The 143,205-nt window shown below is 45.6% G+C and overlaps 4 protein-coding genes, 1 long non-coding RNA gene and 2 pseudogenes across 9 annotated transcripts in view; 5 read left to right on the top strand and 2 right to left on the bottom strand.

Annotated features, from left to right (window-relative positions):
* LOC112670206 (L-gulonolactone oxidase) overlaps positions 1 to 19,191 on the top strand; it is a 31,801-nt gene extending 12,610 nt beyond the window's left edge. Inside the window, exons 6-12 of one of the 2 annotated variants that reach the window (XM_035720553.2) lie at positions 302 to 487; positions 9,889 to 9,996; positions 10,923 to 10,999; positions 14,656 to 14,805; positions 15,675 to 15,839; positions 17,593 to 17,683; positions 18,450 to 19,191. In XM_035720553.2, the coding sequence (XP_035576446.1) occupies positions 302 to 487; positions 9,889 to 9,996; positions 10,923 to 10,999; positions 14,656 to 14,805; positions 15,675 to 15,839; positions 17,593 to 17,683; positions 18,450 to 18,578 (906 nt within the window). In that variant the 3' untranslated portion in view covers positions 18,579 to 19,191. The remainder of the gene's footprint in view (positions 1 to 301; positions 488 to 9,888; positions 9,997 to 10,922; positions 11,000 to 14,655; positions 14,806 to 15,674; positions 15,840 to 17,592; positions 17,684 to 18,449) is intronic. The other variant, XM_035720556.2, reaches the window with a different exon arrangement.
* Positions 19,192 to 27,455: 8,264 nt separating this feature from the next.
* On the bottom strand, positions 27,456 to 44,344 carry CLU (clusterin). Its single transcript, XM_025463014.2, has 9 exons — positions 44,210 to 44,344; positions 40,473 to 40,604; positions 38,770 to 38,918; positions 35,967 to 36,137; positions 33,888 to 34,293; positions 32,689 to 32,787; positions 29,309 to 29,538; positions 28,193 to 28,368; positions 27,456 to 27,704 (listed from the first exon to the last, which is right to left on the bottom strand). Exons 2-9 carry the CDS (start codon positions 40,567 to 40,569, stop codon positions 27,695 to 27,697), a joined length of 1,338 nt encoding a protein of 445 aa, XP_025318799.1. The 5' UTR covers positions 40,570 to 40,604; positions 44,210 to 44,344; the 3' UTR covers positions 27,456 to 27,694.
* LOC118355669 (putative cuticle collagen 145) lies at positions 40,642 to 44,337 on the top strand. The gene is made up of 2 exons (XM_049101064.1): positions 40,642 to 40,877; positions 43,450 to 44,337. The coding sequence occupies exon 2, from the start codon at positions 43,711 to 43,713 to the stop codon at positions 44,335 to 44,337; it is 627 nt and encodes a 208-aa protein (XP_048957021.1). The 5' UTR covers positions 40,642 to 40,877; positions 43,450 to 43,710.
* Positions 44,345 to 60,277: 15,933 nt separating the features above from the next.
* On the top strand, positions 60,278 to 135,953 carry SCARA3 (scavenger receptor class A member 3). 4 transcript variants are annotated; one of them, XR_003142448.3, is made up of 7 exons: positions 60,278 to 60,560; positions 84,461 to 84,559; positions 85,755 to 85,874; positions 89,205 to 89,303; positions 90,648 to 91,691; positions 130,571 to 130,695; positions 135,373 to 135,953. XR_003142448.3 is itself a non-coding variant. In XM_049101068.1 (7 exons), the coding sequence occupies exons 3-7, from the start codon at positions 84,532 to 84,534 to the stop codon at positions 107,415 to 107,417; spliced, it is 1,743 nt and encodes a 580-aa protein (XP_048957025.1). In that variant the 5' UTR covers positions 60,304 to 60,560; positions 84,323 to 84,366; positions 84,461 to 84,531; the 3' UTR covers positions 107,418 to 109,699. The 4 variants fall into 4 exon arrangements, 2 of the variants coding, with proteins under 2 accessions (XP_025318798.1, XP_048957025.1); XR_003142447.3 differs by having other exon boundaries at positions 135,370 to 135,953; XM_049101068.1 differs by lacking the exons at positions 130,571 to 130,695; positions 135,373 to 135,953 and adding exons at positions 84,323 to 84,366; positions 106,966 to 109,699 and having other exon boundaries at positions 60,304 to 60,560.
* On the top strand, positions 75,030 to 77,774 carry LOC118355359 (40S ribosomal protein S24-like; annotated as a pseudogene).
* LOC112669694 (uncharacterized) lies at positions 93,053 to 104,608 on the bottom strand. Its single transcript, XR_003142449.3, has 2 exons — positions 102,048 to 104,608; positions 93,053 to 94,890 (listed from the first exon to the last, which is right to left on the bottom strand). It is a non-coding gene; the product is annotated as an uncharacterized LOC112669694 (long non-coding RNA).
* Positions 118,198 to 118,282, top strand: LOC112670233 (U4 spliceosomal RNA; annotated as a pseudogene).
* Positions 135,954 to 143,205: the final 7,252 nt, after the last annotated feature.

Raw genomic sequence — 143,205 nt, 5'->3', positions numbered from 1 at the left:
AGTGTCCTCTGGGCAGAGGGGAGCCTCGCTGCATCCTGACAGTGAAGTCAACTAATGAGCAAGATAGTGGTGGGAGGACTAGCCTCTGGGATCCCATGGACTGCTTGTAAGGGATGGCCCCCTCACTGCTGAGGGCTGATGCTGCCCAGATGGAGCCTTCCTTTCCCCGTTGCCCTGTGGCCAGGGCATAGGTGCTACCTGGCCTCACTTCCAAAGACAAACAGGGCAGGGAGGGCCTCACCTGGAGTCTACAGGACATGCCCACCAGGGTTCTGAAGTGTGACTCTTCTCCCACTACTAGGTGGTGGCACTGACCCTGCTGACGGCTGATGGGACCATTCTTGAGTGCTCTGAGTCTAGCAACGCAGACGTGTTCCAGGCCGCGCGGGTGCACCTGGGCTGCCTTGGAGTGGTCCTCACCGTCACTCTGCAGTGTGTGCCCCAGTTCCACCTGCAGGAGATCTCCTTCCCCTCGACCCTGGAAGAGGTACTGGTTTCTTGCTCACCACCACTCAACTTCAGAAGACAAATGCAGGATAGTGACAAGTAGACCATGCTCTACTGATGGCCCCTGGTGGCTCTTCAGGCTCCCCGAATAGGGGAGTGGGCTGACCTCTCTAGCACTTCCTTCCTTGGCCCAAGGATACTGTGGCCAGGTCCCTTTCTGAGCAGGGCAGTGAAGCTCAGAGGAACTGCAAGGGGTTGGCAGAGGTATGGGCAAAGAGGGATGGTAGTAGGTAGAGACTTGTCCGGGGAGATATGGTGCTGGCACGAGCTGACTGCTCCTGGGAAGGCATTAACTCTCAACTGCACTGAGCCATAGAATGTGCCCAGAATTCCCTTTATAATGGCTTCTTCACAGCCAAGTGGGTAGGCTAACTCAGTCTGGCTGGCTGCCCAAGGTCTCATGCAAGGGATGTGGACCTAGATGATGGAGGGCAGAAAGGATGACTTCTGATTGGTAGCAATGTTTTGGGAATGAATGAAAAAAGCATGTTGGTTGGCTGGCTGGTTGAATGGATGAGTGGGTAGATGGATGGATGCACAGATAGATGCGTGGGCGGATGGATAATCAGATGCACAGATGGATGCATGGATGGATGGGTAACATGCAGCCCTCCTGAAATGCCTGGAAGGCAGGATTTATGCCTGGTAATCACTATGCTATGGGACTCAAATCTACGGTTCCAAGTTCCTTGGTCTTTGAGTTCCTCTGTGGTCACCTTATCCTTCAACATGAGTAGACCCTCTGCACAGTTAGAATAGTCAGTGATATAAACACTACTGACCCAACATGGTTAAGTTGGGATTGGTGATCAGATTGGCCTGGCCTTCTCTACTACTTCTAAGCTATGACCTTGAGCCCATTGTTTGACCCTGTTAATTAAACCCTAGTTTTCTCATCCAAAAAGAGAGTTAATAATATCTACCTTAAAGGATTGAATCTGAGGATTAAATCAGATAAATTAAACATATCAATTGTCTAGTTCAGTATTAAAATTTGCCCCCAATGGCACCTAGTCAGTGATAAAAGGAAAATATTGTTATTTAGAACCAGGTCTAAAATCCTTAGAGTTTTTAATGCAATGAAGTCACAAGGCAAAGGCCTTGAATCCAAAGGGCCCCCTACTCAGAGCATGGTGTCGGGTGGAAATTTATCCCAGAACTCCCAGTTGGTGGCAAGAAAGTGATTCCACACAGCTCTGAGGGATATAGCATGGATCCCTGGAGCACAAAAACTGAGTCTGATGGGTTGATAATTGAGAAGTAAACTGCCTGATGCCTTGGCCCAGGAAAGTAGGATGAGTTTGGGACAATGACATTTCATGGAATTGTTTGGCAGGGAAAAGGTGTGGCTAAGGAGTTCCATAAGGGTCTGGCCAGAGTCCCACATGACTCTGCTTAGAACCAGCCCAGACTCTGAGATCTTTGGGACCACCTAGGCCTGCCTCAACCAGCTACAACCTTCTAGACCAGTGCTAGAGGGAGGATCTAGATGCTTTGTTCACTCCTAGTAGGGTTCAGAAAGCATCCTACATTCTGTCCATCATCAGGCATGTTGATTTTGAGGCCTGCTTTGGGGTCAGCATTTGAGACTTATATAACTCTAGGGCTAACTCCTAAGGCCATCGAATAGCATTCTGAGCATCCACTGCAAAGATTGATTTTTTTTCTGTAGCCGTCATGCCTCTAGTATTCTCAGACTTATCCTTCTGTACTTCTTAGAGGGATGACTACTCCATCCTGGCCATTCAGCAAGGTGTGGCAGGGACCCCCACTGAGATGCCACCCATGCACTCTTCTCAGGCTTCAGTGGGAAGCCTTTCTTCTCAACAGATCCAGGGACAGACTACTTCTCTCCTCCTTGGCAGCTACCACCATCCATCCTCTGTACCCTCCAGGCTGTCTTGTCTCTGGACTGGCTGCAGAGAAGATAACAGATCCTCCAACTTCCCTCATCTCTGATGCTTCTGAGCCAAGCATTTCAGTCTTCTTCAGCCAAAGGATTTTTAACAGAAAGAGAATTACAGAAATGTGTGCAGGAGGAGGTTATAAGGATAGATCATCTCGGTTCCACTCTGAGATTAAATCATATATGCTGATGTGGCCAACGAAGGCATGTAGTCTTGAAGCTGGGGCTCCAGGACCAACAGACTAGCCAGCCTGCTCCAGGGCTTGACACTGAAGATGGCAGCCAATGCAGATGGTCTGGTCAGGAGCTAAAGAAATAGTTCATAACAACTGTCAAGTCCAAAGGGAGCCTTGGCAGAGAGCTTTGACCAAAGTCAGTTCTGGGAGGGAGATTTGGAAGGGAATGAGGTTGAGTGGGCATAGTCTGGAGAGGTATCCAAGGGGCTGAAATACATAGCCAAGTCCACTTTTTTTACGGCACAAGTGTAAGAGATATTTAAATGCAGAACCAATAGGACCTGACAGCTGAGTGTGGGGTGAGGGACTAGGAGGCGGGAGGCAGAAATGGTGCTACCGCAGAGGTGGAGAATCCAGGGGGCACAGCAGGTGTGGGGAGTGAGATAATAAGTTTGGGAACTCAGATTTGAGGTGCCTCAAGTGGAGGTATTGGAGGGCAGCTGGCTTTGCAGATTTGGAACTTAGGCAGGAGGCAGAGGCTGGAAATACAGATTGAGGGGTTGTATTAGTCTGCTCGGGCTGCAGTAACAAATAGCATGGACTGGATCAGGATTGGTCCCTTGTGAGGACTCTCATCTTGACTTATAGATGGCCATCTTCTTGCATGTCCTCACATGGTCTCCTGTCTATGCATATCTGTGTCCTAATCTTTTCTTATAAGCACACTAGTCATATTGGATTAGGGCTCACCCAATGACCTCATTTAACCTTAATTACCTCTTTAAAGTCTTTGTCTCCAAATATAATCTCATTCTGAGGTATAGGGGATTAGCACTTTGATATACAAATGTGTGATGGTTACAATTCAGCCCAAAAGAGGGGTCATCAGCCCCCTAGGTGATCATGAGGTAGGCAAGACCACCTAGAGAGAGTGGGTTTGAGTGACAAGGGAGTGTATAAGAAGATGGAAAGAGTGTCACGAAGGAGACCAAGGAGGATGGGTCAGAGAGGAATGAAGCCAATGAGGAGAGGCAAGGACAGAGTGGTCAAGAGTCCAATGCCATGGGGATTCAGCATATTGACTGGTCTGGTCATTGGGAGGCTGTAGCCTTGGTGAGGATGGTTTCAGCAGAGCATGGGGTAGGTTAAGGGATGGATGAACATCACCAACGGGGAAGGGAGATGGGCAGCACAGAACACTTTGAAGCAGAAAGGGGCTGTAATGTGCTTTATTGTTGAATCTGTTTTCCTGCCCCTCACATAAGTCAGCACTTATTAATTGTGAAGCTGAAGGTTTTGACCCAGAGATAAAAAGATTGCTTCTTAAAAAAAAAAAAAATAGATTGCTTCTTTTGCCAATAGGATTGGCTCCCAGATTCCTAGTAGGATATTGTAGCTGAGTCTCCTGATACCTGGTCCTCTTTCTACTCCTCCTCTGACCCAGCTGAGATTGACTAAGATTGATTACAGCCAAGTCCTGGTTCTAGTGGAGCCTGATCTCAGGCCATCCTATGGCTACCCTAACATACTGATGCATGCATGTACACACACACACACACACACACACACTCACACACACACACACACACACACAGAGGCTGGCCTCTGTGTCAGTCCAGAGCTCAAGGATTTTTTTGCCTCCAATTTACCTCAACAGGGAGACTTCTAACTTAGAAATGACATTCTTGAAAATTCTAAGCGACTCTAGGCAATCTGCTATGTTCTTCACAAAGCTTCCAACTTTCTTGATTTTGAAAGGCTGTGATGACACATGAGAAATAGCAGTTGCTATCTCCTCCCCTAAAAGACAAAGTAGACACCCACATGTACACACACACACACACACACACACACACACACAATTACACAACAATAAATACTCAACAGGATGTAATGAAAGGTCTCCAGGAAGGGAGGCAGGACCCCCTGAGGTCTGGCTGTGCAGCTACCCTGTTTGAATAGCGTACCCTGCTACCCTAAATGAGCAAAGCCCTCACATTTGGGGTCCCTAGTTTCTTTACCTTTTTAAAAGTAGGGTCAAAGTAGATGGCCCTTAAGGCCTTTCTCAGCCCCAACATTCCACAAGTCAGTGCAGCGCTTGGATGTGAAGCTCTCCTCTCACCTCCTTGCCACACCCTGGAGGCAAGGGTCATCTCTGACATTATTGTTTCTCTTCTTTGGAGCATCTGGTGAAGTGCTTGGGCCCTACCCCCAGAAGAGGCATGAGCCCAATGGAATACTCCCACTGCTCCCATAGATCCCAGCTCAACAGAAGAGGCAGCATGGAACAGGAGTCAGCAAGCCCTCTGTGGGTCTCTCCCTTTCTGTGAACTGCAGCTGCTAGTCCCCCAGTGCGACAGAGCCAGCCTGGCTCTCTAAGAGGCCCATCATCAGCTTCCATCAAACCCTGCCGACAGCCTTCCTCACAGTCGCAGGCCATAAACAAGGACTGCCACAGAGGGTTGGTTGTATTTGCAGCCCTGTGATTTATTCCAAGGGGTGTATGCAATAAATGGCCCAACATTCAATTTGCTTTTGCTCTTTCCACTCAAAGCAGCCTTTAAAGGGCACCTTCAAGAGGCTTTGAATCCTTAGGAGGAAGAGATAAGTGGATATAAAAGCCACACGACACAGACCTTCCTCCCCTCAAAGGAAACAAACCCATGGAAGAGGAGGAAGGATCAGAAAATCATTATTAGAGCAATTTCTCATCCTTGCTTGACCTGGGATATTTTCCCTCTAATCTAAAAGGAACAATAATTGGATGTAACCTTCAGGGGGCATAAAGTTTTTGAGAACCAACCGGAAGACGGTGCACCCTCCTGTTCATGCATTGGTGCTGACACCTGGTTTCTTGCCATTTAAGTTCCTGGCAAACTGTGCTACCCTAAGTGTTTGCCTCTATGTCTGGGCTGCTCCAGGATGGATGCAGTTCCCCAGCATCCTGTCCCCTTTGGACATGGGCTTGTTCCTGATGGCCAAACCCTCCAGGTTGGCTGGTCCTGAGCTACAGGAAGACAGGACAAAGGAGAATGACAGTTGCTTCTTGCACATAAAGGTGTGTTTGAAGAGCCAGCTACTCTACCATTTTTCCCTTATTTGTCCTTCCTTTAGTTTTCTTCTCTTTCCTGCCTTCCATTTAGCACGTGTTTATGAAATGTCTACCATGGATTTTCCAGCCTTGAACTTTGAAAGAGCCCAAGTAGACCTATCATGAGGGATGCGATGTAGAGGGAATATTTCTCCAAGTCAGACCCCCAGGTTTGAAGCTGGGTTTCTCCACTGACCCTGTATGAGTCTGGAGAAGCCTCCTCACTTCCCTGAGCTTGGATTCCTCACCTGTGTGGTAGGGATAAGAGCTCCACTGTCCCCATGGGATGTTGTTGGTGAACTGTCAGCCCCTGCTCTTCTTTATAGCCTCAGAGAGGAACCCCTAATGCCTCCTCCCTCTGACTTTACTCATAGAGAATATTACCTATTGACACCTGCTCTGTGGATAGATCCTAGCATCTAAGTCAATGCTGTACTTAACAGGCTAAGGGTGCTGGTCACTCTGTTTTGCTCATGAACACTGTCACCAATTCTTGAAATGTTCCCTCTCCTTTTTGCTGCTCAGTGATTAGTTTCTGGAGGGCAAGGGATTTTATCTAAGGCTTCTTGCTCCCCAGCATCCACAAAATATATGACAGTGCTCAATACAAGATAACTCAAGGTCAGTTGATCAGCAATTTATTAAAAATCCATCCTTTCTGGGATTTTCCCCTTCTCCTCCCACCCATGCTATGTGGTGGTCCATCTCAGATACAAGTCTGGGCTTCCCATTACTGATTCTCTTAAATACATTACAACATGATTTCTGAATGCTGCTCAAAGCTATATGAGGGATAACAGTCATTCCTTGGCCCCAGGGAAATTTCAATCAGTGTTTCTAGATGCAGGGAGGTAGGGCAGGGAAAGATGTCCAGTTTCATGGTGCTAAGAAAGGGGCAGCCTTCATGGCTTTTCTCACAAAGTCTCAGCATTTCAGACTCTTGGAGTTTGGTTGGTATGGAATCACAGCCAGTTAGAAAGCATGAAGATTTTAGAAATTGTTTTCAACCTTTTGCCCTTTATGCCACCCAAACCATAATGAGATGTGATGAGTACAGCTGCTTGCTGCATCAGCCCTCCTGCAGCGCCCCAGGAAGCAGTACTGATCCTAGTGTGTCACTGACCTTGTCATCAGCAGCCAGATGCCAGCCACTCCCTGGGGTGGCTGTCCACCGATGCTGAGTAACATCCCAGCCATGGTACTGGGAGCCTACTACTGACAACCCTGGTAGCCAGTTCCCAAAAGCCAACTCAGCAGTGTCACAAAGTCTAAATCTGGGGGGACAGAACCCTCTATCCTTCATGCCAATAGTGTGCCAAGGAAGAGAATCCTCTGGAACCCAAAGGGTTGTGGTAGAGCGCCCAGAAGACACAAGTCAGATGAACGAAATCCATAATCCTATGGATCATCTCCTCCAGTTAGGATGGTTTGTAGGTCCTAAAGGAGACAGTTTAATTTACAGTGGGGTGGGGGTCATTGTTCCACCATTCAGCAACCACTTGGTGCTAAGTTAGGGGCCACAGAGAGTCTAGAGCTTGATCGTGCATGGTTCATGCCTCTAGAAGCTTATAATTTTATGTGGGGGGCCAGTTAGTGGAGGTCTAGGGGTGGGGAAGATATACCTTGTTTCTCTAATGTAGGGAGGAAAACAAATGATTGGTGTCAGCAGAGAGGCACAAAATGTAATGGAGGGTTGACTCTCGTCACTCCATTCTAGGTAGGAAGCTAGATTCTCACTAAAGCTGAGAAGGGCACCATTACTTCTACTACTGGGATTCTGGGCAATGCAGTGGGATGGTCCGGGATGCCAAACATGAAGAGATGGGGGGTTTCTCCTTTACAGTGTCCCAGCCCCATCCTCCAGGCAAATCCACCAGGCTGTGTTCCTGGCTTTCCCAGGGGAAAATCACTTCTGCCCAGAGGCTTCCCAAATAAGAGTCCTACAGACCATCACCCTGTCAGGATGGAAGCAATAGTGACAGGAGCCCTGGGATTTCATCCTGAGCTTTTCCTGGGTCTTTAGCACAGCAGTAAAGGCCTTCAGCTCTTCAAATAAGGAATGATAGGGTACTCCAGCATTTTCTGTGCAATGCATTGTTCCAGCAGCTCTAAGGCAAGGGGTTGTAGGCAAAATATGTCTTACTGCCCATTTTTGTAAAAATTGTTATTGGCACACAACCATGTGCATTGTTAATGTATTATCTATGGCTGCTTCCATAATACCATGGCAGAGTTAAATAGTTGCAACAGAGACCATATGGCCCCCCAAGCCTAAAATATTTCCTATCTGGTTCTTTACAGAAAAATTTTGCTGATTTCTGCTTAGCAGGGGGAACCAAAGCTGGATGAGATAGGTCCCTAACCTATAAGAGAATGTTGCCCAGTTTCAGAGATGGATGCTTCCATAACTACAGTATAATTCTGGGATGGATGCAATATAAGTAGAAGCCACTTTGAATGGGAGGAGATGGCTTTATGAGGAGCATTTGAATTATATACATCTCAATTCAGATAAGTCACTTTTAGGGTGCTCAATGGCCACTTGTGGCTGGCGGCTGTTGTATTGGACAGTGTTTGTGGACAGAGGTCCCAGCTGCTGAACTAAGTTTTGTGGGCTCTATTTTGTAGGAAAAAGAGAGCTTATGGGGATTTCTGATCTTGCTTTGGATGTTCTCTGTAGATGTTGTCTGGAATGATGAGAAAGGAGGCATATTATGAGGTCAATGTAAGAGTATAGATGACAACTAAGGGGGATGTCAGCAGTAGGTCACAGGAGAAGGAAGACTGGGAAGACATTTGCAGAAATACAACAGGGTGACCAACAGATTGGAGCTGGGGTGGGGTGGAGGAGAGTTAGGATGACAGCCACATCACTTGAATGCAGCAATCACCCACCCATCCTTATATCCCTGGCTGCACCATGCACTGGTTAGCAAACCTCTTTGGACAAATCTCTTGGATACTGTATTGCCCCATGACTGGATCCAGCCATTTGTCTATGCTGGGTACTAAATTCCCCATAGTGCATTTGGTCAGTAAGCGTTTTTTTTTCTCCTGTTTTTCCTGACACTCTGTCCTCCTGTACGCACATGTTGACCTTACAGCTTATAAAGTGCTTTCAAATCCATGATTTCCCCTGCTCCTCACAACAGCCCTGGAAGGAAGGAAGGAAGGAAGGAAGGAAGGAAGGAAGGAAGGAAGGCAGGCTAGATTAGTGTCTTCATTCTACAAATGGAGAGATGCTACCCAGAGGCCTCAAAGGACTTTCTGGAAGCCACAGCTAGGGACTTTGGAAGGAATAGGACCAGTACCCTAGATGTGTGTGTGTTAGTATTGATCAAACCCAGAACCAAAAGTGTTCCTTGGGTACGTGCCATGTGACAGCCACTGTACGCAGAAGCTTTGATGTAGATTATGTCATTTCATTGCACAAGTGCCCACATGTTATTGGTGAGAAAACCAAAGCTCGGGTACATGGCTCTTCCAAGGCCATGCAGCTGGTAAGCTGCAGACCAGGACACAAATCCAGAATTTACTTTAGGACCGATGGTGCTTTATCTCAACCTCCCAGCTCTCTGTCAAACCCCCAATCTGTTTACCCTTGTCCTGTATCTGCTTGACAGGTTTTAGGAAGATATGATTTGTTCTGTGATGTCATCTCCAAGAGTGCAATGATGAGCCATATTAGAGCAAGATTCCTCTGTTCATTTTATTAAGGACCTACAATGTGTTAGACATTATGGGGTTAAAGGATGATGATGATGACAATGTGGGGGTAGCAACAGCAGCTGCTTAACCTGTACAGTGTTCATGACACCATTGTAAGCACTCTCTAGGCATTAGTGCATTTCATCTTCTTACCAATCCTGACATGGGTATTGTTATTAGTCCCATTTTATAGACCTGAGGCACAGGGATGTTAAGTGCTTTGCCTAAACTCATATAGCTAGGAATTGTTCAAGTCAGGACAAATAAGAAATCATTTCTATCCTCTGAACTGCTCGGGGAAAGCAACATGCAAAAGAACCATTTCAATGTTCAACATATTACAAACCACGTTCCATGTCATTTGACAATGTTGGAACAATTTTAAGTATTTTCTCTTGATGGGGAAAAACTGAGGCACCCCCAAGCTTTGAATTCTAGTACTTCCTCACCATTATCCTGCAACCAACCCAGTTTTCCCTTTCTCTCTCTGCTGACGTCAGGTTCTTAACAACTTGGATGGCCACCTGAAGAAATCCGAATACTTCCGCTTCCTCTGGTTCCCGCACAGTGAGAACGTCAGCGTCATCTACCAGGACCACACCAATAAGGTAGCAACAGGTAGCAACAGCTACCTTATTCCCATCCTCACACATAGCCTGCAGTCCCCAGGATGGCTGACATTTGTCATTGTCCCAATGATCAGTGAGGTGTGACAGGGAAAGGAAGAGTGAGCATCACTGAGCATGAGGATAGAAGCAGAAAAGGCAGGAAGGTGGAAGGAGGAAGGAAAATTGGCACAGTAAAGGTCCAATGTGGCCACAGGTAAGGATGCGTAGGAGGAAGGTCAAGGCACAGCCCAGATGTGGGACAGGGGAGCAGAAGTGTTGGCAGGACATGGTAGGATAAGATAAACTACCAGGCACCTGGGCTATACCTCAAACCATCTAATACCCTCCACCACCCCCAACTTTCCCACCCCCAAGTGGACAGGTGAAGAAACCAATGGTCTTGTCCCATGTCCTTAGCAAATGGGCTGCTTCTCAGCAGAACACAAAGCCATCACTCAGGATGAATGTTCATGAGACAAGTCAGGCAAAAGCAATGACACTCATTGTGTGTTAGAGACTGGCATGGGGTCCATAAATGGTGGTCGCTGGACACCTGCCTTGTAGACTCAGAGGAGGAGAGACAGATGCACATTGTCTTGTGCAAAATAAATACGTATGTAAATACACATGAGATGAAAGAGTCATGAGAATTGGCTGTGTCACCAAGAAGTGAGGCTTTCAATTGTCCTATTTTTGGGGTCACCCCCCCCATACACACATGCAGCCCCTCCTGGGACTACATCTCCCTCTAAGGGGACACGGTGACGCATACATCAGAAAGCAGCCACTGAATTCTACTCCAGAAACCAATATTGCACTGTATGTTAACTAATTAAAATTTAAATACGTGTTATATATATGTACATGTATAGTGATGAAAGCAGCTGAGCTCTGGCCCTGCACTGATCACAGATTCTTTTTCCCAGCCCCCCTCCTCTTCTGCCAACTGGTTTTGGGACTATGCCATCGGATTCTATCTACTGGAGTTCCTGCTCTGGATCAGGTAGGAATGCAAGAGTACTTTCTTCCAGCATCTGCTAAATGCTGTTGAGGATGCAGTCCATCAGAATAATAATACCCTGGCCTTTATGCATGGAAAATGGGTCTGTCTCCTGGGTCTAGAGCAGGGATTTTTGACCCTACCTGCACATTCAAATCACCTAAGGAGCTTTTTTAAAAAATACCAGTGCCAGGCTCCACTCTCTGGCCCCCTAGTGATGTAAATCTTCCCATATTGTTCTGTTTGCTGCCTTCCCAGCCTAAAATCTGTGCTCATGCTCAGGCCCAGTAGACATGTAACTCTGAGAGATGGGGAAGGTTTCATGCGGTCTTGAGTGGTAACTTTGTCACCAGCCAAGACATGGGATGGCATTCTATAAAATTTTTTGAAATATTTTATACATGTAAAATAATATTAAAAACATATTTAAAGTATACAGAATAACATCATAAGCGCCCATGTGATTACCACCAGCTTAAGAAATGAAACAACCAAAATAGCAATAAATGAATTCAAATAAAAAAAAAAAAAAAAAAGAAATGAAACAGGAGTACAGTTGGAGTGGTCTTTGTAAAGTCCCAAATCACAGCCTCCAAGGCGTCACCAAGAAGAATCGCCACCCTGAACTTTATGCTTATCATTCCCTTGTTCTTATTTATAGCTTAGTTTTACAAATCCTGAAATAATAAATGTGGTAGTCCAGCTTCGATAATGATAATTACCCATGTTGATATGCACAGCTGTAATTACTCATTAGTCACTATATGCATGATGTATTTGTCCATACTCAGATATTTGGGTTGTTTCCGAAATTTTTTTTTCTGTTATAAATGATACTGTTGTGAGCATTCTCAACCATTGCTCCTGGTGCTTTTATTTTGTCTTAAGTGAAATTTGTGGGTATTTTTTGCGTACTGTCCTGTAGAGTTTTATTTATAGATTTTGAGCAATTTGTTGCAACATCTCCCTGTTTGTGTTGTCTTGCATTTTTGTCGCTTTTAACGTGTAGATGTATATAATGTTAATGTGAAAATTAGCCACCTTTTCTTTTACTTTGGTACTTCTGTGTCTTATTAAGAAACCAGGGCATAAAAGCCCATCAAGGGTGGCACCGCAGCAGGACCTACAGAACAAGCTGAAGTTCTTGGTGGTCCTGGACACGAGTCTGAATCCCGGCATCTGGGAAAAAGTTGGCCTTCACCAGGGCAGGGGGGCAACAGGTGGGACCACTTGGGACCCACGTTGGGGTGACTCACTGCCTGGAAGGTGTTAGGAGAGTGAACACAAGCCAGGACTTACTGCATCCAAGCAGGGATGGGACAAGAAGCCATGAGTAAGCCCCACTGGGAGCCACCGCTCCAGCAGATTGTGGATGGGAGTGAGGGTGCAAAATGCCCTGTCAGGGGCTTTCTCTCCAGCTTCCATCACAGCCTCTCAGCAGTTTTACATGTATGTCTCTGGGGCTTGAGCCCAGTGAGCACCCAAATAAATTGGGCTCTAAACCACAGCTGCCAGTTCCGGGCCCCAGGTGGACGCTCTGTGGGAGCTCCACAGCTTCTGAGTTCAGCCCCCATGGCTCTGGCTTAGCTGCTTCTGGAAACTGCATCCACCCGGCTCCCCCAACCCTGGCAGTTCTGCAGCGCTCACTAAGCTGTGTGCCCAAAAGTGAGGGAATGAAAAGTGAATAACAGATTGTGCTTGGTGGTTTAAATGGCTGCTTCACTGTAAGACTCATGGTGTCCCTGCAAGGGCAAGGACCCTGTCTGTCCCATCACACTCGGTCCTTAGTGTCCCAAATAGTGGCTGGCACCTAGAGGTGGCTCCTGGATAACTGTGTAAGAAATGCCAGATGAAAAGCCTGACGCCTGTCTTTGAGGAGTTCGTGGTCCACTGTAGGAGTGAGGGTGGTGGCTGCAGCTGACCAGCACAGAAAGGCAGACTGCCTGTTGGGAACAAGTCCCTGGAGGGTGAGCCAAGGCCAGGGCCGAGCTCAGCTCCTGTGGTTAGAATAACCCTCTCCCAGGGGCCAGTGGAAGCTCCACCGCAGCCAGTTGGCCTCTGAGACAGCAGAGAACATCTACCTTGAAACAGACAACATCCTTCTCCTGCCCTGCCCCTGCAGCATGCACCCAGGTACCCTTTCTGAGTCCCAGGAAACTCACCAGCTTGGGACCACAGGAGGAGCATGAGCTGTGGATTCAGAAGAACACGGACTCTGGTCCTCACCCCTTCATTTTCAAGCTGTGTGACTGGGTAAATCGTTCAGCCTCTCTCGGCTGTGGTTTACCCATATATAAAGTAGAGCCACTAGCAACAATTGGGTTGTTTGGAGGATTCAGTATCAAGTCTGCATGAAAGGTGTTCCCTCCCCTCTCACAATGGCCTCTAGTGCCCCACCTAAGGGGGCAGGGGTCCCCGGATCTGCTGTTCTTATCTGTACCCCCATGAGCTTTGAGCAGCTGGGATGGGTTTTTGACAATGAGACAGAAGGGATGAGACAAGGGACAGGCGTCTGGGGAGGGTCCCTCTAACCAGAGGCTCCCCACAGGCAGGAAGAAGCCAGACTAAGCCTTGTTACCAGGAGTCTTGGGTGACTCCAGGAGAGGCACAAGCTACAACTGACGGGATCAGAGCCAGTTCAGCTCACAGGAGCTAGGCTGGCAGGAACTGGGCTTATGAGTGGGATGACCAGGGAGGCCCCTGCAACCGGCCTCAGAGCCTGTGTCCCCTTTGGGTATATATCTAAAAGGATTGAAAGCAGGGACTTAAAGAGATTTGCACACCCATGTTCACAGCAGCATTATTCATAACAGCCAAAAGGTGGAGGCAACCCAAGTGTCCGATGGATGAATAGATAAACAAAATGCGGTCTTTACTTATAATGGTATAGTATTCGGTCTTAAAAGGGAAGGATGTTCTGACACAGGCTACAGCATGGATGAATTTTAAGGACAAGATGTTGAGGGAAATAAGCCAGTCACAAAAAAGCAAATCCTGGAGCACTTGGGTGGCCCAGTGGTTGAGCATCTGCCTTCGGCTCAGATTGTGATCCCAGGGTCCTGGGATCGAGTCCTGCATTGGGCTTCTTACAGGGAGCCTGTTCCTCCCTCTGCCTATGTCTCTGCCTCTCTCTGTGTATGCTCATGAATAAATAAATTAAATCTATAAAAACTAACAAACAAAAGGCAAATCCTGTACATTGCTCTTCTGTGAGGGGCCCTAGAGCAGAGTCATAGACACAGAAGGTAGAATGGGGGCTGCCAGGGTTGGGGAGGGGAAGGGGAACGGGGAGTTGTTTATTGGGGACAGACTTCCAGCCTGGCAGGATTCTGGAGATCCCGTACCCCAGCAATGTGAATATCCTTAACACTGCTAACTTCACACTTACAAATGGCTAAGATGGTAAATTTAATGTCATGTATTTTTTTTTTACCAAAATTAAGAATGCAAAAAAAAAAAAAAAAAACCACCCAAACACTGGAAACAAGCTGCTCATCAATAGGAGAGCAAGTGGCAAACATGTGGGCTATCCAGAAGTAGCAGAGTCTGTAGAGAATGAGGTTTGTAAGGAACTCACCGCACGGTCTGCAAGCACACGGCGGGGACCCGCTAAGTGCTGGGTGCTGTGATCCTGAATCACCCTCTGTGCTGCCCCCCAGTTCCTTCCTGCCAGGCCTCGTGGGCTGGATCAATCGCTTCTTCTTCTGGCTCCTGTTCACCAGGAAGAAGGAGAGCAGCGACCTCAGCCACAAGATCTTCACGTACGAGTGCCGCTTCAAGCAGCACGTCCAGGACTGGGCCATCCCTAGGTAGGGGCCGCGCGGGCCAGGCTGCGGGTGGCCTGTGTCAGAGAGACACCCTTGGGTCTTCACCGCAGCCCGGGCATGTACACTGTCAGCCAGGTTTCCAGTCTCGCCCATTATTAGCAGGGGCCAAACTGGAGGCCGAGCCCCCTTCTGGCACACTTGTTACCCAGCTGTCCTACCTGTGAGGGGACACCAGCCACGGAGTCCCCTCTGTCCTCCTGGTTGGTCCCTCTCCAGCTTGGAGGTGGGTTGCAGCCCATGGGCGTGGAGCGTGGGGCTTCCTGCCCAGCTTCTTGTTTTTCTGGAAGACTGTCCCCTGCATTCAGTCCATCGGTGGACAGAGCCCCCCTTCGTTTGCCAGAGGCTAGTACTCTCCCTTGAGAGGGACACCTGGTGAGGACCTAGGCTGGGTCTGTGGCCCATGACTCATTACAACTTTCTCTCTGAATGGTCCCCTCTGTCTGTCTCTCTGCAGGAAAGTGGGTGATGGTGTCAGGGGCTTAGGGGATGTCCCATCACTGCGTTCAAGGGCAAGGACTGTAAGGACAAGTGGAAGTATTAGAATCAGACTGACTTTACCCTGACAGAGAAGGAAGATGCCAGCGGGGTGGGCCAGCTACGGCCAGACACCTGAGGGAACCCCCTGATTAGGCAAGGCGTAGGCAGGGCTGAACCAAGAGCCCTAGTAGCTGGCCAGGAGGGACATTCAGAGGCTCTACTTCCATAGGAAGGACTTTGAGAGCAGCCACCAGAATGGGCCTCCTGAGGAGCTGGGAGCCCCCGTGGGCTGGGGGGGCCATGGGGAGCCCAGTGTGAGGGCTCCCGGAGGCCCCTTCCTGAGGGCTGGCTTCTGTCCCCCTGGCCGAGTGCAGAGAGAAGACCAAGGAGGCCCTGCTGGAACTGAAAGCCATGCTGGAGGCCCACCCCAAGATGGTAGCCCACTTCCCTGTGGAGGTCCGCTTCACCCGCGGGGATGACATCCTGCTGAGCCCCTGCTTCCAGAGGGACAGCTGCTACATGAACATCATCATGTACAGGTGACTGGCTCTCTGGGGGGGCGGGGAGGGGAGGTAGGGGCTGGGGAGGCAGCTCCTCAGCTTTGAAAGGACCCCCTCCCTACCCATCTTTCAAGGCCAGTTCAAATGCTACCTTGTCCGGTGAGACTTCTTTGATCCTGGCAGCAGAAGATAGTCTCTCTCTCCTTTGGGTTCCTACAACTACCATTTCCACCCCCTGTCATGTTAATACAATAATCAATATTAATAAGCGATGTGACTCCGAGTAGCTACCACTTGGGAGATGGGTATCATGCAGTGGCAAACGCGTGCTATCTCGCGTGCCTACTCTGGCCGATGGTTCTGAGAGCCTGGAACGGCGTGTTGAGGCGGATTCTGAGGCCAGGTTTAAGTTAAGCAGAAAAGAGGATCCCGCTCCATCCGAGCTGCCTACCTGGATGCATTCGCCCATCCCGACCAGCTCCACCAGGCCCCGTGCAGGTACCTTACAGCTGCATGATCTTTACCTGGTTAGTTGTACACAGCAGTCTCCAGGACAGGGCGTAGGACATGCACGTTTAAGAAGCCCATCTCTTAAAAAGATTTCCCCCGTAAAATGTGTCTTCCTTTTGCCTCTTCTTCCAGCCCTCATTGATAACAGCCCTCCTCTGACTTTACAAGAGAAAAACATACCTCTCCCCCAGCCTGAATCTTACTATGGGGTATTTCTCCAGCATGTAAAAACCTCAAACGTAGAGGATGCCCAAGGGACAATTATAGAATGTGCTGTTCCAGAAACATGTCCCAAAAAGCCAGAAAAGAGAGCTTTGGAAAGATGCATTGACTGGGAGGCAGCTTATTTCACACAGGGACAGATTGTTGGCGAGGCTCAGACCTTATCTGTCTGTCCCTCTATCTGTCTTCTCCCTACCTAAGAATGCAGATCAGAAGTGAGAAAGTTGCCATGGGTATACATCGCGTTTATTTGAATTTTTGAAAGTTTTGATTTAGATTTTTTTGTCAGTAAGTCTGACTTGGCTGTTGGCAGTAAGGTTCTATGGTCTTGCTTTCTAAATGTCAAGTGAGGGGATTTGGAGATTCCTAGGCTTTGTCAAAAAGATGACATATTTACTCCCTCGGCCTCTGCCTCTCCCCTCCACCCATGCTTTCTCTCTCTCTCTCTCTCTCAAATGAATAAATAAAATATTTTCTTTAAAAAAAGAGGACATATTGAGCAGCGCCTGGGTGGTTAAGTCCATTAAGTGTCTGACTCTCGATTTTGGCCTAGATAATGACCTCAGAGACCTGAGATCGAGCCCCTCATCAGGCCTCGTGCTCAGCTAGTCTGCTTGAGATTCTCTCTCTCCATCTTCTCACTCTCCCTCTGCCCTTCTCCCATTCTCTTTCTTACTCTCAAATAAATAAAGAAATCTTAAAAAAAAAAAAAAAAAGAAAGAAAGAAAGAAAGAAAAACTGTCATGGTATTTTAAAAAAAGATGACATATTTCTATGTTATACCATAAAGATGTGTGTGTGCATGTATAATATATTTAAACTCATGATAAGTTTCGGATGCCAACTATAAAATATGTGAGAGGAAGCAACCATTTATGAAATCCTTCTAGTGATGAGCAATGAGCAAAACCCCTCAAGTTGCTTGATCACTGCCATCCATGTCCTGCGGGCAGAGCCACGGCTTAAACTCCTCACCGCATGCCAAGTGCTGAGTATGGCACGGAGAAGGCCACCTAACTATGGCAGGAATGGGGCCTCACCTCCTTCTGCTCCCCACCAGGCCCTACGGCAAGGATGTGCCACGGCTGGACTACTGGCTGACCTACGAGACCATCATGAAGAAGGTCGGGGGCAGGCCCCACTGGGCCAAGGTAGGATTTGCCAGTGAGAGGCTGACAGGGCCATCAGCCTGGCCACTGCTGAGAACTGCAGATTCACCAGCAGGTGCCTCTCTTCCTCTGCCTGCCCAAGGCTCAGAAATTGCCATCCAGGAGCTGAGCACATGTCACAGGAAGGGAGGGTTTCACTGCTGTACCCAGACCCAGCTTCCCTGGCATCCTTGTTCTGACAGCTCCATGATTGTGCTCAGTGAAAACTGCCTCAGAGTTTTCAGAGAAATGTCTCATCTTTCATTTTATTTGATTTCTCATAGAAACCCACCAGGCAGGATAAGGCAGGAGTCAATGAGCCCCTTTAACAGGGAACGGAGAGTCTCTCCGAGGTGATGGGACTGACTTCCTAATCAGCAGTAGAATTGGGGCCAGAGCCCTCTCCAGGGTCACACTGTGAGGTGGCAAGGGGCATGGAGAATTTAATGTTAGCACGGTAACACTTTTCTTCTTTACCTTCCTAAGAACTTCCTCTCTCGTATTTGGGTCTTTACATTATGTGTGTCCATGCATCGTGCATGCGTATGCCTGGATATGTGTGCACATACACGCGCGCGCACATGTAGGTATGGGTACATGCATTTTGTGTGCATACATGCATGCATGTGTGAGTGAGTGGATGCCTGTGTGTGCCCCGGGATAGGAGTGTCGCACGTTCGGGCACACAGACACAGGGTTGCCTGTTTGCAGTCGCACTGAAATGTCAGCTCCAAGGAACAAGGCCCTTTTTGTCTGGTTGCTTCCACAGGCCCACAACTGTACCCGGAAGGACTTTGAGAAAATGTACCCAGCCTTTTCCAAGTTCTGTGCCATCCGAGAAAAGCTGGACCCCACCGGGATGTTCCTGAACGCGTATCTGGAGAAGGTGTTCTACTGAAGCAGAAACAGAAATTAATTGAGCCCACCTCATTTCCCTCAGGCCCACCTCTGGTGAGGTTGAAGGCTCAATGTCCCACTGGCCTGATGGGGAGCAGACCTCTCTCTGCAGGACCCACAGCTGCTCCAACCCACAACTATGAGCTTGGATCTGGGCAGGGCTCCCCATTCTACTTCCTGTATCTTCACAACAACCCCGTGCAAAGAAGAGCACCCAAATCTCCATTTGCATCTCCATGGGGCAGTCCCTTTTCCTAAACCTACGACCACCACCTTCTGTTTTCCCAGGAAATAGAGGAACCCCAAAATGTTATGTTTGTTTAAGAGGTCAGGGATCCAGTCATTCACGGGTTCCACCTGCCAGCTGGGTGTGTAACTCCAGAGCCCCTATTAACATATATTTGGGCACAATTGTCATGCATGCTACCTCCTTACACCCTTGAGGGGGTTTCAAATGCTCAAGTGAGTGGCCACCAGCCCTGGGACTGCCCTCCTCCATCTCTGTCTGTCCACCTGACCTCCCATAGCCTGACCTCTAGCATGTCTATTTCACGGGGTGTTTGGGGAGTGGGCCTCTCCTTGCCTTCTTTTAAATAAAGACCAAGAATTATTCACTCTCTGCCCCCATCTCTCCATCTCCAGGTAATCGTTTGGGAACAGGAGGCTCACTAATTTCCTGGCTTCCCTCCAGAGGTAATGGGTCTTGGGCCTGCCCAGAAAATGCTCTGCGTATTCCTTTTGCAAATTTAGTTTCAACTTGCCTTAGTTTCACACTTAGTGGCCATTCTTTTGTGAATATTCACTAAACACCTACTAGGTGTCAAGTGCTTTGGGGGGATTGATAGAACATTAAGACAGGTTCCTGGCCTCAAGAAATGTATATTCTAATCTCATATCTCATAAGAGGTTAATATCTGTGATATATGAAGAACTCTTACAATTCAACAACAACAAAAATTTGTAAATGGGCAAAAGACTTGAGTAGATATGTCTCCAAAGAAGACATCCAAATGGCCAATAAGCCCAAGAAAAGATGCTCCACATCATTAATGATTAAGGAAGTGCAAATAAAACCACAATGAGATATCACTTCACACCCATTAGGATCAGTATTATTTAAAAAATAAAAATTTTTAAAAAACAGAAAATAAGCAGTATCGTCAAGGACATGAAGAAAGTAGAACTGTTGTGCGTCACTGGGGGGAATGTAACCTGGCACAATCACTCTGGAAAACAATATGGCGATTCCTCAAAAAATTCAACATACAATTACCACACGATCTAGCAATTCCACTTCTAGTATATACCCAGAAAAACTGAAAGTAGGGACTTGAAGAGAGATTTGGACAGCATGTTCAGAGCAGCATTACTCACAATCCTCAAAGGTGGAAGCAACCCAACTGTCCATAGAGGAATGGACAAGCAAAATGTATAATATACAGACAGTGAAATATTATTCAGCCTTGAAAAGGAAAGAAATTTTAGCTTATGCTACAATATGGATGAACCTTGTAGGCATCACGTTAAACGTAATAGGCCAGTCACAAAAAGAGAAACACTGTATGATTCCACATAGATGAGGTATTTGGTGTAGTCAAACTTCTAGAGACAGAAAGGAGAAGGGTGGTGGCCAGGGGGTCCGGGAGGGGGAGTAGGGACTGGGTGGTGAATGGGGACTGAGTTTCAGTTTGGGACAATGAAAAAGTTCTGGAGATGGATGGCAGTGATGTTTGCATGACAATGTGGATGTTCTTAATACTGCCACTGACATTATTATTTATTTAACAGTGGTTAAAATGGGAAATTTTATGTTATATATTTCTTACACCAATGAACATGAAGAAATGTATATTCTAGTTCAAGGAAACAAAATTAATGTGCATAGGACGTGAAATAGTAATACCCGGGAGACAAGATGAAGGGTCAGGGAAATGGTATAGCCATGAAGACCTGGCCAGCCCACCTGGACAAAAACTACCTCAGCCGAAAGATCCAAGACCGTGGCTATGAGAGCCAGAACTAGCCCTTCGGCGGGGCTGATTATATCAGTCACAGGGTCCAGTGCAAAACAAAAAGGTCAGGCAGGTGATAGCAGAGCATTAATTTAAGCTTAGGATTCTTCTGAGCACCACAAAGGTCATGCCCAGACGTGTGTATCACAGCCACAACAGCTAGTTTTGTGTGTCAACTTACCAGACTCGAGTATTGAATTATTGAATCTAGGCGTGGATCTGAAGATGTTTTGTAGATGTGGTTAATATCTACAGCCAGGGACTCTACATAAAGGAAATTAGTCTCAAAAATGTGGGTGGCCTTTGTGCCATCAGTTGAAAGACTTAAAAGCAAAAACTGAGGTTTCTGGAAGAAGAATGAACTCTGCCTCCTGAGTTCCTGACAGAGTTTCCAGACTGTGGGGCTGCCCCCACGGATTTCAGACTTGGGAACATCACATGAGCCAATGTCTTGGATCAGTATGAAGTATGCATTGATTCTGTTTCTCCAGAGGACTCAGACGGGTACATATAAGAGATGAGTAAAGTTACTTAAAGGAAAGGCATAGCAGGCAAAACCCTGAGGCTTTCGAAATCCATTCACTCTCATGTGCTACAGATGAGGAAACCAAGGCTCAGAGAGGTAGAGAAACTTGTCCGATATCACACAGCAAGTTACAAAAGGCAGTATCTCAAAACTTTCAACCAAAGTCTGTCTCACAGCCCTACATTTTTGAGAGTTTGAACTTAATTTCTAAGATCGATGCATGTTGCATTCTATTTCATTATGTAATTGTGTTTTAAACTTTTGAGTAACATTTTACTTTCCAAATCTTTAAGTAACATTTCTGCTCTAGGAAGGAGTGCCCTGTTGGCACTCCCCAGAGGGAGACGCACAGATATTGAAGGACACAGATATTGAAGCCCAATGTCTGAAGTCTGAAACCTTGAGATTCAGAAAAACTTCAAGTCCTGGAATGCTAGGGCAAAGAATACTCTGGAAATAGACTTTCTAATTATCAGAGAGCCCAGATGTCTTTTCTGGCTCAGGCTTTTGATGAATATAATTTACTCTTCCTTTGATTTGGGATCTTTTGATGCCTGGAGTTCATCCTTCCCAAAAAAATTATTGTGCAGAATACTCTTGATATTGAATGGTGTGCCCTGAGGCCATAAATTGGGCCCCTGAGGGCATTGCTGATATGGATCCACTTTTTCTCTCCTTCCTTGATTCCTGCTTGTTCTTCTGTCCCAGATTCCCACTGGCTGGCTTCTTTTCTCTCCCAGTATAGCCTTATTATGTAAGCCTCAGGTAGCGCGAGCCAGCTCTGCCCTCTGTGGCAAACATTCTCATGGGAGGAGATTTAGGAAATCATGGGTGCTGAGACCTATGCTCTGAGACTGGGTTTCTAACAGTGGACAGTGCCTGCCAGCACCCTCTAAAGAAACAGATGGAAGGATGAGGAATGGCATTTCCCTTAGGCCAATGGGAAACTAAATTGTAGTGCAGCATCAGGGCTGTTAGGCCATGCGGGCTCTCAAGGTTAAATCTGGGGTGAGAGGTCACCAGCCAAAAGAAAAACTGCAAATCTCACCAAGTGGAGTGAGTGAACTGTGGGTGGCTTCTCCCCTCAGGGCAGCCACCTGGCCTCTCACCCCGCCAGGGCAGAGCTGAGAATGGCAGGGGTCCGGGTGAGCTCTGTGGGTCTCAGAAGGATGCACTTCTGCCCAGAAAATTTCCCAAAATTCAAAGATGTGAGACATTTAAAGGCTCAAGACAGATGCCCCCTCACCTTACTTGCAGGTGTCTCTGTGCAAGGATAACCCCAAACTGGCTGAGCCAACTTGGCCACCTGCATGGACAGGGCCAAGAGGATAGCTAAGAGGGTGAATAGATAGGGCCGCCTCGAGGGAGGGGGCAGCAGAGTCCACCCGTTGAGCTGCAACACAACTTTGGTCCTCTCAAGGTCAGCAGCCACGGTCAGCCCCAGAACAGGGACTCATGGCGCCCCCTCGTGGCAGCCCTGCTGACACAGCCCAGGTACCCGGGCAGAAACAAAGCAGCCCACCCTTGACCTACACTGTGCGGTGGGCTAGTGCCCAACTGTAAAGCAGCCAAGAATGCCACAGAGAAGGGAGCAGACCCTGAGGGAGGGGAGCCATGGAGGGGGGTTGCTGAGAGGGAAGAGTTCTTTATGCAAGCCTAGGATTTCAAATTTAGAGATGTCTGGGTACCCTACAAGGAAGATCCTACCTGTAGGTCTCTAGTTACTAAAATGAGGCCAAAGGCAGGAGCTAACCACAATGGGAGCATGGAAGCTGGAAAAGTAGCTATGAGCATCCTAATCTTAGGAGCCCTGCAGGAACCCATGGACTAAAAGGGGACCCATAAAGGGATCCCTGGGTGGCCAATGGTTTAGCACCTGCCTTCGGCCCGAGGCATGTTCCTGGAATCCCAGGATTGAGTCCCACATCGGGCTCCCTGCGTGGAGCCTGCTTCTCCCTCTGCCTGTGTCTCTGCCTCTCTCTCTCTTTGGGTCTCTCATGAATAAATTAAATCTTTAAAAATAAATAAATAAATAAATAAATAAATAAATAAATAAATAAAAGAGGACCCATACAATAAAGCAGGGTCTGAGCAAAGCTGAACTAAATCCCCCGAGCCTGCCTTATCTTGGTTTTCCCCCTGGTTTTCTTTCCCACATGGCAGGGACTTTCAGAGACCAGATGACACCTAGACATCTCCGGGAAATTATCAAAATTTGGTGGTTGTTTTTTTCCACTTTTGACATCCACGCTGTGCCGTGTTCAAGATCATTGCAGGCTCTTATGTGAAAGGCCAACAGCACCCTGTGCACTCCATGCAGGTGGACCAATGCTTGGATGTGGGTTTGAGGTTGAGGAATGGATCCGTTCCTTTGACACCTCTCTGTGATTTCACAGTACATGAAGTCATACACAGTCGTCCAAAGTCTCCTTATGAACACAAGGCCCACCTGTCATCCCACCCCTGCGATGTGAGTTCTTTGAGGTAAGATTGGGTGAGCCGTTGGTTTCTCTTGAACTCGGCACCGGAGGGGGACTGAGATCCAGAGGAGCTTGTGGACAAATGTCTGGTACTAGTTCAAGGTCAGTGTCTTTGCCCCCTACCCCCCTTCCCAGGAGCACTGGAGGCAACAAACGAGGGCAGACAAGCCACGGTGCTATCCTCTCTCCATCCCCTTTCCCAGCCTGAGTAAGCACCTCCGCAGCCCTGGAGAGGCCTGGGTGGGCTGAAGGCAACTGTGGGCCATCAGCAAACTGAGTCCTCAGAGCAGTGGCTGGTGGGGGGGGGGGGCAGGAAGGACTGTTCCAACTACTGGTCCCCATCCTGCTCTCAGCCATATCATAAACCTGCAGGATTCTTTTTTTTAAAATAGATTTTATTTATTTATTCATTCAGGATAGACACAGAGAGAGAGAGAGAGAGGCAGAGACACAGGCGGAGGGAGAAGCAGGCTCCATGCAGGGAGCCCAACGTGGGACTCGATCCTGGGTCTCCAGGATCACGCCCTGGGCCAAAGGCAGGCGCTAAACCCTGAGCCACCCAGGTGTCCCAACCTGCAGGATTCTGACTCAGTGGTTGAGAATATCCCACAGGCATCTGGACAGCTCGTCATCCACCTTGTCAATTTGTCCCATATGGGACATGCCATTTACTGATGATTTGGTGATCACTGATTTGGTGATCACTGGTTCGATATATCAAGAAGCTCTGCAGAGGCGAGTCCTTTCCACGTTGCCTTTAGAGCTACCTGATCCGTCCCGGGTTTGTCAAGCTGCTCTCGCACGGCCAGAAGATGCCAGGCCATGCTGGCTGGATGGGAGATAGAGGTGGGAGGCCCAAGAGGCTAAAAGGTGGTGGTGAGGTTCCCGTGAGCCCCGTGAGCCCCGGCGTCAGGCCTGGGTTCGATCCCAGCTCTGCCACTCCCAGGTGGCACGACGGCGGGCAATCGGTCCCTGTTATCCCTGCAACCTGAGCCCCGGTGCCCTCCGCCCAGCGCGCTGCATCTCCATCGCGGCTAAGAGCTCCCGGAATCCGCCTCTCGTGGGGTTCAGCTCAGGTGGGGACACAAATATGAAATATTCTTATTCATTCTAGGGCCGTTCCCATCACTAAATCACATCTCCCGCAGATCGTTTTCCTTCCTGGACACGCCGCAGTTTATAAAACAACCGGTTTTGTGTACTTTAGAATGTCAATCCAATATCCGGATCTGAACCCCTCCCGTCCCCCATCAGAGGAGGGGTGGAGGTGAGGGGCACTCTACCCTCACACACCCCCAACCCCGGGTTCCGAGAGTCCAGAGCAGTCGGGAGGGGCATCGTCTGGCTCTGGACCTTATCCACGCACCTCCACCCACCACCCCACCCCACCCCCAGCTCAAGCTGTCTGGGGTTATCTGAGGTGGGGCGGGGTCTTGCTCCGTCTGGTCACCTAGACTGCTACTGCCAGGTGCTGTCCTCTCCTTGTAGACAGAATGATGGTTTCCATGGGCTGGCTTTGAACTTCACTTGGGCACCCTTAGACCTCTAGGGCGGCCCCTGCCAGCAGCCCAAGCCTCCAGCCCGCTCTGGGTACTGTTACATGGTGAGCATGTTCCTTCGATCCTGTCACTGTAATTCTGTGACCAAAGTGTAACCCCACTGGAGATGATGTCAGAAGCCCAATGGGAGGCCCTCTGGGTAAGTGAAGCCTGAGCCAAATGGCCTTTCATTCACCCCCAACCCCACCACTTAGTGGTGAGCTCTGCTCTGCACACGTGGGCAGCTTCCTGGCTCCAACCTCCCTCCTCCCTTCCCCTCTGCTTCACAGTGAAGGGTGAGCAATCTGAGATCCCCTTCGATAGCCTCTGTGGGCCACAAGGATAAGGGTCAGATGTTCTTCCATCTAAGCCTTCTGAGTCACACGCTTTTCTAATGAAGGCTACTCCTGGAAGCCTTTGTAACATGGGGGAAATGACCTCTGCCTAGAGAGTAACTGGGGGACTTAATGAGATTACATGAAACAATCGGCCCAAGTGGTAGAGCACTTTGCTGGCCCAGGACCACTGGTACAGTTGCACAAGCTGTACACTGTGTAATTCTGGTGTCATTTCCCCATGTAGTGAGCAGAGATTATTTTCTATTACAGTGTTCTGGCAGAAGGCCATCAAGTGTCATAGGGCCTAACCGCAAGGCTGGTGGCATCCCCCTTGCTGGGCAGGTGCCAAGCCCTCTCTTCTCAGAACAAGCCCTGCTCCCACTTTGCCACAATATTCCTAGAGACCAGAAACCAAGGCCTCATTAGCCAGTCTCCCCTGCTGGAATTCCCCATTTCATCCCTGCGCCTTCGTGATCTCATGTCCTGCCTTGGCTTTTGTAGTGCCTCAGGCTAGGACCCCTGTGAGAGATGGAGAGACATCCAAGGACCCCCAACAAAGCCACTGTGCAAAGGGCGGCAGGAGATGGACACGCGGGTTTCTAGCAAACCTCGGAGTCGGCTTTAGTCTATCTTTAAAGAGGCGAGCCTAGGCCAGTGTTAAGTAGATTGCATAAAAAGGAGCAACAGTTGGATATAGTGGCTTCCAGAATCTAGTGACATAATAGAAAGCAAAAAGTAAATCTTGAAATAAGGCATGTGATATTAACGTGATACACAATTTACAAGGATGGTCATTCTAGGAAACGTCTCCTGAACCCATAAACCTAATATTAATATATGTCACTAAGTGAGTCATACTGACTTTATTCTGAATTTCCTTGAGTAATACGAAAATACTTAGCTTGTTTGATGAGCTAAGCCTTGGAGTCTGTTACTTATGCAGCAGATACTTAGAACTGCAAGAGAGAGACAAGGAATGGTAACCTAAGCACATTCTAAGCTTTTCATGTCTATGTGGACTTTGCTACAAACCTGGAATGCCACCAGATGTGTTTTCTTCATGTGAAGTATATTTGATGAAAGGAATTCTATAGTTAGAAAATACTCAAAAATGGTTAAGGTTTCGTAAGGTGATGTTGAGGGAAGAACCACGGCCAGGCATGGCCCTCTGCTGGCAGCACGGGGTACTGCAGCCCAGCTATATCCGACTAAGTGGTAAATACGCCCCCAGGGAAAAATCCAGGTAGATGAGAAATTGTGGTCCCGGGAAAGATAGGAAGGTTGTGTGGATGGGAGCAAATAATGCCAACAGTCAAGAAAGTGCCACAGGAATTCCAAACCCTTACAAGGAAAAAGGAAATTGCTTCATTTTGTCTTTTGGGGACGACAGATTCCATTTAGACTCCATTAAGAAAAGATCAACTGGGGGGCACCTGGGTGGCTCACTGGTTGAGCATCTGCCTTTGGCTCAGGGTGTGGTCCCGGGGATCATTCGATCCCTGGGATCGAGTCCCAGGTCAGGCTCCCTGCATGGAGCCTGCTTCTCCTTCTGCCTATGTCCCTGCCTCTCTCTCTGTGTGTCTGTCATGAATAAATAAGTAAAATCTTGAAAAAAGAAAAGATCAGCTGGGTATTTTAATACCCAGCATGCCTATTTATCATCCCTTCTTCAATCTTATTTTCAATATATTCCTTCAGGAGATCTCACCCACCCCAATCAGAATACATCAACCATTTTATATTGGAATGGACAAGATTCACTTTTCAGAAATTTATTTTACTTGGCCATTGGAACACATCTCTGCTTCTAAAAGCAAGAAATCCTTGGTTTAACTTTGTCACTCCTTTTATTCTCAATTATATGATATTCCTTATACCATCTTAGCTAGTGCTTTTCTTTTCTACTTTTTTTTTTTTCCCATGTCAAGATGAAGGTGTGTGGGAGATAGAAAAGCCCAGCATAAAAGGACGACACCCCAGCACATTCAGATTCCTTGGCGGTTTTATTGAGTTAGTGGCACACAGGAGTTCTTCCCATGATCAGCAAACGTAGGCGTTACAGTGCGGAGTCCAGAGGAAGGAAAGCTGGGTTAGGAGACAGGAGCGCCTCGAGGCAAGGCCTGGTCACTTGGTGACATGCAGAGCTCTCTCTAGGGGCCTAGCACTCATCTTGGGGTCAAAGGAACTCAGCCCTCCCATATTTGGAGAAGCAATGTTCACATCTCATTCCTCTCTGAAAACAAAAACAGAGGAGAAGAGAAGGTGAGGGCTGGACATGCACAGAGGGGCAGCAACCAATACTCAAATGCTTATAAAGAAAGAAAGAACAAGGGTGCCTGGGTGGCTCAGTGGTTGAGCATCTGCCTTAGGCTCAGGTAGTGATCCCGGGGTCCTGGGATTGAATCCCACATCGGACTCCCCACAGGGAGCCTGCTTCTCCTTCTGCCTATGTCTCTGCCTCTCTCTCTGTGTCTCTCATGAATAAATAAATAAAATCTTGAAAGAAAGAAAGAAAGAAAGAAAGAAAGAAAGAAAGAAAGAAAGAAAGAAAGAAAGAAAACATTCTCCAAAGGAGAAATAAAATTTCCAGTGATTTTTCTGGCTTCCTGCCTGGCTCTGGCTATGGGAACAATCATTCCCAGGCTGGATATGCTGCATTTCTTCTGGCTCCTGGACACCTGCTGAGCCTGGAAGGACCACAGGTAAGGCCTGCATACTCACCGGTGCTTTTGGCGATACTCCTGAAGAGCCTTCTCTGCCACAGTCTCCATAAATTTAGGATTGTTCCTGGAGACTGCTTCTGGGATCATCACCGTGATGGGGTCAGAATCAAAGAGCTTCACAACCACCTTAGTGAAGCCCACGGGAACATTGGAGTCAGAAGTCTGAGAACCCACCTAGGAGGAAAAAAGATAAGAGAAGGACTGAAATATTGGTCAACATGGACTCATTTTGAAAAAAAAACAAAAAACAAAAAACAAACAAACAAACAAAAAAGCCAGGCTTCAGTCTGGACAAGCTTTTTACTAAGTTTGAGATCTTTCCGATTCAATGAACAGAAATGCCCTAATTCAGAGACATTTGGTTGTAGGTGTAAACACTATATGCAGATGACCAGCCCATGGGGAGTTCCACAGAGGAAAAGTGGTTTCTAAGCCCCTACATGTTCTTTGGGAAGCCACCTGCTGGGGTAGTGGCAGAAAAGGAATCCGGAAAAGAAAAACAAGAAAAGGTTCCCAGCACTAGAGAGAAGCTTCCTATCACTGGTAAATAATAACGCGCCAATTCATGAGCCATGCTACCTGGCGTAGAGCAGCGAGGCAGCTTCGTGGAAAGAGCACAGGCTTTTCAACTAGGCGGACAGGTTCCAACACCCAGGCGCATCACCTATCCGTTATCAAGTCTTGGGCAAGCTGTTGAATCTCTCACTTTCTTCAACCATAAAATGGGGTTTTGATGGGAGCACCAGGTGGCTCAGTCGGTAAACATCCGACTCTTGATTTCGGCTCAGGTCATGAGATCAAGCCCCACGTCAGGTTCCGTACTAGATACAGAGCCTGCTTAAGATTCTCTTTCTTCCTCTCCCTTTGCTCCTCCACCCTTTCTAAATACTACTAATAGGGGCACGACATTCATCTCACTGGGAGATGAGGCTTTTCCCTGCAACAATGTACTTAAAAGTTTTTAGGTTTCCCGCCATATGACAAATGCTCAATCCAAAGTATAAGTGCCCCCTTTAACAGCTTCATCCCATTCTGCTCCCAGGGGAGGGTCACATCCCCTCCAGACCACACCCAGGGGCCCTGAGCTTCAGAGTGTGGTCAGCATGTGACTCACCGTCGTGACCTGGAGATAGAATGGGTCTTCACTTTGAGTGAGGTTAGCCAGTTGGGACACCCAGCTAAACTGCTCGTTCAGCTGCTTCAGCAGGGAGGACGTGTTGAACATCTTCTCCTGGTAGGACTGCAGCAGCTCGTCGTAGAGCTTGGTGAACTTCTCCGCAATCTGGAGGGAATTACTAAGTTCCTGTCGCAGCTGGACCTGCGCAGGGTTGTTGGAAGAACAATCTGCCCAGAGATGGAGAAAAGAAAAAAAAAAGGCAGACGTGTGAAGGGCAGGCTAGCAAGGGATCAAAACATGAAAGGAGGGGCGCCTGGGTGGCTCAGTGATGAAGTGTCTGCCTTTGGCTCAGGGTGTGATCCTGGGGTCCTGGGATCGAGTTCCGCATCCAGCTCCCTGCAGGGAGCCTGCTTCTCCCTCGGCCTATGTCCCTGTTTCTCTGTGTCTCTCATGAATAAATAAATAGCATCTTTAAAAAAAAAAAAAAAAAACATGAATGGAAATCAGTTCCTGGGGCCAGGACCTACAGCAGAGCTATTCTGAAGACCCAACCACGGGCCACGGGCTGTCAGACTGTAACAAAATACGGAGCTTGCCCCAGAGTGTAAATCAACACGCAGCTTCTTTCATCAACAAAGTCTTGATATGGAAAACAGTGTCACCTGAACTAAACAGTGTCCTTGGTGACACCAGTGATTTACCTTTGGGCGCAAGAGCCTTCTCTCCTTGGGGACTGGTGACAAAGGGCTTGACCACACTTTGGAGAAGCATTGATCGCAGTCTATGTGCTCAGACCTGGAGCTACTCTTGCTGCCCTAGTCCCTGGACAGATCATCTCCAGAGAGAGGGAGCGTCACTCACAGCTGCCATTTGTGGGGCACCTATGCGAGTGCTTTAGAAATCCACTATCTTCAAAAATCACATCTCTTTGACCTTAAATATTACCAGGGATGAAATTGAGACTTGAACCCAGGAACTTAACCCCTACAGAGTAGGCTCTTCCTCTCTCCATCTGTGGCTCTGGAAAATTCTCCACGCCTGTTTTGAGCATATCTGCAAGAGCTAGAAATCTAGTGCCAACCGTCCGTGAGTTCAAGAGCCGGCCAGGATCCTTGGGGCACAAAGCACAGCAGCCTGATGGCTTAGGGGTCCCACCATGGCAGATCAACAAGCTCACCAGGAGCATAGAGAAGACACAGGTGACTGCTTTTGGTCCTGGGATGCCCACTGAAGGTTGTCAGATTGATCAGAGCTGGTTAACTACTCACTTTCTCTTTAAAAGCTATTGATTTTCATTCCCTAATTTTTTCAAAAATGTCCCGAGGATGGTACATGAGACCCTAGCAAGCCAGGGGAAAAAAGATCTTTGCATGTTACATTTCCTATAAAGGGTTACCATAAGTCGTCCTAGTAAATTTAATCATTTGTGTTAGAATTTTTAAAATGTTAGCTGGGGCAAAAGATAAAAGCCAGGTTAAAAAAGATAACATAGTGAATAACCTTAACTCTTCCACCAGGGAAAAATTTAAAAATGAGAAAAGTCATTGAGAACCGAGACGCAGTCTAGAGCAGTGGATCGCAACCAGGGGCTCTGCTGCCCCCTGCCCCCAACAGGGGGATATTTGGCAAGGTCTGAAAATAGTTTTGGTTGTCACAACTGGTGGGGAGGGGAGGCAACTGGTGCGTAGAGGGTAGAACCCAAGGGTGCTGCTAAACATTCCACAGCATACAGGACAGCCCCTCATGACAAAAAGTGATCCAGTCTGGGGGTCCCTGAGTGGCTTGTCAGCCTTCAGCTCAGGTCATGATCCCGGGGTCCTGGGATCAAGCCCCACATCGGGCTCCCTGCTCAGCGGGCAGTCTGTCTCTCTCTCTGACCCTCCCCTCGCTCATGCTCTCTCTCTCTCTCTCTCTCAAATAAATAAAATCTTAAAAAAGAAGAAGAAGGCAATCTGGTCCAAAATGTTAATAGTGCCGAGGCTGAGAAACCCTGGTCTAGAGCGTTCATGCGGTGCGTGCTCATTTGGCTGCTCGCATCTTAAATAAGAGACAGTAACTCTTGGTCAGCGTAGAAGAGAAGGCAGTGTAGGAAAGCTGTGATCCAGGACCATTAAGATCAGCGCTGGGAGTGCCAATTTGAGCCTGGGCATCTGTGCCTCTAATCTTCTGGCCCTACACATGATTTTCTTGTGGTGAGAAGCTGTGTGATCTGTGCTACTCTACGATATTTGATGGAGGAAAACCCAAGAGGTTTGGTTGAGGACTCATCTACACTCATCCATTGGCCCCTCACAGCACTTGTATTTATTTGCAGTGGCTTTGAAAATTATAGGCGTGAGGCTAGGAATATTTAACTAGACTCTGAAGGCTTGCCCTGGCAAACCCAAGCATATTGAGTAAGAGCGAAGCCACGAGATTGATCTGCTATGTCCAAGGGAAAATAATTAACTCTTTTGGAACAGAGACTATTGTGTGCCAGGAGCCATTTCAGAGGCTTTGACAGCTGCTACTCAAAGTAGGAAGAAATGAGCCAAGGAACAGATCTGATAAAGCTGAGGGGGGAACAGCTGAAGGGAAGTACAGGTGACCCTCGAACAACACAGTTTGAACTGTGTCCACTTAGACGCGGGTTCTTCACAGGGCAGTACTGTAAACATAGTTTTCTCTTCTTTATGATTTTCTTGATGATTTTTTTTCTCTAGTTTATTTTAAGAATACAGTATATAATACAAGTTACATATGAAATACATGTTTATGGATGGCTTGTTACCGCCTCGTTGTTCAATGGTCAACCCTATTTTCTTTGCTTTTGGGACCGACCAACCAAAGGGTATTTTGCTGGGACGCCAAGGTACCACTACCAGTGACCCCAGAACACATCCCCAACACCTAGCTCTCCAAGGCGTCCTATAATCTAGGGAAGTTACCCAACCTTCCTGTGACTACGAGCTTTTTCACCTCTGTAAGATAGGCACTGGAACCGTACGCAACTCAGGGTCATTCTGAGGAAATGAGTAAATGTTTGCCAAGTGTTTAACAATGGTGCGAACAGTGCTCACAGTGTCATGGTGTTTGTTAACAGATTGCATATTATCTAAGATTCCATCATCTACAGGAAGAAATGAGGAGGCCTACCAGGTTCAGCTCTTGGGAAGAGAATAGCTAGGAAAATCAAAAAAAAGGTATCTCCCCAATTTCTGGGACACCCATACATCTTAACCCTTGTCTACAGATGGGGGCCCACATGGAGCAGAGCCAAGGACCTCCCCCAGTACCACAGCTAGAAGGCAGCGCAGCTGGAATTTCAAGTCCCATGTGTCTGATCCTCTAAGGAGAGCCCCAGTGATATACCAGGGACCCAAAGCTCCCCAACTCACCCACTGACAAGATCTCCTGGCACTTTTCACACTGGTCCTTCATTTTCAGGCACCCTGTGGAGTTGTGACGGATCTCCTTGCACACGGTGCGGTTATCTTCTGGAGACACACCAGGGAAGAGGGAGTCAGTTATGCTGAGGCACCACACAGAGCAACATAATGATGGGCCACCCCTCTGATCCCTTCCACACTACCGTCTGCCCCTTTGAAATGCTTCTGTGGGCAGAGCAGGTTGGAAATGAGCTGTCTACCTGCAGACTCAGGCCTCGCTGATCAGGGCTCCCTGCAGAGGGACGAGGAGGTGGTTCCAGGGGATCCCTCAGCTGGGTATGGCCTCACCTCCCACCATCTCCATCCGATGAGACCTTCCTACCTCCACACTGCCATAGCTATATGCACTTCTCTTTGGCATTAAAACCCTGTGTGCTCTGTATTCTATCTGGCTCATCTCTCTCCCCCTAGCCAATCAGCAAGCCCCTTGAAGGCAGGAATGGGATCCTCCTTAGAGCCTCCTTGTAACACAAGGCTCCCCCTCAATTATAGATACACAGTAGATGCTGTTCCATTCAATGTCCTCCTGTATCTTCCAAACAATTTCAAGCCAAACTTGGTGCCAGTCAAATTGTAGTATTTAGGAGACAGTGTCAGCAAACCATGTCTATTAATTCAACGAAGGAAATTACCTCTAAAAGTATTAACTTTTCATGTCTGTATTAGACCTGATTCATTCAAAAAATATTCATGCATGCCCATTCTCTGCCAGGCCCCAAGGTCATAGCCAAGAACAGCTTTCTAAACTGTAACATGGATTGATTATATAATTTGTCACCACTATATGCATGGCATCCCCATAAAGTCACCTGAGTTGCCAAGACAAAGGGTCTGGTTCTCTAGAAAGGAGTAATCAATGCCCTGCCTACCAGTTGCTGGAAGGGGCATGGTAAACTTGAAAGAACACAGATTCCCAGTCCGGCAGGGCTAATTCTGACTGGGTCCGCCTTTACCAGGTCAGACATGTTTCATCATCTCTCTGTCATATTTTTCTCCTTAAAGGGAGACAATACCACCTTCATGGGACTGCTGGCGTAAACTGAGATGAAACACGCCAAGCCCTTAGCATAGTTCTTAGAATCTAACAGGCTTCTCAATAACCTGCTAGTTCCCATCCCATCTTAGGAAAAACGAGACAGCTTTCTAACCTTCTGGGAATTCAATTGGGAAGTGGTAAGGAATTCTATGCAGGTTGACATCCATGGCCTGTTGAGCCTGGTGTATCATGTCAAAGAAGGGCTGAAACATGTCATGGAAGTTTAAGGGCTGGAATCTAGGGAAAGGTATTATGTTCCGGGCGATGCGAAATTTGGGATTGAAGAAAGGCCTCCTCTGGAATAAGCTGAAGGGTGAGTAGTGGTAAGTATCCTGGGGCTCCCGGGTGAAGAATCTGTCCTGGAAAAGCTCATCCATGATGCTGGATGCCCGGTTGAAGCTGTCCTGCATGACGTCCAGGGCGTGGGTCTGCTGCCGGTCGTTCTCCAGCAGGGAGTCGATACGATCGCCATTCATCCAGAAGTAGAAGGGAGAACTCTGGTTCAGGAACTCCTCGAGCTGTCACAGGCAGAATGGGGAAGTTAGGAGAAGCTCGCCTAGGTCCCAGCTGCCTCCTGCACTTCCTGCTCGTGGAAAAGGGCCAGTCCTGGCCCTTTGCGGCCCCTCAGTCTCCTCGGTCACATAGCACATGACCAAAGGTTCTGCTAGGACCGGCTCCCTGGCCCCCCAATGGCCTTCCATTCTATCCACGCAACAGGGAAGAGCCTGGGAGGATGTCTGAGGCCAAGAGATGCAGAAACTCCTGTCACCTGAGACTAGTCTCCTCTTTGGCCACGAAGGATCCCCACACCTCGAGTCAGCCAGGGGCCAACTGATAGGCCTTCATGAGTTCAGACCAGGCGAGGCTGGCAGGAGAGGATGGGATCAATATTAACGTGCTAAAATGCTTAATTCTTTCTGCCTAAGTGGGGACCCAGGGATTTGCCATACTATGAAGTCATTTGTTATGTTATCCAGCTAATAATATCTGGGTAAGAATCATCCAGCAGATGGCACAGGTGCTTTTAATGACTTTACATTTGCACACTTGTAGCCAACATTGCCAACTGACGTCGTGGCACTCCAGGCCCAAATGCAGCCAGAGCTGACCAATTGCATCTGGCATGTGAATCAATTCCATCTGGCATGGCCTGAAGCCATGATACTGTGATTTAAAATAAGAAGTATATATTTGGGACCCCCAGGTGGCTCAGCTATTGAGCATGTACCTTCGGCTCAGGGCTTGATCCCACGTCCTGAGATCAAGTCCTGCGTTGGGCTCCCTATAGGGAGCCTGCTTCTCCCTCTACCTAGGTCTCTGCCTCTCTCTCTCTGTGTCTCTCATGAATAAAAAGTAAAATCTTAAAAAAATAAAATGAAAGTGTATATTTGGCACTGGTCTGGTTCCTAAAACCCTTAGAATTTCCTGAGATGAGAGCAATAACGGTCTTTTGTTATGTTAATGAGGTGGCTTTTGCAAAGCACCCAGGATGGGGACTGGTAGCTGGAGGAACCAAACAAGATTAGAATGATGGAGTTTTTAATTCCATCTCCTGACTTCTGGGGATGGGAGAGGAGCTGGAATTCGAATCCATCAGCAGTGATTTTATCAATCATGCCTATGTGGGGAAGACTCCATAAAAACCCAAAAGGATGGGCTTGACAAGCTGTGGTTTGCTGATCATGTGAAGATCCAGGAGCGTGGCGCCCTCTCAGAGGGCATGGAAGGTCCCCACCCCTTCTCCATACCTTGAGCTATGCATTGCCTCCATCTGGCTTTTCTGAGTTATATCCTTTAATAATAAACCAATAACCTAATAAGTCCAAAGTGTCTCTGAGTTGTGAGCTGCTCTAGCAAATTAATTGAACCCAAGGAGAGAGCTATGGGAACCTCCGATCTATAGCCAGTTGGACAGAAGCACGGGTAACAACCCAGACCTGTGACTGGTGCCTGAAGCTGGAGGGTAGGGAGGACAGTCTTGTGGGTCTGAGGCCTTAGCCCTTGAGATCTGATGCTGTCTCCAGGTAGACAGTGTCAGATTTGAGCTGATTTGTAGGCACCCAGCTGGGGGAAGAATTGCCTGGTGTGAGGAACACCCCCACACGTTGGAATTGGGCGCAGAAGCATATTTCACTCAGTTCTCTCCTCCCCCACTCAGAGCCTAGCTGTACCCAGCAGCGTGTCCCTTCACCTGGTGGCCAACTAGCCCCGAGCCACTTCTGCAGACACGTGCGTAGAACTTCATGCAGGTCTGTTTCAGGCAGGGCTTGCACTCCTCCCAGAGGGCCATCATGGTGTCATTGCACACCCCCTGGGACGCCTTCAGCTTCGTTTCAGAATCCTTGGTATCATTTAGTGCATCCTACAGGAGGACATAAGGCCAGGTTAGCCATACAGAAACCAAAGGCTTCACCCTCTCCAAGCAGGCACCGTGATGCCGGGCCCTCCAGCCCCTAGGGCGGACCTTCCTATGTCCAGCCACATGGCGTGCTTGTCTCCTCCTCTGACTCCTGCATTCCCTCTCTCACCTGGAATTCCCTCCCCACGCAGCTTTAAACATCTTCTTGGGACGCCTGGGTGGCTTGGGATGCCTGGGTTGCTCAGTGGTTGCGCATTTGCCTTTGGCTCAGGACGTGATCCCAGAGTTCTGGGATAGAGTTCTGCATCAGGATTCCTGCATGGAGCCTGCTTCTCCCTCTGTCTATGTCTCTGCCTCTCTCTCTCTCTCTCTCTCTGTGTGTGTCTCTCATGAATAAATAATTAAAATCTTTAAAAAAAACTCACATCTTCTCAACTTCCAAGAACTGGCTCTTCTTTCCATCTTCCCCAGCCACTAGAATTCCCTTTCTCTAATGCTGCCCTGAGTCTTGACTCCAGGATTTACCTCTCACTTACACTGTATTTCTATTCTCAATTTCTGGTGTTTAAATGTTGTCTTCCAGGGATCCCTGGGTGGCTCAGTGGTTTAGTGTCTGCCTTCAGCCCAGGGTGTGATCCTGGAGTCCAAGGATTGAGTCCCACATCAGGCTTCCTGCATCGAGCCTGTTTCTCCCTCTGCCTGTGTCTCTGCCTCTCTCTCTCTCTCTCTCTGTATCTCTCATGAATAAATAAATAAAATCTGAAAAAAAATTTAAAAATAAAAATAAATGTTGTCTTCCAAAGCTTCCGGAGGTGCTCTGAATCTTACTCATCTATTGCAGCCCCAGTCCCTGGCATGCAATGGAAATTAGCAAGCTCTCAAAATCAAAGTCACAACTACCAAAATGCTCTGGCACATCCATGTCATTTGGCCTAATAACTCTGTAAGAGTCCATCCCAAAGAATTCCTGCCATAAAGAGGAAATCCATATTCATGAAAAATATTTGTTACAGATTCATTTATGATGGAAAAAAAAATACTGGAATCAACCTGTATGCTTAAAACTAGAAAGCACGTCGAGCAAATTGTGGTCCACAAAGAGGCCAGAAGTATAGCTTTGCTAGGGTGTTCATAGTTAAGTTTTAAATAATATAACAAGCATTTTTCATGTTACCAATTTGCAATTTTGAATACAGTGGCTATCAGAAGAGTATGGAGGAGGGGAAAAAGGAGTAATAAACAAATCAAATGTTAACAGTAAATTGTCCATATGTAAAAGGGTTATGGAAAACTTCTCTTCCACTTTTCTGTATTGAAATCTCGACAGATGAGCATATTAACCCTTCAACAAGGATTAAGTAGGGCATCCACACCCCAAACAAAGCTGTGTTGAGAAGAGCTGACCAGGAAGAGTTTGAGTTATCTGAGATCCCTCTGCAGATCCAGGTGCGCAGGCTCTCCTGGTTCCCTGCTCCTGCTGGGAAGGCCACCACACCTCCTACCATGCCAATTCACAAGCATCAACTGTACCACCCACTTCCTTCCTTTCTCTTCTTTCCTGTTCACCTATTCCTTCTAGTCATGGAGTCTTTTCCTAAACTTAATGCCCTTTATCACAGGACCTGGTTGTAGAGTACCAAACTCTGATGACAAGCACAAAAAATCAAGAACAAGAAGTGCCGGACACTTCTCTATGAGCATCTGGAGGGTTCTCATAGAATAGTGAGGAAACACATTGATGCCAAGGAAAGGCATTAAGTGTCAAAAGAAAGAGCCGCATCCGGGCCAGCATTTCATTAAGTGGCTTCCAGGGAATTGTGTTAAAGCTATCATGGGGAGAAAAAAGGATTCCCAGATCAACTCGGTTTGGAAAACACAGGGTTAAATGAAGTTCCGTGAATGTCTTTATTGCAGAACTTCTCAGAGCCTTTAAAATGCTTTACTATGCATTATGGGTCATGAAGGTGGCAGGTCACCCTGTCTTAGCATCTCCTTCATCAGGGGTTATGGAGGCAACGGGAATAGGTTTTTAGAATACCCTTCAGGAGACTACTGATTTTTAAAATAAGTTGTTTATTCCATTATGATGTTTTAGTTTTGTTGACTTATTAAGCCCAGGCTAGATCCACTATTTTTACCATCAGAGTTAAGTGTCTCTTTATGAAGTAGTCAGAACTCTAGAAAGCCATGGGGTACTACAGTGTATACCTGCTTTAACCCCAAAGATATTGCCCCTACTAGATAAGGTTCCCAAAGGGAGGAAGCCATCCTCCTCCTGACCTGGGACAGACCCTATCCAAAGCCTACGTTAGAGCTTGCATAGTCAGGGTTTAGAAAAATCTATTGAAATGAATCTGGTCATCATCAGGCTCTGGGCCAGGCTGGTAAGAAACCAGATCCAAGATCTGACCCCTTGAAGCTTTCAAAAGCAAAGAAACCTTCCTTCTTTCCCTTCCTTCTTTCTTAACTACAGCCCCAGCATCAGCTGACACTAGCCTGAAAAGGCTGAGGGTCACCGTGGCAACCCAGCAGGGCACCAGAGGAGCTGTGACCACTCCCCTCCAGCAGGGGAACTCCAGTGGCGAGGGGGGATGGGAGGGAAAGGGGGAGGTGCGGTCAGCTGGCTCTTCCTTACCTCTTTCTTCTTCTTGGCTTCCTCCAGGTTGCTGAGCAGTGATTTGCGCTCTTCGTTTGTCTGTTCTATTAGGGTCTTTATCTGTTTCACCCCCTTGAGAGCATTTTTTATTTCCTTATTAATGTACTTACTACCTTCGGTGGACATTTCTGCAACAGAAGGCCAGGGAGGTAGAGTGAGGAGAGAGAAAGAGATGGATATAACCTTAGAACCAGCTGGAATGGTCGGGAAGGTCAGTTCAGTCTAGGGATTGTCAAGGCAGGGAGCACCTCCTGGCCCCAGCTTTTCCCTGACATAGGTTCTCATCACAGGGCGCAAGTACCAACTACACCAGCTGTTCAGGAACACAAACCACTGGAGCAGGCATGCCCTGGAGGCAAGGCAGGATGGCAAGCAGCACTAGGCCACTATGCCCCTGTGCCTCTAGAGAACAAGCCTGCCCAGCTGCAGAAGAAAGTTTTCATGGGAAAAAAAAAAAAAAAAAATCCTGAGAAACAAAACAGATGAACATAGGGGAAGGGAAGGAAAAATAAAATAAGACGAAAACAGAGAGGGAGACAATTCATAAGAGACTCTTAACTCTAGGAAACAAATTGAGGGTCGTTGGTGGGTAAGTGGGGGAGGGGAGGGGGTAACTAGGGGATGGGCATTAAGGAGGGCATGTGTTGTGATGAGCACTTGGTGTTAAGTGCAACTGATGAATCACTAAATTCTACCCCTGAAACTAATCATACACTATATGTTACTTGAATTTAGTAAAATGTTTTTGTAAAACCCTGGAAACATAACTGTTTAAATATCAAAATGTAAAATATTATTTTGGATAGAAGCGTTTTTGGAAAGCAGTTTAACCAAGCATCTGAACTTCCTTATTCCACGGTTCCGAGTGATAGGGGACACAAAGATGAATTAATGGCACCATTCCACAGGGAGACTGTGATCAAGACACAACATTGTGTGGCAAATGCAATGAGACAATGTGACTAAAGTACTGAAGAAGTAACAGCTAAGGCTTTTCTGGTGGTTATCCTGAGGCAAGCACTGAGCTGACCGTCACATGCCTTTTGTGTAATCCTCTCTGCACTGACATCATCCTCACTGCACCGATGCAGTGAGGTCGGATACTTGCCCCCAGGTTAATACAGGAGTCACAGAGCCAGACACATACCCAAGTTTGATCTCAAAGTTTGGGTTTTTAACTATGACCCCAGAGAACCAGTCAGCTTGTAGGGCAAGAGTGGGGAGGAGGGAGAAGGGCGGAGGGAGGATCGGTTTCAGGAAAGGCCAAGCTGGGCTCTGCAGGAGGATGTCTCCTCTTTCCTGGATATGGAGCATTGGTTTTCCAGGTGGAAAGGTAAAAGAAACATATAGTAGGTGCTATGGAGACTCAAAAATGGGAGCTCACAAAAGCTCAAAGGAGCCAGGCTTCATGGAGGAGGTGTAGGCCCCAGGACAGCGGACTGGTGAGGGAACAGTCAAAAGGGATAATACAGCCCCCAGAAAGTGCTGGGGATACACCTAAAAAAATGCCTAGGAGCCCACCTGACCACAAAGAATCTAGACCAGGTAGCTGGGGGGAGGAGGCTCTGAGAGAGAGGACAGCCTGAGCAAAGCAGCTGTGGTGCATGGGATTAAAAGGCCTCTACCACTTTGAGCCCTGACAAAGAGGAAGGGTGCTAGGAGGGGACACCTGGTCTACTTACCCTGGAGCTCGGTGTCTGAGACAGCCTGGTCTCCCAGAACCCGTCCATTGTCCCAGGTCAGCAGCAGCCCCACCAGCAGCAGGAGAGTCTTCATCATGCCTCCTTCTCCAATTCTGGAATCCCAGCAGGCCTCTGTTTGTAGAGAACAGGAGACTGTCATGGTAACAGCTAGATGGCCTGCTGGTTTCCGGCCGGGCCTGCAGCCTACAGCAGCTTCCCCGGAGCCCTGCGGAGGCCCTGCCCTCAGCCGGCCCCTCAGCTGGCATTATCGTGTTTTTGTCCCCAGGGAAACTGGGAGAAAAGACCAGACTTGCCATTGGACACCTTCAAAAGAAAGTGGCGGCAGGGAGGTACAGAGAGGAACCACAGGAGAAGCAGCCTAATACAGAAGAAATGAGAACTCTGGTCAGAGCCCTGGGCTCAGGTCCAGCCCCCCTTCTCCTCCTCCTCCTCCTCCTCCTCCTCCTCCTCCTCCTCCTCCTCCTCCTCCTCGTCTTCCTCCTCCTCGTCTTCCTCGTCCTCTTCGTCAGTCCTCCTCCTCCTCCTCCCCCTCCTCCTCCCCCAGAACAGCTAAGTCTGAGCATGTGCTTTCTGCATCTAGAAAGGACATCTATCTGATACCTGCTCATATCAAATAAACCCTCAAAACCCCTCTCAGATGACTCTTCCGGCCCTCCCCTTCCCCAGCCCTAATGTGGGGACAGCTCCGGGACTCAGGCAGACCGCCTGGGCTGTGTGCCTCATGGATCCTGCCCACCGCAGGCGTCACCAATCGGTCACCCCTTTTTCTCCACCAAGCCTCAACACCACCCAAAACTGCCTTTCTGAGGCAGTGACAGCCAATCCTTTGGGTCAGCAAAGAAAATAAATGCCATGTGGCATCCCTGGCACAAGACCCGAGATCTCTTCCCTGCATAGACTTTGAGTATATAAATGCGGCAGAGCAGGGGGCAATTGTCTTCAGAGCGTAGAGAGGGGGTGACAAAGTGGGTCCCCCGCCTCCCCAGGAGAAGTTCCCTCTGGATGGATGTGTGCCTCTGCTGCCAGGTCCCTTTCACATGGCTGTTCCCTTTAAGCCCACAGTAGGGTGCCCTGCCAAGGTGCCCCTGCCACCCTTCAGCTGACTGCTGGGTGCCCAGGACAGCCCAATCTTACACAATGGACTTTCCCAGAAGCTGAAGTTGTTGCATAAAACAGAACTCCTGTCTCCAGCAGCCCATCTTCTGGCCTCCCCGCCCCACTGCTTATCTGAACACCCTGGTTTCCCCTAAGAGAACAGGGAGGTGGGGGCCTCCCTTCCTGAAATTGTGAGCATCTAAAACCTGCCCTCAGCTCGGCAGGCAGGCAGGCAGGCCCGTATAGACGGCTGGTAGCACACGAATAAAGGAAGCCTCTCCCGGAAAGTAATTAGTAGAGCAGCCAAGTGGTGGTTCCCAAACCAGCCAACAGAGCAAAGGAGCAGCGTGGGAGAAGAGAGTGGGTCATTGCCTTCCCCAAAGACAGGGTGGGTGGCTGAGCTGAGGGGCTGTTTCAGGCTAGCCAGAAGGCCCCGGGTCATGGGCTCTGCCCTGGAGGCTCACTGGGGCCTGAAATGCCTCAAAGAGAAGCAGAGCTTTTGGCACGCCAGAGAGAGAAAGCCAGCAAGAACACCTCTCGGGAAGAGGCCAGGCCCCTGGATACGTCTCAGAAATTCATACAAGGGCCTCTGAAATGGGTTTGGACAGAAGACAGGAGCTGAAGGCAAGAGCACGGCCTGAGCAGTCCAGAAACCCAGCAGCCAGTATAGTCTCCCACCAGGAGCCTGGGCTCCATGGGGAGCCACTGGGTCCCAGCCGAGAAAAATCCCAATCCCTCCACCTGAGAGGGGAAGCCAAACCCAGAGACAGGATGGGGCTCCCCAAGGTCTGCAGTCTGCTGGTAACCCAGCCTTCCCAACCTCCAGTCCGGTGCTCTTTCCCTGACACCATGTCACTTAAACCTGAGCCTCACTGTCTTCATCTGTAAAATGTCCCTAACACGGTCCTCAGAGATGTGAACGTGTTCTGTAAACACAGGGGTCTTACATAATCATAGTAAATCCCGACTCTTTCGAAATCTGACCTAGGACCAATTATGGGCATTGGCACAATCTATCAGGGAAGTTGGAGGAGGTGGCATGTTTGGAGAGGGACAGAGGAACTGAAACAGGTAACTCTGTTCCCTCAGTGTGGCTTTGCCTAGTGCAATGATCAGCTCCTTTCCAGTACTCCCCTTGGGGAGGGACAGTGTCTTGTTTTAATGCTGAGTCTGATTCAGAATGTGATACTGATACCGCTCGTCCAAGGACAGCACCAGAACTGCCCTCCGAGTGTGCTGACCCTCCTCCCCTCTCAGCTCGGGCCTGGGCACCCGGCTGCCAAATCTTACGATTGGACAAGCCCTGCCGAGGCCCTCGGGTCCCCACCACCACCAGGCAGCCTCTTTCCCCCAGGGAGGTTTAACCCACAGCAGAGAGAGCCATGGGAAGGACACAGGGACCTAGGCGAAGGAGAAGTAGTCACACAGCCAGTGTGCTGCATGGTTTTCAAAGCCCAAGGCCCAAGCTCCTGTCCTGCTACCTCCCCAAATGTAGAAACTAAACTGAAAAGAAAAACGGGGCACCTGTAATTCATACCAGCCAGAGGCAAATACTAGCACCGAGGTAGATGTCCTTCTGTTTTGGATGCACTGGTATGCGATCAGATCCCTTACACTCACTGTCTTCAAATCGTTTTTAAAAGCACACTTTTGTGGCTGTAGAATAGTGCATTTTCTGGTGTACTCTATTTTGCCATCCCACAAGATTGGGCATTTAAATTGTGCACATCATCTCCCACTATTATAATGAACACTCCAGCAGGCATCCTTTCTTTGTATCAGTACTTATTCCTAAATTCCTAACCTTTCTTTAAAAACAATAATAAGCAACTGCTGCTTCTTCTTCTTCTTTTATTATTAGATCCAGAAATTCTGGAACACCAAGCCTTCAGTTCCAGCCCCGATTCCGACACCTACATGCTGTTTATCTTAGGAGAGGATCCTAAACCTGTCCAGGCCTCAGATTATCATCTATAAAATGAGACGGTAGGACCAGACGTCTGAGATCTGATGGCGGTTGTGACTTTTCTCTGATGGATCTTGGTGCATTTAGGAAGCAGAAAGAGGGCGATCTAGGTGGTTGCAACATGTACTTAAATCAGAACGTACTTATAAAGACACTATGGAGAGAACTACAGAATCCAGGGGCAGCCACGATGACTCGAGCAGGCAAGCTGACAGCCCCGGGCGGGGATCAGTACCTGACCAGGGAGGATGCCCCCCAGGAAGGCCCGAGCGCAGAGCGGCTCCCCCAGCGGCTGGTCCGAGCCTCGGCGACAGCGTTAGTTCTGCCAGGAGCGGTTCCCCATCCTTGCAAAAGGAGGGTCATTACACCTGCTCTATTCGGCCCACAGAACTGTGGCTGGAGCTGGTGGGCTCAGGAGCTCCGGAGTCGCAGCCTGGGCGCCACCCGCAGCGGTTCTGCCTCCAGCTGGGCGGCCTGGGGATGGGGCTCGGGCTCCCCTCCCTTCCCGGCTCCCCGCTCCAGCCGCGGCGCGGCTCCGGCTCCGGCTGCCCGGGGAGCACCAGCGACCTTCCTGTCCTCTCCAGGGTGCCATCCCCGCCCTCCCAGGGGTCCCGCGGCGGCTCGGCGCCCGGCAGGAGAGGTGGGGACAGCTCACCGGTCAGCGGCGCCGGCGACCGTGCGCAGCTCCTGGCGACGCCGCGTGGTGAGCACCGCGAGGCGCGCTCATTTATAGCGCTCGGCCTGGTCGACACCCCCTTTGGGGCTGGCTGCAAACCTGCATGACTCACGCCCAAAGAATGCTGTGGAATTCACCGGGAGCTTTCTGGAAGCGGGCGCCGGAGGGGACGCGGAGGCTGCAGGGGGGCGGGGGAGGGGATGGCGCTCCGGGGCAGCGCCCGGAGGGGGCGCGCGTAGGGCCCGGTGCGGGGCGCGGGGTGTAGGGGAAGCAGGGCGTCTGCAGCGAGAAAGGCCGGGGAGACAGATCCCGGGGTCCTGCGGGGTCCTGCGGGGCACCAATCCCCACCCCCGGGGGCTCAGAGCTGGAGGGGCGCGGCCCTCAGGAGGGGAGAGCTCCAGTGAACCTGCGCAGCTCGGCGACCCCTGCACGGGGTTCCAGGGGTCCCCCGCGCTCCCGGCCGGTGCCCAGACCAAAATCTCAAGAGTTCTCAAACATTGAAGTGAGCCCCTGTTGTTCCACTGAAGTGGGAGAGCATCAGAAATCAGGGTGGAATGGAGGGGGGGGGGGGGGGTTGTGCTGGAGAGGAACACACAGGAAGAAAGAAATACCGACTTCTCCAACCAAACGGGAACCCATGGTCTTTTGGTACATCTGCCGGCCAGGAGGAGACAGGAATGTGTTTTGGGGGGGGGGGGGTGAACAGAGTATACATTTGGGGAACCAGAACGTCCCCCTGGCTCCTTGATTCCCGAACTGTAAGCAATTATTGCCTCCATCCACTTGGGGTCCAGACAAGAGGGGTGGGCTTCATAGTGTGGGACCCCACACTCCCACACTTGGCTTGAGGGCTCTCACTGCAGTTCCTCATAGTTACTGAACAAGGGGTCCCGAATTTTCGTCTTGCACCCTGCCTTGCAAATTATGTGCGGGTCCTGTTTGCAAGGGGGCTCACTCAGCTGGGTCTGCCTCAGTTCCCTCCACTGACAGGAGGAGCTTACTTCGAGGCTCCCTTTAGTAGAGGGCTTTGGTGTGATGCAGAGATGGGAGTCTTTGTGCCACTCCCTGGCAGGGAGGACACCAACCCCAACGCCCCTGAGGTATCACCACTTCTTGGAAAAGAGACAGAGCCACCCACTCGGGACCCCCAGGACATTTGCACAGCAGGTGAAAAGTCAAGCTGCCTGAGGTGGCTCTCATGCTGATGGATGGAGGCGGGGAGGCAGGGTGGGTATAGGCATCCTGGTTTGGGTGGCCGACTCTGAAAACCACATGAGATGGAAGGCTTTAGAGGAGAGCTGTATGGTCAGGGGCTGAGTTTTTCTGCCCCCAACTTCAGAGATACAGCTTGAACTTCAGTCCCTGGTTGCCCCTTTTCCGGAGGGAGCATGGATGGAGCTTTCTAGGCCTGAGAAGAAGTGGGGGTGCTTGGATTTCTGACTACAGTCTTAGCTCTGCCCTAAGGTGCTAGGTGACCTTGGACAATCACTTTGCCCTTGGGGCCTCAGTTTCTTCCATCCAGACAATGAAGAATTTGGAAGGTGTCAGCTCTAAGATCCCATTCAATCTAACCTGAGATGATGCCAAGTGTTGAGAAAATCAGCCCAGAAGGAAAAAAAAAAAAAAAAATCCAGTGAAAATGTGGAACAATATTTCTCTCCTGAGGCCTCATTTTATTTTTCTTTAAAAAAAAAAAAGTCAAATTATCAGTAACAGCTACATTTTCTATGGAAACTGCCTCCTCCTTAGCATATCAATGACTGAGGTCACAGAAGCTGTTTTGGAGCACACTCCTTGTAACTTTTCTGTTCTGTGGCTCCCCCTGGCATCCGGCACAGGAGGCATAAATCTGTGATAATTATATTTGTAAAAATCAGACTTTGGAGGACAGGCAAGGAGATCTGCCTTAGTCAGCTGAAGTAGGGGAAGGGAGGAGAGGAAGAAGCGATTTGGAAGAAAATAACATGATTCACAGCCAGGACTGTGGTCCCCCGGGGGAATGATAACTTTGATCACTCCAGTTACTAAGCAAACAAGGCCCAGAAGATTAAACTTTAAGGGAAAGAGTGCAAATTTTGAAAGCTCTCACAACATACTTCAGTGTTGACTCTCCACCACCACCAGCAACGTTCCCCCAGGCTATCATCCTGCCTCTCTGTTTGAATGCCACCAATGACTGGGAGCTTACTACCTGTATGGCAACAGTTGTTGAGAAAAGCTGTCCATAGCATTAGGTTCTTCTGTTAAGGCAGAGTCTGGCCCCACAGGGGCCAGCCCCAAGCTGAGTTCTGTCCTTTGGAACCGTACAGGAAAACCAACCCATCTCCCCACTCGTAGTCCTTCAGATAGCTGAAGGCAGCTAGTTGCTTCTCCCAGTGATCTCCTGGCTCGTGGCTGCCTGTCCTGTCCATGTTTGCGGATTCCTCCCCAGTCCTTTGGCCTTCTGGACCTTGCCCTTCTTGACGCTCTGAGCCCAGCTGCGGACCTGCCAATATCAGGGAAGGCTGACCACTTTTTCCCTAGCTCCAACACTCTAGACGAGCTTTCGTTCAGCTGCTGAGTCACTTGGCTGATTCATATAGAAGTCATCATCTTTTTGGCAGATGCTGCCATTTAATCATTTTTTGCTCCCATCTTGGACTTGTGCAATCAGTGTAGGATTTGTGGCTTGCTTTTTTTTTCCTGGAGCATGGGACAATCAGGGAGGGGGGAAGGGAAAACTAAAGAGCTTTATGTTTATCGATTTATCTGATTTATCACTCTATGCTTTGCCCCACCATCTCTCACCCCTGCTAGGCAGTATCTTTGTTATGCATTCTCATCACTGCCACACTATCCAGCTCAGTGCCACCAGCATGACAGCTTAACCACGGCCGACATAGCTGGAACAAGCCAGAAATAGACAAGAGCAGTAGGTACCTTGTGACCTGTTATTAATAATACCTCTCCAGGCCCTAATTGTCAAATGGGTATATTCCATCAATTACAGACCTATGAAAAAAATCATGCATAATAAAATATACAGTAAACTCAGTGCCCAGCTTGCTTTTTTTTAAATATTTTTTTTTATTTAAATTAAATTTGCCAACAGGTAGTATAACACCCAGGGCTCATCTCATCACATGCCCTCCTTAGTGCTCGTCACCCATTTATCCCAACCCCCCACCCAGCTCCCCTTCTGCAACCCTTTGTTTCCCAGAGTTCGGAGTCTCTCATGGTTTGTCTCCCTTTCTAGTTTTTCCCCACTCAGTTTCCCTCCTTTCCCTTATGGTCCCTTTCACTATTTCTTATATTCCACATATGAGTGAAACCATATGATGATTGTCTTTCTCCAACTGACTTATTTTACTCAGCATAATACCTTCCAGTTCCAGCCACATCAAAGTAAATGATAGGTATTCATCCTTTCTGGTGGCTGAGTAATATTCCATTGGAACCGTACAGGAAAACCAACCCAGATAGCTGATATATATGGTATATATATACAATATTCCATTGTATATATATACCATATCTTCTTTTTTAAAAATATTTTATTTATTTATTCACGAGAGACAGAGAGAGAGAGAAAGAGAAAGAGGCAGAGATGCAGGCAGAGGGAGAAGCAGGCTCCATGTAGGGAGCCCAATGTGGGACTCGATCCCAGGACTTCCGGGATCACACCTTGAGCCAAAGGCAGACGCTCAACCACTGAGCCACCCAGGCATCCCTATACCATATCTTCTTTATACACTCATCTGTCAGACATCGTGGCTCCTTCCACAGTTTGGCTCTTGTGGACATAGCTGCTATGAACATTGGGGTGTCCTGAATGCTTTTCCAGGGCCTCCCTAACATACAGAAAGTTTCACCCAATCAGTTGCATTTCCCTATCCTCCCATCTGGGGAATAACCTTTTGGGAAAAGATACAAAGCTAGCCTCCTCCGAGTTGCTCAGCATGGACCTCTAAGTAGACTAATATTACTTAAATTTATCTTCACTGCTATACTTTCTATTGAGTGACTACATCGTCTAGATTTTACTCCAGAGTTGGTCAACTCTAACATTTAGCTCCAATTCATTGATATCGGCATTTTATTTATTTTTTTATAAATTTATTTTTTATTGGTGTTCAATTTGCCAACATATAGAACAACACCCAACGCTCAGCCCATCAAGTGCCCACCTCAGTGCCCGTCACCCAGTCACCCCCACCCCCTGCCCACCTCCCCTTCCACCACCCCTAGTTCGTTTCCGTTTCCCAGAGTTAGGAGTCTTTCATGTTCTGTTTCCCTTTCTGATATTTCCCACTCATTTTTTCTCCTTTCGATTAATGGGCATTTTTAAAAAATTATTTATTTCAGAAAGAGAGAGAGAGAGGGAGAGAGAGGGAGGAGCAGAGGAATAGGGAGAGAGACAGAGAAAGAAAATGCTGGAGCAGACTCCCTGCTGAGCCCGGAGCCTGACATGGGGCTGATCCCAGGACTCTGAGATCATGCCCTGAGCCAAAATCAAGAGCCAGCCCCTCAACGGGGACTGAGCCACCCAGGTGCCCCCAATGAGCATTTTCTTTTAATAGGCCCCTAGATCTGTCTCCGGTCAAACCTACTTTTTCCAACTCGATTATTCCTTTAGATCAGCGGTTTTCAGTGGAACCATACAATGGAATCACCTGGAGAGCTGTAAAACTGCCCGGTGCCTGAGTCCCACCACCTGAGGTTCTGATTGGAGCAGGCTGGGGTGCAGCCAGAGATAACATCAGGACTTCCCAGATTTCCTAGGTAGTTTCAAGGCACGGCCAAAGCTGAGGACGGCTGTTTTCCAGTCTATGAGTGACTGGCGACTGTACCCATCCAACCTCACTGCGTCCCTATGTCACTGTGAAGAGTATGTGTGTGGTTACACTATCTTCTAAAGGATAAAACTAGGGGTCACAGAAACGTAGCAGATTTTGCTTATATGGAACTGAAATCTGCCCCTTTATCACTTCTCCATCCTCTGTCTTATTTCTCAGGTGCCATGTGTTAAGTTATCCCTCTTCTGCAGGACAGCCCTTCAACCGTTTGAAAACAATGATTCTATCTCAACTTAGATATCCCTCTTTCTTTTTTTTAAAGATTTTATTCATTTATTTATTTAGAGAGAGCACAAGTTGGGGGAGAGGCAGAGGTAAAGAGAGAGAATCTCAAGCAGATTCTCTGCTGAGTATGGAGCCCAACTAGGGGCTTGATCTCACAACCCTGAGATCATGACTTGAACCAAAATCAAGAGTCAGATGCTTAATGGACTGAGCCCCCCCAGGCGTCCCAGACCTGCTTCCTTATACAGGTCCTTTACTCCCTTCCTCTAGACTGAGGTTGCCAGATAGCTCACTCTGCTCCTCCCCACCTCAAGGGTGCTCCATTCTGTCACTGCTCCTCTGGTGTGGCTTTAGGAACATACACAAGATCCAGCTTTGGACAGCTTTAATACAAAGCTCCCCATGCCCACAAGGCACTCTCTGCTTACTTTTATAACATGTTATAATACACTGTGCTTCTCAAATCAGTTGACACTGACCCCAGGGTCAGGCTGTGGGGTGCTGAGAGCACACAAAGATACAGGAGCAGCGGACCGCAGTTTCACTCTAATTTAGGGAGAGAAGCTGATATTTAGTGAGTAACCAATTTTCCTTCCTTTCCTTCCTTCCCTTCCTTCCTTCATTTCTTCCTCTCTTTCTATCTTTATCCGATTTCTTCCTAAATATCATGCTTGGAAAGTAATGGGCTTCCATTTATCCACAAATTTATATTTAGAATGTACATCTGTATATAGTTTGTATAAATATTATACAATATATATATTAGTTTGTATATATATTATATATACAAACTAATAAGGGATTTCATCTTTTTTCTTTTTAAAAATAAATATAAGATCATATACATACGGCTCACTCTTTTCCACAATATTATGGATATGATGGCTATCCCATCAGGTCATACATAGATATAAACAATACTTTTCCGTAGATACGTATTTTATTCAGCCATTCATTCCCCTATTCCAATTTTTTTTTCTGTCATTATAAGCCATGCCACCATAAACAGTCTTCCACATGTATCTTTTTCTTTTTTCCACATGTATCTTCATATGTTGGTGCCTTTCCTGGCATAAGGTAGACTCACAAATTGAGAATTACTGGATAAAAGGGAAGGTGTAGGATAAAGGGGAATTGTAGCCTTCACATTAACATAGACTGCCTGATGGTTCCCCAAAACGGTAGTGGTAACTCCCACTCTCTGAGATTGTCCATTCCCATGTCATCATCAGACTGAATGCTGCTGGCCTTTTGAATTTTTGCCAACCCGGTTTGTGAAAATGACATTTTGCCACCTTAATCCCTTTGCCTGTTTATTGTTTTCAACTAATCACTTTTTTAAAAGATTTTATTTTTAAGTAATCTCTATACCCAACATGGGGCTTGAAGCCACAATCCCGAGACCAGGAGTGACACATGCCACCAACTGAGCCAGCCAGGCGCCGTCTCAACTCATCATTTTTTAAAAAGATTTTATTTTAAAAAGATTTTATTTATTCATTCACAAGAGACACACACAGAGAGAGAAGCAGAGGGAGGCTCCACATGCAAGGACCCCAATGTGGGACTTGATCCGGGACTCCAGGATCACGCCCTGGGCTGAAGGCACCCAGGGATCCTCTCAACTCATCATTTTTAAATCAAGTTTCCTCCTCTGTGACTTGACAATTCACATTGTTTGCTTATTTTATTGGACTCTGATCCTTTCTTCCTATCAATTTATAGGAGCACTTTAAATAAATAAAGTGGGATCCCTGGGTGGCGCAGCGGTTTGGTGCCTGCCTTTGGCCCAGGGCATGATCCTGGAGACCCGGGATCGAATCCCACATCGGGCTCCCGGTGCATGGAGCCTGCTTCTCCCTCTGCCTGTGTCTCTGCCTCTCTCTCTCTCTCTGTATCTGTCATAAATAAATAAAATATTAAAAAAATAATAATAAATAAATAAATAAAGTGATTTTATGTGCATTGCAAATGTTTCTACCACATTATTAAGTGTCTGTTATCTTTAATTATGGAGGTTCTTAAAATTTTTATGTAGTGAAATTTGTTTTTTCCCTTTATAGTTTCTAAGTCTCCTGTCTTAAGAATGTCTCACTAAAATATAGATATTCTTCTAATTTTCTGTTAGCTTCCTTTTTTTAAAAAAAAAATTATTTGTTTATTCATGAGAGGCACACAGAGAGAGAGAGAGAGAGAGGCAGAGACACAGGCAGAGGGAGAAGCAGGCTCCACGCAGGGAGCCCGATGTGGGACTCGATCCTGGGACTCCATTCCGGGACTCTAGGATCATGCCCTGAGCCGAAGGCAGGTGCTCAATCCCTGAGCCACCCAGGCATCCCTCTTTTGGCTTCCTGTTAACTTTCATATTTAGATATTGAATCCAAATGGAATGTGTGTGTGTATGTTTGTAGGTGTGTGTGTGTGTGTGTGTGTGTGTGGCATGATGTGTATATGTTTATGGTGTGTGCACAGTAGGTTTTGTGTGTGTGTGTGTGTGTGTGTGTGTGTGTGTTTCATTTTGCAATAATTGCACCTTGGATAAACCTCATTGGCTTTTTGCATACTGCCATTTTGCAGAGCTTGTGTGTGTGTGTGTGTGTGCATGTGTGTGTGTGCATGATATATGGTATATGTGGTGAGGGTGTGTGTGCATGTGTGTGTGTGCATGATATATGGTATATGTGGTGAGGGTGTGTGTGCATGTGTGTGTGTGTGCATGATATATGGTATATGTGGTGAGGGTGTGTGTGTGTGTAGGAGGGAGGTGAGGCAAGGATGGAACTTCATTTTTTTCCAGACGTGCAGCCAATTATGTCAGCATGATTTATCAAATAAACTACTGTATTCATGCTGAGTTGAAATACCAGTTTGTCATCTATGAAGTATCCCACGTAAATTTGGATCTGTTTTAGGATTTTCTAGTTTATTCCTCTGATTTATTTTTTTATTCCTGTGAAACATATCACTTTCATTACATAGCTTTAAAACAATAATTAATATCTAAAAAAGTAATCTCCCAGGCAGCCCGGGTGGCTCGGGGGTTTAGCGCCGCCTTCAGTCCAGGGCATGATCCTGGAGATCCAGGATCGAGTCCCACATCAGGCTCCCTGCATAGAGCCTGCTTCTCCCTCTGCCTGTGTCTCTGCCTCTCTCTCTCTCTCTGTCTCTATGAATAAATAAATAAAATTTTTAAAAAGTAATCTCTCTCACTCTTCCTTTACAAATTTTCTTGGCTCTCCTTGGACATTAATTCTTCAGTATGAACTCTAATTTTGTCTAGCTTGAAAAGAAAATGGTATCATAATTATAATTGCACTAAATGTGCATATTGGTTTGAGAAGAATTCACATTTTTATATTCTTTCTTCCTACTTGGCAGCATAACATGTCTAGTTTAAGTAATTTAAACTATTGTTTTTGTTTCTAAATAAAGTTTTCTTTTTATCAAAGGGAGATATGTGTATAATCTGAAAATACCAAATGGTACAAAAAGTACTAATGTAACAGTCCTCTGCCACATTCCTCACCTTCCTTCCCCTCCAGGCTGCCACCACACCTACCCCCAATCCAGAAAAAATTACTTCTATATTAAAACAAATGCTGTTTCGTGGTGATATGGCCTGCAACTTTAACATCATTTTCCAGAATAAGAGGAAAGATTTCCAAGATATTTTTGCTACCCCTGTCATTGTGGCAGTGGAAAAGTAGGAGAAACCTTTAACTAAGCATATTAGACTGAAATTTATCAGATTAAAGTTCAAATGTTTCCCCACCTCCATTCAGCTCTGAGCTCCCATTCTCTAAGACATGGCCCAGCATACAGTAGGTACTTAACAAATACTTATTAAATTACCTGAATCAAACTTCAACTATTGAGATCAAAGGCCCCAGGTGTTTTTTGTTTTTAGTAGTCTTACCCTATTTTTTATTCATATCAAAACTGTAATATCCACAAGGTTAGGGAACATATCCCCAGCACTAGCACAGCTCCTGGCTACGTGTTTGTGTGATGAAGGAATGAAAGCCCTGCATAGCCAAATATCAGCTACATCTTTTTCTCTGAATTACTAAGGCTTTGTCCTTCATTAGTGAAACTGTTGGTGAATCTAAATGTATGGTTTGATTTATTTCTCTTGAATTTTATCTTTTTTCTCTTGAATTTCATCTTATAAGTGTACTGTAGACACCTCTCAAGGTTGTTCTGAATTTTGCTCTTCCAGCTTTGAATGAGAAACAAAGAAATAAGCATGCCTACCGGGTCTTCTCCATCCGGAGTACAGATAGGATTGTCCATTAGGATCCTTCTTATCACATTAAAAGCCCAGTCTCCTGAAGGCCTGCTATAAAGAAATCGCTGTGTACCAAATCCTTTGGAAAAGATCTTCCTCCAAAGCATTCATGTCCCTCCAGCTCTGGTCTTCCCATTTTAATATGTATGATTCTTCTCTATCTGGATACAGGGGTTTTTCCAGTCCTCTTTGCAATAATCCAAATTATGGATTTCCTACAAGGATCCCTTGCCATTGTCTAGTGGATGGTTTGGCTAAACGACGCTTCTCTTTCCCTCACATCATCAAGGCTCCTTCTTTTTTCATCTATATCCATTCCCAAATGAAGTCAGCCATGTTCTTCCTGAATTTATAATTGATTCAGATGAAAAATCTAAGTATTTATCTTTGCTAATACATTATTATATTAATCTGAAAGATTTGTCCAAGCTCTGATGTGCCTTTGTCATTAAACTGCTTTAGAGGTTCCTGGCTGGCTCAGTGGGTAGAACATGTGACTCTTGTTCTCAGGGTCATAAGTTCAAGGCCTGCATTGGGTGTAGAGATTACCTAAAAATAAAATCTTTTAAAAACTAAAAATAAACTGCTTTTCTTAGAACTTCACCCTTACAGAGTTCATAAGATAAAGGATTCATTTGACAACACAAAGCCCCCTTTAAGAATTTCTCAGGCTTAAATAATTCATATTATATAGCATCGCCCACTGGTAAAGAGTGGTATTGCAGGGCACCTCTTGACCACCATATATAGACATTCTCAAAAATTCAGGTACTGATAAATGCGAAATGAGGGGAAAATCCATAGACATGGGAGAAATCTTAGGTGAATTTCTGAGGGAAAGCAATAAAAGATAGGAAACTAAGAATTGTGAAAATATCACATTGTTTGGAGAATGGGCCAGAGGCTAGTTTAACACTTCTCTGGGCAAACATCTTCAGCTGAGAATATCGATGGATTTATTCCCCCCAGGAAATTCCATTTCTTATTTTAAATGGAATCCACAGGAAAATGGGATTTATATTTTTCTGTTATGGCCAACATTGCTGGAACACTGCTACGAAATGCCATGGCCTGGCCCCCTGGGTCCTTTCAAAAATGTACTCCTGTGCAGCATTAGTGGAATGGTGGTGAGCATACCTGCCTCCCAAAAATATTTTATTCTTTTGCTTCCAAGGAATGACTATTTGGGTGATTAACAAGGCAGCATTAACAAGGCAGTAACACTGCACGAAGTTTTAATCCATGGCATTAGAAAGCTTATTGAGAGAATCAGGGTGAAACTCTGCCAAGGTCTGGGTCTGAGAAGGATTTGCTAATGCACTGGAGGTCTCAGCAGCATCTATGTTTCCCCCTTTCCTCTCGGTAACCCAGCTAAGGGGTTACCCTACTCCCTTGTCTTTGATTGAGGTCATGTGACTGACTTCTGGCCGGTAGAACATGGCTGATAGTGAGTGTGTCTCTTCTAGGCCATGACAATCTCCAATCCACAATCTTCCAATCTCTCTTTCCATTCTTCGTCATCAACCTTGGAGGCTACTTACCAAAGATGGCAGCATTGCAGGATGGAAGAAGCCTGGATCCTCCAGCCAACATTTGTAAGAGAGTCACTTGACCTGCAATGGATTGTGATATAAATGAGAAATAAACTGTTGCTGTGCTGTCATTAAATCTTACAGTCATTCATTAGAGCTAGCACTACCTACTCTAACTGCTAGAGGAACTATCTTGAAATGGGATGCCACTGTAATAAGAACATAAATATGTGGCATAGCTTAGCAATTGAGAAGCAGGATGTGAAGAACCTGTTATTAGAGGTTGAAAATATGAAAATCTTTATCATGAAGGCAACACATTTGGTAGACTGTACTTATCTAGGATAGCAGACCACATCCCTACTAATGCCCAGGGTCATCTGTTGCAAAGGATCAAAGTGATAGTGAATGTTCTCTGCTTTTGGTTGTATTTGGCAGAGCAATATAAGAAAAAGATGAGGGGTACCTGGGTGACTCAGTGGTTGAGTGTCTGCCTTCAGCTCAGTGCATGCATGATCCCAGGGTCATGGGATCTAGTCCCACATCAGGGTCCCTGCAGGGAGCCTGCTTCTCCCTCTGCCTATGTCTCTGCCTCTCTCTCTGTGTCTCTCATGAATAAATAAATGAATAAATCTTAAAAAAAAAAAAGAAAAAAAGAAAAAATGAGCTCAGGAAAAGTGGATAGTTTCCAAAGAGAAATAAAAGGGAATAGAGAGAGTTCAGAAAATTTAAACCTGTTAAGGAGGAAAATACCAACTGCTTCTAGCTGCTAAACAGCAATAAAGGCCCAGTAAGACCCAGCTTTGGTGAAAAGATCAGATGAAGTATATGACCTTCCCAGTCAAGTCTTATAGTATCAAGGTCACTACTTGCCCCATTGAGAGCTAGAAAGAGGCACAGGGGACAGTAACAAAGAAATAAAAGCAAGTTTGGAAACTATGTTGAGGAAAAACTCTAGGTGTGGTCACTGGCCCATGGAATTGACTAGAAGCAAATAGATAAGACTTTGTTAAAACTTTGAGGGATTTTCATCATACACCCCCCCCTCAAAAAAAAAAAAAACAAAAAACAAAAAACCAACAGCCAAACAAACAAAAACTCCACATGCCCAAACTTTCACCTTTTATCTCAACTATTGGAGCTGTAAAACGACCCTGCTCCAGAAAGAAGTGGGCTAGGAGAAGTGAAAAACCCCAAGGAAGCCTCAGCCCCCAGCTCGCTCTTCAGAGATATACACAGAAAGTAGTGGGTCAAGCAAGAACCTTCGAGAGAGCATAGCCTAGGGTATAATAAACAAAAGAGCTCCTCCAGATAATTGAATGATGATTAAGCAAAGACCGTTCCTCCTCCCAGATTTAGGGGCCTTTACAGCATCTGAGGGGGTCTCAAAATATCCACAGACCTGTAGCTACTATGTCTCTCTTTCCTCCCTTTTCCAAATGGGCTGTTTTTATTGTGGTTATCTGATCCATGCTCCTCCTTGAGACTGGAGCTACTTCAGATTTGACAGAAAAGAATCACAGGGAGAGCCTGGACTGTGACCTTGATGCAATGACAGGGTGAGAGCTGGAGTTGCCCCCCTGGGAGGAGTGAACGTGCTTAATGTGTGAAGACAAGGAAGCAAACAGATACTTGATGACCAGGAGGGTGGACTGTGCAGAGAGTGCCAGTGCTTGCTGATCTCTGCTTCTCTTCTCCATCCAGGGCACACAGCTCATTCTGTTTTTAAGCCCTCTCGCTGTTAGGTAAGCTCTGGCCGATGAAATATGGGTAGAAGTGCTTTATACCAGCCCAGCCCATAAAATCCTCCTATGCATGGTCTTCCATCCTATCTTCTATTTTGCAGCAACCTTAAAGCCACATGTTGAAGATAGTGGTAAAACCCTGGGTCCCTGGGTCCCTGGGTCACCATCTGGAAGAGAACTGCCCAACCTACACGGGATTGTGATGTGAGTGAGAAATAAACTTCTGCTGTATTAAGATAATGGGATACAGGGGTCGTTGTCACAGCAGCGAGTGTTACTTACACTAACTAATGTCAGGATAGAGAATGCCTATATTTAGAAAATATACTGAATAGGAGTAGCTATTAGAGAAAGAGAAGTCAAGAAGCTTAGAAGAACCAGAAGTATGTAGGATCGGATAAACAATGAGAGAAGAGAGATTCAAGAAAGAACTGCTAATGGTATTTGTGAATGTTAATTTTACATGTCAACTTGGCCAGGCCGCGGTACTCAGACATTTGGTCAAACATTATTTTAGATGCTTCTGTGAAGATGTTTTTCAGTTGAGGTTAACATTTAAATCCGTAGACTTTAAGTCAAGCAGATTGCCTCCCTCCTGTGGTGGGTCTTATCTAATCAGTTGAAGACCTTAATAGAATAAAACACTAACCTCCCCAGAGAAAGGTCATCTGTCAGTGAATGACCTTTGGACTTGAACTGCAACATTAACTCTTCCCTGGGTCTCTAGCCTCCTGGCTATTAGTTCTGCTTCTTTGAAGAACCCAGGGTAATACAGTGTTAAGTCTACAAAATGGTTGAAGAGGATACAAGTTAAAGCTACATCCTAAGAAGGAAAAGTGGCCAGAGAAGAACAGGATAGGAGAGGAAAGGATCTAAGGCACAGAGGGAGAAATTGGGCTTTAGGAAAGAGAGATATTCTGTGCCTGAAGTAGAAAAGATAAGCAAGTCCGGGGAGCTCCCTGGGAAGTTCTGCTCTGAGCAAATCACCTACTGCTCAAGAACTGAGGTGGGACTTTCTGCCTTCATTAATACACAAAGGGCTCCACCCCCAGTGGTTCTGGTTTTTTCTCTCTACATGATCTCTGCTCTATAGCAATTTCCTTTGGCTTTTAACAGAAGTAAGGCTCATGTGTCAGTAAAATGCCACCCCCCACCCCCCGCCCAGCTCAAGTTATAAACAGTATGAAGCATTTCTCCCAACCCCACCCCACCCTGTCTGTGCTGTCTGTGGTTCTGTGACCAAGTCCCAGCCTTAGCCCCATCCTGATAGCCCCCATCATCTGGGCTCTTAGGGTGGGACGGGCAGGGGAGGGAACAGGATGGGAGAGAGGGAGGAGATTGGTTCAGTTGACCCCGGGTTTATCCCGCTGGCTATTGGTAGAAAATGCCTGAAATTGAAGCTAAAGGCTTCCACCCAAGGGCTGGTGAAATCTCTAGGAAACCCCAGTCTCTCCTCCCTTCCTGATCTGTGATCTGTGATCATCGTTTATCCTCCTCTTTCTGCCTTCCCTCTGAACTATTTTGGTGCTTTGACTCCTCCTGACTGTCTGCCAACTCATGCCAGTTCTTTCCTTCCACTCCAACGTGCTGGGTTCCCTCTCCTGAGAATCCTTTCAGAACTGGATCCGAACTGGAGTTCATCCTCTGAACCTCTTCAGGGCTGGGATCTGCTCACCCAGGGCTCATCTGCAGCCAGACACGGGCCTATTTCATTTCTTTGTTGGTGCATTTGCATATCATGGCAATACCACAGGGTATATAGACCCACCAAATCCGAAGGGGCAGGCATGGGGGCCCTCCCTCACATCAGGGATAGGCCCTTTCTTGGATCAAGCCAACTAAAGCAAGCGTAGAGAAAACCAAAGGCCATTTGCTTGTTCTTTCCATCAGTAAGTATTTGAGTGTCTTCGATGAGCGGCAGCGTGGTGTGCTGTAGCTCTGCACACAGATGCTGGATTTAAGCCTGCCTGAGTTCAAGTTCTAAGATCTCCATTTACTCACTCTGTGACAGGAAGCACATTATTAATCTCTCCTTTCCTCCACTAAAAGATGAGGACAATAAGTGTGCTTGTCTCATAAGGCTGCTCATAAGATTAAATAAATCAACACCCAGGTCACCTAGCTAAGATGCCTTTGATGTGAATATCCTCCCGGTGTTTACCAAGCAGCTCTCCAGGTCCACGCCACCATCCCAGGAGGCTGAGGTGTCCTTGGAATCCAGACTCAAGGAGTACACTGTGAACTACCGCCAGGCAGGCAGCGGCTTCTCCAAGCCTCAGTCTCCGCATCTGTAAAATGGGCACCATGGGCCCTGGCTCCCTCTCTAGAAGTTATGGTGAGTCTGTCTTGAGAGAATGGAGAGAATGTGCTTTACAAAGGAAACTTGCCAAGGCCAGGTGGAGCGGATCAGAGAGAGCCGCACATCACTCAGCGGAACTGGCTGGGGATTTGTGCAGGGTGGCGGGTCTTGGCCCCTTCTCAGCTCCTGGCTGAGAAGATGGTTCCTCGGCTTTGGCCCTACCTACTTTACAATAAAGGCAAACAGAGGTGGCCATGGGAGTGTGGAGATGTGGGAAAGGGCCAGGCGGGGTTGCCCCCACCCTGGGGTCCCCTCTCTCCTTGCACTATCGCGTTGTAGCATGTATCACACCTAGCACCATCACTTGTTTGAGTGTTGGCTTTCCTCGCCAGATGCCACCTCCTGGAGCAAGGGCTGGTGTGAAGTGTTCCTCCCACCCCCAGAGTTTGGGGCAGAAGCTGGCACATGGAAGGTTGGCAGGAAATGTTCCATTAACGGAGACTGACATGTGAGGAGCCAGGAGCCGGGAGGAGGGCCTCTGACGCCAGCCACAGCTCCTTGCTTGACGGAGGTCACTTTCCCTCCCGTGTTACTGTTTGCACCAGAGGTCCCTCCACGAGCAAAATCACCAAATTGCGGGTGTGTGTGTGTGTGTGTGCGCGCGCGCCCGGGGCCCAACGCCCTCGTGGAGAAGACACGGAGGCTGGGAGGGGAGTCCCCAACCTTGCGGGCCTTCCCGGACCGGACCGGGGCGGCTGGCAGGCACCGGGACCTTGAGCGTCCTCTGCCCCGAGACGGGCGCGGGGACCGCCCGGGGCTGAGACCCGCTCCCCCCACCCCGCAGCCCGGCCCAGCCCGGCCCAGCCCGGCCCAGCCCGGCCACGAGGCGAGCGGCCCCGGGGGCCGAGGGCGGCTCGGGAGGAGGGTCCCCCGCGCGCTCCCCGGGGCGCCGCGGCCGCGGGGCGGGGGGCCGGGGACCCGCGGCGGCACCAAGAGGCCCGGCGGCGGCAGTTTTGAAACTCCCGAGGAAGTGGGTCTGGGCCGGGGCCCGGGGAGTGGCGCGCAGGGAGGGAGGGAGGGAGGGAGGGAGCGCGCCGGGCAGGGGGGAGGCGGGGCGGGGCGGGGCGCGGGGCGCGGGGCGCGGGGCGGCCGCAGACCTCGCCGGCCTCCAGCGGGAAGCGCGCGGGCGGCGGGAGGGCGGCGGGATGGGCGGCCCCGCGCCCCCCGGCTGCGACCCCGCGGACCCTCCCCTCGGCGCGCCGCCTCCGCAGCCGGGCGCTCCAGCGGGCGGCGCGTAGGGCGGCGGGCGGGCGCGGGCCGAGGAGCTGCGGGCTTCACCCGCCTCTCTGCAGCTCGAGCCGCCGCCCCGGGGCGCTCCCGGGGCCCCGCAGGAGGCACCATGAAAGGTAAGCCCCGCGCGCGCCGGAGGCCGAGGCGCCCCCCCCCCCCCGCGCCCCCGGTGACCCCGCCCGGCCCCCGCGCCCCCCGCCTCCGCCCGGGCGCGGCGGGCGCCTCTCCGGCTGGCGGGCTGCGGAGGGTCGAGCTCCGGGCTCTGGGGGGGGCGGGGGGGGGCTCTGATCCTCCTGCCCAAGTAGGAGTTGGGAGGGAGCCCCAGGTCTCCAGCGGGGGGACGGGAGGAGGGGGGAGAGTTCACACGCAGCCCCCTTCACAGTCCTCTTCTCACTCTATCCCTAAAGAACAGTTACAAATTCCGGACAAGTTTCTGATCGCTTGAACCGGAGGGGTGGGGGGCGCGGAAAGATGTCACCAGCCCCACCGTCGGGCAGTGTTAAATCTCCATCCAGGGGACCCACCTCCGAGGCTCCTGCAGCCTCTACCCAGCCTCCCACCAGGCTCCAGGCCTAGGATTCTCCTCCAAGAGCTGCAGCCCCGTCCTCAGGAGAGACTCGTTGCGTCCAAGCCCCTCAGCCCAGACCCTGCCCTTTGGGACCTCCGGATGCTGGCGGACCTGCCCTCTGACCTCCCAGGGACTCGGCAGCTGGGGAAGGCCAGTGGTCTGGGTCTGAGCTCTCGGCAGGGCAGAGGGTCATCCCCACGGTGGCCCTTGCAGCCAGGTCCCGGGGATGGATGGACACAGGAGCAGGACTTGGTCTCAAGTGTTCCTATCTGGGCCTGGCTTTCTCAAGGCCTGGGGAGAAAGCATACTTTGTCTTCACACTCATTTTCTGACATTGGAATCATCCTATGGGATAGGGAACCTTTTAGGATTTTAATGCTCTGTCCCGTGCTTTAAATATTTGCTTTAAATATTTCCCTAACACCTCTGGCAGGTGCTCGTGCTCCCGGCAGTGAGAACCTCCCCCGCTTCTTTCTGACTCACTGAATGTGTGGACTGAATAAGACCTTTGAGATCATCTATAGGGCTCTAAACTATACTGAAGAAGCAGCTCTGTTTGTGTTTTACACAGAAGGGGCTCACGGACAAACCTCTGACTGAACCAGCCTCCATGTTGTATAGTTGAAGAAACTGAGGCCCAAACAGGTAGAGGAGCAGCTTCACAGGTCTGCGAACCTGTACATCCCCATAGGTCCCCACACTCGGAAGGCCTCATACGAGGTTTAAGGTCTTGAAAATCTTTTTTTATTTTTTTTATTTTTTTTTTTATTTTTTATTTATGATAGTCACACACACAGAGAGAGAGAGAGAGGCAGAGACACAGGCAGAGGGAGAAGCAGGCTCCATGCACCGGGAGCCTGACGTGGGATTCGATCCCGGGTCTCCAGGATCATGCCCTGGGCCAAAGGCAGGCGCCAAACCGCTGCGCCACCCAGGGATCCCGGGTCTTGAAATTCTTAATAACTTTTAAACAAGGTCCCCTCATGCCTTCATTTTGCGCTGGGCTCTACAGATGATGTTGCTTGTCCTGTGGATAGGAGAAGGGACTTGCTCAAAAGTCACAGTTAGTCAGGGGGACCAGAGCCCAGGGGCCTGACCTCCAGACCAGAGCCCTGGCTAACATACCCCTGCCTCTCTAGTGCTTCCTTCCCTCTGGCCCCTCTGTTTGTGTCTCCCAATGGCCTCGCCATGTCTTGGGCTGACCAGGATGAGGCAAGCAAGTTATAATCAACCCCAGGGAGTTCCCTTGGCTGCAGAGAGGAACCGCACCCACCAAGCTCCTGCTTTCAGCTACCACATCTATGGTGCTGTACCCACCCCCGTTAGCCCGCTGGGGGGCAGGTCATTACCCAGAAGCCTCCGGAAGGGTCTTAGACCGCATCTCACCACAGGGGCCTTAATGATGATGGTAAGATGCTCCACATACTCAGAGTGGTTTGGCTCCACCAACATTCCTGACAAACCCTGTAAGAGAAAATCTAGTGCCGTGAAGAGAAGCAGGACAGGAGTCCTCCCAAATGGAGGAAACATCCTGCTCCCATAGAGGAGGGAGTTAGGAGCACATGACCTGCCTTTTTGAAACTCATCGAGGCAATTCCATTCCTCTGAGTGGAAGAGGAACAAGCTGGTGTGGATGAACATTTGGAGGAGGACGGGCCATACCGTGGCAGCAGGTCTCTGGGTCCTCCCGGCCTGCTGGCTGGAAGTCTGTGGGCTCCCTCCTTGGGTTCCCAAGCTCTGCCCCTCTCACCTCTTTTTCCCAGTTTTCAACCAACAGCCTCACCACCATGTGGGGCCAAATTCCTGTTCACTGGGGCCTTGGGGGCAGCTCTCATGTATTTTTCCTCCAGTCTCCAGGAAACCTTCTGTGATCCCCCATAACATCCCAGGGGCAAAAAAAAAAAAAAAAAAAAAACAAAAAACATCCCAGGGGCATGGGCTGCAAAGCTGCAGCGGGGGGTGTGGGGGGGAGACAAGGATGCCTCCCTATAGGGTCTTCCCTCATCCTTCCCCTCCCCCTCCCACCCCAGTCCCCCAGGAGCCAGGAAGAGCTACCATCTCTACCTGAGATGGAAAAAGCAGGGCAGACAGCAAATATTTGGCCTTTGGATCTGTGGACTATGAAGAATCAGGATTTTTTTTTTCACCCACATGGAAAAAGTAAAGTGCCCAGCAAAGCAGGGCGGCCCTTCCAGACTGGCCCGTCCCCAAGGGGAACTGGCTTCAAACCCTCCTCCAAAGGCCCCACATTCAATCTGAGAATTACATCTGTTGGCAAAGATTCACTATCCCCCCTCAAAGCAAAACATGGTGATGTTATGCTTGGTGGGGGAGAGGGGTGTTCGTGGGGACGGTACTTAGGCAAGAAAACGCATTTGCTGAGGAGCACCGCCACCGGTGGCCGGACGCCAGGACCTGCTCTGCCAGCCAAACTGTTTCCACCCCAGAGCCCCTCCTGCCTGCCTGCCTGTCTCTGGCCAGGCCTCCCAGGCAGCCACATCTTTTGATGCAGGCTGGTACCTAGCCCCAGGTGTGGCCCTTCTCATACTTGAGGGGTACACACAGCTGTCACCAGCCCCTTGGTGATGGCCCATCTTGGAGCTGCCCACTGGCTTGGCTGAGCCATTAACAGTCACCTGTGGGATTGTTTACACACCTGTGGTGTGAGGGTCCTGCGGTGGGATCCCTCCCAGGTGTATGAGCGCCCCCCACCCCAACACCTTTAGAAGCAGCCTGGTTCACTGTGATTTGAGAGTCAGTCTATTCCTGGCCCCACGTGAGGCTCTGGCCAAAGCGTTTCCCTCTCTGAGCCTTATTCTTCTCCTGGGTGGTCCCTGAGGCCCATCCTGCTCTGATGCAGTGTGACTCAGCCCAGGAACTTGGAGCCTGAGTACCACTTGGGGAGCGGAAGGGACTCAGTGGAGAGATGGTTGGAAGCAGGCCCACAGCACGAGCGACTCTTTGCCCCTGAGAGACTTGTCCTCAGTTGCCACATACAGGGCAGAGCCACACCCCCCTGTTCCCCAAGCGTGGGAGGAACAGCCCCTCCCTGCAGAATCAGAGACCAGTGCCCACATCCCATGGACAAAGGGCGGACAGGGAGAAAAAGGGCTGCAGGATACAGCAATGTGATTCCAGGAAAATCTACCACCCACAGCTTGGCCGAGGAGATCATCCACTCAATGAGTGGGCAGACTGGGTCCCCTTGGAAAGCCCACCCCCATCCCCAGACCTTAGGTGCAAGAAGGAGCCTGAGTCTAAAAGAAAAGGAGCTAAGGTGGCAGGGTGCAGAGAGCCACTAAACAGATCAGTTTGGTGGACCCGAGGGCTCAGATGATAGAGATTAGCTCCAAACCCTCAGACACAAACACACACCGCACTCACGGTGCCATCCATCTGGGGTAATTTTAATAACCGAGCTAAATTCCAAAGCTAAATTTGAGAGAAAAAAGAATTCTGCTTCTCCGTTAGAATTGTTTGCTGGAATAGCTTAGCAGTTTTCTTGAAGGACAGGCAGCTGTGAGGGTGTGAGGACTGGCAGGTACTGCAGCAGGACGAACTGTGCCACTCATCACTCGTATATATACACTGCCCATGTTTGATTATGTTTAATTTAGCAGATGTGTGTGTGTGCGTGTGCGTGTGTGTGTGTGTGTGTGTTGTGAGCACTGAAGTCCAAGGTGAGAGCTGGCCCTATCACCCACCAGCTTTATAACCTAGTAACTCTGATGAAGTCATTGGTAGTCTCTGGGCCTCCTCATCTGCAAGTAGACTGGGCCAGCTTTGATGTTCTTCCCAGCTCTAACATTCTACTCTGTTGTCTTTCCTTCTGAGAGGGCACATGTATTTATTTTTTTCTATTTGAGTAGAGTTGACACACAATGTTGCATTGGTTTCAGGTGTACAACATTGCACAAATTTATATATTACGCTGTGCTCACCCCAAGTGTAGCTCCCATCTATCACATACAACCCTGTTAGAGTGTCATTGACTGTATTCCTTCTGCTATGCCTTATATGCTGATTTATTCATTCCATTACTGAAAACCTGTATCTCCTACTCCCCTTCGCCTATTTTGCCAATCCCCCCCACCCACCTCCCTTCTGGCAACCATCTGTTTGTTCTCTATATTTATAGCTCTGATTCTGCTCTCTGTTTATTAGGTTGTTTTTTTTTCCAGATTCCACTTATAAGTGAGATCATATGGTATTTGTCTTTCTTAGGCTGACTTATTTCACTTAGCATGATACCCCCTAGGTTGCAGGTGGCACGATCTCCTCCTTTTTATGGCTGTGTAATATTCCACTCTATATGGAGGGTTTATATATCTATATTTATATTTTTATCTATCCATCCATCGATCTATTGGTCTATATCTATTTTTCTCTCAGAATAAGCCCACAGGGTAGTGTTAGAATGTGAGGTCCATAAATATGGTGACCCTATCTCCCTTTTCATTGCCTCACTCTCTCACGGTGCCTGGCACCTTGGAGGTATCCCCTACATTTGCAAGTGAGTAAATCTGAGTCCTCCACTGGGCTGAAATCCTTAAAGGCAAGAGTAACACCATGGTATCCCCAGAACCTAATGTAGGTATTCAATAAAGACTCATGCTTCTATTTAACATTTACTGACCAACTGCCAAATGTCAGGGCTCGGTTGTTGGTTGGTGCCTAAGGGCCAAGAAAGATGCAAAGAAGAGCTCAACATCCTTTCCCTCAAGGTGATTGCCCTTTGCTAGTACGCTCCAGATGTGTGCCCAAATCATTCAAAAAAGACTTAAAGTGTGTCGTGAGAGAGACCCCAAGGAGGCCATTCGGGGTTGTGTTGGTTCTTTTCCTGTCTCTTCTTTAGCTGCTCCTCTTCTGGATGAATCTGTTATCTGTGGAGCCTCTGGTTCTTAGGAAGCCCCCATCCTTGAACAGTCTTACCCAGTCTTGTGGATTTGACATGTGGGGAGAGGCTGATGATACCAGGTTTATTCCTCTGGGCTCCAGACGCATATTTCTGACAGTGTCCCGAACACCTGTCAATAGAGACCTGTGGATGCCTCCTTCAAGGCTCAGATGAGACACCGTCACATCCACCTGAACCTAAGCTAAGGTATTGGTTATCCTGGGATGTTGCCACACACTTTGATGGTTTCTGCCCTCAGGCAGACAAGACGTACACACTTAAGAAGAAAATCACATCACAAAGGGAGATGAAGGAACAGAACAAATGAATGGTCCGTACGGTAGATTTGGGGTAAAGAGCATTACAGGTTGGGGCAGTTTGGAGAGGCTTTCAGGAGGAGTTGAAGGCTGAGCAAAACTTGGATCAGGTCACTCAGGGGATTGTCAGGAGGGGCAGGAAGTAGTGTTGGGGAAAGTCGGATTTCTGTCACAGGTAACCAGTTATGGGTAGTGAGATTGGCCTGCAGTGGAGAGTTGGTTCAGAGACTTGGGGAGCCACTGGACCCAGAGGCCTTGAGAGCGGTGCCAAGGACTTCCAGTTGTGTCCTGTTGACTTTGGAGAGGCCCTGGAAGGGTTTGTCAGTAGATGGCCTGTTGCTGCCTCTCCCCAGAGATGTGCCCTAATGACTTGAGTGCACATTGGAAAATTAAAATTTCTCCTTTTAGAAAATGGGAGGAAGAAAATGACTTGTGGGAGAGCCAGGAGTGGTAAGGGACCCAGGCAGGGAACTGTGCTGGTTTTCATGTCACAGAAACTGAGAGGAGAAAGTTGCAAGAAGGAAGAAGTGATCAACAGTGTTGACTGTTCATCAGCAGAGTTCATCAATTGGAGAAAGCCAGGTCACACAGGCTGAGGGCAACGGGTAGATCTGAAGCAAAGGTGCAGGGAGGCCTCGCATTAGGAAAGTTTCAGCAAAAGGGACCGCTGAGTAGTGACGGTAAGAAGCGGGGCAGGCCCGAAGGGGTTTTCGAGGTGGTGGCTCATTGGAAGGGAGAGGGAGAGGAGAGAGGAGGAAACGGGCATGTGGTGAGGAAGGAGGGAGCTTGGGAAAGCTTTGCCTGTGAAAGAAGAAAGGATCTTGTACCCAAAGAAAGGGAAGAACCGACATATACAGGCATAGACTTGTTGCATTTAATCTTTTTATAACATCCACATTATAAAAATTTTTTGAAAAGTTCAGAAGAGGGAGGGGGGAAAAAGTACTTACGGGGATCCCTGGGTGGCTCAGCAGTTTAGTGCCACCTTCAGCCCAGGGCGTGATCCTAGAGACCAGGGATCAAGTCCCACGTCGGGCTCCCTGCATGGAGCCTGCCTCTGCCTGTCTCTCTCTCTCTCTCTCTCTTTCTCTCTCTCATAAATAAATAAAACCTTTTTAAAAAAAAGTACTTACATGAACTCCTACTCCTCAGAGATCATTGACAAGATTAGGATGAGCGTTCTTCCAGAAATCTTTCTGTGTATATTTGCACACAGATTTTTTTTCATATGGATAAGATTATACTTTCCATGTTATTCTGCATATGTACTTTTAAAATTCAATAATAAAATATAGGTATCTTCCCTGAGGAAAATATAGACCTGCATTATTTTTTAAATGGTCGCAAAATGTTCCATATACAACTTTATAGTAATTTATTTAACCCATTCCTCATTGAGGGATTGGGCATCTGAGTTCTTTACATTTTTCCTTGCGTTTGTCATAGCATGCATCGATCTTTGCCTCATTGTTTAAGTATCCCCTGCGGAAAAAAACTAGAAGGGGGTTTGGAGAATCAAAGGGCATGCCCATTTGAAGTTTGAAAATGGGATGCCACACTGCTCCAAATGCACAAGCAGGTCCTTCGTTCCCACTGGGTTTGGGGTGTAACACCTGGAGAGAGTTTGAGGAAGGTGAAGAATTTTGATCTTTTCAGAAAAGGAGGAAGTGAGCTCATCTTTGGAAATTAGTAAGCTGAGAAGAGGAGGAGTAGCAAGCAAGGATCCAGGTGGCAGAACTGAACTGAAGACAAATTCACACTGCTCTCTGATGTGCCCCCACCCCAGGCTGGGTTTCCCCAGTGCAGTGCAGAGAAAACAGGCTGAGTGGGTGAAGGGCACAAGTTTCCAGAAGGTAAAGCTAATAGCTCCAGCAAGCTGAAGCTTATCACGGGGGACCAGACTAAAGGCAGGATAGAGTAAGGCATGCAAAGGCTTAGTGCAGCAGGGAGTGGGGGTGAGCAGTGGGAGAGGTCCTTGAGATCCTGCAGATGAAACCACAGGAAGCCTTATGTTCCAGAAGGCTCACAGGCTAAGCTGTGGCTGCAGTGAAGAAGAGATAGATCCCAGGTCTAGGAGCCAGCCTGAGGTCTAGAGAACCAGTGGACCGTTAACAGATGTTCCCTCCATTAAAGATGATGGCAGGAGTACAGGATAAAAAAAATAACCCAGTCCAGGCAATGTACTTATCTGGAACAGTGATCCTCAAACTAGGTGCACCTCTGTATACTAGTTCCATGGGATTCAATATATCTTTTTTTTTTTTTCAAGAATGGCAGGAAGTTCTATGATCAAATGTTTGAGGAACATAAAATTAAACACAGAATGGAGTGGGTTTTTTTTTTCAGAACTTGTCAAAATCTTCACTATGTTAATATGAGTTTTAAGATGGTATAGAGTATGCAGCATTTTCTAGACTTACTTGATCGAAGAACTTTTTTTCACAAAGAATATTTTGGAATTAGTGTTTCATAGGGCATAGTTTGAGAAATGGATTTAATCTCTCTCTCTCTCTCTCTCTCTCTCTCTTTTAGAGAGAGATTGGGAGGGAGGCATAGGGAGAGGAAGAGAGAGAATCCCAAGCAGGCTCCATCCCCAGCACAGAGCCCTACACAGGGTTCAGTCTCACAACCCTGAGATCATGACCTGAGCCAAAATCAAGTCAGATGCTTAACCAACTGAACCACTCAGGCACCCTGAAAAATAGATTTCTTGAAAGTTGGAAATTGGTCCTGAGCATGAGGGCACCAGGAAAGGATAATAAATGATAGTAGCAATTCAAGTAGGATCAGAAAAAAATCCCAAGGAAGATGACAACAACTACCATTTATCAAGTATTTACCATGTGCCAGGTACTTGTCATTATCACTTCGTTGGTTTCTGTGAGTAGATGGTATGCCCTCTCTTTTGCACCCGAAGCTGAGAGAAGGGAAGAGAGTCCCCACGAGAGAGAGAGAGAGACAGAGAGAGAGCAAGGACCTCAGGTGGTGAAACACAGGGAGAATGAAGGGTTTGAAGATCCAGAAATGACAACAGAGAAGATGGAGCAACTGGTGATTCCCACTCCTCCCCCATTCCCATGGGACTTTAGGGTTCAAGGGGAGCAGAGGAGTTTCTGCCTCCACAGAGGAGGACCAGTGTGTATGTGATGGGGAGGGTTGGGTCTGTTGGCATGGAGTGAATAGACAGTGTTGTCTTCTCAACTGGAGGCTACACCACCCCTTGAAGGGGTATCTAGAAATGGATGGGCATTTGGAGTTATCACAGTGACCAGGGATTGCTGGTGGCATTTAGAATGCCAGGAGTCTGCACAGTGTGGGTAAATCCTGTCTGATGAAGAATTGCAGCACCCTGATGCTCAGTGCTCCAGTTGGAAACACAGAGGGCAGAAAAAGGGAGGAAAGTCACTGAGGACAAAGAGGGCTTAGGATAAAGGGTGTGAGTTTTCCCTCACACTGTGTGGTGACCATGACCACAATGCAAAGACAGGCTGTGGGCCAGCTACAAGGTTTCAGACAGAGGTGATAGGAGGAGAGAAAAAACTTGTCCCAGAGCATCGGATGGGATTTTAGGAAGGAAATAGCAGAAAAGAGGTGATTATTGCAGGGAATCGGATCATGACAACTTGATGAGCAGGAGAATCTGCAAGGGAAGGACCAGATTCATTAGAGCAGAGTGGGGCAGACAGATTCCCACCGGAATAGAGATGCATCCACAGGAAGCGTGTGGGGAGGGGGTTAATGGCGGAAGGGCTCTAATGAAAACAATCTTGCAACCTTAATTATAGCATTCTCCAACCTTAAACTATAGCTATGCTGCAACTTTAAATATAGCATTGGCTCCTGAGAAGACTCTGAAATCTTTATTTTTACCGACCCAATTGGCTGTTTTGAAAACCCACTCTGTGAACTCCGTAGAAGATAATCATCAAAATATGTTCCTTGAAGTTCCCAAAGAAAGACCTTTTATTCAGTTCCTCGAATCTCTCCCCCTTGCTGACTCTGACGGAAGATTGCTGTCCCAGAAAGGCTGAGGGAGTAAATTAACTTCATATTTTTGGTCAACCAAAAGAAAGCCGGAGTCGGCAACCACAGGCGAGTTAGCAGTTGGTTCACAGGTCCCAGCTGTTTTTCACCTCCAGGGAGGAGTGAACCGAGCTCAACCCCAACAGAGTCAGCAGTCACGCCGAGCAATGTGCCAAGACGTGCACCTTCCATCGCATTTTCTACGTGGCTCTGTGGGAGCAGAGGCTAAAAACATGTGGTTTCTCTTGGGGCTGTCCTGATATTTGAGTCAGCTGTTACGACCTCAGGTATGAGAGGAACAGAAGCTCTTTCAAATCTTTGGTGGGTGCCCCTATTTTGTGAGTCTGAGCTTGCAGCACTGGCCTTCAAAGGCTGCTGGATTTTTTGTTAGTTGGTTAATTTGTTTTAAGCACACTGCCTGCAATTTCTGTAGAGATCACTAGATGAAGAGTAGAGAGCCTGGCTGTGCCTTTGGTGAGTTATTCTTGGGTCTGGCTTCTTTATTACTGCAACCCGGATATTCCCTCGTGACAGCTGTAATCCCTTGAGGCCTCTGGAACAGGGGAAGCAGAAATTGGTTTAGATGTTTGCTAACTGGGACAGCTTGTTGACACTGTCCCAAGTTTGTCCTGAGAGAGTGGCCTTCCCAAAGACTTATTTATAGTCCTGGCATTACCATGTCTTCTTCAATGTCCTTTCTGAAGCCCACCCCCTCTTGTCACAGTTGATCTTGGAGTCAGGAAGATGGGAAAAGGAAAGAAAAAGAGATAGAAGGCCTCAGAGCCTGTTTCCCTTTCTGGAAACTTAGCCTCCCTTCAGATACCCATGGCCTGCAACATGCCCTCTTCTTGAGCCATTGCAGACACCTGGCAGTCCATGACGTTTGACACTCCGGTTCCTTCAATCTTCAGCATGCCAGAAGTCCTCAGTTTCATGGGTAACTTATGTATGACACAGGGAAGAGCCAGGGCCTTATTTTAGAGGGTGGTAAAATGCTGATGGTATTCTAAAGTAATTAATTGGGACTCCACTGGAAAAAAGAATACTCCCCCAACCTTCCTAAAAAGAGGCCTTTTAGCTTTAGAAGAGGAATATCATATCCCTTGTTCTAGTTCTGGGAAAGGGAGGGGAAACAGACCCTACATTCTGCTGCACCCTCCCCCTTCATTCCTTCTCAATTCAAACGTTAGGCCCCGGATGTTAATGCTAAGCCTCTGCTGCTTTAAGCCTGCTGCTTTAAGCCTTTGCATCCTCAATGCATTAGCACTCCCCAAAACCCCCTAGACATGGAGAACTAAGAATAAACCAAATTTAAACCATATTCAAAGTCATTAATCTTTATTATTATTTTTTTTAATAAAAATGAGCTCTTAATTGAAACAGCAGAAGTTAAGAATTAACTAGGGATGCAGGCCTTCTCAAAAACGGTCAGCAAACCCATCTTTTTTTGAACACCCACTATGCGATCAGCCCTGTGCTGGCTGAGGCTGGAGGAAGATTTCAGACCTCAAGGAGATGTAAACAGACATCAGGCCTGGATATAGAAGGCTTATCCCAGCTCTGTGGCTTGTCTGAGCTGGGCATAGGCCAGCCTGCAAGCATTCTGTATGTGTGTTTGGATCTTCCTTCAGCTCCCTGGACATGCAGGAACCACTAACAAGCTGGCAGGTCATTTCACCTCTCCAAGCCTTTGTACCATGACAGATGGGCTCTGTGACCTGTAAGTTCCTCCCACCCTCCCTGACTCTGAAAACACTTTAGAAAGCCGGCGTACCCAGCACTAAGTCAGATCACAGCAGAAGGCAGGGGAGACGAAGAGGGGGAAGAAAATTCATCTTCTGTCTCTCTCCACCCCACTTGGCCTCTGTGCAAGGAAGGAGTACAGACTCCTGTCTAATCAATCATCCTCTGATCAATCATAGCCTCTGTATCCCCAAGCCAAACTTTTCTCGGTGCTTCCCCTCTGTTTCTTCCTCTGTCCCCGACTGGAACAATCTTGGTGTAATGTGAATATAATGAGCCGGTGTTTGCAAAGGGCTTGGCTTATAAAAGCCTCCCAAATGCTTTGGATTATGTCCTCATTAAGATGAACAAGGCTGAAGTGGAGAGTCGCTAGAGCATTCCGGATGTAGGTAAATTAGCGGTCCCCCGGCCTGCAGGCCCAGTGCTGGAGAACAGGAAGTCCAAAGGCTTAGAAAAAGGAGGAGACCCCTTTGGGGATCAGAGAGGGCGTGAATTATGGAGCTGCGATGTCAACAGAGGGAACAGCGCCAAATACTTGTGAACCCCTTGTCTACAGAGAGCCAAGTTCTGTCCTGGCAACTATCATTTCCCTGCCCATGGGCTGCAAAGTACCAGAATGGGGGTCTTTCTTCATTCCCACGTGCTGACGATGGCCAATTTTGAGGGGCCCTCAATGGGAGAGGCAAGCTATGACAAAGCTGTGTGCTTTTTTTTGGGGGGGGGGATGTTTGCGGAAGGTCAGTGTCAGCCTTGCTTGATTGAAGTCCTCCCAGATCCCTTGCAGAGGCTATAAACAGCGAAGTGATGAAATTGGCCCTGGAGCCAGAACAGGGAGGAGGCCTCGTCACAAGGGAGGGTAGGGAAGCATCATCAAGGGGTGGAGAGAAATGAGAAACAGGGGCAGGAAGACCTAGAAGCCATTTCTGCTCCAAAGAATGGAAGGAATACCTCCCCTGGGGACCACGGCGGCGGTAAACCCGACAGCGCACAGCGTGGTTCTGGCTGAGATCATCCGGGGCTGAGACAGGTTGGCTGGTTAGGGTGAGGTTTTGGCCAGACGGGATCCGAGCCTGCCTCATCTGAGACCTACATTTATGGCAGCAGGATGGCAATCCTGGTGACCCCCCTCGTAAACTGTTGGCAGATTGATGACAGGATGGCAGCCTGAGACACAAAGCAGGGCTGGAAAGATAGATTTCTTAGGTTTTTTATGAGGGAATCAGTGGTACCTGCCATGTCAGCCCTCCTTCTGCCACCATACCCACCCCCTGCAGGGCGAGCAGACACACACACACTCGTGCACACACACCTGAGAACACACTTGCTCTATCAGAGAGAGGCTACCTCGAGTCCTTTATTGCAGAGAGGAAATCAGCCAGGATTCAGGAGGTTTTGCCACTGGCTGGCTTTGTGACTTGTTGGCCACCCCCAATTCTGCTTCCTCACCCATAAAATGGGAAGAGTGGCTTCCCACCCTGTTTATCTCTCAGGCTAGTCATAAGGACCAAATGCACTAATGGATATGATCCCAGCTTTCCACCCTCCCCCAAATTAACTTTGAGAGTGGGACACTAACTTTGGTGTCTTGACCAATCTCCCCGGCGATTCCACGTGCAACTATGGACTTAAAAATGTAATGTAAAATCATTCATAGACTCCTTTAAATATTGATTTATTATTTATTCATGAGAGACACACAGAGGCAGAGAAATAGAGGGAGAAACAGGCTCCTTGCAGGAAGCCCGATGTGGGACTCGATCCCAGAACTCCAGGATCACGACCTGAGCCGAAGGCAGATGCTCAACCGCTGAGCCACCCACGTGTCCCCATAGATTCCTTTAAAATTGTGTTTGTTGAGCATTACTCACGGCCACCCGCCGCTCTAGGGTGTTTGGATAAAGCAGAGAACAAGACAGACACATTCCCTGCCCTGAGATCTTAAACACTGGGGGAGAGAGCTGCTGAATAATGAAAGGTATAGTGCCTTCTACAATGGGAGGACACAGCCCATGCTGAAGTATATATAACAAGGGGATGGTCCAGTTTGGGAGCTCAAGGAAGGCCACTGAAGAAGTGGCATATAAGCCGTGACCTGGACGACAGCAGAAGGCATTCATGGCAATGATTGGTGGCATCTTTAATTTGGGGTCCCCCTCAGTCCCTCCCTTCCTGAGCCCATTCCGGGTGCCTCCACTTACCCAGTGTCCTTGCCCACTCTGCCTTCTGGCTCCCATCTTGACCAGTGGTCACAACTGCACAGGGTTTGGGAAATGAGGTCTTGGAACCACTCCAGCTGCTTCCAGGTCACTGCCAGAGCCTCCGAGCCCCCATCACATGTTCTGTCGGCACCAGCCGCCTTCACTTCTACCCATTTGCCTTGATGCAGAGGCCAGATTTCTTGGCACTTATGGGACCTTTGCTCGTTACTCCAAGGAGGCAGTAGGTATGACAGAAAAAAGATTCCTGAGTTCAGATCTCTGCTTCACACATATTCTGTGTGCTGTGAAGCAACATTCTTAACTTTTCTGAAACTTTTCCTCTTTTTGTCCATGGAAATTATATATTTTTTAAAGATTTTATTTATTCATGAGAGACACAGAGAGAGAGGCAGAGGGAGAAGCAGGCTCCCTGCAGGACCCTGGGATTGTGCCCTGAGCCCAAGGCAGATGCTCAACAGCTGAGTCACTCAGGCATTCCCCAAGTGATATTTTAGACTGTGAAGCGTATAGGGTTGTGGTGAAGATGGCCATAAGGCAAGACCCAAATTTTTATCGCATCAAAAAAGGGAAGAAAGAAAAACAAAAACTTCAAGCTTCTACTTCTAGTGTTCGCAGCTTAAAATATTCTTGGATTATGAAGTTTATATAGTAAACAACAAGTGAACTGCTAAATGCATAGCTAAAGTTGGAAGAAAACTGAGGAAGTTTCTGAAGACCAAGAAAAAAAATTCAGATTAGGAGCTGAAACCCAAGAGTGAACAAATACAGAAGCCGGATGTCAGGAACCTGAAGTCTTACGGGGCGGGGGGCGGGGGGGGGGCAGCTGGCTGGAAGACCTTCACCGTAAAGCCTGTCACCCTGTGTCACCCTGTGAAACCCTGGGACAGCCTTTCTATCTGTTTGTTTGGTCCCAGTCTTTTCTGATTGGTCAGTCTTCCTACTGATTGGTCAATATCCATACCTCTGGTTAAAGATTTTGAAGCACACCCCCACTAGTCTACTCCTTGGAAAAAGGGCAGGGACAGGATGGGAAGTGGTGATGGGAATCCCCCTGCCAGAGAGCTGACTAGGAAACTGGATGTCTCCAGAGAGTCCAGAGGGTGGAAAAGACTGTGCCAGGTAAGTAGAGGCTTGCCCTCATGTGGGCCGGAAGTCCAGTTTATATATTCAGTGTGCATACTTGGACAATCCAGTTTAATAACTCAAACTGCAGTGGTCCCAGATTGGTAGCTCCCCTGGCACCTGGCAAAAGTCACAGAAATCCCCTCTGGAAGAAGAGTCCTGAATACAGACAGACTCCTCAGGATTCTACTGTTTAATCAAGGGGTACAATGTGAATGCCCTTCAACAGCTCCCCGGTCTTTCCCTTCCCCCTGGAAGGCACTGTGGTGGCCTGAGAGCTGTGCACACACAAGCTTTAACAGTTTTAGAAAGAAATATATTGAAATATCGGCAAGACAGGTGATAAAAAGTTATGTTCTTAAATAAGCCTCTCACACACACAAAATCCACAGCTCAACAGAAAAATGGGCAAAGGCTAAATATAGACAATGCATGGAAAAGAATGGCTAGAAAGCACTTGATAATGGTCAGCCTCCTAATAACTTTTAATTGTGCAAAACAAAACATGGAGAGGCTTTGAGTTAAACTGGTAAAAACATTTATTTTTATGGTAAGACTCACTGGGGAGGAACTAGTATGTCAGTGTCTATCATACGCTATACGGGTAGGAGTGTAATTTGCGTGCCCTTTCCAGATGGCAGTTCGTTCATTTGTTTCCAGGGCATTAAAATGTCCTTACAGGGGCACCTGGGTGGCTCAGTGGTTGAGCGTCCGCCTTTGGTTGAGGTCATGATCCCGGGATCCTGGGATCAAGTCCTGCATCGGGTTCCCCGCTTCTCCCTCTGCCTATGTCTCTGCCTCTCTCTGTGTGTCTCTCATGAATAAATAAATAAAATCTTTAAAAACAAAATAAAATATCCTTACAATCTGATCCAGTCAGTTCACTCTTAGGAGATTATCTTGAGAAAATCCTACATGTGCATCACATTGTATGCACAAAGATTTTCAATGAAGTATCCATACACACATGCGCACATACATAGGCGAGCATAATTTTTTCTGAAGCACATACCTCATGGCCCTGCTAAATATTCAGTGCGGATTTCCTAAAAATAGGAATATGTCAGAGAACAGTTGTAAATTTCGTGAATTTGCCTTGATACTTTATCTAACCTACAGAATATGGATTCCAGTGTTCTCAGTTGACTGACACTATCCTCTGCACATTTCCTTTTCCTCCAGCACAGGATCCAGTCTAATGTCAAGGATTGCATTTAGTTGTCCTGTCTCTTTCACGTTTATTGTCTGTTATGACTGATACTTTTGAAAAATACAACCCCCTCCCACATAACTTTTTTTAATGTGATGATCCTCAGTTTGTGTTTTTCTCCTGTTTCCTGGTGAGTGGATTGGGGTTATGCGTTCTTGGCCAATAAGTTGTGTGCTGCTCTGGCTGTCACATCTGAAGGCACACAGTGTAAATCTGTCCCTCTTAGGTGATGTTAATTTTGATCACCTGGTCAAGGTGTTGTCTCATTTCCCCAATAATAATTCCTGAGGTTCCCCCTCCCTCATAACTAATAAGTCTTCTATAAGAAGACACTTTAAGACCATGCATATATATTGCTCTTCATCACAATTTTCCCTAAAGGTGGTATCTGGTGATGGTTCTTGCCTGATTTGATCTTTAGTATACTGATTGCAAAGGGCTGATTTCCCAACTCCAGCACTACTGTTAAGAAAGAGCTCTTCCCTTTCCTCCCCTGGCTGCTTTAAGCTCAGCCACCATCATGAACAACACAGTAATTATCCAGACTAGGAAGTTCATGGCCAACCAGGTACTTTAGCAGAAACAAATGGTCAGTGGTATTCTTCGCCCAGGAAAGGCCACAGTACCTAAGACAGAAATTAGGGAAAACCTAGCCAAGGTGTATATAAGGCCACACCAGATGTCATTTTTGTATTTGGATTCAGGACCCGTTTTGGTCGTGGCAAGATAACTGGCTTTGGCATGATTTATGATTCCTTGGATTATGTAAAGAAAAATGAACCCAAATGTAGACTTGCAAGACATGGCCTGTATGAGAAGAAAAAGACCTCAAGAAAATAGGGAAAGGAACGCAAGAACAGAATGAAAAAAGTCAGGGGGACTGCAAAAGCCAGTGTTGGTGCTGGCCAAAAGTGAGCTAGAGATGAGAAAATAGAAGGAGTAAAGATTCTTCAGTGACTTTATCTGTGGTGATTGTGCAGATATTTTAAATAGATGATTAATAAACTAAGAACTTAAAAAAAAATGAAAAGCCTTTCCTTCTGTCTGTCAGCGATATGGATTCATGAATTCCTATTTTTTCAATGACTTGTAATAGCTTATTATAACTTAATTATTTTAGGGCTCAAATTGTTCCAGATTTGGCCAGTAAGGATATCTTCAGGATGGTTTCTATTTCCTTATGGCATGCCCCTATCATGTGTTTTATTTATTTATTTATTTATTTATTTATTTATTTATTTATTTATTTATTTAATTTATTTTTTTAGCATTCCTTTAATTTCTGAAATACCAAGATGTTCCAGATTCATCTTTTACCTACCTTCTAGCCCAGCCCTAGAATTAGCTATTCCTCCAAGGATCCCTGGCTTTTTTCAAGTTGGATATGGTATTAGCCACCAAGATTTGGGTTGCTATGGGTGTGCATTGCTATGTCAGTGTCTCTACTTCCTGGACCTTTCAGCAAACAAAGTTATATGTATATACATATCTACACATACAGATACATATACATGTTATATATGCACATATCCATGAATATCTACGTGCCTATACATATTAGAAATTATGAGTTTATGTTGATACCTTTATGTTGATACTGATTTCAATCCATCTCCAAAGTTTCTTCCTTATCTCCCCCATTCCATATTTCTGGGTCCCCTTTTCCACAGTGAAAAACCCTGAGTCCAAACCACATCCACACATTTACTCATTTGCTCCGTCTTGAATTAACCTAAAATAATTTCAGAATTGCTTTACCCATACTATAATAATAAATAAAATTATATTAGAAGTTTAAGATTTGTTTGCATTTCTTCCCCAATTATATCCTACCGTATCCCAGACAGGGATTACATATTCAGAACTAATTTAGTTTACTTAGATTAAATAATCTTAGGCAAGGTATTAAATTAGTTTTTCTTTCCTTCCCATCCCCCACTTCAGTATGCTTATTGTATTCCTTCAAAATGTAAGTAAGGTTTATTTGGTTCCACATTGGGGTATTTATTTTGATCAATAAAATTTAATTTTCTGAATATGTAAAACATTAACATGTTTTCAAAAGTCAAAACTATACAAAGAGTTTTACTCAGAGAAATGCCACTCCTTCTGTGTCCCTTCCACCCCATTTCCCCCACCCTATCCTTCTTCATAGAAAACAATTGCTTTTTGTTTTTTTACTTCCTGTGTTTCTTTTAATGATAAGCAGATTTATGCATGTTTTCTTTTTTTTAAAAAAAGATTTTATTTATGAGAGACACAGAAAGAGAGAGAGAGAGAGGCAGAGACACGGGCAGAGGGAGAAGCAGGCTCCATGCAGGGACCCTGATGCGGGACTCAATCCCGAGTCTCCAGGATCAGGCCCTGGACTGAAGGCGGCGCTAAACCGCTGAGCCACTCAGGCTGCCCGATATATGCATGTTTTCTTATTTTACCTTCTTTCTTACAAAAAGTGTTACACTATATATGTTCCTTTGCACTTTGCTGTTTTTATTAAATATAGCCTGTAAATGACTCCGTATCAGTGACTAGATATTTTCCTTATTCATCTGTATAGTTGCATAGAGTCCCATTGTGTATATATAACCATGGCATATTACCCAATCTCCCATAGTTGAATATTTAAATAGTTCTCAGTTTTTGCAATTTAAGCAAATAATCCTGCAGTGAATAACCTTGTCATATATGTTTTCAGATTGTTGGAGGTGTATATTATGGATAAATTCATAGAAGTATGATTGTCAGGGATCCCTGGGTGACTCAGTGGTTTGGCACCTGCCTTTGACCCAGGGCATGATCCTGGAGTCCCGGGATCGAGTCCCACATTGGGCTCCCTGCACGGAGCCTGCTTCTCCCTCTGCCTGTGTCTCTGCCTCTCTCTCTCTCTCTCTCATGAATAAATAAAATATTTTTAAAATAAATCTGATTTATCAGATAAATATTTTCTAAAAAAAGAAGTATGGTTGTCAAAGGGCAAATGTATATGTTAAATTTCCCTCCATCAGGTCTAGGCCATTTGCATTCCTACCCCAACTCCCCATAGCCTGGCCAGTTGAGTAATATTATCAGCCTCTGCATTTTTGCCATTCTGACGGGTGAGAAATGTTTTCACACAGTAGTTTTAAATTGTTTTTACCTTGGAGCACCTGGGTGGCTGTCATTTAAGTGTCTGACTCTTGATTTCAGCTCAGGTCATGATCTCAGGGTTGTGAGATTGAGCCCCAGCATGGATCCTGCTTAAGATTCTCTCTCTCCTTCTTCTTTTATCTCTCTCCCATCTCTAAAAAAATAAATAAATGAAAGTTTTTTAAAAAATTAAAAATTGCCACTTGACGGGATGAGCACTGGGTGTTATACTGTATGTTGGCAAATCGAACTCCAATAAAAAAATTAAAAATTGCATTTATCTTATAAATAAAGTTGAACATCTTTTTATCTGTTATGGGATCTTTTTCTTTTTTATGCTATTTTAATTCTTTTTTTTATAAATTTATTTTTTATTGGTGTTCAATTTGCCAACATATAGAGTAACACCCGGTGCTCATCCCATCAAGTGCCCCCCTCAGTGCCCGTCACCCAGTCACCCCCACCCCCCGCCCTCCTCCCTTTCAACCACCCCTAGTTCGTTTCCCAGAGTTTGGAGTCTCTCATGTTCTGTCTCCCTTTCTGATATTTCCCACTCATTTTTTCTCCTTTCCCCTTTATTCCCTTTTGCTATTTTTTATATTCCCCAAATGAGTGAGATCATATAATGTTTGTCCTTCTCCGATTGACTTATTTTACTCAGCATAATACCCTCCAGTTCCATCCACGTTGAGGCAAATGGTGGGTATTTGTCGTTTCTAATGGCTGAGTAATATTCCATTGGGATCTTTTTCTTAATTACAGTTGACACATAATGTTACATTACTTTCAGGTGTATAGCATAGTGATTTGACAAGTGCATATGTTACGGTGTGCTCACCACAGTGCAGCTAGCATCTGTCACCATACAACACTATTACAATACCATTGACTAAATTCCTTATGCTGTATCTTTTCCCCCATGATTTATGCATTCCATAACTAGAAGTATTTAGGGGACATTTTTGTATCTCTTTTCCTAGCTGCTTGTTTAGGGGTTTTGTTCATTTTTCTGTGTGACTTTTGGTCCTTTATTTTCTCATATTTTATTTTATTCCTATTTTACCCATTTCCCCACCCACTTCCCTTTTTGTAACTATCAGTTTGTTCTCTATAGTTAAGTCTGTTTCTTGGTTTGTCTCTTTTTTCCCCTTTGCTCATTTGTTTTGTTTTGTTTTTATTATTTAATTTATTTATTTGATAGAAAATGAGAGAGCACAACCAGGGGGAGGGGCAGAGGAAGAGGGGAGAGCAGACTTCTGCTGAGCAGGGAGCCTGATGTGGAGCTTAATCTCAGGACCCTGACATCATGATCTGAGCCGAAGGCAGATGTTTAACTGACTGAGCCAACCAGGCGCCCCCCATTTGATTTGTCTCTTAAATTCCACGTACAAGTATAAAATCATACGACATTTGTCTTTCTCTAACTGACTTATCTCTCTTAGCATTACACTCTCTAGCTCCATTCATGTTGTTGTAAATGGCAAGATTTCATTCTTTTTATGGCTGAATAATATTCCGTTCCATGTGACGTATATGTAGTGCATCTTCTTGACTCATTCATCTCTCAATGGATGCTTGAGCTGCTCCCATAATTTGGCTATTGTAAGTAATGCTGCTTTAAGGGTGCATGTATATCCCTTTGAGTTAATGTTTTTGTATTTGGGGGGTAAATACCCAGGAATGTGATTACTGGTTCATAGGGTAGTTTTATTTTCAACTTTTTGAAGAACCTCCATACTCTTTTCCACAGTGACTGTACTAGTTTGCATTCCCGTGAACAGTGCAATTCTCTCCACATCCTCGCCATCACTGATGTTTTTTGTGTTTTTTATTTTAGCCATTCTGACAGGTATGCAATGATATCTCATTGTAGTTTTGATTTGTATTTCCCTGATGATAAGTAATGTTGAGCATCTTTTCATGTGTCTGTTAGCCACTGGATGTCTGCTTTGGGGAAATGTCTATTCATGTCTTCTGCCCGTGTTTAATTGGATTATTCATATTTTGGGTGTTGAATTTTATACATTCTTTATACACTTTCGATACCAACCCTTTATTTGATACGTCATTTGCAAATATCTTCTCCCATTCTGTGGGTTGCCTTTTAGTTTTGTTGATTGTTTTCCTTCACCCTGCAGGAGCTTTGTATTTCGACGTAGTTCCAATAGTTTATTTTTGCTTTTGTTTCACTTGTGTCAGGAAACAAATATAGACAGATGTCGTTACAGCTGATGTCAGAGAAAATACTGCCTGTGCTCTCTTCTAGGATTTTAATTGTTTCAGGTTTCACAGTTAGGTCTTTAAGCCATTTTTAATTTATCCTTGTATATGGTGTAAGAAAGTGATCCAGTTTCATTCCTTTACATGTAACTGTCCAGTTTTCCCCAACAGTAGTTTGTTGAAGAGACTCTCTTTTTCCCATTGCATAGACTTTCCTTCTTTGTTGAAAATTAATAGACCATATAATTGTGAGCTTATTTCTGAGTTTTCTGTTCCATTCCACATATTTTTGTGCTAGTACCATATGTTTTGATTACTATGACTTTGTAGCATAGCTTGAAATCTGAAATTGTGATACTCCCAGTTTTTAAAAACGATTGCTTTGGCTATTTAGGGTCTTTTGAGGTTCCATACAAATTTTAAGATTGTTTTTTTTTTTACTAAAAGATTTTATTTATTTATTCATATGAAAGACACACAGAGAGAGGCAGAGGGAGAAGCAGGCTCCATGCTGGGAGCCCAATGTGGGACCCGATCCCCGGTCTCCAGGATCACCGCCTGAGCCAAAGGCAGGCGCCAAACCGCTGAGGCACCCAGGGATCCCCAAATTTTAGGATTGTTAATTCCAGTTCTTTGAAAAATGCTGCAATAGGGATTTCATTAAATATGTAGATTGCTTTAGGTAGTATAGACATTTTAACAATATTTGTTCTTCTAATCCATGAACATGAGATGTCTTTCCATTTCTTTGTGTGATTTTCAATTTCTTTTGTCAGTGTTTTATGGTTTTCAGAGTATACGTCTTTCACTTCTTTGGTTAGGTTCATTCCCAGGCATCTTATTGGTTTGGACACAATTGTTAATGAGATTGATTTCTTAATTTCCTTTTCTGCTGCCTCATTATTAGTGTATAGAAATGCAACAGGGGCACTTGGGTGCCTCATTTGGTTAAGCATCTGACTCTTGATCTCAACTCAGGTCTCAATCTCAGGGTTGTGAGTTCAAGCCCTGCATTGGGCTCAACACTGGGTATGGAGCCTACATGAAAAATAAATGCAGTAGATTTCTATGCATTGATTTTGTATCCTGTGACTGATTAATTTATTCCATTTCCTGAATTTTTTTTAATTTTTTTATTTATGATAGTCACAGAGAGAGAGAGAGAGAAAGAGAGGCAGAGACACAGGCAGAGGGAGAAGCAGGCTCCATGCACCGGGAGCCCGACGTGGGATTCGATCCCGGGTCTCCAGGATCGTGCCCTGGGCCAAAGGCAGGCACCAAACCGCTGGGCCACCCAGGGATCCCTCATTTCCTGAATTTTTTGAAGTTCTTTATAAACTTGGTGTATTAGCTCTTTATCTGTAATATATACTGTGAATATTTTCTTCCAACTTGTCATTAATTTTTTTTTGATCATGCAAAATCATTTTCATTTTATTGTCATGTAGTCAAATGTATCAGTTTTTTTCTTTTATCGCCTCTGGATTTTGAGGCATAGGTTTTTTTGTTTAAAGATTTTATTTATTTATTAAAAAAAAGATTTTATTTATTTATTTACTTATTTATTTGAGAGAGAGTACAAGCAGAGAGTACAAGAAGTAGAGGGAGATGGGGAGGGAGAAGCTGAGCAGGGAGCCCAATGTGGGATTTGAGATCATGACCTGAGCTGAAGGCAGATGCCTAACTGACTGAGCCATCCAGGTGCCCTGAGGCTGGTTGTAAAAAAAATCCCCTCTACAGATATCTCCCAGGAATTTGGTTGTCATGATCAGCTTGCACATCCCTCCACCCACACCCACTCCCCAGGACAAAAGTACTGGTTAGGTCAGTTCTTAAATACCCACTTGGGAAATTTGGTTCACTCTGCCTATTTTGGGCATCTTTCTCCTCATCATTTACCAAGGACCAGGTCTTGTTATCTTCTGAATGAGGGAATCCATCACCTAGGTCTTATTTGGGGAACACACGATCCCAGGGAACATGTACCAGATTAGCCTTCCCATATGAGAACTGCTCCTCCTATGGTCCCTTCCATGCCCTGGCAGGTCCTGAATGACACAGTGTTTGAGGCAGAGGTCTGTGACTGTCTCGTATCCTCTTCACTCCCACTTCCTCCTGTCTGTGGCCCCCCGGCTAGGCTGAATGCAGAGTCTTGCAGGTTTACCCTTGGCCTGGAAGAAAGGAATTCTGCTTGTGTTATCATGTGCCAGGGCATGGAAGGATGCTGAGCTGGATCAAACAACCAGCTCTTATTCCTTCTTATTTCACCCCAAGGGTTGGAGCAAGGTATAGAGAGAATAGACAGCTGAGCTGGCCTATCTTTACCAGCTTGTGGGAGATCATAAAATCTCCTTACCTAGAGGTGTTGGGACATCACGGTTCCTCAGTCACTTGATTCTTAACTTCTTTCCCTTTTCCTCTGTTTACTATCAGGTCATCTGGAGCTTGAATGACCTGACTTGGAGTCAAGGGTGGGGGTGAGCATGGGGTGTGGGGATTGTGGCAGCTGGAGAGGGGTGGGTGTGGCTCCAGGTTCCAACCCCGGGTCTGACAGCACTGGCTCCGTCACAGTGAGGTCAGCCACTGGCGACGGAGATGCGTTGTGTGTTACAGAAGAGGATCTGGCTGGTGACGACGAGGACATGCCGACCTTCCCATGCACACAAGAGGGTAAGGGCTCTGTGGTCTGCCTTCTGATCTCCTTGCCCCTATTCCCACGCTGGTGACTTACCTCCCTACATGGCTACAAAATCCTGGCTGTCCTTTTCCCCACTGCTTCCTGGAGGGTGAAAAGGCAAGAGTTGCATGGGCCTGGGTTATGCAGTATGGATGATGTCAAGGTTTGACACGACTGACATCTGTCACCAGGGTTCCTCTTGAAACCTGTCAGGGACCACTGCCATCTCCCCCAGGGCTTGTCCTCTAACTGACCCGGAACTGTCCCCTTCACCGTATCCCATGCCACCCAAGTGGCTCATCCACTTGGCCTACCGGGCCCCCCTTGGCACTTGGATAATCTCAGAAACCAATGCCACCTGAACTGTTACTTAGAGAAAGACTTCTTGGTGGGTTTCAATTAGCACAGCTGTTCTCAACCTGTGCTATGTATTGTAATCCCCCAGGAAGCCTGTAAACAGCCCTCAGAAATTCTGATTCCTTTTGATCCGGAGTGTGAAAGGGGCATAAGGATTTTTAAACATTCCTAGTACTCATAATGTGCAGCTGAAGTCAAATCTGCCTTAGAAATTTCACAAGTGGCAACATCATTGCTTTGCCACTGGACATTGGTCACTTGCAAGAGGAGCCAGGAATACCAGGCTCCCTTCTTCTTCCATACCAGGGACCCAACTGGTGGGCTGGAACCTTTTGTTCCATTTCCAGGAGAATTGCTTGTCACCTGAGAAGTTTAGGGACTGAGGGGTTTCCCAGGGTGTGTGACTGGCTTGTACCATGTTGCAACATTCCCACGATGGGAGACTCAGTACTACAGCCTAGAAAGTCCTAGGCCAACTGAAACAAGTTGGTCACCCAGTGGTGAAACAAGGCTGGCTGCCCCATATCATGGACCATCTTAAGGCCAGTGTATCAGGAAGAGGTGTTTCCCTACACCACCGGCTGATTGATGTTGGGCTAAGAGAGAATGATGGCAGTGATGGAGGTGTTCTTTGAAGACCCCGACTCTGCTCTCTTCTATTGTTAAAAACTTGAGGACCTAGAGAAAACAGTGAGATGGTAGACATGTGGATGGGAGAACAGCTCCCTTTCTGAGGCTGGTTTGATATGTGATGAGACAGTTCAGAGCAGGGATATGGAACTGACCCTTCACCTGCAGCCTCAGCCAGCGGTCTCCTTTGTCTCCCAACAGGCCGGCCAGGGCCCCGCTGCAGCCGCTGTCAGAAGAACCTGTCTTTGCACACATCGGTGCGGATTCTTTACCTCTTCCTGGCCCTGCTCCTGGTGGCCGTGGCTGTGCTAGCCTCTCTGGGTGAGTGCAGGCTCCCAGCAGCATCTGGATAGTCCAGCATCTTCCTGGTGAGGGAATCTTCATACTTGTTTCAGACTTCCAAGACTGGCCTCTGATTTCCGGCCAGTAAGTAGCTGTGTGACTTTGAGCAAGGCACTTCCCCTCTCTGGAGCTCTGTTTTCTTGCTGGTAAAATGAGAGGACAGGACCAGCTCAGTGGTTCCCAGTTTCGGCAACGTGTTAGGATCATCTGGGAGATTTAAAAAAATACGGATGCCTGAGCCACACCCCAGATAATGTATATCCACGGCTGAGATCACTGGATGGGGCAATTTCTAAGCCCCTTCTATGGTCTTTGTGAGTGTTTTGCAAATGAGGTTGGATGCCTGCCTGCTTCAAGATCATCCCCAGTATTTGCTAAAATGCAGATTCCTGAGTCTCACTTGGTCCTTGCTTGTTAAAGCAGCCCAGGGACCTGGAGTGTGGTGGCTCTCACACACACCACAGTTGTATGACTATGGTAGCCAAGCCAGATGATGGCATGTAGTCAGGTTTGGGCAGCCTCTGCCTTCTGGATGCTAATAGATGATGGTAAACAGAGGGAAACAAATTTGATGCCTTCTGGCTGGAGTCCCCTTCCACTCGGCTTCAGATTTTAAAAATCCAGATGTCTTTACTAAAGGAGGCCAGTAGGTTTATTTGTTCCAATGGACTAGATGCCAGGGACAAGGCCGGGACTTGGTGAGACAAGTGAGGAAGGCGGGGGGAGGTAAGCCTCAGTCTAGGTGCCACTCTGTACTTGTATAACCCTGATGATGAGCACCTCCCTGAAAGGAGACACCCGGTCCTAGGCCTGGCTGGAGATATTCAGCAACTGGCCTTCTTGGCTTGAGGGCAAGAGGCCAGCATGCTAATGACTTGAATAGACACTCCAGTCATGTTCCAGGAGTCCTGAAGGTGCTACTTAATCCAACACAAGCCAAGTACCTATTTTGTGCCGGGTGATAGGAACCCCAAGATGAGTCCCTTACATTTCACCATCAGAGGGAGCGGTTCTTGATTTTGTCTGCACGTTGGAATCCCTCAGAGAGCTTTTAAATGACAGTGCCAGGGACGCCTGGGTGGCTCAGCAGTTGAGTGCCTGCCTTTGGCCCAGGGAGTGATCCTGGAGTCTTGGGATCGAGTCCCATGTCGGACTCCCTGCATGGAGCCTGCTTCTCTCTCTGCCTGTGTCTCTGCCTCTCGTGTGTGTGTGTGTGTGTCTCATGAATGAATAAATAAATAAAATCTTAAAAAATAAAATAAAATAAATGACAGTGCCAGAGCTCGTGGCTCCAGATGAATGAAATAATAATCTCTGGGTAGGACCCAGCCTTACTAATCTAGAGAAACTCCTCGGTGATTCCAGGGTGCAGCCAGATTTGAGGACCATTGATTTCAAGAACTTTCAAAGCCACTCACCCTGTTCAGCCCCACCTCTCCACTAAATCATCACTTCATGGGGCTTGGCTTCTCAGAAAGCGGCCAAAATCCAAGCAAGGAAGGACAGTGGCTGTCCATAATTCTGAGGTAGCAAACTGGACGTCAGAGAACTTCCAGAGGTTCTGGATCAGGCCTCATAGGGCTTCCGCTTGCAGCACCTGCAGGACTATTAATAAAGCTCCAGAGAGGAACACTTGAGCCCAGCGAGGAACAGAGGCACTGATCCGCTTCAGAGGGCATGGAGAGTTACCAGGTGCTCACCAGGTGCCGGGCACTGTTGTGTACATGATATCCATGAATCATCTCAACAAGCCCCAAAATGGGAGGCAGGCCTCATTCTCCATATCTGGGAAGGTGAAATGATTTGCCCTAAGATCCTGAGACAATGAACAGAAGATCATAATAATTGGGGGTGAGGAGTAAATTCGGGGAATCTAGGGGGAAGTTTAGGTTTCCTTTTTGCTTTTGCCTCTAGCCTGGCTATCCCAAGTCCCTAGAGCAGAGCTGGCACCAATCCGGCCTGGTTGGTAGGTGCTCAATAATATTCATCAAATGAATGACTAGAGATTTGTAAGTATATATGTGGAAAGTCCTAGTCATGGTGTTATGGTCAGGACCATGGATAAAGTCAGGAGTATTGAGCAAAATCAATCTTCCTCATAGGGACTTGTTTAATTGAGTATCTGTTGCATTCCATCCTGTAAGCCAAGAACTGTACTGGGCATATACTGCCTAATAAAACTTGGGCTTTGTCTTTATGGAGCTTATCATCTAGAGCAAGGTTTGGTAAACTTTCTGTAAAGGGCTAGGTAGTAAATATTTTAGGATTTATGGGCCACACATGGTCTTTGTCAAAATCACTCTGCCATTATAGAGCAAAAGCAGCCAGAGACATAAATGAATGGAGATGGCTTTGTTGCAACAAAGTGACATTGGTTTAGATTAAACATGCAGATCCTGATTTGCTGACCCTTGGTCTAGAGCAGTAATCTATTAACTTTTTTTTTGACTGTGCACCCCATCAGTGAAAAATTTGATTTAAAATGCATCAGAAAACTAGATGGGTTGATGAATGGCTAAAAAGTAAAAATAAACCGAAGTATAATAAAGTAAATATCATAAAGTGTTAATTATAGAATTTAAGTAGTAGATACACGAGTACTTACTGTACAGGTAGGATATTCACTGTACAAGTCCTTTGATTACTCTGAAAATTTTTATACTTAAATATTGGGAAAGAAAAAATGATAATCTCACACCTGCAAAATATATGTATCTGTTTATAAATTACACATGTATACTCTTTCTAGTATACATCATGAGACACAATTTTGAAAAGATGTGAAAAAATAAGATCTAAAAAGTAAGGAAAAGAGTAAACAGACATTAACACATAATTGCAGATCATGAAATGCACAGTGAGGAAATGAACAGGGTGAATTATATGAATGAGCCTATTGGCTTGGAGATAGATTTTATAAAGCCTTAGAGTAGGAATCAAAGTCATTCAGTCTCTCTACACCCCTGTTCCTCTATCTATATAAGGAATTTTAATTTGAAGGAGGCTCAAATGGAATAATAAATACCATAAACTCTAAGTACATATATATATACATACACACAAGCATATGCATACATACATATAAACACTTAAGGGAGATATTTAAAGAGGTATAGATACAGATTTTTAAGGGATATATGACAAACTCTGGCCATAAGAAGCACCTTCCTTTACCACCACTGAAAAGGCCCATGGAAGGATTAATGGTTTTGTTTGCAGGGAGGCTGATAAAATTACCTTCTCAACAAACAACTGCTGTTTCTCTGAGCTAAGGCCCTGCCCCAGTTCCTCATCTATATTTCCATATAGTTTTCAGGAAAGTGGACTCTCTCTCAGAAGACATCTCCTTGGCCCAGGCCATTTATGACAAGAAGCTTATGTCTATGCAGGAAAATCTCCAAGGACTGGGTAAGTGTTCAGTGTCCAGATGTGCTCATGACTGTGATAGAAGACCGTATTAATGAGGGATGGGTGAGTGTTCTCCCCTGGGCTATGGTGCCCTGGAGTAAGGCAACCAACCTTCTAGGCACAAGGGAAGGACAGCTATGTATGGCTCCCTGCATTCCTGTCCACCCAAAGGGGGCTGCTGCCCTGGGATTCACCCAACACTGGGGCCAGGGGTTCTGTGTGTGGTACAGATCTAGCCTGAGCCTACAGGTAGAGGAGGAACCCAAAGACAGTCCATTTCTCAGTCATTCTCATGTATCTGAGATGATTATTATTTTTTAAATATCTATTTATCTGAGAGTGAAAAAGAGCACAAGGGCAAGCAGGGGAGGGGCAGAGAGACAGAGGGAGACAAGCAGACTCCCTGCTGAGCAGGGATCCAACGTGGCACTCTGTCCTCTATCCCAGCACCCTGAGATCATAACCTGAGCCAAAATCAGGAGTCAGATGCTTAATTGACTTAGCCACCCAGAAGTTATTTTTTTTTAAAGATTTTATTTATTTATTCATGAGAGACACAGAGAGAGAGAGAGGGAGAAAGAGAGAGAGGCAGAGACACAGGAGAGGGAGAAGCAGGCTCCATGCAGGGAGCCCCACGAGGGACTCGATCCCAGGACTCCAGGATCATGCCCTGGGCCAAAGGCAGGCGCTAAACCGCTGAGCCACCCTAGAAATTATTTTTAAGATCTTCCAAAGCCTCTTGACGAGTTTACCCTTTCCTCACTATTGCCTTAAAGTGTACACAACTCCTAATGCTCTCTATCTCCTGCTTTCACCAGGGACCTTCTCTTTCTGAGACTGAGACAGAAGATGCGATAATAGAAGGGGTAGAGGTTGTCTGGCCTAATGGAAAGGGAAAATACTATCTGAGTGATATTTGGCAAGCCTCTTCTTTGTGCCTTATTTCTCATCTGTCACAGGGGGAAATAATCCCCACACTATCTTTTCCCCATAAGTGTATTGATAACAAATATAAAGATAATTGGAGAAATCTTAAGATAAAGTGTAAATGGGTGGTCCTTGGCACCTTCAAAGAGTTATGAAGATATATTCTCGAGAATTTGGTGGCAAGATGGAAAAAATATCCCAAATTTTACATTTCGGGTCATAGTAAAGATATTTGGTAAAAAATAATATTTCAGAGAGATGTTAAGGCTTTTCCAAAAAGGATTTCCTAGCAGACTTAGGATAGGAAGAGGGATTGGGAAGCCACTTGACAATTCATTATGTTCTGAAATATGTAAAGAAGCAACTTTTGTCCCATGAGCCTTCAGCAACTCAAACTGTTGTCCCTTTCTCCTGAAGATCTGAAAGCCCCAAACAACTGTTCTTTCTGCCATGAGGCTGGGCAGCTGGAGAAGGAGATCAGAAAACTGCAGGAAGAGCTGGAGGGAATTCAGAAGATGCTTCTGGCCCAGGAGGTCCAGCTGGACCAGACCTCTCAGACCCATGAGCTGCTCTCCACCACCAGCAGTCAAATCTCCCAGGAGATGGGCAATTGTTCCTTCTCCATCCACCAGGTCAACCAGTCCCTGGGGCTGTTTCTCGCCCAGGTGAGAGGCTGGCAGGCCACCACAGCTGGCCTGGACCTCTCTCTGAAGGACCTCACCCAGGACTGCTATGATGTCAAGGCTACAGTCCACCAGATCAACTTCACTGTGGGGCAGACTTCAGAGTGGATCCATGGGATCCGGCGAAAGACTGATGAGGAGACCCTGACCCTCCAGAAGATTGTCACCGACTGGCAAAACTACACCCGGCTCTTCAGCAACCTGCGCACCACCTCAGCCAAGACTGGAGAAGCCGTCAAGAACATCCAGGCCATCCTGGGGGTCTCCTCGCAACGCATCAGTCAGAATGCCGAGAGCATGCATGACCTGGTGCTGCAGGTCATGGGCCTGCAGCTGCAGCTGGATAACATCTCGTCCTTCCTGGATGACCACGAGGAGAATATGCACGATCTGCAGTACCACACTCGCTATGCCCAGAACCGCACGGTGGAGAGGTTCGAGACGCTAGAAGGACGCATGGCTTCACATGAGATCGAGATCGGCACCATCTTCACCAACATCAATGCCACCGACAACCATGTGCACAGCATGCTCAAGTACCTGGATGATGTGAGGCTCTCTTGCACGCTAGGCTTCCACACACACGCCGAGGAGCTCTACTACCTGAACAAGTCCGTCTCCCTCATGCTGGGCACCACGGACCTGCTCCGGGAGCGCTTCAGTCTGCTCAGTGCACGGCTGGACTTCAACGTCCGCAACCTCTCCATGATCGTGGAGGAGATGAAGGCTGTGGACACACAGCATGGAGAAATCCTTCGCAACGTCACCATCCTTAGAGGTAAGGGCCAGACCTCGGCCACACCTGCTACAGAGCTCCCAGAGGACCGTGGTGATCTTGCCCGACACAGAAATACCTGGTTTCAGGCAAAAGTCCTGGTAGGCTCATACAATCCTGTCGCAAATGCCTAAGGCAACTGGAAGCTTTAAAAAACACAGTAGCCCGCCCCCTTTATCTGTGGTTTCAATTTTCTCCTAGTGAAGTATAGTCAGAAGGTCAATGGTAGCCTAACGTATGTCACAACGCCTTTGTCCTTCACCTCACTTCATCTCACCTCTTAGGCATTTTATCACCTCATGTCATCACAAGAAGGGCAGATGCAGTGTGATAGATATTTAGAGAGAGAGAGACAACATTCATATAATGCCTAATTTATAAATAAACTTTATCACAGGGAAGTATCTATAGGAAAAAACAGGCTATATATGGGGGTCTTAGAACGTATCCACCAGGAATAAGGGAGAACTACTGTACTTATAGACCTCTTTTGTAAAGATGCTATGGCTCCTAACTTTGCCTGCCATGCAAATCTGGATTTTCATATGTCAATTTGTGTGATTGGGTCCACACAGAGAAATAGGGAGACCTCGTCTTGGAAACTCTTTTATCTCATTTTCTCTCTTCCCACTCCATCACTGGTGCACTCAGCCATCTGCCCCTCAGATGCCCATCACTCTGAGGCTCTCTTCTCCTCTCACCTCACCCCTGCCTTAGATAGGGTTCACCAGAAAAACAGAACCAATAAGAGAGAGAGAAATTATTTTAAAAATTGGCTCATGTAATTATGGAGGCTGGCAAGTCCATAATCTGCTCAGCTGATGTTCTAGTTTGAGTTGGAAGACCAGAAGCTACTGTAGAACAGTAAGAGATGATGGGTCAGTTCGAAAGTGACCAGGCAGGAGAATTCTCTCTTACATAGGGGAGGGTCAGCCTTTTATTCTATTGTGGTCTTCACTGATCAGATGAGGCCCACCACACTGGGAAGAGCAATGTGCTTTACTCAGTACCAAGTTAAATGTTAATTCCATCTATAAACGCCCCTACAGACACATCCAGAATAATGTTTGGCCAAATGTCTGGCCATTCTGTGGTCCAGTCAAGTTGACACATAAAATTAACCATCATAAGTCAACTGGGCATCCATACACATCTCTTTAACTCCTATTTAATTCCCAAATGAAGATCATAACAAGGCTACAATTCTCCCTAATGCTCATGATGCGAGTATCCTGTGTACAACCAAAGCCACACTAACCCCTTCCCCAGAAGAGAAGGTAAAGTCCTTGAGAGCTATTTACTCTTCCCTTTAATATCTCATAATTTAAATACTATGATATAAAGTTAACAATATTAAAACACTGTGATATGAAGTCAATATATTTTATGTTTTGTTACATGATAAGAGGGTAAGAGAGGGAAGAAAGTGAAGATATTTACTGTATATATATTTATATATTTATAACACATCAAGGAGGAAATACTCTTGACAAGTACAGTCCTTATTTTTGTAATGTAATGGGTCACATGGTCATAGCTGGTATGTATAACTACCTTCTTCCACTGCCCATCTGCATTTTCTTTGCCCTTGGCAAGCAACTTAGCTAGTTGTTAGTTATTCTTTACCTAGTAGGGTGATCCAAACCTTCATTCCTGGAGGGCCATTACTAGTCCTTCCTACATTGGATTGGGATGTTGTAGTTTTCCACTGAATTTATTTCAGGGCATGGTAGCACCGAGAGACACCCTGTAGGATCTTCTGAATTTCAGACATGCTCTCCCTAACCTCTATTGTAGAGTAGTGTTTCTTCTTGGTAGTCAGGATCAGTCACCTCAATCAGCACAATAACTTCTTTGCCTATTAATTCAGAGGCATGAGAAGCCCAAAGTGACCAGGCAGCGGTCTTAATTTGCAGTTCAATGGAGTCATTGTTGTATCCCCTGGCAGAAACATTCCTTCCTTTGGAGCTAAGATCTCTAAGCCAGCATAGCATAAGGTTGTGGGAATAAGGAGCAAACATTTTGCTAGCGGGCCGCTAGGGGTGATAGTGGCTGATGTCTTTCCCATCTCCAACCCTTGATCCCAGGACCAGTGAATCCTGGCTATCAGCCGAACAGCACTATACACACTGGACACTGATTCAGGCCACATACAACCATGCAAGATATTGCCACCTAGCTAGCACTGGAACTGAGTTTTCAAAAGGCCATTTCAACCTCTGTAAAGCAAGCTGTTTCAAGATGGGGGGGACCATGATAACACCAGTGAATTCCGTGATCATGGGCCCATTGTTGCACTTCGTTTGCTGTGAAGTGATCTCCTTGATCATGAGCAATGCTATGTTGGAAAACCATGGAATACCATGATGATGGATAATGCATTCTCCATGGTATTTTCTGGCTCAAGCATTTCTTGCAAGGCGGGCAAATGTGTATCCAGAGTAAGTTTCTATTCCAGCAAGAACAAAACACTGCTCCTTCCATAACAGAAATGGTCCAGTTAATTAACCTGCTACGAGGTAGCTGGCTTATGACCCTGTGGAATGGTACCATATTGGGGATTTGCTGGTGGTCTCTGTTGTTGGAAGATTAGGCACTGGGCAGTAGCCATAGCTTTGGCCTTGGAGACTGGAAGTCCATGTTGCTGACCCCATGCACAAATTCCATCTCTGCCAGTATGGCCACTTTGTTCATGAGCCCATTGGGCGATGACAGGGGTGGCTGGAGAAGAAGACTGACTGGTATCCTACAGAATAGGTCATGCTATCCACTTGACTATTAGAATCCTCCTCTGCTCAGCTCCCCCTTTGGAGAACATTCATAAGACACAAATATCTTCAAATTTTTTTGCCTCTTCAGAGAGGACTATTCACACACCTCTTCCCCAAATTTTCTTGTAACCAGTTTTCCAATTGTGTTTCTTATGAGTCCCTGACTATCTAGCCAAACCATTGGCCAGACTCCATGAATCAAGTTATAATCACATGTGTGACCATTCTTCTTCCAAGCAAGCACAACAGCCAGGTACACTGCTGGAAGTTCTGCCCACTGGGAAGATTGTGAGTCACCTCTGTCCTTCAGGGTTGTCCTGAAGAGAGACTGATGTTGCAGCTGTCCACTTTCAAAGTGATTCTTGCATATCCTAGGCCAGAATCTTCTCTTCTTCTGTCAGCAGGTCGGAACTCCCCATAATAGGTGCAGGCTGGGAGAGAGAAGGTAGTATAGTAGGAGTGAGGACCATGGGTATTTGGGCCACTTTATCCTATAACTTACTTATGCCTTCAGGGCCAGCTCAGGCCTGATTACATATACCACTTCCATTTGAGGATGGAATGTGACTCTGTGTGCCCAGCTTTAGAGGTTGGTGGGTCAGAAAGTACCCAGTTTAAGATGGGCAGCTCAGGTCCCATGGTAATTTGGTGGCCAATGGCTAGCATCTAGTCTTTACGTAAGCCCTATAAAAATCCAAGAGCTGTTTCTCAAGAGGAGAGTAGTTAAACACAGGATGGCCTGGCTTTGCTTCAAAATCCCAAGGGTCTATCGTGCAGTTAGCTTATAGGGGCCTGCCAAAGTTCCCAAACAGCATCCCTATCTGCCATTGCCATTTTAAGCATCATTGGATCTGCTAGATCATATGGCCCAAGTGGCAAAGCCACTTACACAGCAGCCTGGATCTGTTGAAGAGGCTTTTCTTGTTCTGGGCACTCAAACCCAGCAACTTTGCAGGTCACTCAGTAAATGGGTCAGAGTAACACAGCCAAGTGAGGAATATATATATGTTGTCTCCAAAATCCAAAGAGGCCCACAAAGTGTGCCTCTTTTTTAATTGTAGGGGCCAAATAAAACAGCTTATTCTTCACCTTAGAACGGGTATCTTAACATGCCCACATCACTGGACTACTAGAAATTTCATTGAGGTAGAAGGGCCTTGAATATTTGTCATATTTATCACCCCCGACACCGCCGACACATAAATGTCTACAAATAGAGAGCTGCTACTTACCTCCTCACTAAATTCAATCCATATAATACCATCAATGTGTGGGCCAGAGTGATATCTGGTGGGAGAGAAAGGAGATCAAGTTCTCTGTGAACTGACGTATGATATAGAGCTGGAGCATTGAGATGCCCTGAGGCAGGGCAGTGAAGGTGTATTGCTGGTCTTGCCAGATTGAAACAACCTCCTGGTAGGCCTTATGAACAGGTGGGGACAAAAAGCATTTGCCAAATCAATAGCTGCATACCTGGGGATGTGTTAATTTTCCCAAGCAATGAAAGTGTATCTGATAGAGCAGCCACTGTTGGAGTCACAACCTGGTTAATCTTACAGAAATCCATTGTCATTCTCCAAGGTCCACCTGTCCTCTGCACAGGCCAGATAGGCAATTTCAAGTTCTTAATGGGGCACTAATCTCTTCAGTCCCTCCAGGAATGCGAGATTGCTTTTGGTTTACTATTTTCATAGGTAGAAGCAGTGCTTCTGGGCCTTCTCCACCATAATTTCCCTTACTCCATACATAGATCAGGGAACCCACATGAGATTCCTCCAGATTTTCAGTATGTCTATTCCAATTACACATTCCAGAACTGGGGAAACAACCCAGGGTGGATTCAGGGATCCACTGGGCCTCCTGTGAGATGGACCTGAGTTAAAACCCTATTGATCACCTGACCTCCATAAGGCCCTACTCTGATTAGAGAACCACAGTGTTGTTTGGGTCTCCAGAATCAGTGCCCATTCAGAGCCAGTGTCTAGTAGTCCCTCAAAGGGCTGATTATTTCCTTTTTCCCCATAGGTCCCTTTAGGGAAGGCTGGAGAAATTAGCAGTATAAATATTTGGTAGTATCCTGGGGTCCTTCCTCATGGGTACCCAGCTTCCCCTTCATTTAAGGGAGTCTGGGTTTGTAAATTGGCTCAAGTCTGAGAAATGATTGAGGAGCCATGACTGCTTTTATAATTCTAGACTTTTGTTCACTTGACCTAGAACTTCTCTGCTTATACAGAGCAAGTAAGAATTTGTTAGGCTTCCTACCTATTTCACTTCCAGGCACATCATGACCACATAGCTAACACCACAGGTCTGTGCATGTCAGCCTATTCCGATCACTGCATTGACCCTGCTGTCCATTATGGTATCCATGCTGTCCTTGCCTTAGGCAGTTGAATGCCACCTTTGGGTATCCACCACCCCAGGATCCAATTACTCTCACTGTGGTTGGGTTTCCCAGTTCAGTGACTGTGGTTCCCCCTGTAAGGTCTGGCCTACAAAGAATGATCACAGAACTCTTCAAGGATTCAAAGACTCTGTTCACAGATTTATTTCTCACAGTCATGGTAAGAGGCATGTCTTCTGGACCTTCCCAAGGTGGGTGAGTGGGTCTCAGATGACAAACACACTCCAACATCCCACCTTCCTTGTTTTTGAATCCCTTTCTTACATGAAATCAAGGACAGCCAGAATTTCATACTCATTCACTGTAGGTCAAACTTGGGCCTATGTTTTAGCCAACCCACCAAACAAACTACTAACAAACTGTTAGACCCTTTCTAACTCCCCAAGATGTAACATTAAATAGAAAGATCTGCTTAGTTAGCCCATAGAAATAAATTCTGTCTAATGCAATTTTAATGTTTCTTCCACCATTATCCCACATCTTTTGTATCCATTATCACAAATACTTCCCAGATTGCTATCTGTATGAATTAGAAAAAACTCAGGTGGTTCTTTTGGAGTATAGGGCACCTCCTCATAGGTCATACTTTGTACCTCACCTTTAGGGTCCTGCTGAGAACTGAGTCTAGTTATATGTCTAGAAGCAAAGAGGAGTGGTGGGGCTGGATCCTCAGGGGAATCAGCATTGTCTTGCTTGGCAGTGCCTTAGAGGAGGCCACTGCCCTCTTCTCAGGCAATGCAAGCTTCAGACAGGAGTTGAGAGGCCCCCTTTTTATAAGATTTATTTATTTATTGTTTTAGAGAGAGAGTGAGAGAGCAAGTGTGGGGTAGGGAGGGGCAGAGGGAGAGGAGAGAGAGAATCTCAGACTCCTCCCTGAATGTGGAGCCTGATACAGAGCTTGATCTCACCACCCTGAGATCAAGACTTGAGCTGAAATCAAGAGTCAGATGCCTAACTGACTGAGCCACCCAGGTGCCCCAAGGAGGCAATTCTGCTGGGGGTGGAGAAACAGCTTCCACTGTCAAAGATAACTCATCAGAATTTAGGGGTCCATCAAGATCTTCCCGCATATCCCCATTCCAACTTACAGGATCCCATTCCTTCCCAGTCAACACCTTTACTTTAATAGTAGATACCCTGGAAAGCTGGAAATTCAGTCTGCATTGCAATTCAGCCAGTCACAGGTTGAGGTTGTAAGTTAGATATTCAGCAGTCTTATCCCTATGGCTGCAGGAGATATGAGCAAAATTAGAAGCTTGCAGTTCATTTATGTGACACTTGAGCTGGGAATTTGAATCACCAAGCTCAACTTTTTCTTTCCCCACTTTGTCCAGTAACATTAGGAGCAACCAATCTCATTATACTTGTTATTCTGACAAAAAAAAATGTTCGAAAGTATCATACACATGGTCACCCAGATCCTTGCCTCTCATGAGTGGTTGATGAGAAGTCCCCAGTACGTTCCATATCTCTATTGTCAGTCAGATCATGCCTTGGACTCTTAGGCTCTTTTTACTACTAGAAATAAAGTCATTAGCATCTTTAAATCTTAGATCAGAGAGTCAACTGCAGAAACCCTAGATCAACTTAGAAAATTCATCTTTAAAATTCTGTTCCTTTAGAATCATTCTTGGTACCAAAATTTATATTAATTCAGGGTTCTCCAGAGAACAGAACCAACAAACAGTATATATATCTTGTGTCCATTAGGATCTCTGAAAAGAGAGATTGATTGATTTACTATAACAAATTGAAGGAGTTGGCTCAAACATTATAGAAGCCAGTAAAGCCCAAGATCTGCAGGGTGAGTCAGCAAGCAGGAGAGCCAATGTTTATTTCGTCTGAGTCCAAAAGTCTGAGACCTGAGGAAGCTGATGCTGTAGTTGCAGTCTGAAGGCTGGCAGGCTCAAGATCCAGGAAGAACCAATATTTCAGTTCAAACCCAAAGGTAGGTAAGAGCTGACGTACCAGTTTGAAGCAGTCAGGCAGGAGGACTTCCCTTTTAGCCTTTTTATTCTATTAAGGCCTTCGATCGAATGAGGCCCAACCGCATTGGGGATTTATTCAGTCTACTGATTCAAATATTAAGTTCATCCAAAAAACCCTCATAGGCATACCCTGAATAATGTTTGACCAAATATCTGGGCATCCCATGGCCCAGTCAAGTTGACACATGAAATTAATCATCAGACTTGAGAAAGAAAGAGGAATAAGTCAGACATAGCAGGGTCAGCAGGGATGAGCAGAAGAGTTCTAGGTGGAGGGAGCAATACATACCAAGATCCTGGGGAAAGCATATGGCATACACATTATCTCCTTTCATTCCCAGGAGCCCTGAAATTGTGAACCCAAAAAGCCTACAGTTGAAGTACTGGATATTACATGGAGGTCTAGCCAAGCTCACACAGGTATCAAGAATGGACACAGGATTCAGATTCGAGGAAGTTCAGATCCAAAGTTGCAAGCTGCCTTGAATGGCCTTCTCCAAGGACATAAAACCCTGTCCCTCTAAAAGCATCTGAGCAAATGCAACGTGCTCCTTGGTGACAGTGCAGGCTGCTCGGTGTAGTTGCTGTGGTCTAGTCCTGTCTACTAGCCATCAATTTCCCCAGCAAGAGGCTGGCCTCCTCTTCCCTTTGGGGTACCTCCATCCCCAGCTTACCCCTAGATTCCATATCAAAGGTGGGTTCCCTTGCCCACTCCTTCAATTTACTTGAAATGCTCTATGGCTTCTGCTTATGAGAACTTCATTACAAAATAAGCCCTATATTAGCTGTTCAGGTTGCTGTTACAAAGTACCAAAGACCAGGAGGCTTAAAGAACAGAAATGTACTGTCTCACAGCTCTGGAGGCCAGAAGTCTGAGATTGAAGTGTCAGCAGGGTTGATTCCTTCTGAGGGCTCTGAGGCTCTGTTCCAAGCCTTGGTTTATAGATGGCTCTGGCTTCTCCTTGTCTCTTCATCTCCTCTTTGTGCGTGTCTGTCTCTGTATCTAGTTTCCCCTTTTCATAAGGACACCAGTCATATCGGATTCGGGGTTACCTAGTGGCCACATTTGAAATTGATTCTATGAAGATCCTGTCCCCAAGGAAGGTCATATTCCAAGGTATTAGGGGTTAGGACTTCAGAATATGAATTTTGAGGGGACACAATTCAATCCCTAACAAATACTATTACTTTTTCATCCTACTCCTTCACAGCAGTATTCCCAACAGTTTTTCTCTTGGAAAATAGTCCAAAAGACTCCTAATCAGGATTCCTTTATACTAGGAATCTGGACGGCTACACTCAGGCTCCCTGGGCCCTTCCCAAGGAAACGTAGGTCTTTGTGGGAAGAATATTCAACCTGAAAATATAACCAGTCTTGGCTCTAGATAATATAATTAGTTAGCCACCGAGATCTGGCAGTTCCAGAATTTATGCTTCACATTTGAGGGGCCAAACATCTGGGCCTACTAACCTAGGGAGCTCTAAGGTGGAAGGAAGGAGGACCCCACAACCCCAGACAGCTCTGTTCTCTCTGCAGAACACAGACTTGGAACCAACCTCTCTGATTCTCTATTTTGCTTTAACCATTTAATCTCAAACCTATATTGCCTTTATTTTATATCATTGAGCATTTCTACTGCCACTAGGGTTAATTTTTTTTTTACTTAATCTAAATTGATGGTGTTGGGTGGGGGTAGGTCTTGTTTACCTGTTGTCCTATTTTTGCAACAAACCCAGGTACCAAGTGTTTCTTGGGTAACTGAAGCTTCCCCACAGTATTTCACCTAAAATATGTATCTCTAGGATACATGCTCTAGGATGCATTTTTCCAGCAAAGACATTACTAGGTAGTTCTCATGGTTCATTCTCTGGTAATTTTGTATTTTTGTGGCATTGAGCCTAAGAACAAATGAAATATAAAGCTTCCCCAATGACAAAGCCCATTCATGCACTTTATTTCATTTCAGCTGCACAACTACCTTAGCATAGTAGACAAGGCAGTTGGTGTCTTTATTTTACAGAAGGGTGACCTGAGACTGGGGAAGGTTAAGCCATGAACTCAAGGTCACACTATGATTTTAAATTCTGACCCCTTGTTGTGCCTCTAAGATGCACACATCCAGAGCATGAGTTTGCAGATACCAAAAAGGACTTCCACTCAGGTCCTGCCTAGGTGTAGGGTATGGGGCAGAATGGAAAAGGGAGACATGATATTCAAAGTCTTGGAGGGGAACCTCATTCTAAAAGCCTACAGGAGTCATGGGAATTTATATTTGTCAGTGTGGAAGATGCTGACTGAGGGCTGGACTCTTAAACTACATGGGAAAGAAGTCTGACTTCTAATTTGCTCTGATTCTTTAGGCAGAATCTTTTAATCTTCTTAAGCCTCCATTTTTTATTTTTGTTCTTTATCTGAAAGTGGAAGGATAAGACCAGCTGTTCTTTGAGAACTCCTTCAGCTCCATTTGCTCAACAGAAAGCCTGGGATACTTCCATAGTGTTTGTGCCTCTCATAGGATAGTTCTCTTCCTACTCTGTAGGATGATTTCTGTGTGTATGATAGACAGTGTCTATGCTAAGAATGTTACTTGAGAATTGGAGACAGGAAACCATCATTGCTTATTAGCCACGTGACCTTGGACAAGGCTCTTGGCTACTTTCAATTCATTTTCCTCATCCACAAATAGGAATATTAATACCTACCTTGCTTGTATCCCATATCATTGTCAATAATGGGTATGAACAATGGACAAAGAAGCTGAGAAGCCAGAGAGAAGTTTTTGCAAAATGTAAAAGGGTGTCCTAATTTCAGGGGTGATTCCAAATCTAATTTGCTTGATGATGGGCTCCTTGTCTCACTCACCAAGTACCCAGCAGAGTGCCTGCCCTTGGAAGGCACTCAGGAAACATTTGCTCAGTGAATGCATAATGAAAGCATAAACAAAGCTAGAGACTGAGGGTGGGCAAGAAAGGTGACACTTGCCCTATTTCTTTTTTCTTTTTGAAAGAGACAGGCCACGTGCTTGAGGAGGGAAGGGCAGAGGGAGAGAGAGAATCTTAAGCAGGCTCCAAGCCCAGTACAGAGCCCCACGTGGGGCTCGATCTCACCACTCTAAGATCATGAGCTGGATGCCTAACCAACTGAGCCACCCGGGTGCCCTGACACTTGGCCTATTTTTGACGCCCTTGTACTTACAGTACATGGTCCTGGAGGACTGTTTACTAGGGCGCTGCCACCTTGTCATTCTTGAACTCCAATTCTTGTCTCTCCAGCACCGCTGAATGAAGCTGAGTGCTCTGTTCGACTTCTCTGCCCTGTGTCCTTACAGCAAACACACGCACAGTCTCCTTCCTCCTGAATCTTGGCAGCCCTGCACTCCAGCCCCAGCGAAGCTGCCGAAAGCCTGCCCCACTTCCCAGCCTGACAGCTGCAGCCTTCTCTCTGGCTTCCCAGCTTCTCTGCCCAAACTAATCACTAATCGACAGATCCCTTGAGAAGAAAAGTGGCAAAGAATGCCAGGCTTTAAGGAGTCTCCCTTCTCCCTGTGATTTTGGTTGATTCCGGCCTTTGATCTCTCTTCAAAGCCATCAGAAGGATGTCTTGCCACTTTATCTGATGATTCCGATTGTTCTCAGTGGGAAGTTTGGTCGCTGGGGTCTAGCACGTCACGGAAGTAGAAGTCCATTGTCATTTTTCCCCAGGTTCCTCAGGCAACAACAGCCGGTATCGGTATCGACAGTCCCTGACCCAGGCCAACATATTCACTGAATAGAGTAACCCTGAGGTGCCAGGAAGGACAAAGACTTCCCCAGCCATCCGGTTTGTGAATACCAGAGCTGAGACCCAAACCCGGGTCCCCCCACCCCTTTGGCCAGGCTAGCGTACCTTCCATGGCACCGCTTCTGAGAGGCGCCCCTTCTGTTTCTATTTCTTTCCATCCTTGCCAGCTGGCCTGCTGCTTTGGTTCGTGAGCAGACCATGGGCCCCTCCTGCCCACGCACCACCCCACCCCTGGGTGGGCAGTGTTGGGTGCTGACAGACTTGGTGCTTCTGCTCACATACACCCCTCCACTACCTCCTCCCATTCCCTGTGCACACCAGGGGGAGACCACCTACTTGTCCCAGACATGCAGTCAGTTGTGGCTCTACCCTAATGGGCCAGGATGGCCTAATTATAGTCTCTGGCTTCCTGAGTAATTATGGGCCTCCCCAGAACTGCAGGGTACTCCGTGCCTCTCCCCCAACTCAGCCATCGCTGCTCAGTGTCCCCCCACAGCCCAGAGCACGATTCAGCCCTCCCCTCCTTCGTCCTTAGCCCTACCGATACCAAGATCTGATTATGGGCTGTGTCAGGGGCACCCTGTCCCGCAGAGTGCCTGGGTCAGCCTCTGTCCACATTCCTGGCTCCAAAGCTAACCACTAAACTACGGTTGTTTACTTCCTCCCAGGCTAGACCCAGGTCCCGCCGGCCCTCCCCTCCGACAGCATGATTCATGGCCAGCCCAGGAGGGACCTGCAGAGGCTCAGCTCACCTTCGGGTTCCCCTTCCCCACTCCGTGTGGACCCTCCCTCTCCTCTGGGCAGCACTAGGCAGGAGGCCCTGGCCGTCAGAGGCCAAGAGGGGCTGGAGGTGGGGGGAAAGGAGCCCAGAGCCCTGGCCACAGTGTGATGAGGACCAGAAGAAGCAGGGTAAGGGGAAGGAGCCTGGGTTTCTGAGCTTCAGGCCTGGCTTTGAATCTGGTCTCTCCCCCTTACAGTTAGTTGATGATCTTGGGCAAGCTGCCACCCTCTGCACCACCGTTCCTCCTCTGTAGAATGGGCCAACAATCTCCGTGTGTGGCGTTGACATGGGAGAGACTCAGTAGACACCTGTTCCCTGCTTTCATTGCCCTATCCTTCTCCAAGAGGAGGCAGGTCACAGAGCAGTCAGAGAGGGAGCCCGGGGCTGGATGGCACAGGTATGCCACCACGGGGCAGGCTCCAACCACCGGCCCCTGATGTGGGCTGTGAGGGAGGCCTTGTTAGTAGCCCCAGAGGAGGCCACACCCCGCCCCCAGTGTCCTCAAGGTGACTGTCTAGGACCTCCCTCTGTGTTCTCAGAGATGTGGTGGGTGGTGGCAGCCAGAACTGGGGGTACGGAGAGGGAGGTCTCTCTTTTCCTCTGAAGTCCTCCTTCCACTCATGCTGGAGGCTGCTGCCTCCTGGGGCAATGAGGTGGGCAGTGTGACCCAGGCTTCTGTATGCACCTTTCCCCGGGCATGTGGGCGCCCAGCCTTACCCATCCAGGGAAGCCGCCAAGAGCTTCCCCAGGAAGAGGCACCTGCAAGGACTGGAGGGGGGCACAGAAGAGAGGGCCTTTACCCCCTGCCTTCTCTCCCTTGCTACCGGCATAGAGGCCCTTAGCAGTCCTCGCAGTCAGCTGCTGCACCCGGTGGGCAAGAGAGGGGTGGGCACCTGATGAAGACAGTGGCACGGGAGAGAGTGAGGGGGCCCTGCTGGACCTGGGGGCTGCTCAGAGCAGGGTCACCTTGTCAAGATGAGATGAGACTTCTCATGCTTTTCCTGAGTCGAGGTTGGAGATGGGGACGGTGGACACATCCGTGCAGGGAACAAGAGTGGAAGCTGCGGAAGTAAGTGTAAGGAGAGAGCTGGAGAACCGGGCAGAGGGTGAGCCCAAGGAAGCAGGCCGAGGAGGCAGGAGGAGAGGGGTAGCGAAGCGACAGGGGCCCTTCGGAACTGTCAAGTGCAACTCTCCATTTCATGAATGAGACATGAGCTCCAGCGTGGGCAGGAGCTCAGCCAGCACTGCTCCAGGGCCCTCTGACGCCCAGGCACCCAGCAAGCCTCCAGGGGCCTCTCCACCTCTGAATGGCTCTGCTTTTCCAACCTCAGCTGGCTCGGGCGCCAAGGCCAGAGCTGGGGTGAAGACCGGTGCCGTGGCTTTGCCAGCTCCCGGCAAGTCCTGCCAGGCCCTGTACCAGGTGGTTCTGGCTGCCTCGCTGCGGGGTGGGGTGAGGGGCTGGGGGAGGCCCTCTGAGGACCGAAGAGCGGATCCTGCCTCCCGGCTGCTCCCAGGCCAGGTCCCCTCCGCAGCCAGCCAGCCCGGTGACGGAATCCAGCCTGTGCAGCTGGCAGGCCACGTGAACCCAGCCCACACAGGGCCGCAGCCCCCCGTGTGGGGGAAGTGGGCAGGGGCAGGCGGGGGCAGGGGATGGCTGGAAGGTTTTTATTGGCCCTCAGGGGGGCTGACTCTGTCTGGGCTCCAGTTCCCAGTTTAGATCCCAGTTTCGATCTTAAGAGGCTGGTATTCACTGACACTGTTCCATAGAAACACCGGGAGGCAGACACAGGGAGCAGCAGGGGTGGGGAGCACTGAGGGGGTGGGGAGGGTGGGCAGCAGGGAGCACCAGCCAGGATTAAGAGCAGTGGCATCTTCGTTAGCTGGGGAGGAGGCCCTGACGCCGCAGACCTGGGTCACGGCCACTGGCAGGGCTCCCAGCTCCCAGCTGCAGGCTCCCTCCTCCCCGAGAGGCCTACCTGGGTTCTGGTTTCCGCTCAGGGGCCCCTGAGGATACTGCTTCACCTCCCTGGGCTTTCGTCGCCTCCTCCGTGAAATGTAGGAGTTGGACTGGCCCCCACCTCGCTCGAAAATGCTGCAAGTCTTTCACAAGAGGAATGATGTAGCCACAGAATTCTCAGGGAGAGCTGAGTATGGGCATTAGAATTCATCCCTCAGGCCAGCCCTCGGCCTGCTGCTCCCACCACCCCTACCCAGAGTCCTTTGCAGAGACCACTAAAGAAAGCCAGGTATTCGCTGGGCCTTTGCTGCATGATCCTCACGAGGCCGGGGGGTCCTCTTTGCTCCATGCTCCGGGCATTCAGGGATGCCTTGGGCAGAGTGATGGCCACACTCTGCTTTGTATCCTCAGAGTTGGCACAGTTCGGGAGGTGGTGACCCTGAGACTTACATAGTGAGAAGGGTGTTACGGTCATCTGGCTTGGGAGCTGACCTGGGCTCTTTAGGGACAGACCACATCTTCATCTCAGCATCTGCCCCAGGCACTAGGCCAGAGCCCGGTGGGAGCAGGGGGGTCCACAGCTGTTGGTGAGCTTTCCCTGCCATGTGCCAGGCTCCCTGCCCAGGGCAGGGGATGTGAGCTGTGGTCCTTACTCTCTTCCGGGGTTCCACAGTCTATCAGGGTTCACCAGATAGGCACCACAGGTTTGCTTTCACTGTACCATGGCTTTTTTTTTCTACATGTCACCTGAAAGATTCAGCAAGTAGTAGCCGCAGAAGCTTAGAGAATAGGTGGGGGTAGTCAGGGTGGGCCTCCTGGAGGAGCTGTCCTTTCTCTGGGCTGTTGTGCCCCATGCACTAATCCTGGGAGGGGTCTGCTTCTCGTGCCTCACTTTTTTGGTGTTCTGACCTATGTCACCTGACTCCATCTCCTGTCCCAGATGCCTGACTGTCAGGGGCAGAGCCTGGGGTTGAGACATCAGTGGGGAGGGGGGTTGTATCAAAGACCATGAGGGGTGCCTGGGTGGCTCAGTGGTTTAGCATTTGCCTTTGGCTCAGGTCATGATCCCAAGGTCCTGGGATCGAGTCCTGTATCGGGCTCCTACTTCTCCCTCTGCCTATGTCTCTGCCTCTCTCTGTGTCTCTCATGAATAAATAAATAAAATCTTTAAAAAATCACGAGGAGGTGTAGAAAGCCAGGCGGCCTCCAGACCTGGACAGACAGTCCCGGGACACTCTTGGCCTTTTCCCAGAGCTGTCTAGTTCTCTTAGTTCCCAAACTGAGCCCTGAGGTCAGAACGATGAATTCCCACTGCACACCAGGCCTCATGCCAGACACTTCTATGCCTTGTCTCTGAATCCCCGCTAGCCTGCCGGTGAGTCTTCTCATCCCCATGTCACAGGGGGTACAGCTGACTTAGAGTCACTTAATCAGCCCGAGCTTCCAGAGACTGCAGTTGGCAGATCTGGCATTGGTGTCTGGCTGACCCTTGGGCCTGTCCCAGTGGCCTGTGTTGCCACACCTACTCCGTGGGCAAGCCTCATGAGACCCGTCCCCTCGTGGACTGACTTCTTCCCTCTCTTCTTTGGCCCTAGGTGCTCCTGGCCCTCCAGGACCAAGAGGACTCAAAGGAGACTTGGGCGTGAAAGGGCCCGTTGGCAGCAGAGGACCAAAAGGAGACCCAGGCAGCTTGGGCCCCCCAGGCCCCCAGGGTCCTCAGGGGCAACCTGGAGACCCAGGACCTGTGGGAGAAAGGGGGCCGGTTGGCCTTCGAGGTTTCCCAGGTCTCAAGGGATCAAAGGGCAGCTATGGAAGTGGAGGCGCAAGAGGACAGCCAGGCCCTAAGGGAGACGTGGGGCCCCCAGGGCCAGAGGGGCCCCCAGGGTCTCCAGGGCCCCCAGGGCCTCAGGGAAAACCAGGGATTGCTGGGAAGACAGGGTCACCGGGCCAGCGGGGGCCTGTGGGGCTGAAGGGTGAACCAGGGATTCAGGGGCCCCCTGGACTCCCAGGGCCCCCAGGCCCACCAGGAAGCCAGAGTCACTACTAAGGGCCCCAGTCCCAGACACTGCTACACAGAATGCTGGGAAGGGCCTTGGGGCAGAGCCGGCCACCCAGAGAGCCACACCTACAGACACTTGTGGCCCTTTGATCCCAAGGGGCTGCCTCCCGGCCTGCCCATGCACCTCCGGGCCCCCCAGTACTGACTGTACCATAGAAAGCAGCCCCTCACACACACACGCACACGTACACGCATTTCCCTGCTGGCCAGGGGGGCCAGCCGGGTTTCTCTGGCTGGGCAGGAAGAGACCCCCGTCTCCTGTGACTGAGCCTGCCAGGGAGGTGGCTACCTTGGGAGGAAGGTCTTGAGTCTGTTTCTGAATTGCTGACCAACTCTGCTTTGCAGCATCTTCAGAACCAACCTAGCCAGAAGTTGCCTTTGGTCAAAAAGACCCAGGAAAACCCGCAGGGGATGTGGTTCGAACTCTAGGGACAAGGTGGATGTGACCACCCAAACACTCTCGTCACGACCATGGGAAGAGTCCCAGGAGCTGCCCCTGCCTCACGCGGACAGAGTGACTCCATGTGTGCCACCATTCTCAGGCTCTGGGCCCGGTGCTCCCAGGAGCTCAGCAATTTTTTTCACGTCTTCAAAAAATTCCTCACTTCTTCATCCTGGCCACCTTCTCTCAGGAGCATCCAGGAGGAAATGCAAGAAGGAGTCTCGTCTGCACAGGAAGGCTATCTAGGCCCCAGAACATTCTCCCAGAGCGGTGCCCAGCAGCTGGGACACTGGTGGAAGGGAGGCAGAGGCAAGTGTGAAGAGGCCGCGGTCACTGGGCCACAAGGGCCACCGGGAAATTCCCCCAGCGAGGTGAAGGCCGCCCACAGGCTCAACTGGTTCCAAAGATTCCGACCACCCAGGGCTGGGGCCTGGAGCCGCCTCCTCCCTGGCCCCCTCCTCCTTCCCAAAGCCTTAATGCCAGCTCCTCCTTCTAACAGGTGTGCAACTGGTTTGCACTCCCACCTGTCCTCCCCCTCCCCCGCCACCACTGCCATGTAATTCTGTTGACATGATATCATGCGACATAGTAGTAATGACTCAGTAAAGAGCTATTTCCAGGAGGGAGGTGTCTTCTGGTCCTTTTGGCCCAGCCAGGGGCATAGCTTAGCCTTTTGGGGTTCTGCTCGCCTGGCCTTTGACGGGGAACCAGTGGACGAGGGGTCCCCTGGATACTCACTGTGGAGTTTGGGGCTAACCCTCTGGCCCTCGATCTAGAAACACTGAGCCCTGCCAGGAACTCACAGTGGTCTTGTCGGGGCCAGGGACCAAGAGCATGAGAGGGAATTCCCCTTCAGGAGCAGGAGCCCGGGGAGAAACAAGGTGAGCTTTCTTATTGTTGCAGCAGGATAAAACGGGTCCCGGACACCTGAGGGGTCCCTTCCCGAGGCTGCCTCTAAGACGAGCAGATAAAAGGGAAAAGGAGGAAGAGACCAGGCTAGATCCTCCCCCACAAGGCCTGGCTCTCCAGGATCCAGCAGAGGACAGCTGGGGACCCCCCTCCGTGAATCAGCCAAGCCCGCCCCAGGAAGCTGGAGTGTGTGAGGGGGCTCTGTCCTCGGGGGCTGGCTTCTACAGCCACTCGGGCTGTTATAACAGAATACCACAGATCGATGACTCATGAACAACAGAAATTTATCTCTCATGGTTCCGGAGGCTGGAAGTCCATGATCAAGGTGCCAGCAGATTTAGGGTCTGGCAGAGACCACCTCCTGGTTTGTAGATGGCCATACTCTCACTGTGCCCTCACATGGCAGGAAGGGGGGGTGTCACTTTTATAAAGTCACAAATCCCATCCATGAGGGCTCCATCCTGAAGAACTAAACACCTTCCAAAGGCTGCCACCTCCTAATTATCGTCGCACTGGGGGTTAAGAATTTCAACATAGAAGTTTGGGGGAGACACAAATATTCAGTCTATGGTAGCATAGTATGTTTATTTGCTAGCAAAACATGGCCTGGTTCAAGTCCTATGCCCTGTTTTGCTTCTGTATTTTGTATTTTTGTATTTTGTACTTTCTCCCTAGAAACAAAACCAATAGACTGTACAGTAGTCCCCCATTATCTGTGAAGGATATGTTCCAAGACCCTCAGTGGATGCCTGAAACCACAGATAGTACTAAACCTTATATAGATTATGCTCCCCCCCCAAATATACATACCTATGATAAAGTTTAATTTATAACTTAGGCACAGTTAAGAGGTTAACAACAGCAATAATAAATAGAACAATTATAACAATATACTGTAATAAAAGTTGTATGAACGTGGTCTCTTTTTCTTTCTCTCAAAGTATCTTATTGCCCTGTACTCACCCTTCTTCTCGCAAGGATGTGAGATGATAAAATGCCTATGTGATGGGAGGAAGTGAGGTGAATGACGTAGGCGCTGTGACATAGGTGTTGAGCTACTATTGACCTTCCGCCTCTAGGTCAGAAGGAGGATCATCAGCTTCTGGACTGCGTTGACAGTGGTAATTATAACGTGGGAAGCAAAGTGCATATAAGGGCAGACAACTGTACACTTGTGTGTGTGTGCGTGTGTGTATATATATTAGGGCGTGGGGGAGTGGGTGGGCAGAGACAAATCCAGAATGAGAAGTCCCATGATCTGCTGTCTGCAAACTGTAGATGCAGGAGAATCAATGGTGTAGTTCTAGTCTGAGTCCAAAGACCTGGGAACCAGGAGAGACCGTAGTGTAGGTTCCAGTGCAAGGCAGGAGAAGACCAATGTTCTAGCTCACACGGTCAGGTAGAGAGAGAATTCTCTTCACCTTTTTGTTCTACTCTCTCGCCCTCAACAGATGGGTTGATACCTACTTGCTTTAGTGAAGGTGCTCTTCTTAATTCAATCTACCAATTCAAATGCTAATCTCTTCTGGAAACATCCTCACAGACACACCCATAGAAGTAGTGGTTAGCACAGAGGCCTTGTGCTGTGGGTCTCACCTCTAGGAGGGGAGGATGGCACATAGGGCACGGTGATAGCTCTCCCTCTCCTGCAGTGTGTGAGGTGGGCCAAGGGTGGGAGAAGAAGGAGTCCCCGGGAGCAAGTGTGGCAGGTGAGGCTGAGTAGGCCATGGAAGGTGTCACCCAGGCGGTGGCACGGAGATGGTGGGCCTTGAGGGAGGCAGCAAGGATGATCCAGTGGTGTCATTTTACAGCCTGGGTCCCCAAGAACACCTCTGGAAATTCAAGCTAATCACTGTCCAGGGTGGGGTTGACGGCATGGCTGGCAGGGCCGTGTTGAGACACACCAACATGAGCCAAGAGCCCAGAGAGCTGGGCTTGGCAAGCAGGAGCTGGAGGAGCCCAAGCTGGAGGGCAAGCCAGTGTCCTGGAGTTAAAATCCAGAAAAGTTAGATCTGCGATCAATTCCAAGGGATGAGTTGGGGTCCAGAATGAGAGACAAGGCTGCAGGGATCAAAAACTGAGCGATTTGAGAGCATAAAAGCAAACACGTAAGAAAAGCTCATGTGTCCTGGACAGTTGGCACCAGCATCCCTGGCTCTGTGGTTTGGAGGGGGGTCAGCTTGATCCACAGGCAAGGGTGAGGTAGTCACCTGGAGCCCACCTGTGCAGTCACACAGCCCTCCACACACACACACCCAGGTTGACACCTCCACTTTCCCTGGTCCCAGAAGTCCTCTCAAGGAAGTAAAAGAGGGGGGATTTAAGATGTGGGCACAGCAGGCAATATCAGCACTACAGACGCTTAAGACCAGCTACCCATGGGAAGCTGCCAGCATCCCAGTCTCCTGTCTTCACTGCAGAGGATGATGGTCTCTCAGTGGCCACTGATTTCTCTTCTCGGCTCCCCTCTGTCTCCTTTCTCCTGACCAGCATCTTCTATTTGTGTAAGGCACAGCTTAACAGGGCTACTGCTTTCCACCCAAAGACTAGTCTTCAGTTTCTAATCCCCAGCCCTAGGAGAGTCATCAAATTGCTAACCCTGGCGCTTAGTCCAAGGTCTACCCCAATCCCATGGGCTAGGACCACACAGGGAGGGGGTCATGTGGTAAAATTAGAGGCATAAGAGCAAGACTGACTGAGTGAAGCTGGCCATGAACACTGCAGTTGACAGTAAAGGAATAAGAGAATTACAACGACAATAATAAAAGTAGACACGGGTGGGGGACTTACTGTGCAACAGAATCCCACTCGAAGGGCTTTGCATGTAATAACACATCTAAACCTCACTACAGTTTATAATGTAGCTCTTCTGTCCATGTGTACTATCATCATTCCCTCTTTACAGGTGGGAAAACTGAGGTTTAGAGAGATTAACTTCCCAAAGTCATATAGATGATGAGTTTTTAGGTGTACTTATATTGAAACTCAGCGTTGGGACACCTGGGTGGCTCAGTGGTTGAGCGTCTGCCTTTGGCTCAGGGTGTGATCCTGGGATCCTGGGATTGAGTCCCGCATCAGGCTCGCCACAGGGAGCCTGCTTCTCCCTCTGCCTATGTCTCTGTGTCTCTCATGAATAAATAAATAAAATCTTAAAAAAAAAAAAGAAAGAAAAAGAAACTCAGCCTTGGGCAAGTTACCCTCTCTGTGCTTCTGTTCCCTTCCCTGTAAAATGGGAGTTATAATTGCACCTACCTCCTGACCTCCTGAGGTCATTGAGTGGGTTAAATAAAAGGATACTGTAAAAGAACAAAAAACAAAAAACAAAAATACAGCTGACTGAATTTGAAGATCTAATTGGCTTAATTAAATGATTCATGAAACCAGCAGCATCCCCTCTAGTAAATAGGGAAGCACTCGGAGGAGTCGTACAAAATGGAAAGTTTTGTAGGAAGGAGGGTGAGGCAAAAAAATTATAAGCAAAAGAAAAGGAAGGATTATTTCAGGCAAAATCCCCTTCCCATGCTGGGAAGGGTAGGGGGTGGGGGTTATTATGCAGATGACCCCATCTTCCTTTGAGGGAGGGAGAAGGCCCCACAAATGACCTCACTGAGGCTCATCAGAAAATGCCTGATGGACAGGTTAAGCCTTACATTTCTAGGGGCGATTGAAACTACAATTAGGTTAGATATTCAGCCCAGGTTTGATGGCCTGACCTGGCCCAACTAGCACCACCATTTGGGACCTGGGGTTTTCTTTTTAACAATGCACTTGGCTAATTGTTGGCTACATTAGTCAGCTCAGGCTGCCATAACAAAGTACCACAGGCCAGGTGGCTCAACCAATAGAAATTAATTTTCTCGGGGTTCTAGAGGCTAGGAAGTCCAAGAGCAAGATGCCAGCTCTTCCTCACTTGCAGATGGCTGCCTTCTTGCTGTGTCCCCACCTGGTTCTGGGATGGGGGAGGGGAGAGAAGCATCAGAGGAGGAGGAAGGGAGTGAGAGAAAGCATCCTTCTCCTTTTCTTATAAGGCCACAGTCCTAACAGATTAGAGCCCCATCCTTATAATCTCTTTTAACCTCAGTTACCTCCTAGTATCCTATCTCCAGATAAGTCACACTGGGGGTTAAGGCTTCAGCCTGTGGATTTTGTGTAGTCACAGTTCAGACTGTAGTACATGGCAGTGGTGATTATGCCATTAGCAGCCGTTACCATGAGGGTCGTTATGCAAATCCAGAGCTTCTTGAATGGCAGTGGCACTCAACCCTGTCCTCTGGGGACAACTGGCCAGAACTCCAGCCCCTGCAACTCCCACTCCCACATTCTCTGCATTGTTAGGTCCAAGAGTGAGCTGGTGAGTCACCAGGCTCAGCCTCTCTACTTCACATGGCAAAAAGCAAAGGCTGAGACAGGTCAGGAGTTTGTCACCCATCTGGGATTAGAACTCAGGTCTCTCGGGTCCTGGTCCCCACAACCTCTCACATTTCTGGTTGTGCTACAACTCTACTCAGGCCACTTTGCTGTTGGTCACAACCATTGGGCAGCGCCTGATGCACATTCTCCAGAAAGTACCCCCAGTCCCTCTCTCTTATCAAATGGCCCCTCCTACTAATGTGACTCTTCAGAGTGTCCAGACTCTTCAGAGTGTCCAGACCATTTTAGGTGTTGCTGGAAAGCTGACCGTGGGTGTTGGTGGGGAGGGCAGCTGGAACCATAAAGTGTGTAACAACACTATGAATCAGTACACTGTTCTGTGCAAAATCTGTGTGAGATGGATCCACCCACATCACAGTGGGATGATTGGATGGGCTCCATGACGGAGTTCCTTCATGGACATGGAACTGGAGCAGGTCACGCTTCTGCCCTGCTGGGCCTCCTATTCCTGTGGGACTGCAGGCTGACACTGCCCCTCTCTGACTTTTGGGTTCTCTGCTAGGAAACAAAGAGAGTGGCCCAGTCTTAACACCATCAGGGAGTCCCCTGGAATGTGCCATATTTATCTTGCCATCCTAGCCAAGTGTTCTTCCTCCTGCCCTGCTTGATTGCTTTCCTAGAACTTGCCATGGCTAAGGCATTCTTTTTTTTTTATAGTTTTTTTTTATAAGATTTTATTTATTTATTCATGAGACACACACACACACACACACAGAGAAAGAGGCAGAGAGAGAGGCAGAGACACAGGCAAAGGGAGAAGCAGGCTCCATGCAGGGAGCCTGACGTGGGACTCGATCCTGAGACTCCAGGATCACATTCTGGGCCAAAGGCAGATGCTAAACTGCTGAGCCACCCAGGGATCCCCGGGCTAAGGCATTCAGGTCTGAACTCAGACTAAGGGGTGATAGCCTGCAAGATTTCAGTCACTGGATAAGACTCATGGCCTTTGCCGGCAGGTTATTTTAATCTCCACCAGATTTATAAAGCCGTGAAGAAACTTCTGGGCTTCCTCCTACGGAGAGCAAAGGGGCTTCCTAGAGGCCACAGGACAGGGATATGTCTAAAAACCCCAGGCCTGCCCACCATTCCTCCCCTGGCCACCTCACTGCCCCTCCAGCTAGGGCAGGACATGGCCCGGAGCAGTGTGTCCAGACCTTCCTCCAGGGCTGAGCTGGCAACGTGTGCTGTGCCAGCCTTGGACACACCTGTCAAAACAGAGCCGTAGGAGAGGCAAGCAGAGAGCTGACAAACATGGTCTGACCGCACCGTGCTTTCCAGCAGGGCCGGGCTGGGCTGGGAGGGAAGTGGCTGGACACACAAGCTACACACTGAGCAGCCTCGCAGGGGCTGGTTTGACCTGCAGAAGCATAGATTGTTTGTTTCCCTTGCCATCACCTGTCCAGTCCCTTTGTTTTCTTTTGGACACTTCAAAGTGCAAGGCTCTGTGTTTGATGTGGTAGGAGAAGCACAAAGATTAGGGCAGTGCTCTTAGCAGGCACAACCACCCAGGAGGCCATACAAATGCAGACTGCCAGCCTCCACACCACTGCTTCAGAATCACAGATGGGGTGGCCTAGGAGGAGTGGGGGGGGGAATCCCAGGGAATTTTGATACCACCCCGCCCCCAATAAAATTTGAGAATCACAGGTGTAAGAGATATAGAAAGTGAACCATGTTTTGGTTTGTATTTTTAATTTGTGAATGGTATCTCATTCAATTCTCACAAACTAAAAGTATTTTCACTTTATAGGTCAGAAAACAAGGCTGAGAAAAGTCAAGTAATTCACCCAAGGCCACACTGATGTTATGTGGATTTGAAGGATTTGGACCCAGAATTCATAGGAGTCAGCTACAGTGAGATACTTCTTACAGAATGGTAGGATTGGGAATTTAGTTGGGCCTGTGCTTTGCAGCTGAGAAAGCGGAGTTCTGCAGAAGCAGACTTGTTCAAGAACCCAGAGCGAGCTATTGACAAAGCAGTCAAAAGGCCCTGAAACTCAGGGCAGCCCAGCCTTTCTGTCCCAGCTGCTTTGTCACTAACATGTTGGGGCACTGGGAAGAGCAGTGCAGGAGTTAGAGGCAGGAGCATGCTTTCTGCTGTGAAAGCTGGAGACTTTGCAAAGGAAGCCAGGTGCCTACCCTCAGCCAGGCCACCAACCTCCCTGTGGTCTTTTCCCTAAACCCAAGATCTCCAAAATGGGCACCCAATTAAATTCTCCAGTGTGAAGAACAAACTATTAAATATTAAAATATCTACTAATTGTGTTTTATCTATACTAAGTCATACTTCGTTTCCATGTAATCAGATCTGATATGAAGTCAGCCAGAGAGTTTGAAGTGACCAAGAATATGATTTGAAAATTAATTTATATTCACAATCTTTAATAATAAGCAATGCCCTAACTGCAATTATGCCTTGAGACATTAGCCAATATTAGAAACATAAAAACAATGTATAAAATTTATTTACATATATTAGGGAATCTAAAAATTTCCCAATTTTTTTTTACTAAAGGGGTATGAAAAAAATATTTGAACACAACTGTCCTAAGTCAGTTCTGTTGCTTCTAACATTCTCTCTTGTGATAAAGCAGAGCTCCCAACTTGGAAAGAATCCCCATGTGATGATTTTAGATTTGTAGTCTAATGTTTCCTTCTTCTGAACTTCAAGAACTTCTAAATGCCCTAGAGAAGCCTGATTGCTATTTACACTATCCTGTTCCCCATTATCCATCATTGTCCTTATTTCAGCTTCATAGAGCTCCCTTCATTCAGACATGGAAACATTTAAAAACTTAATAGGTAGTGTGAAGGTCCCACTGAAGTTGTTCACTCATTTGACAAATAGTTCTTGAGCTGCAACTAGCTGCCACATACTGTACTTGGTTTAAAAAAAAATGGTGAACTCCAGATTCATTTTAGCTTCCTGCCCAGGAACACTTTCCAAACCACCTCACAGAGAAGCAGGGCCCGGGGCATCTGGGTGGCTCAGTGATTAAGCATCTATCTGCCTTTGGCTCAGGTCATGATCCCGGGGTCCTGGGATTGAGTTCTGCATCGGGCTTCCTGCTGGGAGCCTGCTTCTCCCTCTGCCTATGTCTCTGCCTCTCTCTGTGTGTCTCTCATGAAAAGTTAAACAAAATCTTTTAAAAAATTATTTTAAAAAATGAGAGAAGTAGGGCCCAGATCGTAGTGGTCTCACCAGGTGGAAGGAGTAGAGGCTGGACTTTGGGGCTGTCCAAGGCAATTGGAATTGGGGGCCAGACAGGGTACTGGGAAGGAGGAAGCTGTGCACTGAGTTCTTTTGAATGATTGGCTAAATGTGTAGGGAAAGAATTACAGGGTTCATGAGATGACTGTAAACTGATTTTAGACACACAGTAAGAAAGCCTTTCTTAACAATTGGTAGAATAAGTAAACAGAAAAATAGTAAGGATATAAAAAATTTGAACAATACTATCAACTAATTTGACCTAATGATAAGAGAAGACCACTGCACCCAACAACAGGTGAATATTCATTCTTTGCAAGAGCAGACAAAATATTTACCAAGATGAAGCATACTGTAAGCCATAAAACAAATAACAAATTCAAAAGAATTAAAACCATTCAGAGTATATTCTCTGACCACATGGGATTAAATTAGAAATGAACATAGAAAGATATCTAAATCTCCAAATAAATAGAAACTACACAACACACTTTTAACTGCCCAGGAATCAAAGAAAAATATCACAAGAGAAATTAGAAAATATTTTGAACTTCATGAAAATGAAAACATAACATAAAAGAATTTGTGTGATATAACTAAAGCAGTGCGTGGAGGGAAACTTATAACATTAGATACTTACATTAGAAAAGAAGAAAGGTCTTGGGGTGCCTGGGTGGCTCAGTTGGGTAGGTGTCCACCTCTTGGTGTCAGCTCAGGTCTTGATCTCAGGGTCATGAGTTTAAACCTTGCATTGGGTTCCACAGTTAGCATGGAAACTACTTTAAAAAAAAAAAGAAAAGAAAAGAGGAAAGCTCTCTAACTTTCTAATCAATGATCTAACTTTGACCTTAAGAAACTAGAAAAAGAAAAGTAAATTAAGTCCAAAGTAAACAGAAGAAAAGAGATAATAAGGATAAAAAAATAAAAGAGAAAATTGAGAAAAGTTTATAAAACAAAAAAAATGGTTATTTGGGAAGATCAATAAATGGATAAGCCTCTAATCACACTGATCAGAAATAAGAGAAGACACAAATTATTAATATCAACAATGATAGTGAGGCTATCACTACAGATCCTAAAGACATTACAATAATAATGACACATTATAAACAATTTTAAGCCAATGTGAGCCAATAAAATAAAAACTTAGATGAAATAAACAGATCTCTTGAAAAACATGAACTACTACAGCTCACTCAAGAAGAAATTGATAATAATAAATGTGAATAACTCTGTTACTATTAAATAAATACAACTTTAGTTAAAAAGCTTTCACAAAGAAAACTCCAGACTCAGCTGAGCTCAATGATGAATTCTGCCAAAAATTTAAAGAAAAAATAATAAAAATTATACACAAACTCTTTCAGGAAATAGAAGAGGAGGAAACACTTGCTAACTCATTCTATCAGTCCAGCATAATCTTGATAACATAACCTAATACATATTACGGGAAAAGAAAATCCTTATAAGAAAAGGAAATGTCAGATACTTAGGATATAGAAGCATAATTTCTTAACAAAATTTTAGCAAATTGAACCCAACAATATATAAGAAGGATAATATATCATGAGTAAGTTTTATCTCAGGAATACAAAGTTGTTTCAACACTTAAAATCAAGATAATTCACCATATTAATAGAAAATAAGCCAATATGATCATTTCCATAGATGCAGAAAAAGCACTTGAAAAAATCCAAAATTCATTTATTAAAAAAAACCTCACACTACACTAGGAATAGAATGGATCTTTCTCAATCTGATAAAAAAAAATATCCAGCTTTGCGCAGTGGCAGTATCATAGCCAATGAGGCTTATCCGAGGCACTATTATCGCTAATTGAAAACTGATAAATAAAGTTTCCTAAAACAAAGAAACAAACAACCTAGAGCTAACATCATATTTAATAATGAAAGACTTAATGCTTTCCCCTAAGATCTGAAAAGAATAAAAGATGTATGCTTTAACCACTTTGAATTAACCATGTGTTAAACTACTACAGCTCTTTTACTTCCTTTATTGCATCCAATGCATCCAATTGCATCCAATTGCAGGTTGAAATATCCAGGTTGAAAAGGAAAAAGTAACACTGTCTTTATTTAAGGACAGTTTGATTGTCTATGTAAAGAACACCAAGGATTTACCAAAAAGAAAAAAGTGATTCATAAAAATTATGAGTAAACAAAATTGCAGAATACAAGGTCAATATACAAATATCAATTGTATTTTTTTTTTTTTTTAGATTTTTTTTTTTATTTATTTATTCATGAGAGACACAGAGAGAGAGAGGCAGAGACACAGGCAGAGGGAGAAGCAGGCTCCATGCACCGGGAGCCCGACGTGGGATTCGATCCCAGGTCTCCAGGATCACGCCCTGGGCCAAAGGCAGGCGAGGCACAATTAGAAATTGAAATAAAAAATAATAACACAATAGTATCAAAAATGTGAAATACTCAGTAATAAATTTGGCAAAATACATGTAAAACCTGAAATTTAGAAAATGGAAAATCACATAGCATTGCTGTGAGAACTTCAGGAAAACCTAAATAAATATAGATATATACAATGTTCATGGATCAGAAGACTCAATATTGTCTTTTACTCCATATGGCTATATAGAGTCAATGTAATCCTAACAAAAATCCCACGAGGAATTTTTAAAGAAATTGATAAACTTATTCTAAGATTTGTTTGGAAATGCAAAGGACCAAGAAAAGCCAAAACTATTTTTAAAAAGAACAAAATTGAGAGACTTATACTACCTGATTTCAAGACTTACAGAGCTATAGTAATCAAGATAATGTAGTATTTGTATAGAGATAGACTCATAGATCAATGGGACAGAATAGAAGGTTGAGAAATAGATCAACTTATATATTGTGTATTGACGTTCAGTAAGAGTGCCAAAGCAATTCAATGGAGAAAGGATAGTCTTTACAATAAATGGTACTGAAGCAATGCTATAGTGATATACAAAATATGAATCTTGACCTTTATCTTAGAACATACATAAAAATTAACTCAAAATGTATTACAGACCTAAATGTAAAAGCTAAAAATATAAAACATCAAAAAAGAACCATAGAAAAATCTTAGTAATAGTTGGGCAAAAAATTTCTTAAATATATTAAAAGCATGTCAACTTGTCAACATGTAAAAGCACATAAACATGGAGTGTAAAAGAGATTTTCATATAAATGAAGCTGAGTAATTTCATAGCCAGTAGACCTGCCCAAAAAAAATATTAATGGAAGATCTTTAGGCTGATCTTTACGCCAGTTAGAAACTTAAGTTCCACACACAACACCACCTTACCTGAGGAAGGATACCATAAGTGCTATGTATGTAAAATGCTTTTTATTTCTTGATTTATTTAAAATAAAATTTATTGTTAAAGGGAAAATCATCACAATGCATTGTGAAGTTATTTCAAACAAAAAGCAAAATGAGTCATTTAGTGGCACAATGAAGGGGAGGTAGATAAGTGGAAAGTTCTTACATGATATGTGAATGAAATAAATTAATTCAAGGTAGTCTATGATAAGTGAGGATGTGCATTGTAACTTTTATGGCAACCACTAAAAAATAAAAACAAGAGCTACAGCAGAAAAGCAAATAGAAGAGGTAAAATGAAATACTAAAAAAGACTTAATCTAAAAATAGATAGGAAAGAGGAGTTAATAAATAAAAAAATGGTAAATTTAAAAAATGAAAAGAAAGATATGCACTTAAATAAATTATATAATAATTACGTTAGATATGTGAATTAAACACTCAAATTAAAAGGCAGAGAATGTGGCAGCCCCAGTGGCCCAGCGGTTTAGCGCCAACTTCAGTCCAGAGTGTGATCCTGGGGACCCAGGATCAAGTCCCACGTCAGGCTTCCTGCATGGAGCCTGCTTCTCCCTCTGCCTGTGTCTCTGCCTCTCTCTCTCGCTGTGTGTCTGTCATGAATAAATAAATAAAATCTTTAAAAATAAAAGAGAATGTCAGACTAGATTTTATTTTAAAGTAAGATCTAATGATACACTGTTTGAAAGAGATGGCTTCTAATGCCACACTTCTAAATAATTATAGGCCAGAGAAAAAAATCACAAAGAAAATTAGAAAATACTTTTAACTGATATTATAAATACATCATACCAAAAATATTTGGATGGAGATAAAGCAGTGCTTAGAGCTTTAAATCATTATATAAGAATAGAAAAACAATTTTTAAGTAATTAATTTATGTTTCTACCTTGAGAAGCTAGAAAACGAAAACAAGTGTAAGCACAAAATAAGATAAAGAAAGACAACAATAAATATTAAAGCCACAATCAATAAAAACAGACAAACAATAAGGAAAATTAACATGACCAAAAGTTAGTTCTTTGAAAATATGAATAAAATTGATACACTCTTACCTAAATTGATCAAGAGAAACAAAGGAAAAAGAAATAAATTAACAATATCAGACATGAAAGAAGGTACAAAGCAAGGATGTTGACTTACCATTTGCATTCAACATTGTACTGGAGATCTTAGCCAGTGAAATAAGGCAAGCAGAGAAAATATAAAGAATAGGAAACTAGTAAAATTATCTCTATTTACAGACAAAAAAATGTGGAAATTCTTAAGGAATGTACTTTAAAAAAAAAAAACTGTACTTTTACCAACACACAACTTATCAAAGTCAAAGAATACAAGAACAATACATAAAAATCAGTCATTTCTCTATATACTAGCTACAAAAAAATTGAAGAATGAAATTTTTAAAATAGCACAATACATCAAAGAACACAAAATAATCGGGAATAATTTTCACAAAATTTGTGTGAAATCTCTGCATATAATACTATAAAATGCTGCTGAGAGAAAATTTAAATGTCCAGAATAAATGGAAAGTATACATGTTCACAGATTGGAAGACTTAATATTGGACATTCTCCCCAATTAATCTATAATCAGTGCAATCCCAAACAAAGTTCTTGCATGTCTTTTTGTAAAAATTGAAAAGCAGATGCTAAAATGTAAATGGTGGGCACCTGGATGGCTCAGTTGGTTATGTATTGGACTCTTGTTTTCATCTCAGGTCATGCTATCAGAGTGATGAGATCAAGCCCAGCATCAGGCTCCACTGTCAGTGCATAGTCTGCTTGGGATTCTCTCCCTTTCCATCTCCTTCCTTCTCTGCCTGTTCCCCCAGTCATATGCACACCCCCTCCCAAATAAATAAATAAATAAATAAATAAATAAATCAAATCTTCAAAAAAGTAAAATATATATAGTGATATAAGTGACATAGAATAGCAAAAAAGAAAAAAATTCTTGAAAAAAGAACCAATTTGGAGGACTTACATAGCTTGATTTCAGTGATTACTATGAAGATTTAGTATTCAAGACAGTATGATATTGGCACAAAGATGAACAGGCAAATGGAACAGAACAAAATCAGAAATGAGCTCAACAGTAGTCAATTGACTTTTTTTTTTTTTTTTTTTTTTTTTTTTTTTTACAAAGAAGCCAAAAGAAATCAATGAGAAAGAGAAAGGTTCTTCAAAAATGGTGCTGGGACAATTGGATATTCATAGGAGGAAAATGTATCTTGACCCCCTAATTCAACTACACATAAAAATTAATTCAAGATAGATGAAGACCTAAATATAAATGTTAAAATTATAGCACTTTTTGAATAAAACACAGAAAAATACCTTCATGATATCTGGGTGGCAAAGATTTCTCAGTTAGAACAAGAAAGGCCTTAAACATAAAAAAAATTGATAAATTAAACTTCACAAAATTAAAATCTGCCCATTAAGAGATCTGGTTAAGTAAATGATTGGACATGTCACACATTGGGAGAAAATATTTGACAAATAATTTATAAATAAAATATATAAATATCTATTGTAACTCAGTAATAGGAAGATAAATAACCCATAAAAGGTGAAATGTTTTAGCAGACTTTAAAAAAGACACTTGTGCATGACAAGATGTCAACATCATTAGTATTAAGGGAAATAGAAATTAAAACCACAATGAGATACCACCACAAACCTATTAGAATAGCTAAAATTAAGAAGACTGACCATCCCAAGTGTTGGTGATGATGTAGTGAGGATGCAACTCTCATATACTGCTGGTAGGAATATAAAATAATACAACCATTTTGGAAAATAGTTTGGTAGTTTCTTAAAAAGTTAAACATACATTTATCTTGAGGGTCAGCCATTCTACCCTTAGGAATATATTCAAAATAAATAAAAACATATATCAAAGTATACATTTATTCATAATAGTCCCAAAGTAAAAACAACCCAAATATCCATCATCAGGAGAGTGGATAAGTAAGTTGTGGTACATCCATACAATGGAATGCCAGTGGCACTGAAAAGGGAAATGTTAATGTTGGACACAAAATTATGAATGAATCTTAAAATCACTATGCTAAGTGTATATACACAAAAATAGGGTACATAGCATATGATTCCATTTATATGAAATTCCAGACCAGGAAAAACAAAGAAAAAATGATAGAAATAAAATTAGTGGTTACTGGGGCAGAAGTGGAGTATAATTGACTAGAAAGGAGCAAGAAAGTTTTCTGAGTTGATGGAATTATTCTGCATCTTGATTAGGGAGGTGATTACACAGGTGTGTACGTTTGTCAAAATTTAAGAAATTACACACTTTACACACTTAAAATGTGTGCATTTTATTGCATGCAAATTATACACCAATAAAATTGATTTCAGAAAACAACTAGGATACCATATTTTATTCACTAGAAAAATTAAAGCTGAAAAGACTTAAATATCCAGCAATAGAATGTTCCTGTTGGGAGTGAAAATGGTAGAACATCTTTGGAAAACTAGTTTAGCAGATTCTTGTAAAGGTAAACATGCACTTACCCTATGACTCAACACTTCCACCCCTAGGTATTTACCCAAGAGAGATAAAAACATATTCCACAAAAAGACTTGCACAAAAACATTCATAGCCGCTTTCATCATAATTTCCCCAAACTGGAAATAGCCCAAATATCCAGCAACAGAGGAATGGATAAATTGTATTTTCATGCAATGGAATATGAACTACTCCAAAGAAGAAAGAGAAGAAGGAGAGTAGGATGAGGTTGAAGAAGAAGAAAGAAAACAACAATCCAAAATACAAGCAATAACATTAAAAAAAAAAAACCACTCTATTGAAGAAAAGCTACACACAAAAGAGTAGATATAGTATGATTCCATTTCTATTAAATTGTAGGAGATGCAAAGGTACTCTATGGTGCTAGAGATCAGAATAGTGGCAGCCTCAGGGTGTGCAAGGGAAGAGCAGGGATTGATGGAGAGCCTGAAGACACGTTTCTCCCATGGAAATGGTCTGTCATTACAGCTGTGTGACTTACACAGATGTACACATTTGGGGAAACTCAACAAACAATATATGTAATCTGTGCATTCCACTGAAGGATTGTAAAAATAACACACAATTTAAAAAAAATTATTTAAAAAATAGAAATTCACTTCCAAAAGCTCATGAGTCAAAAGAGAAATTATAGGGGCACTTGACTGGCTCAGTCAGTAGAACATGCAACTCTTGATCTTAGGGTTGTGAGTTCTGAGCCCCAAGTTGGGTGTGGAGCCTACTTAAAAAAAACAAAGAAAAAAAGAAATTATAATAAAAATTAGGTTGAAATAGACAAAGAAAATATTTTAAAGCTATTTTATAATGAAATATCTAAATCTCAGAAGTTGAGGAGTGTAGCCAAGGCAATACTTGAGGAGAATATTAATGGTCTGGTATACTTATATTAGAAAAAGAAGAAAGGCTAAAACAAATGAACTACATGGCCCACTTGAAAAGTTTGAGGTACACCAGAATACACATCAAGAGGAAAGAAAGAAATAATAAAGGCCCAGAATTAATGAAGTTAATGAAAAGGGAAAAAGAAGTTTTGAATGGTGAAGATTGACAAAGCCAAAAGTTGGTTCTTTTTTAAATATATATATATATATATATATATAGAGAGAGAGAGAGAGAGAGAGAGAGAGAGAGAGTGAGAGAGAGAGGATTCTTTTAAAAGACTGATACAACTTATAAACTATAGACATTATTGATCAAGACAGATGAGAGAAAGTACCAATAAAAGATAATAGGAATAAAAAAGATGACATTAAACAGAAACGTTATGAACACTTAGTGCCAGTACCTTTGAAAACTCAGGTGGACCAACAAATCATAGGAAAATGTAAGTCATCAAAAATGACTCAAGAAATAGAAAACCTGAATATTCTGAAGCCATAGAGACATTGAATCTATGGTTTAAAATATCCTCACAAAGAAAACACCAGGCCCATGCAGAAATACTTATAGGCAAATTCTACCAAAACATTCAAAGAAGACAATTCTAATCCAACACAGACTCTTCCAGAGAAGAGATAAAATAGGGAGACTTCCCCAACTCTATTCCGTGAGGATAGAAAAGCTTGTTACCAGAATCAGAAAAGAAACAGATGAATAGATGCAGAAAAAGTGTTTCATAAATAAGGCATCCATTCATGACTTTTAAGAAATCTTATCAAACTAGTGCACTTTTTAAAAAAAGATTATTTATTTATTTATTTATTTATTTATTTATTTATTTATTTATTGAGACAGCACAAGTAGGGGGAGAGGGAGAAGGAAAGAGAGAAGCAGATTCCCCACTGATCAGGGAGCCTGACATGGGGCTTGACAAGGGCTCCATCCCAGGACCCTGAGATCATGACCTGAGCCAAAGGCAAATGCTAACTGACTGAGCCACCCAGATGCCTCAGACTTGGAATTTTTAAACCTAAAATGTATTATCTACCAAAAAAAATTCACAGCAAATACCTTTCATAAAGGTGAAAAATGGAAGCTGTTGCCTTTAAGAGAATCAGACATCGCATACCTTCTGATATGATGTAATAGACAGTACACAGCACCACCTATTAAGTCAAGTTGCCAAAATAAAGAAGGAAAAGAAAAGAAAATTGTCCCTAGTTGTAATCAAGCCTCTAGATCTATCTTACAGTCAATTTACAACACCTCCAAAGAGAGAAACATGTTAATGCCATCTTCATGATCTTGAGTTGTCAACCTAGAATGACTCATTTTTCAACAAATAAATGGCATGGGAAAAGTAGAGTAGAGGGAATGTTATAGATTAAAAGAGACTTAAAATTAATCTTCAAGTAAAAGTGTATTAAAGAGAGAGACTTAAATGTATCAACAAGTGCAATTTTGAACTTTGGATTTTATTTCAAACAAATCAATTTATAAAGACATTTTTGAGAAAAAACATAGAAATTTGAACACAGATTTGTTATTAGATCATATTACGAAATTACTAAGTGTGATAATGTATTGATTACTTTTTTAAAAAAACTTGTATATGTTAAAGATACATATCTTGAAATATTTAGAGCTGAAATGATTTAATGTCTGTGATTTGCTTTAAACACAAAGATAGACAAATCACATGAGAGAGACAAAACAATTGGTAAAGCACTGATAATTATAAAATTGGGTGATGGGTGGTATATGGGTACACATTATTTAGTCTCTTTGTTTTGTTGGAAACCCTCTATAATAATAATTTAAATGACAAATAATAATGATGATGATAACAACAACAAATGTCATTTTAAAAAGAAAACAAAGGGGGATGCCTGGGTGGCTCAGCAGCCAAGCATCTGCCTTTGGCTCAGGGCATGATCCTGGGGTTCCGGAATCGAGTCCCACTTTGGGCTCCCTGTGAGGAGCCTGCTTCTCCCTCTGCCTATGTCTCTGCCTTCTCTCTGTGTCTCTCATGAATAAATAAACATCTTTTTAAAAAAATAAAAATAAAACAAAGAAGGCAAGAGGCCCTCCTCCTCTTTTGCCATCATGCAGCCTCCCAGGGAGACCAGGCTGCTCGTTAAACTGTCTCCAGGTCACCTCCATGGTTTTTGCTTATATCATTTCTTCCTCCTAGAATTCCCTTTTTGCTTGTCTTTCCAGTCTTAAGTCCTGCCTATCCTGCAAACTCAGCTCACATGCCACCTATAGCAGATAGCTGTTGAGGTGTCTGAGTCACTTTTCAAGTAATCACTTCAAGTGGTTCAAATAGGGGTCAACCCCCGCCCCCACCTACATCCTCCCAGAAGGAGACCAATGACTCAGGTCTGACCAGTGGGAATACCACTGCTCTGTTCACATTCAGTGCAGGAATGGACGTGTTACCCAGGCAGGACCAATTAGCCAAAGAGTGTCAGTCTCCACACTTTTCACTGGGAATATTAGAAAAGAGGTGCTTTCTCTTTATGGGGCAGCTAGGTCAGAAGACTGAAAGCTTGAAGTGTCTGTGGCTGTTTCCCTAAAAATTAGAGAATATCTATCCTGCCTAAGAAAGAAGCCACTCTAAGAAAGCAGCAACGCAGAGCCTGGTGACAATTAAAGTCCCTGAACATAGCCATACCTTCTCCCCTCAATCTTCCAGTATATTCATTAGTAAAATGTCCTTGCGTGTGCCTGTGTGTGTGTGTGTGTGTGTGCATGCACACACACGAGACTGAGAGAAAAAGAAAAAGAATGCATCTCTTTAAGATCAAGAACAAGGGTGTCTGCTGCTATCACCACTTGTACTCAAAATTGAGCTGGAGGTCTTATAAATTTCATTGACATAAGAAAAAACAAATGGTATAAGGCATATGGTGTCTGAGATCTTTTTTGCCTCTTACTTAATAACATGCTAATTGAGTCAACATCCTTCATTTTGCCATTGGCCCTTTATCATGAACTTCATGACCTGCCTACCGTGTGATTCCATGCACTCCAGTCAACCAGTCAGTGACCAAACCAGTCAATCAGAAAAGGCCTGAAAATCAGGGGTAGTGCCTGAAAGGATCCTGGGAGAGAAATTTGATAAACCGGTTCTGGAAATGTTCAGGGGAGCCACTGTCTAGGTGTGGTGTCTAACCAAGGGGTTGACTTGGAGGAACCATTGGAGCCTTGGTTTTCTCAGAATCTAGAAAGCCAAGAGAGAAAGGGTTTCGAGCCAAGCTGAGGATGGAAGCTCCTGAGGAATGAGGAAGTGAAATGGGTGCTCTGTAACAAGTGTGATTATTCTGTGGCAGTTCCAAGCTAACTGGTGACCAATTTGAGGTTGAAAATGCACTGAGCTGTGTCTCGTTTATATCTCATGATCTTCCCACATTACAGAGGAGGGATTCAGGTGGGTAGAGCAAGCCCTGTCTTTGGAAACAAAAGTCCTATTGTGTTTGGATATGGGTGTTCAGGCACTGAGAAGGCACTAAATTGCTCTAGAATCTGGGGAACCCTATGTTAGGGGGTTACCTTGTCCAGTCCTCTCAAGGTCCCAGTGCATTGCAGAACCTGGTAGGACAAGAGCAGGTCCAGGTGTGCTTCCTCAGGTGACCTCAAACTGAGGCAGACCCTGGGTGGACCCCTAGGGATCCAGGAAACCCCTAAGACCAATTTGGACCAAAAAGCTGATTTAGGTTATTTATTATGAAGGACACATACTTCTAGAGACTGATATATTTATCCTTTAGCCAGAGAGATGCAACATTTCCCAGCATTAAGGCACCTGACAGCTAGCTCATCAGAAGTTGTCCAGTTACTTTGGAATCGCCAGCACCTTGCTGAGCTTGATTCCACATGTGTTCAAGGATGTTTATTGTCCAGTATGTAATAGCAAACAACTAGAAATTAACCTGAGTTCCCATTGAGACTAGTTAAATTGTGAGACATCTGTAACATAAAATTATCTGGCTACTAAAAAGTAATAAGGCAGTCCTCTATGAACTGATAAAGAATAATCTCCAAAATATATCTAAAAAGTTAAAATTTATAAAAATTGATGTGCAAAAGAACATGTACCTTATGTGATCATTTGTGTGAAAAATATAAGTATATACATAGCTGGGCAACCCAGGTGGCTCAGCGGTTTAGTGCCAGCTTCAGCCCAGAGCATGATCCTGGAGACCCAGGATTGAGTCCCACGTCAGGGTCCCTGCATGGAGGCTGCTTCTCCCTCTGCCTATGTCTCTGCCTCTCTCTCTCCTCTCTGTGTTTCTCATGAATAAATAAAAAAAAATCTTTTTTTAAAAAAGTATATACATAGCTATATTCAAATTCTGAGAATATGTTTGGAAGGATCCATAAAAGCCTGATAATAGAAGCCTCTGGAAAGGGGAGGTCAGGAAATTGTGAGGTAGGAGGAAGACTAGCCTTTCCCTTTATGTTCTTTTGAACCTTTTGGATTTTGTGAATGTATTATGCAATTGTTTTTCTTTTTTTTTACGATTTTATTTATTTATTCATGAGACATACACACACACACACAGAGAGAGAGAGAGAGAGAGAGAAAGAGAGGCAGAGGGAGAAGCAGGCTCCATGCAGGGAGCCTGATGTGGGACTCGATCCCTAGACTCCAGGATCACACCCTGGGCTGAAAGCAGATGCTCAACCGCTGAGCCACCCAAGGATCCCCTATGCGATTGCTTTTTATTTTAAAATATAAAAAAGTAAAGTAAAGAATCTAGGCTACCTTTCCAAACCAAGGAATATTTACATTTAATCCAAACTGGGGAAAGTTCAGCAAATCATCAGTGCTCTTGTGAGAGTACAGCTTTCTAGGGACCACATATTTGAATCCCCCAGCTCAGTTTCTCTCCCTTGGCTGGAGCAGCAGAATCTCTGAGAGATTTTTACTTCCTTTTACTTTTTTCTCTTTTTCAAACTCTCGACCCCTTCCCTTCTTGCACTTGCCATGACATCATGATTCATTTCAATATACTTTCATGGCATGCTAACATTTCTAACCTGACTACTCATTCACTCTGATTATAAATGATGTTGGCACCCCCTGCTGAGACTAGGGGAGGCTGATTGCACTCACCTGGTTCCTGTCAATCCACTTGCCAGTGGCTTCTGGGAAAGCTCTCTGTGTGCTGCATTCATCCTGCCTCCTGTAGATTCCTGTAAATTTCACCATTACATTCACCTGGTCCCTGTCACTCCACATATGAGTGGCTTCTGGGAAGGCTCTCTGTCTGCTACATTAATCCTGCCACTGTAGATTCCTGTAAATTTCAGGGCTGAATGGTTCTTTTGTCCCTTGAGGGTTCTATTCTTCCTGCTGACCTCATCTTCAATCACTTGTCCTCCTAGACCTTGGACCCATTCCCTTGTATGAGTCCCGCTCTGCAGTTTTCAATTACTTTAATCTCTGATATCCTCAGCTAAATTCTCCCATCATTCTCATTCTCTTGTGCCTGATTATAAAGCCTCCCGGATCATACAGGTTTCAGATGTAGATTATAACAGAAGAACTTTAAGATCTGACAATTTCCATCAAGGCAATGCTGGATCATTCCAACTCATGAATCAGGAAACTACATGCATTTTGACCAACTTTCTTAACAGATATCTTGCTGACTAGAAAGTATCACATGATGAAAAGAGTCCAGATTTGAGCCAGAGAGATGTTGTTTGAATCTTTGCTCTGTCATTTGCCAGCTGTGTCTTGGGCAACTTACTTTTGCTTCATTGAATGCCTTATTTCTTTCTAAAAAATAAGTGTAAGAATCCCTACTTCACAGAGTAGTAGGCTACATGAATTTTGTATATAAAAGGTATACTTTAGTGCCTTGGCTCAGAACCAATGTTTAGTGAACATAATTCTCTCCCTCTGGATCTTTTCCAGCTTCATGTCATAGAAACTATGCCACACAAACTCTAATATATGCAGGAACACCCCTCATCAGGTATACATATGTAAATAAATTAATACATGTAAATAATTTATCATATAATATAAATGCTATAAATAATTATATTAATTATGTAAATAATATAATGTACATTGATTTACATGTATTAATTGATTTACACAGAGATAGGTATATATATAACTCAAGAGACAATTTTTTTTTTTAAACAGGAAAGCAAGTAGAGGAAAAGCATGTTTAGGAGAAGAAAGGAGGGCAGCCTGGGTGGCTCAGTGGTTTAGTGCTGCCTTCAGCCTGGGGTGTGATCCTGGAGACCTGGGATCGAGTCCCACATCAGGCTCCCTGCATGGAGGCTGCTTCTCCCTCTGCCTGTGTCTCTCATGGATAAGTAAAATATTTTTTTTTAAAGGAGAAGAAATGAATGACAGATAGTTGGAGAAAAGAATGGCTGAGAAGGAGAAGGTGAGAGAATGTGTGGGAATGAGAAATAAACAAAGCTCTGATCAATAAGAAGCTCACCTCCACGAGAGTTTGGTAAGTACAAGTTATTTATGATCTAATTTGTAAGCTTGACTCATTCAGAATAACAGGAAACAGGAAGAGAAATGGAAGCTAACCATAGAGAGATATGTGCCTATTTATTGCCTGCTGGAAGGTGAGCCAAAGAAATCTATCTTTGTGTCACCTCAGTCTCAGCAAGATCAAATCACCAGAGGGCAGGAAAAGGGAATAGAGAAAAACGAATACATGTAAATGGAGTGGAAAATGTGGTAGAGTTCAGTAAAGTAATCCATCCTTATCAGAGTAGATCAAAGGTTTTCTCTTTTTTTTTAAGATTTTAAAAATGTATTTATTTATGAGAGACACAGGGAGAGAGAGAGACACAGGCAGAGGGGGAAGCAGGCTTCCTGCGGGGAGGCTGATGCAGGATTTGATCCCAGGACCTTGGGATCACACCCTGAGCCAAAGACAGATGCACAATCACTGAACCACCCAGGCATCCCTTGATCAAGGGTTTTCTAAGTAGTCTCCCCCAATACCTTACCATATGATACAGAATGAAGTGATGTTGAAGCTTCCTTATCTGAAATCCACTGGATGATTTCAACTTCTGGATATAACAGAGTAACTGGTACCATACCAGCCTCCCAACAAAGCAACAATAAAACTGGACAAAATATGTGACAAAACTGTTTTCAGACAGTGGATAGTAGGTAATACAAGACTCTAGTCCTCCAGAGAAAGAAAACCCACAAGATGAACTCATGATCACTCTGGGAACAGTTTTGTAACAGAGGGCAGAGGGTTAAAGTCTAATCTCCTGAGCTGAGGAGTCAGAGTTTGAAGTAGCTGAAACAACTGGAAATTGTAGAGCAGGACAATGAATAAGAAAGAAGCATGCATACAAAAGGCCCAAAAGTTGTGTTTGAGTTACCTATAGCACTTTGGATGAGGGCTGTACACATACAAGTAAAGACTACAAAGGAATACTTGTGAGGCTAATATGGGCTTGAGAATGGCACAGAGATATGAGATCAAGAAGTCCTGGGGATATTGGAGATCCATGCAGCAGAGTGGAGAGATGTTATTAGGACATCAGGCTGAGACATCAGAAAAGTTGTGCTTTAGGAGTAAGAACTACACCCTAGAGTAAGGCTTATCTTAGATTCACCCTAAACAAGCAAACAAAAAACCCCAAACAACTAAAGCCAAGCTCTGGGGGAAATGTCTAAGAGACAAAGTTTGGAGGTTGAGTTCCATGAAGTTAGAGGGTTGGGAATAACAAACTTGCTGTAAAAAAAAGCATAAACATCGAGTCAAATTCAGAGGGATCAACCAGTGATCAAACCAATTACTAGAACAAAAGTCAATACTCTACTAAGGAAAAAAACAGATTCCATAGTCTCTAAAATGTGTCATCAATAATACCCCCAAATTACTAGTGTGCCCCTCATAAAGAACAAAACCCAGAAAAATCTGACCATTAGGGTACCTGGATGGCTCCGCCAGTTGAACATCCAACTTTTGATTTCAGTTCAAGTCATGATCTCAAGGTTGTGAGATCAAGCCCATGTTGGGCTCTGCGCTGAGCATAGAGTGTACTTAAGATTCTCTCTCTCTGGGATGCATGGGTGGCTCAGCGGTTAAGCAACTGCCTTTGCTCAGGGTGGGATCCTGGAGACCCGGGATGGAGTCCCACGTCAGGCTTGGAGTCTGCTTTTCCCTCTGTCTATGTCTCTGCCTCTCTCTTTCTGTGTCTCTCATGAATAAATAAATAAAGACTTTAAAGAAAATTCTCTCTCTCCCTCTCTAAAAAAGAAAAATGTGACCATCATCAAGAAAAAAATAAGCAATAGAAACTGACCCAGAGGGCAGCCCAGGTGGCTCAGCGGTTTAGCACTGCCTTTGGCCCAGGGTGTGATCCTAGAGACCTCGAATCAAGTCCCACATCTGGCCCCCTGCATGGAGCCTGCTTCTCCATCTGCTCGTGTCTCTGCCTCTCTCTCTCTGTGTCTCTCATGAATAAATAAATAAACAAAATCTTTTAAAAAGAAAGAAAGAAACTGACCCAGAGGTTACCCAAGTGTTAGCATACAAAGAGTAAAAATATGACCATTGGCAATGGAAAAGAAAAAGTCAGAAAAGCGTGATGACAGCTCAATTAAAATTATCCAAATTGAAGGGAAAAATACAGCAGAAAAATAAACAGAACCTCAGGAGCACTTGGAAAAATGTCAAATAGTCCAACATACATGAAATTGGAGAATGAAAAAGAAAGTTGACAAAGAATAGAAAGAAAACTGCACCTATGCACTTACTAGTCAAATTCCAAAAACCAAAGATACAGAGAAAATCTTAAAAATAAGCAGAGAATAAAAGACACATTACATACAGAGGGAGAATGATATGAAATACTGTTAATTGTTTAATCAGAATCAATAGACACAAGAAACAATAAAATAAAATCTTTGAAGTTTTAAAAGAAAATATTGTTAACATAGAATTTTATATTCACTGAAAATAACCTTCAAAAGTGAGGAGAAAATAAAGATATTTTCAGAAAAATTAAGGCTGACTGAATTCAGAGTTGAATATCTTCATTATAAGAATTGCTAACTGGGGGGGTGGTGGTACCTGGGTGGCTCAGTTGGTTAAGTGTCTGCCTTTGGGTCAGGTCATGATATCAGGGGTCTGGGATTGAGCCTCATATTGGGCTTTCTGCTCAGCAGGGAGTTTGCTTCTCCCTCTCCCTCTCCCTCTCTGTGCTCTCTCTCACTCTCTCAAATAAACAAATAAAATATTAAAAAAAGAATTGCTAAAGGATATTTTTCATGCTTATAGAAAATAGTAGATAGAAACTTGTATCTATAGGAAGGAAAGAAGAGCAGCAGAAATGATAAATGAGTGGATAAATATTAAAATGTATGGAATTTTTATCTTCTCTAAGTTTCCTTAGAGAAAAGATAACTTTTTAAGGAAAATAATAACATTATAGGATATAGTTACATTAAATGTTGAAGGACTAAACACTCTAAAATTCAGAGTTTGTCAGGCTAGTTCTTTAACAAAGACCCAATTAGGGGTGTCTGAGTGGCTTAGTCCATTAAATATCTGCCTTCAGCTCAGGTCATGATCCCAGGCTCCTGGGATCAAGTGTCACATCAGGCTCCCTGCTCAGCATGGAGTCTGATTCTCCTTTTCCCTCTGCTTCTCTCCCAGCTTGTGTGCTCTCTCCTCTCTTGCTCACTCTCTCTCTCTCAAATATATAAATAAAATATTTTAAGAGAAAAAGACCCAATTAGATGCTATCTACATAGAGGTACTTTAGATACAAAGATAGATTGGATGTGATAAATGGCAAAAGATGTACCATGCCAGCAGCATGCATAAGAAAGCTGGAATGGGTATATTAATAACAGGTAAAGCAGACTTCAGAACTTTAAAGGAGATAAAGAGGAACATATCAGAATAATAAAAGAGATAATGCACCAGGAAGACATAACAATGTATGCATGTATAAACAATAACAGAGCTTCAAAATTCATGAAGCAAAAATAAGAGAACCAAATAAAGAAATACACAAGCTCACAATCATAGTTGGGTATTTTAACACCCCTCCCTCAGGAACTGACAAATAAGTACACAAAAAAACCTCTAGTAATTATACAGAAAATCTGAAGCAACTGGAATTGATCGATAACTATAGAATGCTATGCCAAATAAGAACATAATAAACATTTATTTCAAGGAAATATAGGCCATCAAAATAAAATATATCTTGGGTCATAAGTTAAGTCTAAATAAATTTTAGTGGATTGGAATCTTACATAAAATGTTCTCTGACTATAATGTAATTGTATTAGAAATCAGTGAAAATAAAATATCTAGAAAATCCCTCCAATACTTGAAAATTAAATGTCATACTACTAAAAAACACCTCAGTGAAGAAGATATCATAAGAGAGATGAGAAAGTTTTTATTTATTTATTTAATTTTAAAGATTTTATTTATTTATGAGAGAGAGAGAAAGAGAACGTGAACAGGGGGAGGGGCAGATGGAGAGGGAAAAGAAGATCCCCACTGAACAGGGATCCTGATGAAGGGCTCCATCCTAGAACTCTGATTGAGATCATGACCTAAGCCAAAGGCAGATGCTTAACCAACTCACCCATCCAGGTGCCCCTAGAAAACATTTAGAATGAATAAGAAAAATGCAACCTATATAAATTTATCGGGTACAGCTAAAGCAGTTTTTAGAGGGAAATGTATGGCCTTAAATATCTCTATTGAATAAGAAGAAAGCTTAAAAGAACCTTAAGAAACTAGATATAGAAGAGCAAAGTCAATCTAAAGTAAGAGAATAATAAAAGAACAAGAAACAAGTCATACAAACAATAGAGTTAACAAGGCCAAAAATAGGTTATTTGGACAAATTAATAAAATTGATAGATGTCTAGAAAGGTTAATAATAAACAAAAAATGGAGCATATAAATATCAATATAAATAAAAATACTAATATTACCATAGATCATACAAACATTTAAAAAATAAGGGAATATTATGAACAATGTTATGTCAATGTATTTGATTACTTAGATAAAATGGAATTATTCCTCAAATAGCACAACTTATAAAAACTAACTCAAGAAGAAATTCAAAATCTGAGTAGTACTATATATGTTACAGCAATTGATTTTTTTTTTCAGTAGGTTCCACACCCAACATGAAGCCCAATATGGCGTTCAAACTCAACCCTGAGATCAAGACCTGAGCTGACATCAAGGGTCAGACATCCAACCAACTGAGCCACAGGTGCCCCAGCAATTGAGTTTTTAATTAAAGAAAATTTCTCATAAACTGAGAACCAGTCTCTGATGGTTTCACAGATGAATTCTACAAAATACTTATGATCTAACATCTTTCTTATGCAAACTACTTCAGAAAATAGAGAAAAAGAGGAATCTTCTCAATTGATCTTGTGAGGCCAGTACTATGGATTGAATAATTGTGTCCCCCCCAAATTCCTATGTTGAAATCCTAACCTGCAAGATAATGGTTTTAGGAGGTGGAGCCTCTGAGAGGCAACTGGTTCATGAGGAAACAGCCATCATAAATGGGATTTAATGCCTTTATAAAAAGACCTACGGGAGATCCCATGTCCCTTTTATGACAAAAAGAAGACTGAACCAGGAAATGGGCCCTCACCAGATATCAAATCTTCCAGTGCCTTGATCTTGGACTTCCCAGACTCCAGAACTGTGGGAAATAAATGTCTGTTGTTTATAAGCCACTCAATCTGTGGTATTTTGTTATAGCAACCTAAATGGACTGAGTAAGCCAGTTTAAATCTGGCGACAAAACCAGAAAAGGGCATTACAATGAAGAGAATTATAGACACCTAAACTTCATGAAACTCTTAAGAGTACAATTAATAATATTAACAAATAAAATTAAACGATACTTTAAATATATATATATATATATATATATTGCACCATGACCAAGTGAAGTTTATACTAGAAATGAGAGATTATTTTAACATTTGAAAACTGATCAAGATAATTTACCACATTAACAGAATAAAGGAGAAAGCTTACATAACCTTTTCAATAGATGAATAAGAGTAATTTAACAAAATTCAACAGCCTTTTGTGGTTTTAAAAAGTAACTCCCAGTAAATTATAAATAGAAAGAAAAATTTTCAATTTGATAACATCTATAAAAAATACCCCACAGGGCAACCCCAGTGGCTCAGTGGTTTAGCGCCACCTTCAGCCCAGGGTCTGATCCTGGAGACCCGGAATCGAGTCCCATGTCAGGCTCCCTGCATGGAGCCTGCTTCTCCCTCTGCCTGTGTCTCTGCCTCTCTCTCTCTCTCTCTCTCTCTCTGTCTCTCATGAATAAATAAATAAAATCTAAAAAAAAAAAAAAATACCCTACATCTAATCCTATATTTGATGGTGAAAGACTAAAGACTTTTTCTAAAATTAGGAACAAAGCAAGGATCTCATCTCTTATTCTTCTAGTCAATATTTTGCTGGAGATCCTCACCAGTGAAATAAGGCAAATAAAGAAATAAGTATTGGAAAGAGTAATGGAAAATTGTCTTTATTCATAGATTGCAGGGTTGCTTATGTAGAAAATCCTAAGGAATCTACAAGAAAATAATTATTAGTAAGGGAATTTATCAATGTCCCGACATAGATGGCTGATACACTAAAACTCATTGCATTTTTACAAGCCAGGAGCAAAATAATTAGAAAACTAAAATTTAAAAAATTATCTAGCAATAGGAATAAAAACATAAGATATATAGGAAAAAGTTTATGAAAGATGTGCATGATCTCTATATTGAAAACTATAAAATATCTCTGAGACAAATTTTAACATATTTTACAAATGGAAATATATATCATGTTCACATATATAAGAAGATTCAGTGTTATTAAGATGTCCATTCTCCCTATATTCATCCACAGATTCTATGCATACCCAGTACAATCCCAGCAGATTTTTTAATTGACAAACTGATCCTAAAATATATATGTGAAAATGCAAATAACCCAGTAATTCCGCTTTTAGGTATTTACTCAAGAGACACAAAGACTTGCATGTAATATTCATAGCAACATTATTCAAAATAGAAAAAACCCTGGAAACAACTTAAAGGATCTAGAAAAAGCCAACAGAATTTTGAAGAGGAGTCAAATTAGAGAACTTTTACTATGTGATATCAAGAGTTACTCTAAAGTAACAGTAATCAAAACAGTGTGATGACAGTGTAAAGATAAACATATAGATCGATTAAACAAAATAGAAAATGCAGATAGACCTGAATATACTATCAATTGATTTTCTTCAAAGGCACCAAAGGATTTCAATAAGGAAAGAAAAGACTTTTCAACAAATGATTTTTTTCTATATTGAAAAAATTAAGCTTGACATTACCTTATACCATACACAAAAATTTATCTTTTATGGACCACAGACCTAAATATAAGAACTAAATCTATAAAACTTCTAGAAGGAAACGTAAGAGATAGTTTTCATGACCTTGTGATAGGCAAAGATTTCTTACTATACAAAGTCACAAGCCATAAAAGAAAAATCTTGATAAATAATACTTTATCAAAATTAAAAACCTCTGTTCTTCAAAATATACCTTTAATAAAATAAAAAGACAGACCACAGACTGGGAGAAGATATTTGCAATACATTTATTAGACAAAGGTTTTTCATTCAACATATATAAATAATTCTAGCAATTCAATTTTAAAAAGACAGCCCAAATTAAAAATAAGTAAAAGATTTTAACAGACATTTTGTGAAAGAAGATGCATGAATGACCTAGAAGTACATGAGAAGTGTTCAATTACATTCATCAGGAAAATGAAAATTAAACTCCAATGAGATTTCACTACAATGGCTTAAATTTTAAAAACTGACAATATTAAATGTTGATGAGGATGTGGAGCAACCAGTACTCTCATACATTGATGGTGGGATTGTAAAATGATACAACCACTTTGGAAAAGTCAGGCAGTTTTCTGTAAATTTGAACATATAACCTAATAAATAACCCAGTAATTCTGCTTTTAGGTATTTATTCAAGAGACACAAAGACTTGCATGTAGTATTCATAACAGCATTATTCAAAATAGAAAAAGCCCTGGAAACAATTTAAATGTTCATCAATAGATAAAAGAATAAACAAATTGTCATATACCCATATTCCAGAGTGAAAAAAAGGAACCAACTACTGATACATACATCTTTGGTGAATCTCAGAAAAAAGAAACCTGAGCAAAGGAAGTCAGACTCTAAAGAGCACAGACTATATGATTCTATTTATATGAAATTCTAAAACAGGTAAAACTAATCTGTAGTTATAGAAACCAGGTAAATGGCTACCTGGTGTGAGATGGTGAGGATGGGATTGTTTGCAAAAGAACACTAGGGAAGTTTCTGAGGTGAGGCAAATATTCTAGTTGGTGTCATTGTCACATGGACATATGGATTTGCCAAAATTCATTGTACATTGAAGTATGTACGTTGTATTCTTTATTAATTATACTTCAATACAGTAGATTAAAAAAAATCTATCCCTACCTTCCCATTGTCCACAGGTGTGGATATGGTAAAATTTCCCAGCTGCCCCAGCAAGAGCTAGTCTCTACTTTCACCAAGTCCCATGCTCATACCCTCTATTCGATCATTCATCACATGCTATTACGTGTCTGCCACTGTTTCCAGACCATGAGCTGCTTGAGGTCCGGGACTGACGTGACCAACCACCCACATCTTCATTACTAAAACTGGGAGAGTCCCAGACAAATACAGGTGTGTAGGGATCTCAAGGTTCTGCTTTGATCCCCTCATGCAAACAGGCCCAGAAAGGTGAAGCCAGAGGCTGTGCCAAGTTCACTGTGTCCTGCCCATGGCTCTGGCCTCTCTACCATGACGTTCAGTGTTCTGGAAGGCAGATAAACAAGGCCTATTTAAGTTTTATGGAGAGTGAAAACCTTCCAGAGCCCCATCTCCAGGAAGCTCCACTCCCCACCACCTGGCCTGCCATTTACCTACTGTTAAAGTCATCTGACCCCAGGTAGCCAACAGTTTCCTTTCTCCCAACACCTTCTAAACCCTCTGTCAAGTGCCAGCACTGCTTGGGCTTAGTGCTGACCTTCCAGGGAGCAGTTTGGTAGGAAAGTGACTTTAGGTAAACAAAAACAGCCTTCAGGTTTTCCAGAAGCAGACTTGTTTTCTTCTTCAGTTCCCAGGGAGAAAAATACCCAGTGGGAGGAAGGAGAGAGTGACAGAGGGAGTGACCCTGCATCCCAGACCTTGGGCCTCTGTCCTCTCAGGCCTGTCCCTCAGGGCCTCCTTTGCCAGAACTCAGTTCTCAGTGGGGAGAGGGGATGGGGGTTGGGGAGACCGGGGATTTAAACAATGCCACTGTGTCTGGCAGCAGAGCTGGATGCTTGACCTGATTAGGCTCCATGAGCCTGGGGAGAGGGAGGGAGCAAAGGCAGCCTTGAGAAACTGTTTTCTATTCCCACCCAACACACTTTTCTTCCGTGTGTCCCTGCCAAGGCTTTCTTGGGTGGAAAAGGCTGTATCATCTCATTTCCACAAAGTCATGTCTCAGCTTGGACAAAAGCTTTGACTTGCCTGTCCTCCCTCCCTTTTGTCTTTCCTTCCCACCAACTAGCTCCCAAACAGAGTGTTTTTCACACTTGCAGTCTCCCTCCTCAGGCCCTGCCAGGGTGAAGCTGGGCGCAGGAGTCCCGCTGGCACCCACATGAAAGTCCTTCCTGTTGAGAACCCACATGGAACTGAAAGCTGCCCACACCCACAGCCCTGGCCCTGGGTCCCTGAGCACAGGGCCACGGAAACTTGGCCACAATGCTTCAAGGGAAAAAAACAGCCCTGAGACACACAGGAGAGGAGCCTCCCGTGTGCTGCCAGTCAGGGTACATCAAGGGAGAAGGGACCCATGCCCAGGAACCCTCAGCATGCTATTAGGCAGCCCCTGTGCCTGGCGGAGGACATTTAGACTGTGGGTAATAGTGCTTGGGGCAGCACTTTGTGTTTGTTAGTGCAGGTGGAGGGAAAACAGGAGCATGCTGCAATTTCCAACACGTTAGCAGAAAAAGTGAAAGCTGAGAAGTCGGGTGAGGCCCAAAGGGATGTGAGGGGGTGTGTAGCTAGGCCAAGACTCTAGGTCTGATTCCTGAAATGGTGGCAAAAGGCAACAGGCTGGGGCTTCCTTGAGAGAAAAATCTGGTCTCTCAACCTGGGTGTGGTTACTGGGTGGCACAGCCAGGCCTTTTCCTGCTATACAGGTGTAGGCCAAGGAAACGGGGATCCAGATGAGGTGGGGCGGGGAGGGGGGTGATGGAGCTCAAGATGGAGCTTCAAGTCTAGACCTAGGACTCCTGACTCCTAAAGAATCTCCTACTAGATTTTGAAGTATTTATTCTTAAGAAGAAATCTGGGAGAACAGACACCAAAATGTCAACAATACGAATATGAAGTGAACTTTTAAAACGTTTGTTGTGTTTTTCTTTGGTTTTTGCTCACCTGTATTTTCTAATTTCTTTTTTAACAAAAAGCAAGGGTTACTTTTGCAAAACATTCAAAGGCAAAAAAACAATTCTCACTAGACGATGCACTACACATAAGATGTTTTAGCAAAATGAGGGATTGGCATCTACTAATCGGTATTATTAACTTAAGGTGAGAAGGGGATAAGAAAAGGAAGCAGAAGGTGAGAAAAAGGGAGAGAGAGGAACTTCTGAAATAAGAAAGGAATCGAAGCAGAAGGAAAAGGAGTGAAAGAGGGAAGAGTGAAGGACGAATGGTGTGGATATGAAGAGTTAATGTTCTCCTGCCAGATTCTTGGGGATCCATGTTGGCCTCTCAGAGCGTAAGTCACCAGGGACAGCAAAAGAAATTTTAGTCCATGCTCCCTTTTATTTTTTTTAATAGATTTTATTTATTTATTCATGAGAGACACGCAGAGAAAGGCAGAGACATAGGCAGAAGGAGAGGCAGGCCGATACGGGACTCGATCCTAGGACCAGAGATCACAACCTGAGCAGAAGGCAGATGCTCAACTGCTGAGCCATGGAGGTGTCCCTCCCTTTGCTTTTCTTAGGGTCAATATTAAAAACCTTGGCCTGGGCTGGACTAGAGGGAAGCTTTTTTAACTAGCTGTGGTTTCAACAGGAGAGAGAGTTAATAAAAGCATTTACAGAGTCCCTGGTTTGTTATATATCTCTGATTTCTGGAACTGTCTCAGCCTGTCTCTCTGTCTCCATCTCTGTCTCCCTGTCTCTATTTCTCTTTGACTCATACACACACACAAACCCACACACACATACTCATACAACAAGAAGACACTGGGCCAGCTTCCTTCAGAGCATCATTCCTATTTTGAAATGAATGCTTTTCTTGTCTCTCTCCTGAAGGAGTGTGAGCTGGAGATGAAGGAGGGGTGTTTTTGCTGCCAGCACACTACAGGGTAATCAAACCATCCTTGGTGACATCATGTTTTCTGAGTGGATGTTTGCTTCAAAAGCTGCAAAATAATCTGAACTTTCAACCCTAACTTCTCCCCAGAGGGCAATGTCCTCTGAAATGGGCCAAAATAGAACTCAAGGCTCTGCTCATTAGGGGAGTAATTAGTAAGGTCACCAACAAGTTGCCTCTCTCACATTTCCCACTCACTTCCTCCATAAAAATCCTCATAGTCTGAATTTCTATGGATGCCAAGGGCTGGAAAAATGAGTGCAAGGGTGAGTTCAGGAGTGGGGGAGGGAAGGAAGCACAGATCCAAAGAGCCTGGTACAGAATGGGGAATGACCCTCTGCCTCCCTCTGAGGCTAGTGTCTTTTATAACGGGCATTGGCTAGCAGGAACCCACTGCAGGATGTTGGCAGACCCAGGCAGGAGCAGCTGAAAATAATGCTGGTGGTAAAGCCACCCCAGAGGACACTGGAAATTTAATCCCTGGGGGGGCCAAGGTTAACATATCTGAGCCAGAGGCCAGGGCCTAGGGAAGTAAGTGCAGCTTCAAAGATTATACGCCTATTGTCAAACAGGGGCCCTCCCAGGGTTTGGAACCAAAAGAGACTTCAATCCAGATCCCAGCTGGGTGAACTTGGATGATTTGCTTGGCCTCTCCAAACCTCAATTTCTGCATATGAATATGGGAATCCAATCATTTACTTATATGTTTATTTGTTCAACAGTCATCTATTGAGTGCCTACTATGTGCCAAGTGCTGTGCTAGGCACTGGGGATGCAATAGTAATCAAACTATTGTCCCTGTTCCAAAGGAGATTATAGCTTAGCAAGGACTAGTAGTGCTACCCTAGGGCTATATATAGAAACCCATAATAGTTTGGGGACAAGGAAAATCTTTCATGGATATGGCATCTAAGCAGAGTTTGGTAATATAGGAAGGAGTTTTTGAAAAGAAAGGAAAGAAAAGAGGAACATGTGCATGGATGTGGCAGTAAAAGAAAGTATGGCTTAATCAGATGAACAGAAATCATTCAGAATGCCCAGAAATGGAGCATGTGTGGTAGCAAGGATATTAGGGAAGAGAGAGACTGAAGAGGACAGTGGAGGTTGGCTATCCATGCTTGAGTTCCATGCCCAAGTCTACACTATAATAGAGGCTTTCAGCAGAGAAATGAGCTGTGGCTCCAGGATGAAGACCTGACTGAAGGAGAGAAAATATGAGAATGTGAAGAGACTGTTAGAAGAAGGCTCTTGGAGCAAATGAGACGTGAGACAACAAGAGATCTGAATGGTGCCTAAGGAAAAAACTCTCAGATACTAATATTCTGGGGGTGGTGTCTTCCAAAGAAATGGCCAAGTCTCATTTCATTCATCCTAAAGTGATAAGCAACACGGAGCTTACAGTCAACTTTTGTGGTTTCTCATTCTTAAATATGAACGATAGATCTCACATATTCATAGAAATATGAGAGGCCATAAAACAAGAACAAGGTGCTATGAAGAAAGAATAA

This window comes from Canis lupus, chromosome 25 (genome assembly GCF_003254725.2).
Source record: "Canis lupus dingo isolate Sandy chromosome 25, ASM325472v2, whole genome shotgun sequence".
In the NCBI taxonomy this organism is placed as follows: domain Eukaryota; kingdom Metazoa; phylum Chordata; class Mammalia; order Carnivora; family Canidae; genus Canis; species Canis lupus.
The sequence above is the reverse complement of the archived record's forward strand: the minus strand, read 5'-3'. Positions and strand labels throughout refer to the sequence as shown.

Coding starts and splice junctions, on each gene's coding strand:
- CLU (XM_025463014.2), bottom strand. CDS start 40,569: ATGATGAAGACTCTCCTGCTGCTGGTGGGGCTGCTGCTGACCTGGGAC. Junction 38,919..40,472: donor CTCAGACACCGAGCTCCAGG/GTAAGTAGACCA, acceptor CTTCTGTTGCAG/AAATGTCCACCGAAGGTAGT. Junction 34,294..35,966: donor CGGGGCTAGTTGGCCACCAG/GTGAAGGGACAC, acceptor TGCCTGTGACAG/CTCGAGGAGTTCCTGAACCA.
- LOC118355669 (XM_049101064.1), top strand. CDS start 43,711: ATGGAGAGAACTACAGAATCCAGGGGCAGCCACGATGACTCGAGCAGG.
- SCARA3 (XM_025463013.3), top strand. Junction 85,875..89,204: donor GGCTGTGCTAGCCTCTCTGG/GTGAGTGCAGGC, acceptor ATTTCCATATAG/TTTTCAGGAAAGTGGACTCT. Junction 91,692..106,965: donor CAACGTCACCATCCTTAGAG/GTAAGGGCCAGA, acceptor CTTTGGCCCTAG/GTGCTCCTGGCCCTCCAGGA.